This window comes from Antennarius striatus, chromosome 10, assembly GCF_040054535.1.
Source record: "Antennarius striatus isolate MH-2024 chromosome 10, ASM4005453v1, whole genome shotgun sequence".
NCBI lineage: Eukaryota > Metazoa > Chordata > Actinopteri > Lophiiformes > Antennariidae > Antennarius > Antennarius striatus.
The window spans coordinates 7,173,347-7,316,137 of NC_090785.1; the positions used below are offsets into that span (position 1 = coordinate 7,173,347).

The 142,791-nt window shown below is 40.7% G+C and overlaps 9 protein-coding genes and 1 non-coding gene across 14 annotated transcripts; 7 read left to right on the forward strand and 3 right to left on the reverse strand.

Annotated features, from left to right (window-relative positions):
• Positions 1-1,372: 1,372 nt before the first annotated feature.
• Positions 1,373-4,963, forward strand: tspan6 (tetraspanin 6). The gene is made up of 8 exons (XM_068325592.1): positions 1,373-1,584; positions 2,820-3,008; positions 3,083-3,157; positions 3,258-3,353; positions 3,633-3,788; positions 3,919-4,002; positions 4,099-4,183; positions 4,277-4,963. Exons 1-7 carry the CDS (start codon positions 1,498-1,500, stop codon positions 4,165-4,167), a joined length of 756 nt encoding a protein of 251 aa, XP_068181693.1. The 5' UTR covers positions 1,373-1,497; the 3' UTR covers positions 4,168-4,183; positions 4,277-4,963.
• Positions 4,964-6,197: 1,234 nt separating this feature from the next.
• Positions 6,198-7,851, forward strand: mid1ip1l (MID1 interacting protein 1, like). The gene is made up of 2 exons (XM_068325376.1): positions 6,198-6,336; positions 6,611-7,851. The coding sequence occupies exon 2, from the start codon at positions 6,682-6,684 to the stop codon at positions 7,174-7,176; it is 495 nt and encodes a 164-aa protein (XP_068181477.1). The 5' UTR covers positions 6,198-6,336; positions 6,611-6,681; the 3' UTR covers positions 7,177-7,851.
• Positions 7,852-18,335: 10,484 nt separating this feature from the next.
• On the reverse strand, positions 18,336-34,539 carry bcorl1 (BCL6 corepressor-like 1). 2 transcript variants are annotated; one of them, XM_068326046.1, is made up of 12 exons: positions 34,415-34,539; positions 30,895-30,979; positions 28,216-30,795; positions 27,665-27,794; positions 26,920-27,387; positions 24,685-24,872; positions 24,210-24,479; positions 23,945-24,111; positions 23,201-23,346; positions 22,671-22,748; positions 21,880-22,051; positions 18,336-20,116 (listed from the first exon to the last, which is right to left on the reverse strand). In XM_068326046.1, the coding sequence occupies exons 2-12, from the start codon at positions 30,898-30,900 to the stop codon at positions 19,768-19,770; spliced, it is 4,554 nt and encodes a 1,517-aa protein (XP_068182147.1). In that variant the 5' UTR covers positions 30,901-30,979; positions 34,415-34,539; the 3' UTR covers positions 18,336-19,767. The 2 variants fall into 2 exon arrangements, with proteins under 2 accessions (XP_068182147.1, XP_068182148.1); XM_068326047.1 differs by lacking the exon at positions 34,415-34,539 and adding an exon at positions 33,025-33,043.
• Positions 34,540-45,041: 10,502 nt separating this feature from the next.
• Positions 45,042-45,114, forward strand: trnav-uac (transfer RNA valine (anticodon UAC)). The gene has a single exon. It is a non-coding gene; the product is annotated as a tRNA-Val (tRNA).
• Positions 45,115-47,370: 2,256 nt separating this feature from the next.
• Positions 47,371-57,977, forward strand: cstf2 (cleavage stimulation factor, 3' pre-RNA, subunit 2). 2 transcript variants are annotated; one of them, XM_068326204.1, is made up of 13 exons: positions 47,371-47,459; positions 47,688-47,766; positions 47,947-48,116; positions 48,213-48,349; positions 49,402-49,521; positions 49,693-49,815; positions 50,809-50,920; positions 55,410-55,509; positions 56,323-56,522; positions 56,863-56,987; positions 57,202-57,285; positions 57,471-57,623; positions 57,705-57,977. In XM_068326204.1, exons 1-12 carry the CDS (start codon positions 47,372-47,374, stop codon positions 57,594-57,596), a joined length of 1,464 nt encoding a protein of 487 aa, XP_068182305.1. In that variant the 5' UTR covers position 47,371; the 3' UTR covers positions 57,597-57,623; positions 57,705-57,977. The 2 variants fall into 2 exon arrangements, with proteins under 2 accessions (XP_068182305.1, XP_068182304.1); XM_068326203.1 differs by having other exon boundaries at positions 57,471-57,619.
• Positions 57,978-57,989: 12 nt separating this feature from the next.
• On the reverse strand, positions 57,990-63,978 carry nox1 (NADPH oxidase 1). 2 transcript variants are annotated; one of them, XM_068326200.1, is made up of 13 exons: positions 63,897-63,978; positions 63,621-63,716; positions 63,433-63,543; positions 62,323-62,407; positions 61,802-61,947; positions 61,356-61,549; positions 61,118-61,244; positions 60,907-60,999; positions 60,575-60,816; positions 60,109-60,271; positions 59,766-59,912; positions 59,537-59,661; positions 57,990-58,757 (listed from the first exon to the last, which is right to left on the reverse strand). In XM_068326200.1, exons 1-13 carry the CDS (start codon positions 63,939-63,941, stop codon positions 58,631-58,633), a joined length of 1,701 nt encoding a protein of 566 aa, XP_068182301.1. In that variant the 5' UTR covers positions 63,942-63,978; the 3' UTR covers positions 57,990-58,630. The 2 variants fall into 2 exon arrangements, with proteins under 2 accessions (XP_068182301.1, XP_068182303.1); XM_068326202.1 differs by having other exon boundaries at positions 57,991-58,757; positions 63,621-63,655; positions 63,897-63,956.
• Positions 63,979-64,669: 691 nt separating this feature from the next.
• On the reverse strand, positions 64,670-75,211 carry xkrx (XK related X-linked). The gene is made up of 3 exons (XM_068326172.1): positions 73,735-75,211; positions 66,713-66,972; positions 64,670-66,316 (listed from the first exon to the last, which is right to left on the reverse strand). The coding sequence occupies exons 1-3, from the start codon at positions 74,085-74,087 to the stop codon at positions 65,565-65,567; spliced, it is 1,365 nt and encodes a 454-aa protein (XP_068182273.1). The 5' UTR covers positions 74,088-75,211; the 3' UTR covers positions 64,670-65,564.
• Positions 75,212-82,018: 6,807 nt separating this feature from the next.
• arl13a (ADP-ribosylation factor-like 13A) lies at positions 82,019-85,998 on the forward strand. Its single transcript, XM_068326064.1, has 10 exons — positions 82,019-82,075; positions 83,207-83,323; positions 83,494-83,564; positions 83,657-83,909; positions 84,043-84,148; positions 84,265-84,470; positions 84,566-84,674; positions 84,951-85,218; positions 85,304-85,411; positions 85,504-85,998. The coding sequence occupies exons 1-10, from the start codon at positions 82,056-82,058 to the stop codon at positions 85,557-85,559; spliced, it is 1,314 nt and encodes a 437-aa protein (XP_068182165.1). The 5' UTR covers positions 82,019-82,055; the 3' UTR covers positions 85,560-85,998.
• A 1,043-nt stretch (positions 85,999-87,041) lies between these two features.
• On the forward strand, positions 87,042-89,295 carry tmem35 (transmembrane protein 35). Its single transcript, XM_068326114.1, has 2 exons — positions 87,042-87,223; positions 87,926-89,295. Exons 1-2 carry the CDS (start codon positions 87,104-87,106, stop codon positions 88,289-88,291), a joined length of 486 nt encoding a protein of 161 aa, XP_068182215.1. The 5' UTR covers positions 87,042-87,103; the 3' UTR covers positions 88,292-89,295.
• Positions 89,296-90,131: 836 nt separating this feature from the next.
• Positions 90,132-103,064, forward strand: cenpi (centromere protein I). 2 transcript variants are annotated; one of them, XM_068325999.1, is made up of 20 exons: positions 90,132-90,303; positions 92,171-92,308; positions 93,526-93,644; positions 93,874-93,981; positions 94,126-94,174; positions 94,300-94,346; positions 94,505-94,594; positions 94,707-94,838; positions 95,637-95,780; positions 96,841-96,961; positions 97,212-97,306; positions 97,437-97,554; positions 97,782-97,846; positions 98,451-98,560; positions 98,947-99,082; positions 99,898-100,022; positions 100,226-100,274; positions 101,096-101,314; positions 101,662-101,703; positions 101,866-103,064. In XM_068325999.1, the coding sequence occupies exons 1-20, from the start codon at positions 90,132-90,134 to the stop codon at positions 101,956-101,958; spliced, it is 2,172 nt and encodes a 723-aa protein (XP_068182100.1). In that variant the 3' UTR covers positions 101,959-103,064. The 2 variants fall into 2 exon arrangements, with proteins under 2 accessions (XP_068182100.1, XP_068182101.1); XM_068326000.1 differs by having other exon boundaries at positions 101,099-101,314.
• The last annotated feature ends 39,727 nt before the right edge of the window (positions 103,065-142,791 follow it).

Here is a 142,791-nt window from a genome sequence, read left to right on the forward strand (position 1 = left end):
ACAATGTAAGTCTTCATGTTTATCTTGTAAGATTGTGCTCTTATTTACCAGCTGGTGTGTGATGTGTCACGTTAACGAAACAAGAATGATAAAGTCAGACAGCATGGGAAGAGGAACGGTGCAACTGGCCTCTCAATAAAAGCACACATTTTATCAAGATCAAAACTTTACATGCAAGTAGAACTATAATTATTTGACAAATAAAAGTATTTTTTAGTAAATGTTGGAAGGAGTGATTTACAGATGAGTGAAAAACATCGAGATACTACATATAATGTCGGTTCAGACTGCTAAATGCTATTTAAAATCAAAATTGCTCTAAATAGAACTTATCTTTTATTATTTTTCTGGACTCACTTAAAAGAATTATCACATTTATTAACCTAATTTATCTAAAAATCATGAAATGGAAAGTGAAAACTTTTACACTTTGGGGTTTTTGCATTATTAGTGGGCTAATACTGTATTTATACTGTATTCAAACTGCACTTTGTATATGTTGGCCTACATAGATAAAGACCACCTTACGTAATGTAGTCTATACATACTACGGCTCCCCTGGCTGATAAGAAGAATTAAAATACATTAAATGAAAGAATGCTTCTTTAAATTATCAATTTGTTTTTGTGTAATGACTTTCTTTGCAGAAAATTTGGGAAACAAAGCTTTAAATGGCCAAATAGATTAAGTAGTTTGTAAGAAAAGATAAATGAAAAGAATACATGCTAAATTCCAGTCTTACAGTTCACTGAACATTTTACACATGTTAACATAGTTTACAGAAAGAGCAATTCAGCTCTGTATTTTATTCTGGAACCATTTCTGTCTTATCTCCAGGTCTCTCTGATCTGTTTGATCAGAGAGACGGACACACAGACCCAACCTAAAACAGATTTTGCCGATTGGCTTTTTTCAAATGTATTTTATTATGTAAATATTGTGGTTGTCTTGTTATTCATGTTTTACTTCTTGTTTTTGCAATTAAAGAAAGGATTTTTGTCTTTGAATTTGTTTGGACTTTGCATGCTCTCTCCATATTTCCATGGATTCTCACTGGATGCTCCAGCTTCCTCTCAGGTTCCAAAAGCAGGTAATAAAACTGCACGCTGTGTTTGTCTGTCTCTGTCCTCCATTAAACAACATATATACAGTTTTTACACTGAAAAAATTATCAAGCAAGCATTGACAAAAATAGCATTAGAAGTGAAAATCCACAAATCAAACTCTGCTGTCCCAGCTGGTGCTGTCACACAGAACTGGTGCTTTTATTTTGAAGGCCGAGTGGTGGTGCGTTTACGTGCCCTCAGACTTGACAGTGGTGCGGACGCTGGAAAGTTGAAACCTAGAGGGGAGTCTCGGATGATGACGACACTTCCCCCTTCTCCCTTTGGAATTATCCCCGAAGTATTTTCTCCTCTCTCCTCCCGTCCTCAGGCCGCTGTAAAGTACAAAAATCCTCCTTTTTTTTTTTTTTTTTGCAGATTAAAGCCAAAAACAATGTCACCGCCGTCCAGACGGCTTCAGACGAAGCCGGTGATAACCTGCCTGAAGACTTTTCTGATCTCCTACAGCCTCATTTTCTGGGTGAGTTGACGGAGCCGGACGGGGAACAACAAGCTAAAGCTGCAACAATGGGCTCCTAGCGGCGGTGCCAGCAAGGCCAGCAACAACTTGGCTTTAAATCACAACTAGACACTCATAGTGAGGTTAATGTTGAAAACATGACCTCAGGTAAAAACAAACACTTGTTGAGAAAGTACCGACCAGGGGGAGCAGATGTTCGACTCGATTCGATCAACAAGTCGGTGCCTGAAAATAAACCTTGGAACTATTTAGTTAAATCACTATTTTTTACTTTATTTTTACTATTTTTGTTCAAATTAAGATTGATTCTTATTTTTCCTGCTGCGATCTTACCGTCATTATTCCATCACTCGATTTTTATTTTTATTTTTTTCCTCTCCATCGATTAATTGGTCAAAACAAAGAGCCTTCATTGGATTGAAGCGGATTTAAAGCTACCACACACACATTCACACATGTCAGTGTGTTATTCTCTGATACATTAAAGAAAATGCTACTTAAAAAGGCCTAAAGTGCAATAAAAAATTTTTTTAAAATTAATTGAAAACAAAAGTTAAAAAAAAAAATCATGCGTCCACCTCCTTGTGCAGGAAAGGATGTAATCGATTAATCATTGGGTCTTTGTTGACAAAAGTCTATACAAAGTAACGTTACAGCACAGAAACTATTAATTTGTAATATAGCAAAAAAAAAATATAAAAAAATAGGCTAATTCAAAGACCTGTACTCGCAAATTTTAACCTTTTTTATTTTAAAAATTTCTGATTTTTAAAAAAAAAATTTTTAAAGAAAAAAACAACACCGACAGTAATCGGTAACTGTAACAGCTTCTCATGCATGTAAGGAAAGATGAGATATGTCATCGGAATTTAACAGCTATCACCAATCTTTGTCCCGAACAAAGAGCCGATGAACACAAAACACAGCTCAGGGTTTTTATCAGGTGAGATGTTGGTGGGTTGATTTTCTGTCGCTTTAGTTCGGATCATCTTTCAGCTGCCTGGAGTTGTTAATGGCCAAATTAATTTAATCTAATCCAAACAAATTATGTCTCCACTGTTTTTGTATAAAACCCTTGGGTAATAATTTAACTAAATGACACTAAATATAAAGTCTGGAAACTTGAACCGCTGAATCTTCCAGTTGGTAATGTAAACATAGTTTTGTTGGTTGACCAAATAATTTCTAGCTGTTCATTCTCTGATTGTGGAGCTGATCCGCCCTGCTGTCTTCAGTTCACAGGTGTGATCCTATTGGCTGTCGGGGTTTGGGGGAAGGTCAGCCTGGAGGCCTATCTGTCCCTGGCATCAGAGGAGAGCACCAACGCACCTTATGTCCTCATCGGGACCGGCGCCACCATCGTTATTTTTGGACTTTTCGGCTGCTTCGCCACGTGCCGCGGGAGCCCATGGATGCTCAAACTGGTGGGTGAAGGTTCGGTCAATACTCTTAAAGTTTGCGAGCCTGTGTAATCGATGTTTCTGTGTGTTTCCTTCAGTATGCCATGTTTTTGATCTTGGTGTTCCTCGCTGAGCTTGTTGCCGGTGTTTCGGGCTTTATCTTCCGACATGAAGTAAGTTAATCATCCGGAAACTTTCAGTATTCCAAATGTGAATTCCTTAACTTACTCAAATACGTAATTGGCTTTTTCTTTTTAAAAATGTATTTGCCAGATCAAGGCCACGCTGGGGCTTGCCTACAAAGACGCTGTGAAATCCTACAACAGCACAGAGAGCAGCAGATCTGCCGTTGATGCCATCCAGAGGACTGTAAGTGGGAGTGTGTCCATTACATTAATAGCATTTCTCTTATCTAACTTTACGTGTCCCGCTGTAGGCGTGCAAAACTAGAGCTGCTGTTTGCAGAAGGACATTTTGAAAGGGCAACTGAGCACTAAGCATATCTTATCACTACTGCTGTTTCCCAGTAGATGATTCGCGTCTGTGATTATAGCCTTAAAGCTGCATGATCCGAAAACATTAAAAAAAAAAACCAACAACCTGTGCTCCTGCTTCTAGATATGTTTTTTTTCTTTTCTTTTTGTGTAGTTGCAATGCTGTGGGGTGAAAAATTTCACCGACTGGAGTGACACGCCTTACTTTAAAGATAATGGCATCCCAACCAGCTGCTGTAAAGACAACACTAAATGCTCTCCGGAGACCCTGAAAGACTTGGAAAAGGCTGCCAAAGAGGTGTACACCACGGTGCGTTCACTGCCTCCACACCTTCACACGTGTTCATGTGTGTGACTGTACTTATTGAGCACGTTATGATTGTTAATACTAAAACCAGTATTAACAAAAGATGCAATCCTTCCTTTATTCTGCTGGACAGGGCTGCTTCACGCTGGTGACCAGTGTGATGGAGGCCAACCTGGGAATCATCGCTGGGATCTCCTTTGGCATTGCCTTCTTCCAGGTACTTGCAGAGAAACATTTTTTTCTTTATATGAGGAGATGAAAGTACAATTGTTCTGTATTTTGATTGTGTGTTTGTTTGTTTGTGGTAATCCAGCTCATTGGGATCTTCTTGTCCTGCTGTTTGTCCCGATACATAACCAACAACCAGTATGAGATGGTCTAACCTTGGCCGTTCACAGGTGAGTTTTATTTAACTCCCCCCTCCCTCAGACACACACGTTAGACACAAATGATGCTGACTCACAACCTGTTGGGTGTGTTGTGTGTTTCAGGTTCAAGATGGCCAGCTCCAAATGGCGTTAAAAAGAATCTCCTGTGATTTTAGATGTTTGTTCATTCGTTGTTGTTCTTGTTATATTATTTTAGAAAGGTGCAAACACCTCCCACCTCTTCCTTTATACAGTCTCACCAATGACAGATGAGCAGAGGGGAATAATGTTATAATAAAGGGACATTATCTGCTGTGTAGTTTGACCAGAAATGAAAAGGGACCTGGATTCATCAAAGAGAATTTGTCACTTCTTGTATTTAATTTTCTTTTTCTAGATGTTATTATATAGATCTTATCACCTCGAGTTAATTAACCCTTACAAACGCATTTCCATATCTTGTGTCTTTGTGTAACGCAGCTGCCTTACGTTGTAATTTAGCTAAAAATTAGTTTGTAGCCAAACAGATAAACTTTATGCAGTAAGCTGATGAATTTATCTGCTACGCTAAATGAATTTCTGTGTGACACGCATGTAAACCTGTGAGTTGGACAAGAGGTTGCCAACTGGAACTGATGCACGTCAGGTATGATTTACAGAAAATACTTTATTCTGTAGGCCAGTATTGTTGAAAGCCTGCAAATTATGTGCAAATTACACAAGCCAAAGTCGATGTCACAGATTTCAGTGTTATTTGTTAATTTGTTTGTTGTTGCATGTGAAATAAAGATTTAAACATCTTTAACAATTTGCATGTGTGCTTCCTGTTGTGGTTCTCTTCTACACATGAGGTGGGGTACACAAGTCCTCCAGTTCATCACACACCAGTGGTCATACAGCGTCCATTTGTAGGATGAGTACATGGGTTGGGCCCCTGAAATATTTGCACCAAAGCTGATCCCACATGTGTTCAATGGGGATGAGATCAGGACTGCTGACACGACGTTCTGTGGAGATACGGGACTGGAACTGATTACAGAATCTCATCTCAATATCTGCATTTAGATTTCCTACAAACATCACACTGTCTCCACCAAAACATGTTACTGTCTTGGTGTCGCCATCAACAAAGTTTTCTCTATATCTTCATATTTTATAGTTGTAGGCAGAATGAGGACCAGTCAAGGCCCTGATTGACAGCATCAGAACAAAAGCCAACAGGAATGTTTTGCATAGATACAGAAGATTTGGCATATTTTTCATACTCATCCTGCAAATGTATGTTTCTTACAAATGTGACACCATTAAGAGAAGATTAAGAGAAATAAACCACCCTCAGGGCCTTAGTGGACCGTATATATGCAAGATGATAGCAGATTAACCAGCAGGCGGAACCAATAACAAGTCAACAAGCGCACTAACCCTGATTAACTTTATTATGGTCACCTGCCTGCTGCTTGTTTCAGCTGAAGGGCTGTTGCTTCAGATTCAGTGGCTTCATTTGAAAGGAGATAAGAAGAGATTTTTTTTTGATCTGGTAAGACCCTCGTTTTCTTCAGAATCATTCAGCACTGTGGAACTGGGTGTTATAAATGCACTTTGAGCGGCAGATTAATTTGTAATCCCGTCAATACGCTTTTAAGCATGAATTTAACCGGCCACTAGGTGGCAGTGTTGTGCAACATTAAAGTTTTCTGGAGGCCGAAACGCGCAAATAAAGTTTCATTTTGCTCCAGTTTAACTTGAAGGGGTTTGGTTTTCCTAATAAACATGGGGGGTATTTTCCATCAGACCAACTGCCGTTGTTTAAACTTGCATCAGCGTTGCCTTCAGGCTACAACCTGCTTGGACACAAGCAAACAGGGTGCAGCTAATTGCTGACAAACCCTTGACAAATATGTTTGAGTGGCAGCTGGGATCTCATTTCCTATTGGTCCAAATCGGATCAGACGCTCTCGGATCGACGGTCCTGGCCAATTGACTCGCTAGAAAATACAAGGAGGGCGGACCTAATGTTTTTTCTTCCATCCTTCACCCGGGTTGTGCGGTATAAAAGCGGGGCTCCGCTGCTTGTCAACTGGGAGAAATTTTCACTTTTCTTCCCGGCGGGTGGTGCGCAGAGCCAGAAAGGACTTTATTAACCAACCAAGACGTCCTTTCCCTCCGCGTAAATCTTAAATCAGGTCAGTGTGCGTATTTTTTCCCCCAGACTTTTAAGAAAACATCTTGTTGCGTGGGATGCTGAGTAATATAGTATTTTCCGGTTCGTGTAAAATTCAGGCATTTCGAATTTTATTCTCATAACTGTGCTGCAATTCAGATTCTGAGATGCGCTTCCTGGTTTTTTTAGGGGTTGTTTTTTTTTGTTGTTGTTTTTTTTTAATGCTCAATGTGAATCTGGATTCATCTTTGTTAATTTTTTTTTTCTTTTATACTTATTTCTCCTTCCTGTTGCAGATCATCCAAAAACCACTGTATCACTCTGCCTTAACAGCTCCACCTGCCAGCAACAACCTAAAGCCTTCAAAATGATGCAGATCAGCGACTCCTCCAGCAACAAGCACTCCCTGATCAACGTCATGCACCGCTTCATGGCAGCTGCCAACAACATGGATGAGACCATCATGGTGCCCAGCCTCCTTCGGGATTTGCCACTGGAAGAGCAGGCGGCTGCGGAGGTGGAGCCGAACAACAATAACGACTGTCCGCTGAAGCAGAGGGACATGTATGAACACTACCTGCTCCTCAAGTCCATAAAGAACGACATGGAGTGGGGGCTGCTGAAGAAGGAGATGAGCACTGGCACCAGCTTCCTGGAGATGGCGATGAAGCAGGAGGAGGAGCAGCAGCAGCAGCAAGCGGTTAATGGTGATCTCCTCCTGGAAGACAACTCTGATCTGGAGCATCAGTTTCATTATCACCTAAGAGGACTGTTTGGAGTTCTGTCCAAGCTCACGATGCAGGCCGACAACCTCACCAAGCGATACAAGAGGGAAATAGGAGGCGGAAACTTCATTAGATAGGAGCCCCCGGTGTTCCTCTCCCCCTCGGACTGCTTGACTTGCACAGTGGGATGTGTTGAGAAGAGGCCCAGCTCTTCCTAATAGGTCTCAATGGACAGTGAACTGACCAGGGTAACCACTTTGACTTGTCACTCTTGAGTAAAGGCACTCCCAGCTTCCTTCATGCAGCACACCTCAGACCAATGATGCATGCACTCGTCTCTCTGCCCGGTCCCATGCAGAGGTTGACACGTGCTTGGTGGAGGTTTACTGATTCTATGTCCAAATAAGCACACCCTTGGTTTATGCAAAAACCCGGCCTCCTTTTTTTAATTTCTAAATTTGAATTTGTCACCAGGCTGAATAACACAGGTGTCTGACTCCAGGAGAATTTGAATGCTGGTTATTCTGTCCCTCCTTTTTTATATTATCAGGATTTTAATGCCTAACAGAAGGGCTCTTGGCTGCAGAGGCTTTTAATCTTTCCACTTGGTATTACTGTAACAATGCCGTGCCTTGAATTTTTTTGTATACTCTCATGCCCCCCCCGTCCCCTGCCCTGTCCCACCACTATCATTGTCTGAAAGCTTAAAACATTCATCAAATTGTTTAATGAAATTTATTTGTCATGTGTTTAAAAAGCATTTTATATTGAGGCAGAAAAATGTTAAAACTGAAATAAATAATTGGAAATTTTTTTGGCTGTTTGTTTTTGCAGATTTACGTGCGGTTTAAGTTCCTCTTCCTCCTAAGGGTTTACTTGAAACACTTTTTTTTTTTCTTGCTCTTTATCTTGACACAGGATCTAAGTATAAGGCTGTACAGGAAGTTGACGATTGTTCACTCAGTTTGACAGAGTTACGTAATATGAAGGCATTTACATACAAAACGCAAACCGGTTTCTCACTTAAGCAAAATTATATCCTTTTTCTTTCTTTTTTTTAAAGCAAACGGATGAACTAACGTGTTTCAGTAGAATGTTGTCAGCTTATTTCCTCTCCATGGTGCAGTACAGCTAGTGTTTCTCAAGTTTGTGAAACCTGGGACAAAGGACTGCAATTTCAACTGCAGCTTTACATACAGTCTGTAAAAACCACACTTAACAAAGACCAAGGTCTGAATACAAACTTTGTCGCCTCTTTGTGCTTATTTCCCTTCGATAATTTTGCTAGTCAATGAAAAAGATGGAAATAACAGCTAATGGAGTGCTGACACTTTAACCCATAAGTAATGTTGAAACATATTGGAGCTACATAGGGTCTTCAAAAGTTCTTTAGGAGATCAAGACTTTTAGGATTCTTGGTACTTTTAGTGTTTGCATTGAATATCTTGGAATTAATTCTGCAGTATACACTTTAAATGTGAAGTAGAATCAAATACCACAAACTACTATCACCAATATTACTCAGTTATATTAAAGTAAGTACCTCGGTTGAGCACAATATTTTTAAATTGCATTCGTATCATTTCCTTCACTGGTTATTCTAAATACTGACTAATATTTAAAAATCTCTTGCAAAAATCTTGCAGTTTTATGATGCTCTTTACCTGCCTAATGACTAAAGTCAGTATTAACCCACAATATCGGTCACACATTTCTGCAGTGACGCCTTGTCTCACGTGATGTCACAGGTCATGAATGAAATATTAAATTGTATATATGTTTCTCAGTATGTTTGGCCCCAACAGCTGCCACATCTATCCATTACTGAGAGGAACCCTCCCCTTAGCAACAGCTCCACTAAGAGCAGCCAATGCGAAGGCAAAGGACCCCCCCTCCCACCACCACCACCATCCCCATCACAGACAGCGGTGATTAAGAGAGTGTGATGAAGGGCATCCAGGAGGCGAGTGGAGTGTTGACATGGTCAAACGAGCCGGCGCACCTAAAGCGGTGATGGAGAGAACCCTGGGGAAGAGACAAAGCGCAGTCCACTCATTCTCCACCCGTAATGTGCCTGATGAAGATCAAATGGTTGTTTTGGTCACTGAGCCCAGGCCCACTCATGTAAAGTGGGGCAACCAAACTGGTGACAGATGGCCACGCAGTGAACTTGAATGGACACAGGGCTTCTGTTTTAAGCTAAAATGTACAAACTGCAGCCGTCAGATCCTTCAAGCGCTCTTTAATTTATTATGTAGGCCTAAGTGAAAGCAAAAGTACATCATGATGGAAAAACAAGCATTACCTCTTCTTATGATTTTATGTCAGCAGAAAAGCTTCCGTATCAGTGCATAGAAAACTAAATACGTCTCTAGAACATTTAGGCAATGAGCAGAGAGACGTAAGGATTTCATGACCTTGGTGTCCACCTGAAAAATAAACTAGACTGGACTGACAAGTTATGCAAATGCTCTCTGACTCTGGTCAGGAAGTGATCTTGAGCATCTTTTGGTCTCAGTTGCTGACAGCCAGCCCTGGGATGCCTCAGTGGAGGTGGGGGAGGAGGAGGAGGAGGATGGCTAAGCCTTCATCCGTCTCATTTTAATCACACTGAGCTGCTCCGTCAGTGGCAGCTTGAAGAAGAGAAACCACAGGCCCTACTTTCTCCTCCGATAGAACACGTCAAAAGAAATTCACAATTGTGATATCAACATATTCAAGAACTTGTTTATTTAATCATTTTTTTGTTGTTTGTTAAGGGAGTGTCGCAGAAAGGTATTAGCAGTCTTCAATGAAATGTTGTGAGAAGGTGATCCGGATCAACATTTTATTGCAGCCCCGGGGAGGTTCTCCAGGTGAAATGCTGCAGACATCCCTGCTGTGGGATTAATTAAGTTCTCTCAGGGTAGAAAAATTCACCTATCAGCAGCTGCGATCATCACGTTACAGCTTATCTATTTCATTCATACAAAAGCTAATTTGTGTGTGTGTGTGTGTGTGTGTGTGTGTGTGTGTGTGTGTGTGTGTGTGTGTGTGTGTGTGTGTGTGTGTGTGTGTGTGTGTGTGTGTGTGTGTGTGTGTGTGTGTGAGAAAGAGAGAGAAAGAGAGAGAGTCTGGTCGTGCATCAGACAAATCTTTTCGCCAACAGCAGCTAAAAAGTTGGGTCTTACTTTTCAGTTTCCATTAATACAGTATATGAATAAATGAGAAAAGATGTGCAAAGTTGGTGAGTTAGTAGGTCAAGCTACACTAACTAACTGTGACCTCACATGTTAAGCTATGACAGCGACACCATTCTTGTTGAAATAAGAGATAAAAATGTCTTAAAACATTTCCTTTCATACATTAAATGTTACAGATGCTGTATATGTTGGGAAGCTACAGACACATGTGTATGTCAATAGTTCATGATGAAGATATTTAGTCACGTGTGTATTTGAATTGTTCTAAAATGTTTTTAAGAAGCTGACTTACAGTTTATGGCTAAACAAATCAAAGAGGTTGAAAGATGATATTATGAAATGCAGTTGTGACTGCTGGGATGTACTTATCTCACGACGTCTTGAGAAACCTGAGAGCACATGGTGACCGCCGTTGGTACATTGCAGATTTGAAATGCATGAAAGTGCTAATTTACAACACGCATCACTTTTGGAAATCTGGCTTTTTCTCTGAAACAGTCTAGGATGATAGCATCCAAGAGAGTTCATTTAAAAAAAAAAAGAAAAGAAAAGAGGACCAAGTAATTGTTTGTATGGCTGTTAACTATCTAAGGGCCGGGGTCTCGCAGGGGGCTTTGGGTTCACTGCAGTGACTGCCACATCCTGAGTCATGGGAGACATTTTGTGTTGAAAAGCCTCTTGAAACTGTGGCTGGCGGATCCTCATCCCACTCAGGATGCCAACAGGAGACCGCGCGATCACAGACTTGGCAGACAAAGATGGCATTTTCTGTGCCTTCTGTTGCAGTGCCTGCGAATTTGCTGCCTGGCTGTAAAACTCATACTCGACTGGGACCCAATCCCAGACAGAGCAGAGATTATTTCTTTATGAGGCCAGAGGTCTAGTCAGAAAGTCATGTTTAAGGGTCAGAATCATGATTCTAAATAAAGATCAGTATCTATTCAGCAGTGGAACTTGCACGTACAGCAGTAATATATACACCTGACTCACAGCTGACCTTTCTTCTCTTATCACCTGTTCAGCACGACACCATGAATAAACATGCTGGATTGTTTGCTTTAATATTCAGGCATGTTACAATGTCTTGGCCAGCTTCAACAACCCCACAATTGACTTGCTGTTTACAAAATCATTATGCAAACCTTAACCAAGAACTGAAGTTGCCTAATTATCACAAACCTTCATCAAATGTACCAGTTTAACAGAAAAACTTTTACAATGCAAAGACATAGTGTGAAACATCGGCATAACATTTCATGAAAAGAAAGAAAATCTCACTGAAAATCTTTTGTTCATTGTCAACTGTTTATCTAGTTCAAAAGTATTCATCAGTACTTGAGTAAATATTGGTAGTTGCTGTATATTCTACTACAAAAAATGTGTAATGTTATGTAATGTTTGTGTCTGCATGTGTTGCTAGGCGTCACTGTAGCGTAAAATCGGCTCATGCGAACGATAAAGAAGCCTTCTGCACTGAGGACGGCACGGACGTACAAAATGAATCCTTGTGCTGCAGAAGTAATGAGAACCAGCACGCTCACTGAAGTCATTAACATTTCTGTGTGTTCTCTGTCTCCATAATAACAGAGTATGGCGGCAGAAAAGGTCATCTTAACAAAAGGTGTCTATGTGAAGCTAATACCCATAAGTCATTGTCTTTTCAGCTATATATGAGTTATTAAAATTTAAAAATATATATATTCTGATTGATTAATCCATGTGAATTTTGCAATCTGATCACTTAGGGTAATAATACAGCAGAATGCACTCAACAAATTATGAGCCGTTTAAATCTCTGTCGTATTTTATAATTAAAATTGCATCATTAATATTAATACAGTATTCCACTCATTTGAAATATTATTTAGTGACACATGTAGTAGATTTCAAAAATGATATTTTTTAAATTTACCTTTCCTGCATTTTTGCATTCACATTTGAACAACTTTTGATAAAGGTTCGAATGATAAAAAACTTTCTGTAGAAGTTTCTGATGAGAGCTGCTGTTCAGCCTCAGATCAGACCACTTCCAGTTCTTTAGTTTAGCCAGTGTGGTGAAGTTTGGAACATCATGTTCTCTTTTAGGTGGAGGCCTTCCCACTGAAACCCTGCAACATGAAGGCACCACCCCCTTCCTGCAGTTCCTCTTGGCAGCATCAATGCAAGTCTTTAGTATTTGGTCTGAATCCTCTCTTTTGCTGGAAATAATTAAAGCATTACAAATCTTTATCGGTGGAACTTTACAGGTAGGGGGTGAAAATACTGAAATAAGTTAGAGCTTGGTGAAGATCTATTGCATTGCATATCAGCTGATCTTCCACCCCGCTCGCGCATTGCTGGTGAATGCCACACCACACAGCCAGTATGCATGTCCTCCATACAGTACACAGGGTGGAATGTAAGCAGTTATGCAAGAGGGGAGGGGGCATGGAGTTCATCTGGAGCAGTTTACCGCCTGATACAGAGTGTCCCGGAGACCGAACAATCCCCCAGCCTGGCCTTGTCTGCAGCTCACACACTTATAGGTCTATCCATTTAAGTGCTGTTTAAATAGGTTAATACAACCTCCTGTTCTGCACACAGTGCATGCACGTCCACAGTCAGAATGGGGGGGTATATGCTGGGTGGTCTATATATGTAACATATCCAAAGATAATTTCTAGGAGAGTTTTGCAGATTGACAGAAGCACTTAACATTCAGTATTTAAAATGAAATTAAATAAAATTAATAAATCAATAATAGTGACACTACTCTTAAAAAGTAGCAATAGCAAAATACAGTCAAAAGAACCAGAATTAAAAGTACTAATAACACAGAATGTGTACATTTTAAAATACATTTTCTATTTTAACACTGCTGACATGCCAATTTGCAGATGAAGTCAACTATGACCTTATCTTAAGCTATTATAATACAGAATTATATACTTGTTAATAATATGCACGTTGCATTTCATTATAACCAGCACGTGCATACAGCATGACCTGCACATTGCAGAGGAACACTCACATTACAAGTGACTTCTCATGCTCACTGTAATGCATTGACTTACTATATATAGTTCGTACACTGCTAAGACAGTCAGTTAGATTCCAGTTAGACAGCAATGTGTAAACTATGTTACTTTATTCATCGTCTTACCACACTTTATTTTCATTTATTGCTTTTTCTTTATTCAACTGTGGCATTTTTTTTTTTTTGGTTTTGTTGTTTTCCTGTAATTTGCTTTTAATCTATATTTGAGTCTTATCGTATCAGAACTTTGGTCAACCTACTGCAGTTGTTCAAAACGTGCCTCATGAATAAACTTTGACTGGACTTTTATTCTTAGATTTTTGCTAAGATACCACTTCCCTTATACTGCTGTGTCAAATTCCCCACGGGGATCAATAAAGCTATGCCTCATATCATATCATATCATATCATATCATATCATATCATATCATATCATATCATATCATATCATATCATATAATTTCATACTGAGTATTATTAATCCGAGTCTGTAAAGTAACTAGGAACTTAAGTTATCAGATCAATGTAATGAATTAAAAAGCTAAATGTTTTTCACATAAATGTTTTGGAGCAAATTAGCATAAGAGACACATTTGTGTAAAGTAAAAAAACCAAAACAAAAATCAGGTAAAATTTTACTTAAACACAGTATTTTGGTTTAATTTCTGTATATAATACATAATTAAACATGTTTCGCTACAAATTTTTTTGTAAATTAACAAATACTGTCACCGTCAGATGACTGTGTTAGAATTTTTTTTTACTATATTCACCAGTGAAAAAAGCAATGTAGCCGCAAGAGGACACAAGCCAGTGTCTTATTGTGCCGGTCCCAAGCAGTGAAAAAAGCCAGAAGGATAATGAAGACTATGTACAATTGTACACTGTAAGTAACATAAAATAAGTGCAAATATAAGCAATGATATTGCTTATATTTGCACCACTGGCTTTTTATCTTGACAGTGGTGCAAATATAAGCAATATTGCTAGCCATCTGTTCCGCTGAAGGTGAAAAGCATCATTCTGATCTTTGTCAGCTGAGATCATCTCTCCTGACATAAAGAGAAGAGAAGAGATCTCCACAGGTCAGTGTTCGTGTCCAGCTCTCAGCATGCGGCTGGATTTAATATCACTAGCAGAAGAATAGTGAGACAATAGCATGACTGTTTGAATGAGGGTGCCAACCAACAAGGGAGGCCCTTGGGCGGTAGTTATTGGAAACCCATACAATCCATGGAAAACACAGTGATCAGGTTTCCAACATCAGTGTTTGTTTGAAATATAAAGCCAAGGCTTTGTAGTCGAACAAGAACCTGTTGTGGAATGTATTTTTACGAGCTTTGTGTGATGATGTGTTATTTGGAGATACTTACCTTCATGTAGCTTGAATAATACTGAATGTCAAAATGGGTTTTTTTTGGACCTGTGGTATACACACAGACAACACTAACACCTTATGCATTACCATCATTGGGTACATGCTGTTTAACACAGGTGAACGGTGAAAATAACCAGTGACCTCTTTTCCATTGTCAGAAGACAAATTTGCTTTCTCTTTCCTTTTGTCTCACTAAATGTGAGACGAACACAAACACGTCTAAAAGCATAGAACAGCAGTATTTTTCCAATAAAAACCATCAAAATCAACTTTATTTATTACGGCACTTTTCAGCAGACAAGAACATGCAGCACAAAGTGCTTCACACAATTTAAAACAATAAACACAATTAAAAAAAGACAGACAACTACAGATTTAAGGTTTTTTTTAAGCTAGCAACAGTGTTACCCTGGTTACTTCGTATCTTAAGTCTCTCTTTCCAACTCTGATGATGTTGCTATAGCACTGCTTCAACATAGAATAATGGAGGACTTATTACACAACATTAACTGTAACTTCAAAACTGTACACGGAGAGAAAATTCCACCTGGATTTGTATTTTTGTAACATTGTGAAAAATCCACCACAGACTGTCCTCCAGCTCTGACTGGAGGGTGATCCACAGGATGACATCATCAGCGTGCTGCGTCTGTCCATGAATAGGAGGATTACTGCTGTAATCACTGCTGATGGGGACTACAGTGATTACTGATGATGTAAAAGGTTGTAACAACACCTCAGAAATGTACAACACTTTCATCTTTGCTGGGTATTTTGTTTTGCTGATTAAAAAACAATCAGCAGTAAAAGTTAATAATGACCAAAACTCTTCTTGTTTTTGTCACAGTTCTGCTTCATTTGAACAACTTTTACTTCCTACTCTTAAATGTCAGCTGCAGATTAAATGCAACTCTTTCATTTCAATGTCTGAACAAGTCCAATTTATAGAGATTCATTTCAACTCCAAACTGCTGATGACACTTCAACTCCTTTCTGTTCTCCAACTTCATCTGACAGGTCAACCTTTCTAAGAACTTAAACTTCAAGTCGCGTACAACCTGTATCAGAGAACTGATGATTCTCTTGATTTCCCAGCTGTCAGGATGTCAGCTGATATTTGCCATCATGACTCAGATATTGACTGACATCTTTCAGCTCTTCACGTTCAGTGATTCACTGTTTTCCAAATAACTGGGGAAAAATAAATATTCCAGTGCACACAACTAGAATTTCCATTCAAATTCTGCATGAAGTCTTGCAAAGAACATGCAAATACTTCATTTTTATGTATTTTAATTTCCTTGCACCATTGATTAAAGGTCATGTATGATCTCCTTTGCATTTGCATGTTGTTAAATAACCAGTTTTGTTTTGTCGACGTTTCAAGGTCTAAAATGTTTCTTAATCATAACCAGACGAGTTGAAATGCTTTCTGCAGACAGATGGCTGGGATGTCTGGACAGAGACGACTCTTGCAACATAACGACGGGCAGTGAGTGCCTGTTTTTCTCCTTGGGTTATATTTAGAGCTGTATGGTTGAAACCATGGAGCGGGAGATAACAACAGATTAATCACCATTAGAGGCCTTGTTAATAACAAGGACGAAAGACACTGCTCGAGTCTTATTCAAAGAAAACGCTTTCGCTTTTGTGATTATCAATGTTTTAATGTAGAGCCAGAGAGAAACAGCAGTCGTGGCTGTGGTGGGGGAACACATTGGTCACAATAAGTCTGATCAGTGTCCAGATTTTTTTTTTTTTAAAACAGCAAAAGGACACTGCACACAGACCACAGCCTCCATTACTGCAAGTTTAACACTCTGCAGTGGATACATCAATACATCAGGCCATTTTCAGTGGCGTGACAGAAAAGGAAGTGTCTCAGGTGGGATTTAAACACAAGTTTTAGACCAAAAAAAAAGTCCCGTTTCCTAGCTGCCATCAAGGAGGGTTTTCATGTGGCCCTTTAGAAACATAAAGGTAATTAAAACAACTTTATTGGAGATGGTTTTCACTGGAAGAAAGATTGACAAGACATATCTTGTGTTCTTTTAACAAGGTGGAAGTTCACGTTAAATGGGAAAAAACAGTGAACACCCAACCCAATTTTCATATCATAAAGTGTTGGACTACAAAACAATCCTCTCCCTTAGTGTCCGTGAAAACAGAGTGCAGAACTCCAGCAGGAGAGCCTCCCTTCCTCTTTCCATGTCAGTCTGTCAGTAGGTCTTGTGTGGACTTGCCCTCGTTTTCATCCAATCAGACGCGACTGCCTGATATCAGTCAGCCAATCAGCGGCGAGATGCGAAGGGGGTTTGGTGAGGGAGGCGGCCCGGACAGTTCATCCCCACGAATGACGTAATAAAATTTGATTTACAGTAAGTTAACCCCCGTCTGAAATATGAGCGCTCCCAACAGATCGAACCAAGTGGTTCAAGTTTACAAAACACAAATTAATTTAAGTTTATACATTTAAGTTTATAAATCCTACTGTATTTTTTTTTTTTGCATTTAAAATGAATCAGTTGTGTTAAATTTGGATATGTGCGCCATTTGCCAACGCTTTTGGCAGACCCCGGGCGATCCCGCTGAATGAACTCGAGTTACCTCACGCAGACAGCACAGGCCACGCCTTGTGAGACCATCTGTGTCGTGGGGCCCGCGAGGGGCGGTGCCTGGTGTTTTGTGCCTTACGGAGACCCGTACGCTCCAAAAGGCGAATGTGAATTATCCTCTGTCCTCTGAATGGAGGAATTCAGCTCCCGGTAACAAAATGAAATATAAAAAAAAAAAAAAGTTGAATTTTCACTGTAACGCCGTTCACTAACTTCTTCTTTCGACTGAAAGAATTAGCAGCTGCCGTGGTGGACAAAGTCTAAACATGTTACATGTGACGCAATGTCATATTAGGTTCTGTTAGTGTTCATCATGCGATCCGTCGTGTCTTTTATATTTTTGGATGCACTTTTGATCCTCAGAAACAGCTGGTGATACTCGGCATTATATTGCAATCACATGAGCGGAGTTATCAATGAAGCTTCAAATAAAATAAAATTTAAAAAAAAACAAAAACCTGGTGAACTGAGGTCAGATGTTAAAGCATTCTGCTGAGTGATCCTTTCGGTTTAAACATTAACTATTCCGTGTTGTTGGTTCCCTCTAGTGGTTAAAACCAGACAACACTCTACCTCCCAGTTCACAGCGGATCAAGCCGCATCATCACATAATAATTGACAAAACAGCTCACTTATTATGGGGTTCACTTATGCAGAAATGTAGATGAACCAACTTTCAAGTCTGAGCACAAGCAGTGTGTTTTATGCATGTCTGCTTAAATTTGGGACATTTAAACAAACTGATGAAAAGTGATGTGTAAAAATAATAACCTACAGAAGTGACAAAAATTATGTAACAGCGCTGAACAGTTAGTGGTTCACTACTGGTTATTCCAGGTCAAGTTGCACTGGTGAGCAAGGGTGTATTTGCTTGTGAGGAAAATAAATTTGCACTCTTCTAACCCTTGGCATTTTCACCTTCATTCACCATCCAGACAGCATAAACAGAAATACAACCCCGATGAACTTGAACCATTGGCCCCCGTGATAAGGAATGTGTGCTCCACCACGTTTCCACTGGGACCGAACTGCTTACATCAACGCCACAGTTTGATTCATTCTTATCATAGATTCTATTATAATGATCCAATCAACAAAACAGAGATAAAATCGATGATTCTCAATCATGCTTTATTCTTGTTGATTTCTTATAAAAGAATCAAATAAAAGGCTCTTCAATATCTCACACACTACTCAGTCTTTCAGTCGTGCCGTACCCCAATTCACTAAACTCCTCTTTACACCGTAGTTCTCTTCATCTTAAATATCTTTTATTTGTTTGTGACTTTGAACCGAGACATCATTGATTGTCAACACAAAATCTGTCGTAGCACCAGTACAATAAAACTGTACTTTAGCTTTGTTGAAATACTGCTTTTGAAAGAGGAAGGAAAATGTCAGAATAAAGGGATAATAAGTACATCTCAAAATGAAGCACCGACCATACAAAACATTTTTTTTTTTCCAGAGATAAGCTCATTAGATACACAAGAGGTCAAATATATTAATGACTTTTAAATTAAGCACAACAAACAGTGTAAATGACACACTGCAACACAAAGCACTCTGGGATTTGGAAACATCATAAGGGGTTGTGGGGGACGGTCGTGGCTGCAGTTAAACGGGCCTCTTGTGCTGCTCGGACACAAGAGCAGGTTTCAGAGATGGTGCTAATTTTCCTCTGAGTGAGATCCACAGGATTCTGTATCATTTCAGGAGGAGTGAAACCTGGGGAGTGGAGAACACTACCATCTGTCCAGTTCTGTAAACAGACTCAATCTAAATTCATTATTTCATACGGTGAGCAGGAACATTTAACAGCTCAGCGCTGCTCAGGCTGATTTGGTGAACTGTGGATGATAATTAAAATATTAGGTCTGTGCCGTGGTGAACATCGGTGGGTGGAAAAAAAGTGTAAATTGAAATACAGGAGGAAAAAGATATGCCCTGTGATAGGAGTGGGTATGTGAATGGTATGCACCGTGGTTCTTCTTCTTCTTCGCAGGTCTCCAGGTCTCCCAGGTCGCCAGAGAAACCATCTGGGTGAATGGCCTCCCTGACTTAAGCCTCTTAGCTTTGCACAAGAGTTCACCAAGATTAAAGTCTTGGATTATCTCCCATCAAAAAAATATCGCTTTCCCTAAGGAATAAACTCAAATTAAACGTTGTGAACATAATCCGTCTTTTGCCATAAGAATACATTTATATAACCAAATGTGTTAACCCTGATGGCAAGATTTACATATACAGTATCATGTACATACGTAATCAATAAAAAACGTTTTGCTCCATAGTTCTTATGTATTCAAATATACCTATAGATAGAAACCTGAAAGCGGCTTTCCAGCACCGACCACTTCATGTGCAGGTCTTTGTGATCACTTAATCACCTTCTGTCTGAGGTCGAAGGTTACAGGTGGAGTGTCAAGTCAGTAATAGAGCTGGAGTTAAAACCCATGACCCTTGTTACAATGGACGGAGAGGCTTGCTGTGAGCTCTTCTGTGCAGGAAGGACGGTCTGCACGGTGAAAGAGAGGCTATCGGCTAGGTTTCCCTGTGTTTGTCAGTGTCTCCTCCTCCTCCTCCTCCTCCTCCTCCTTCAGGATGTGAATACAGGAGCCCAATAGTCTCTGGAGCTCTGGTACACATCGCACAAGTTCCACATACCCTTCTTCCTCCTCTCTTTCCTCCTCCTCCTCCTCTTCCTCCTTCTTGATTCTGTATGGTAGAGCCATAGCCGAGCTCACCTGGCTGACCGATACCTGACTCCAGAGCTCAGCGCGCAACAAGCTCACCACCTCAAAGTGTGGGTAACGCGCCCGGAAGATCCGTGCCGACATCTTCAGACGCTTCAGGACGTCCGTCAGGAGGAACCAATTGCAAAAGCTGCAAGAGAGAAAGATGTCTGACATTACACGGAGTTTTACATTATTAAAAAAATACATTTTCTCAAATTATCTTGTATTAATTATCATTTAATTTCCGACTAAATGTTTCATGGTCATGGATAGAAACAAAGAGGGCTGCAGCCATCCCACTGACACCAGTGTGTAGAGTAGATTATACAGAGTCATTCATACGGATTGCACGTAAGAAATTAAAGCTGGAAAAGAGATCCGGTTCCATCGGTATGGAAAGCCACAGTTTTGCTGGTAAGTCATGACATGATTACAAAGTCCAGGGGTAGGTTTCCAGGGTCAAAGTATTAGGTGGTGCTACTTGATTTGACATTAGGTGCAATGATATAGCAGTTAATTGTGTCCTGACAGTGACAGCAGGCTCATACTGAACACACTAACAGGTACAGACGCCTTCCTGCACACACCTGTATGTAAAAAAGAAAGTGAAAGTGTTCCTGCGTTGTCTTATCGTTCAGGTTTCAATGACTATGGTTGACAAAGTTTTCGTTCCAACTGCTTTCTGGTTCAAAGATAATTTTTTTTGGAGGCTAAAGTTTATGCTGTTGTTGAATTGTGTTGTCACACTAGCAGAGAAATTAATTGTACATAAACACCTCTCACAGTTTGGAGTTGAATGATTTAACTCTCCTTACCACTGAGATGATGCTCTGGAATTAGTTATGAATTATAATGCGAGTTTTGCACAAGCAAACAAATACACCACCATGAAGAATTTGTTTGTCGTCAACACTCGCAGATCCCTGATGATAATAAAAAGAGATGTCACGATCTGATGCTAATGCTACTGTTATATTACAATGGATCAGCACAGGGAGTGTGAATCGATTAATGATGGCACCGCTAGCATAACAGAACTCTTAAACTGAGACCAACAGTAATAACGTAGTTCATTGAAACTGCTGTAGTGACCAATCACATGTGAAAGAGAGCAAGACCATCTTTTGGAGCACTTATTCTGGGGATTTTTGGTTATTTTATTAAATGGCTTAAATATATTGATATACTTCATAAAAAATGGTGCAATATCACAAATTGCAAAAGATAACTGACTTAATAATTAATGTTTACAGTCTTAAGTAACGTCTTCTAGTGATATTTTCGAGACAGATGTAGTCAGACAAAAGATAAAAGTCTATCTATAAATCCTTCTATATGACCTGGACATATCTTTAAAAATGTCGCTAAGATTGAATACACAATGTTGAATATTACCATAGATCACTGCATGTCATGTAAAACCCTACCTAATTATTGAAACAGCACCTTGTCTATTTCCACTTTTATTATCTGTCGTCTGTTATATAAGTAATGGGTTAAAATTGACAGGGATTTTAATAAACTTGTGGGAGGTGAGAAAACTATTTCCCAGCAGCAAATGTGAAATCAAGCTTAGTACGGCACAGCTGTCATAATTAAAAAAAAAAAAAAAAGACATGAAAAAAATCACATAAAATGTTCACAGGAAAGTTACACGGCATCCAAACTGAGTTGATATGCAGGAAATTTTGTAGAACCTTTATGATCGTTACCAATGAATTAATTCAATTAAGATAAATCCTTATTTCAGCTTAGTATTACTTCTATAAATATCAGCTATTAAATCTCTATTTTTCGCACATTTTTGTTTGTTGAAAACATGAACATATGGGAATATTGTGCAAAATTGGTACAGGTATACATAACTTTCTATTTTTTTCGTGCCCACAGTGTTTGTTCTTGTGAACTCACCCCTGGGTTAACGACACCTGAACATGATAACAAGGTAAGAGAGGCTCCGAAGAGAATTCAAACAGAAGGCAGTCTTTGTCCGAGTCCAACTCGGTATTCCCTGTTGCATTCTCCACCAGCTCCTGGTTCTGCTCAAGCAGTAAGAAGTCCCAGCACGGCTCCTGGTCTGTCTCTGTGAAGGAAAGTTCACCGAGGTCATTGGTAAACAGAAGAGACAAGCAGCTACAATACATTGGATTGACGCGCCATCTAGTGGCCCATGTACATACAGCACCTTCGATCGCAGAATCACGGACATGGCAAAAGAGATTATATCGCCATTAAAAAATTAAAAGTTACAGAAAGCGCTTCAAAAACAGGTCACTCTCTTAATGAATAGATTTAACTCATTGCTGTGCAAATGCACAAAATACAAAAATGGTAAAAACATAATTTGGTTTTGTTTCCTTCATCATTACAAAAGCTGGATAGTGTTTTCTACAGTCTTTTAATTGGCTCTAAAGTTTAAAAAGAAAGCACATCCACTTTCCCTTTAGATTTTCCACGCATATCTAATTCTGCTGTCCCTCCACTCTACTTCCTTCCTCCACTAACTGTTTACGACACATTACTGTCTATCTGAGCCACAGCCAACCAGAATGATGTCCCTGCAGCACTCTGATCATCAACAATCTCAATTCGTCTTCTTCACGGCCAGAGGAAGAATGAGGTTCCCATCACTGTTCCAATCAATGAACCGACTGATTTGCAGAGAAAAAACAAGATTTGGCCATAATTACGAAAGTTCTTACCAAATAAAGAGCTGCTGTAGAAGTCCCAATGCAAACTGGCATCGTGATCCTTGCGACCTTCCAGGTCTGTGAAGTATTCTGTAAAATAAACAACAACAAAAAAAAACACATGTCAATGACTGGACGCTTTCCATTTTGTCAGGATGACACAAATATTCAATGGCTCTCTGAACATAATAACAGACATCACAAAAATCAGATCCGAGTCTCAGACAATCCATTGAAGTACTTTGTGCTTGAAAAGCAATCACTTTAGAGTAGTACTGCTCATCAAAGAAAACTGCTACTGAACCCTCAACTTTCAGTTTACATCATAATAAAATGCGCACTTCACATAAATACGTATGCTGCGGGAAAGTTCAAATAAAAATAAACTACAAATCTGCAGTCTATAAAGGAAGCTGGCTTGCAGGATTTCCCTCTGTCCACATTGACACGCAAGAGAGTCATTCATGTCAAGTTTCCCAGGATGGCACCTGTGTCATCAATCACTTTGCTGAACACTATGTGTGAAAAGACGACTTTCTTACCTGTGAGGAAGGTCTTCATGCTCGGGCTGTGAGCCAGTTTCACTGGTGTGTGTCCAGAGTAGGTGGCTAGAGTCGGATCAGCACCGTGATTCAAGAGCAACCAGACTATTGGAAGGTTATCGCTCGCTACTGCGTCATGGAGGGGCCTAAAGAAAGAAAAAAAAGACGAAACACAAAAGATGTTCAGGAATGACATATCATCAGAACAGACCCGCGTCAGAGGAAAGTTACTATCAAGATAAATGGATCAGAGGAAAATGTGAAATGCAGCCACCACAAGCTGTGGAAGCATTGATCTCAGGTTCAGGCACAGAGGTACATTATAAAAAACGTTGCTCCACTGGAATAGATGAACAATACGTCCCTTAAGTGGTTTTGTGACTGATCTTTCAGACGGAACTCAGACAACAACTCCAAATCAGTCCCTTAATGTTATTACAGGTGTGCCACAAGAGTCCGTTCTCAACCCTTTCATTCCCCTTCTATACAAACATCATCCCAGCCACCACAAATTGCATTGTGTATTTTTTTTTACAGATGTCAGGGCTATAGGGTTCTGGTTGGATGCTAAGCTTCTCTTTGAGACGCAGCTTTCAAGCAAAATGGAAGTCAACATTGGACATTTGTAGAAACAAGTCCTTTTCTTTGTGAATCAACAAAAAACAGCACAGGTTTGTGATTTTGGTGATGCAAGAACACTTTGGAGGAAAACTCTTGTTTCAGTCGTGCACCATGTGATCTCACCGTGTTCCATCCTGAGCGCTGCAGTTGACGTCGGCCCCGTGTTTCAGCAGCATCTGGACGATCTTAGTCCAGCCTCTAGAAGACGCCTCGTGGAGAGCCGTGTAACCGGCGTTGTCACGCCGATTGACCTCCCTGATGTCTTTCTCAAGACAGTACTGCACAACATCCTGAAAGACGGAGGCGTGGCAGACAGCAGCATTCAGAGACGTATTCAGTGAGTTAGAGTCAACTCAGAAAAGGGAAGGTGTCAACAGGTTGACTTTACCTGATAGCCCAAGCGTGCTGCGCGCTGCAGCAGGGTCTCCCCGGCATTTTTATTAACAATCAGCCGCCGAACCTCTGGGGGAACAGGCCTTTTGGGTGGGGAGTCCGAATCGCTACCTTTTCCCGATGAGCTTTTCTTACTGGGTGGAGATGATGGCAAACTTTTCGGGGTGGGTGTGGGTGGGGGGCTGTCTGTTCTTTTTACATCGGAACCATCATCTGGAGAAAGTGAGGCACCACGCTTGCCCAAGCTGCTGCGTTTAGACTTAATCTGAAATACAATGTGAGATAAAATCCCTTGAAAGCTTTGTAAAGTATGAAGCAACAGGTTCCTCTTATTAAGAACATATACAGTGAACAGCTGACATATTTGACAAATGTAGAAATGATATAACCACAGGGGGGCACTGTAAGATACTACATCGATGTATCTTACCCTGTATGGTTTGAGAGCTACTGAACACACACTGACTTGCCTTCTGATCGTCGCTGTCGCTTAAGTGCTTGCTTTTGAACTTTCTCTTCCCTGACGGCTTGTCGCTGGACTCTGGAGACGTCACGCTCTCCTGGTAGCGGATGGAGCCGGAGCGAGTGAACAACGGTCTGCGTGGAGGCGTTTCTGGACTGGAAGAAGTTGGACTGGGACACCGATCCACCCGAGGCTCTGTGATGGCAAACAAGGATAGGAGAATGTGATGATGGAAAAGCAAAGAACAAAAGGACAAAAATTCAAAGCCATTAATTATATTTATGATGTACTGAAGGCACGACCGGCATCAGCTGAGCCCAACCCGGGGCATGAGATACTTCAGATTCCATCATCAGGCTGCATAGGGAGACTGCTAAGAGCCATTCAACATCGGTCTAAGGTTTGACATCCATCTTCTGTGATTACTTATCTTTTGCTGGAGCCTATCCCTGGACAGGTCCCCAGTTCATCACAGAGCTAACGCACTGAGAGACAAACAATCATTCATAATCACCCTTCATACCCACGGGCGATTTAGAGGGAACCGGAAATAATGTGGAGGAGAAACATTTCAGGTCTGGATTCAAACTAATAACCGTCCTTCTATGAGGGAACAGTGCTGACTGCCTTTCCACCTCTGGTTTGATATAATTCTGTTATGTTTAATGTTAAATGTGTGTCTTGTTACATCAACAGGTATCTGATGTGGGGACACAGCTGGAATTAGAAAGATGAAGGTATGTCAGGAATAAAGATGTGTGCCCGTCACAAGCCAGCACAGCCAAACATTTTGTCACCTTGACTAATTAACAAGCAAAAGAGCAAATACATAATGACAACAAAACAGGAGAATTCTGGGTGATTTGTAAGGATGTCACACACTAATGTTAGTATGGCTCTGGACTGAAACAATTACCCGACAATTAAAAGATAAAAATAACAAGGACATTTAAACTCTCCTTTAATCTATAATTTTCACAATTAAGTGATTGATGGTTTCAGCTGTTAAATATCAGAAAATCGTCTTGTGCCCATCATGATTTACCAGGAGCCAAACTGACCAAATTGATTCTTCGTTAATCAACCAGCTGTCCTGTCAAAATGACATCATGTTGCTTCGCGTGATTTCCCTGCGTCGGAACGCCTTCCGTCTGTATTTCCAAAAAAAAGTCACAAAGTCATCGGAACTCATTTGTGCACGATGCCTGACAAGGGAAGGACATCTTACAAGAAGCTGTCTGTTTCTCTATTGTCTTGTAATATCCTCAGTAGCCTCCTCCATACATACTTAGTCCAAGTGGATTAGTACATCCTCTTTAGTAACATTTCTGAACATTAGCTTTTCCCAAATCCCACTGAGATACTCCTTACATCCTCCGATCGCCTATACGCATACATTTTTTGGAAAGCAGTACACACTTTTTATCAGCTCCCTGGTTAGGTGCCAAACTTCTGCAATGATAATAAAGTTCAATCTAATCTAAATCCAGACAGGCTGAATTCACTAGGCAGTATGCACTCAGACTTTGTGAACAAGTTATATCCCCATTTCCATCTGTCTCTGGTCCATCTGTGCCATGGATGCAGGAGTGTGTCTGACTTGTACGTTGTCTAAATTTACACAAAATCCAGTAATGTGGCTCCTTCCCACAGGGTTGTTCAGAGGTGTGGGCATGTTTGTTCATGATTTAGAATGTAACCGCTGTGAAACAACCAGACAACACCTTTGATTCACTGCTTTGTCGTTTCTGATGCTGGTTATGGTTTCATGGTATTTATACAGTCGGTCCACATAAACCTAATGGAAAAGTTTCCTGTCACAGAAAACACTGTCAGGTTACTTCTCTAATAGATAAACCCTCACCGAACTAAAAACCGTTCAGACACGCTTCCCCTTTAATTTGTTTCTTTCTAAATGTGTATTTCAAAGACATTACATAATTGTGTCATATTTCTCGCCTCATTTCGGACAGCAGTAAACTTCCCACAGCTAACGGTGCGATGCATTCTCCTAACACCGTAAGAGCCATTCTGTATGCATGATCAATTTTTTTAATTATTAACACTATATTTTATATTTCGGGATAATCTAGAAACAAATATAGTATACATTTCTATACTCTCTTTACCTCTACCGAATTACAAACCGAAATAAAATGTCATTCTCTTCCACAACTCCACACATTGATCTGGTCCACAGCTGACCTGAAACGGTTAACTGAAAAGAGGAAAATCTGCATACCTGCTGGAACTCCGCTGTCCCGTCTGGAGGCGTCGGATTCTACGAGGCGTTCTCCGTCTTCCACCTTGTCTTTCTCAGTAACGTAATCCCCACTCTGATACTTCTTGCTTCGACATCGTCGGCGTTTCTTGCGGGCGGGCGTCTCGCCCTCGGCGCCAGGTGTCTTGCCCTTGCCCTGGAACTCCCGCTCTGGGAGTGGGTTAGAACGAGGCCTCCCTCTTGGACGGCGGACTGGTTGGGTGACATTTGGGGTGGGTGTCTGGGAAGCTTGAGGGGCGGGCATGGGCGGGGGTGGAGGGGAAGGCGTTGCAAAACCCCAGAGGTCGAGCCGAGCCTCATCAGCTCGCCGGCGTCCTCTCCTCAGTCTGGGGAAGGAGCTCTCCGTAGCGTCTGCCTCCTTCCCGGATAAACCCGAGCTATTGAGAGACGCCGGAGTCTCTACCCTCTGGTGGCTGCCGCTATCTGTGACTGATTAAATCATGTTTGATTGTTAGACCCGCACCAGCTTCAAAGCATTGAAATAAAAAAACCAAACGTTACACTCAGATCATTAATTTTCGATCTGCTTAATACACAAACTACCTTCCTACAGAGATTCACGGTAGTTTATTTATCTGGAGAATTCAAAAGATGAAATAACAGTGATATAAGCTCAATAAGGCTACAGACCACACAGAGCTCAGAGCATCATTAAAATGCTGATAAATTCATCCACACTTTGAAAACTGTATCCGGCAGACTTTACCTGCTTTGTTATCCGCTGATGGCTCAACCTTGCGGGGACTCATCTTGTCTCTTGAAATCGTTTCTTTACTTTGAGGAGTAACTTTTCCCGATAGACTCCGTTCCAGCGCAGGTGCACATTGTTTCTTCTGCTGAAATACACAGGACGCCGCGTCACCGAGCTGCATTGGATGTTATTGATCACAAAGCTCTCGGGGTGATTGAAAGAAGGTGGTGGCCTCTCTCGGGAGTTAAATCACCAGCCAGGGATTACAGCATTTTCTGCACTATTAGGCACACTGAATTATAAGGCGCACCTTTAATGAACAGTTTGTTTTTATTAATTTCATATATAAGACACACCGGATAATAAGGTGCACTGTAGGTTTATGAGAAAATTATAAGCTTTTAGGTGCGCCTTATAGTGCAAAAAAATATGTGATATTACAAAAGAGAGGCAATTGAAAAGTTAACACTTCAATAAAAATGTGCAATGACTTGAATATGTCCCTCAAATTATGCATTAAAAAATTACACACTATAAAGAGAACGAATAATGACAAAGATATTTACCTTCTTTAGGCCAGCCGCTTTGGTTGGAGTGTTTTCCACGTCGTTCTTCTTTCCTTTAACCTTCTTTGACGCTCCCGTTGGGGACTTCTCATTCACGGGCTTCTTGGGGGTGCTTTTCTTATGTTTTATGGCGACAGCTTTTGCTTTGGTCGGAGACTCCTCTTTGGTTCCGTTTGTCTTCTTCTCAAACATGTCGCCTCCCCCCGTACACTGGTCTGTAAGAATAGATGCAACCATACTTCCCAATTTGTCACTCGGAGGACTGTCTGATGGCCCACTTTCTTTCTTCAACATCCCTCCCTCCAACACCTGAGCAAGTTTGCTCTCCATCCTGCTCCCATTTGTCGACGCGTTGCTGGCAAAGAGATGACACTGGCCAGGGGGCTTTGAGGAGCCCTGCTTCACTCGTAATCCCACGTGTTCTCCCTGACTGGTGTTTAATTCAGCGTTATTCTCCAAAGGCTCAGTGGTGTTTGCCTTTTCATATCTCTTCATAGCTTGAGTAGAATCCCCTTGAGATGGTATGCCAGCCCATTTTTCCACAGACCAGTATGGTGGGTATTTAAAAGTAGACGTATGCTTAGATTGGGTGTCCTGACATCCTGTGAGTGAATTTGAGGCATCGGATTTTCTTGATGTAACAGGTGAAGCTTTAGTGTTACCCTCGCCTGGCGCTGCTGTTGTTTCAAAAGCTTGCTGCTTTACAATGGACGCGAGGTTAGACAGGGGAGACTTGATTCTCTCCCACTTTTCATCTTCAGCTTTGGACAGGCTGTTACGTGCACTCTGAAACTTTGATGCTTCTGTAACTGTAGTTCCCTTGGCCTTTGGAGATCCTTGTGTTGTTTTTCCCTGAACAGAGAAGGCTTGGTGCGGGAGATGAGATGGCTGTTGCCACGCTGGATTGACAATTGTGGCTCTACCAGGCCCAGATTTCTGATGAATCTGAGCATTGGCACAGCTCGGCAGGGCAGTTGTTAAGGCTCCTTTTGTGGGACAGTTCTTAGTTATTGCAGGGCTGGTGTTTTTAACAAGCTTGACACCATGGGCGTGTTGGTTGCCCTTGATCAGACAAGGCTTTTTCCCTCTGGAGGCCAGGTGTTCACCCTGGTCGATTATAGATATGAACTCCTGCTTTGCAAAACTCTGGAATTCATCTGCAAACGTTCCTTTTCCGTCTTTGCCTCGAAGAGTAGAAGCTAGTATGGGGCTAGCGACACCCACATAGGTGCCAGGGATGTTTTTGATGGGATCTTGCGGCGATACTTTACCCCAGCCTGGTTTAGCCTCGGTGACCTGATGATTTTGGGGTCTGTTTACTTGCTTTTGATGCGATCCGTTTCGGTGAGTGTTGGGTAAGACAGGGTATTGCACAGCTGAGCTATAAGTCGTAGAGTGAGTCCTTTTTGAGTTCAGAAAATCTCTCTGATTTGACTCATTATGAGACTGAATCATTGTAACCAGAGGGTCGTTTATGCATTTTGGACGCTTAGATTTAGCGGACAAATCGAGGGGTACGTCTCTCGGTTCGACTGAGCAAGCTGTGTGTTCCTCCGATGCAGAGGGAGATTTAGTTTTCAGAGAGCCCGCGGTTGCCTTGTCCACACTGCTGCCTTTCTCCACATGATTCAGTAATCTGTTCTGGGGGGTGATACTGGCCAGAGCAGATCCACAGCAAATGGCAGCAGTTGGAGACATCGTATAGCAGGTGGGGGCTGCAGAAGTTAATGATGGGTGTTGCATTGGAAGGGCAATAGCTGGTGAAGCTACCACTGAGGCTAAAGATTTATGCTCTCCTGCAGGTTTGCCATTCTTATCAGATGCATGATTGGATTTAGGCTTTGACGTCGATGTGCCTACTTTCTTCTCTGCAGCTTGAGTCCGGCCCACTGAGAACGGATAGGGGTAGGTCCGCATGAGAGGTGTCCCTCCAACACCTGAGCTTTGAGGTTGGATTTCTTTTTGAAACTGACTGGCTGGTGCTTCTCTCAAAGATGCAATCTGACCCAGTGCTGGTGGAAGAGTGATTTTACAAAGTGGAGAAGAAAAGTTAGTTGAAGGAAGAAAAGCAACAGGCTGGACTGGTTTAAACATCGTGGAGCACTGAAACCCAGACGGAGAACTTTGCACCGCTTGTGGTTGGGGGTGTGATTTCTTATTGGATGCCGTACTGCTGTGACAGGGGTTGAGAGAGTCTTCCCTGGTGACTTTTGCCCCACCAGTCCATTGAGGAGAGGAGAAGACCCCATCAGTCTTGAGTTTAGAGACCTCTGCTCTTTTGTCTCCTCTCTTCTCTGAGCTGGTGAGGGCTGAGCCAGACATCGGTGCATTGTTGGGTTGTTGAGATGGAGGAAGTTCAGAGCCATGGTTGCAATTGCTAGCATCTACACAGGGTTTGGCTGTCTTACAGTCTGTTTCTGGAGTGGTCTTGTTTTGCTGACTGAGGGCAACATCTCCTCTGAACTCAGGGGGTAGCGTCTGGGGGGGATTTCCCACCATACTAGCAGACGCTTTATTTGGAGCACTGATCTCTCTGCTCACCGTGCCTCCATCCCCTACATTCATTAGTGTAGGATCCACCTGAGTAATGAGAGAAGTTTGTGAGGTCAGTGTTAATAAGATAAGAGGAAACACTGCTCTAATCTACTAATCTAACTGTAATGAAGTAAAAACAATTACCTGCATAGGTGTTTCTTCAGCACAACATGCTTCAGGGGTAGCTGAGTAAGTCAGGTGAGAGTTTTCCTCAAGGTATAGAAAAATGCTGTGGAAAAGACACAAAAAAAGACTTAATGTAATAACTGTTAGTGCTGTTCAGACTTCCATTTAATTCTGAATAAAGAAATAAGACAAATGCTGTTTAACAGCAAAGGATTCAGGCTAACCAATATAAGGACATTGAAAATTTCCTTTCTTTCAGACGGGCTTGTAGGCGAGATGTTACAATTTCCTCACAGCACAGAAACACTGTAGTAAAGCAGAATTGTGGCCTCCTTTTTTTGTGTTCTTCTCTTTGGTTTCACTTGTTTCCACATGGAGAATAACAATTTGTCAGTGTTTATCGATCTGGAAAGTAAATCACTAAAATAGGGATATTCAGTGAAGGGAAATGAAACCTAATAAATCATTTGCCCCACAGTAGGATTACGAGCCAACAGGCCCTAGCAGAGACATGTAAAATACCAGTTCATAACCTTCATACTTTCTGTGTCTCTCTGGGTGTTTTTCAGGATACAGTGCGCCCTCGTTCCTCGCGGTTAATGTGTTCCAGGAACCACACGTGAATAACGAATTCCGCGACAGAGCGACAAACTATTTATTTTATTATTTACGGTAATTTAAACATTTATGAACCCTCCCCATACTGGTATTAAACCACCTTCTATCTGTATTACTTTTTCCTACACTCTTATCAACTCTTTAAACCACTTTTGAGTCTCTAGGAAGTGCGCTGTTTTCCGAGGCTCACAGAACAGAGCACACTTCCGGATCCCGTCAGTCAACAGAATGCGTGTACGGTATCACATGACCGCCTACCAAAAATCCATGCTGAGGTGAAGTCTCGAGTTTCGATGCACGAGGGCGCACTGTTTTGCTAAAGTTCTGCTCCTCCGGCTCAACGGAGGCTTTGATTATCATCAAAACGTCCAAATGCATCAGATCCACATCAACACTACCTTCACTGAACTTTGTGGATATCTGTCCAGTTATTATTGTATAATCCTGCTTACAAACAGAAAACTTCTCTCGGGTAAGGTGCCAGACAGCCTACTCGGTGAGGCATTTCCACTAAGCCCTATGACCTTTCAGTGAATGATGCTTCTAACAGACCCTCCTATATCCTCTGGGCCCTTGAGCCTGGCTCCTGGTAGGCCCTTCAGTGATCTATCAATGAGGCAATGAGCTGCGACTGCTGAAATGATATTTTATTGGTGACCTGCAGCCTCAACATGTTATGTGCTGGTAGAGCAAAGCACATGGGTGAAAAGTGGCTAAACTGGAAGTAGGGCTGCACAATATATCATTTCGGCACTGACATCGCAATGAGAGTCTGTGCAATAGCCGGATCACAACATGTGCAATGTCAGGTAAACCGAAGGCAAATCAACTCACATCTGCCATATTTGCTGCTCCTTTTCCCATGACTGATTCTATAGAAGTCTGTTTAACACAACATAATTTTGTCCAAACTGATTTACTCTGGATTTGCAGACCTATTTTTAGCATCATTTGTTTGTAATGAATCTGACTGGCAGTGCCAGGTGAGAATTTCTCAATTTTCTCCCTAAGTGTTTTTTTTTTCCAATATCGGGCAGCCCCAAGTGGAAGTGTGGCAAAAGTTTTCCTATCAGTGGACAGATAATAATTTATGACTACAATAACGCAGCTCGCCTCACTTAAATGAAACTTGAGGGGTCATGCTGTGTTAAGTGCTCATCAGTTCAATCTAAAATTAGACATCGAATTCTCAACAGAACACATCTCATACACAAAAAAAATTTCCACCAACCGCACGCAATAACTCGACACAACGATAAGGCGCAAACGCGCGTCAGACGGAGATGAGCGCATCTTTAAGTTAAATGAGATGACTACGTTAAAAAAAAAAAAAAAGCAGCAAAAGCAAAATCTGTTCAAGCTTTAAGAACTGGAAAAATGTTTTATCTCCGGGTCAGTGACTCATAGCGACCGAGATGCGCGGACACGCCAATCCCCGACAGGGAACCAGCGATGCAGATTCCGCTCGATGGAAGGAGGGTCTCCATTCACCTCCTCCCCTCCCCACCCCCCCGTACAACAGTTGCTTACATCCAGTTTGTCTTTGTGCCGGGATCACACGCGGTTTCAATTCATCCGCTCTCATGTAGGCCAAATAAACGCAAGCATTAGTCCGGACACACGCCTTGGGGAACAGCGTCCACATGAAACGAAGCCTGACATTACATTTGAGAGAGAGAGAGGGGGGAAAAATCAGCCATGAAGACACCAAATTATTCTGATGTAGCCCCAGCTCCATAGGGAGAGTTGTCTGTGCAGACGCGGCACAAAAGAATCACGCGTCGCACCTGAAAAAGTGCGCGATAAAGAACACATGCGCGTAATGCGCGTTTTGCTCGTTTATAAATATCAGCACGAAAAAACTCTGGAGAGCTCCAGGTCGTCCTCCTCCTCCCTCTCTCTCTCTCTTACCCCCCCACCACCACCCACCCTCCATCTCTCTCTTTCTCGCTGGAGATGGCGAGCCTAACAAGAGATGTGGCTCTCGGGTGTGAACGCTCGATCCGCAGACCGACGCGGGCGCAACGCGCCAACCGCGTCCTCCTGCGTGGACAACGAAGACGTGTCAGGATGGAGGGGAAACGTTTATATTCCAGTAAAGCGACGTGCGACTTACACTCCCCTCCTTCCTTTCTCCCCCCCCCACACCCACATCCACCCACCCAACCTCTCTCTCTATCGGGCGTCTGCTCGGGCTGCGACGTCGGGGCGCAGTATGTCACATCCACGCCTGATAAGGACAGTCAACATCAGGGGGCAAGAGCCGCGCAGGAAGCCGAACAAACAAAGACAGAGACAAAGTAACACGGGCGGACTTTTCTTTACAAACAAATAATCGATTTCCCCCCCCCCACACACCCCCCATTGATCACGGACAATCGGACTGCCCCGAGTTACCCACGAATAGAGGGGGGGTGGGGGCCAGCTGGCCAACTCGGAGGGCTGGACGACACAACTTATTACACATGGTTGTGCTGCTGGGGGACAGGGGGGTGGGGGTGGGGGGGTGAACAATATATTTAACTCCGCCGATCAGCGCCGCTAACGCGGGGAGGGTTCCCAGCTCCGTGCGCAGCGGAGTCTCCGCGAAGCCTCCCCCACCACCACCACCTCCTCCTCCTCCTCCTCCCTCCGGCTGGTTTACGTGTTGATGCGGGCGACCGATAAATCCACGCTCGACCTGAAACACGGGAGTGCACACGTCGCTCGCATCGGTACCCCCCCCCCCCCACCCTCTTGGTGGACCGACTGGAACACGTCGGTTATTCAAAGGCATTCTGCCGACCCACCGCGGTACAACCCTCCCTTCCCTCCCTTTAAATCCCCCCTCGTCCGTCTCCCATACACCCCAACCGCCCCAGAGACAACAAGCTAGCAGGATGCTAGAACGATGTCCACGGACACACACACAGTTACGCACCCGCTCGTGCAGATGGCATGTGAACGACGCGCAGACACGACTCGGATACGGCCATGTCCACAAGCCTGTCGCTCTCGCCGTCCGTGGCTGCTCACTAATCTCGACGGTTTTCGGTTCTGAAAAGTCCGGGGGGGGGGGGGCGGGAGGGAGATAGGGAGAGGGGAGGGTAAAGAGGGGGGGGGGGGGTCGTTAAGACAGTCCGTTTCGTATCGCCTGTCTCCAGTCTGGTGGAAGCGAGCGAGAGAGGAGAGAGGGGCAGAAGGGTGCTCGGTAACAGCATGGGAGATGTAGTGCTCGGCTATCCACGCCCAGGATTAGATGCAGGAGAGCATTAAAGGGGTAAGGACTCAAGGTACCAGCATGCAAAGCGGGCTCCAGCCGCTCAAGGGGAAGGGGGGGTGGGGGGTGGGGGGCTCGCGACCGAAGAGCGTAACGGTGCTGTGAACTGAAAGGCTAACGGGGTAACGAAGTCATAAACTACATTCCCTGTAAACACACGGGCTCGCGGGTGTCACTCAGAAGGGGTGTTTCTTTTTCACCGGCGGGCGGGCCGGTGGACGGAGTTAAAGCGGGAGGTGATGGCTCAAACGGAATTGCCAAAACATGAGAGGAGAGAGAAAGAAGAAAAAAAAAAAAAGAAAAAAAAAAAAACGAAAGTGGGAGAGGTTTGGGTCCGTTGCAGGGGAATTAACACGAGGAAGCGAGACTCGGGCTGGTGGAGCCGCTCCGGCAGCCTGCTGTCGGCTGCAGCCTGATGCAGCCTGCAGAGGATGGGAGGGGGGTGGTGGGGGTGGGGGGGGGCAACCAGGTCTATTCCTATTCTGTTGATTTATTTCTACGGGGTTAGAATATATTTAGGGTAAGCATGTGAGGGATGTTACCGTTCGTTTAGTTTTGTTGATCTTTGAGGATGTCATGGATGTAAGTGAAACAACACCGGATTAAGATTTAATCTTCAAATATTCAGGCTCCATTACTCGCAAGGTGAAACAGAGGTGTAGTTTATAGTATCTCGTTGAGTTTGGGTGGTTTTAGATTATTTTTGCAAATATTAACATTAGGTGAGTCTGGAGTGGGTTATTCTCACCTGTAAATTGCACCCCACCCCCACCCCACCCCCAAAATTCTTATAATTTACACAAAATGAAAAAAGCACTCCTTTGCTTTCATTGTGAATCCTTTTCTGTTTAAAGCAGGTCTTCTAAACAACATGGAGCAGAATTAAACATAAGATTTCATCAGTGATGTCCAAGTGTTGATGGCGAGATCGTGTCCACAGTGCAGTGTGTCAAAATCATATTTCCTGTCATTATTTGGGCAGTTTTTCAACTGAATACATGCACAGTTTTCCACTCAGGAGTGGAATTGATCTGATTTCCAACCAAAACCATAATGAAATTTGAGATTTTAGCCCTTGGTAACACATAGTATTAAGTCATATAAACACCTTCAATCCTATCAGAAATAACCCAGAAGTGCTTCAACACAGCAACTCAGTTCAACACAGAGCATCTAATGTGATGTACGAACGGAACAACTCCTGGAAGTGGTATTATATTTCCATCATTTGTAATAGGGTAGATTTCACTTCTGCTGAGGCCTTTTCAATATTTTCAGGCATGCAGCAAAACAGGAGGGTGACTTTTCCTTATAGGTCTCAATATAACTCAGAGCTGAGCTGAGTTGGAAGCAAATTCATTCAACCCCCTAAATATACTACATACCAGGTGTTTGTCAATAACAGATGGTTGAAATAGTTTAATGCAACAGATTTTGCTAATAGGTTTTGTTCTTAACAGTATAACACAATATTTTATGTTGGGTTCCAACTGTTTTAAAAGTATTCAAGCCTTAATTATAAGCAGGTCTCATAGAGACCCTCTTTGCTGCAAACACAGTGCACAGCCAGACACCATCTACTGGAAAAGTCTCTGAGGAAATCTTAGCCCATTCCTCATTGGCAAAGCCCCCCAGCTCTGTAATATTCCTAGTTTTCCATGGTTCAAACTTCATCTTTAAAACCCAAAAAAAAAGATTTTCTATTCAAGTCAGGCAACAGCAACAGCCACTCTGTCCTTACAGACAACAGAACCCAACCCTTCTTGGACTTGATTTGAAAGCTGGAATCATTGTCCTTTGAGTACAAAAAATGACGCCTAAGATTCAGCTTCCTTACAGATGGCGGAACCTTTTCTTCTAGGATTTCCTGAAATTTGATGGCATCCATCTCACTCTTGACACGACGCAGGTTCCCATTGTGAGAGGAAGCAAAGCAGCCCCAGAGCATCACAAAGCTGCCGCCGTGTCAAACTAGATCCCACAAGAATCCAAAATTCAGGACACAGATGATGTGGCTACGCCCAAACAGATTTTACATTTATTGAACTGTCACATACCTGCAATATTTTGACCTAAAAAGTTAAATTTGAAAAGTACATAACTACTTTTCCCTCAATAAAATGAACTGGTTATTCAGCCAGGATATGAGTTTGACACACGTACTATAGATTGTATTCTTTCAGGATGCGCATCATTCCTCTTACTCCAGATATACCGCCAATCCATAGGCTTCAAAAGTTGCAATTTTATTTCATCACTTCACAGAATCCCAGAGCTGGACCTGACTTCTGTGTTTCAAGTGTAAATTTGAGTCTTAGATATAAAACTCTACTGCTAAAGTAACTGCACAAAGGTTCACACAGTCTTATGAGGGATATTGTTCAGTGGGTATAAAGTGGTTCATGAAAATAGGATTTTGTATTAAATGTAGAAAAAAACAATAAAAATGAAATCTGTTGCATTGAGCTATTTAAACTATTATATTTCTTGTTACTGGAAGCAGCTCATAAATACATCTAACCAATGCGCCCAATATGCAGTGGGAGTTCATTAATGTTGCCACCAAGTGTATTTGAGGCTAAAACAAGTCCTTGTCAAGACCAGTGACCAAACATCTGGAACTTGCAGCCACACAACCAGAGCAAATAGATAAAGTTGCATCCGTGTGTCAATGGGGTTTGCATTCAGTCTCGCCTGATTCTGCCACAAACTTAAACACCATTCTGAGTTCAGCATCACATACCAGCCTGACGCAACCACACCGTTTGTCTCACCTGAACCCTGAAGCCACCGTAGGCCAGCTGCTGACAGGGAAACCAACTTCTGTAGGCCAGCAAATTTCCTACTTTTCTCAACACTTCTGGCGGTGAGGAAACAAACGTGCGCGCGTACGCGCACACACACACACACACACACACACACACACACACACACACACACACACACACACACACACACAGAAAACGGCCGAGTTTGCTCACTGCCGATCCGTGTAGTCTCTGATGAGGCAGTCGCAGGGCGAATGATCCTCCAGCCGAGAGCACCGAGAGCTAAAGAACTATTTCTCTTCTTCCCCGCGTCGGACTGGATCGCTGCGTGGGAGCCTCGAACATGCCCTTCGCCATTCGCTCGCTAATGGCTGCATGTAGGCTACCAAAATCGCTGACAAATGACCGAAACGTGAATTTTGGGGGGAAACCAAAGACGTGGATTTGTGAAAATAAAGGGGGGGGGGAGGGAAGCCGAAGAGTATCACAAAGTCGGCAGCTGACACATCGTATTGTGTCTGAGCCGGGGGGAACCCGGAGACCTCAACGACCGAGCGGAGCCATCCCGGTAGTGACCGGCTGCTCCGGGCTTCACCAATTACAGACGAGTTGAGTTCAAGGCTCCACAGCGGATGTCTGAAGCTGTGGTGGTAGGAGGGGGGGGAAAAAACTTGTTATGCATACAGTTATAAATCTCCCGATATGCCGCTCGTTCACTATGACAACAGTGATAGCGCAGATGAAGGCACGTTGTTTATTTCCGAAGGCCTTCTTTTTAAAGGGTGTCCTTCAAAGTGGGCAAACGTGGTCATCTATCTGAGTCATATTGGAGATTATCGACCCCCCCATTTAGGCCGCCATGGTTTACAGCGACGAGGATGTCCCGTCTAAGTTGGTGGTTCACCTGGTCAGCGTTGAATGTGTGCGCTGGAGCGGCGACCTGGGGGGTGGGGGGGGGGTGAACGACGAGTAGAAATCAAACGCGCTATTCTTCCATCTTGTATAAGTAATGAGTTATTCCACAGTAAATGAGGGGAGGATGGCAGTCGATCACAGAAACAGTGAAGGGTGATGTTCTAATTTGCCAGGTTAATGGATGGCCCGATGCTCCGTCCAGCTGGTGCCACAAATCCGTCCGAAATTCACACCACTTCCTACAGTCACCGTGTGGGATGAACGCTGCATCCACAGCCGACACGCATGGACAAGTCATATGTCACCTCGACACATAACTTGGCTCTCTGACGCGATCCGACATAATGCCGACATAACAGCGAGACATCCCCGCAAACTACCGAGGCTCCTGTAAGACACCAACAACTAGAAAATGCAGATATCCAGGTCAAAGTTTGGCAGAGTTTCACTCGCCTTCAACAGCGTTGTGCAATGCCCCCCTTTAATGCCCCCTACTCGCCCATAACGCCTTTGTTATTAGTAATCGCATGGTATTGCGCCGTCTTACCTTGCGCTCCGAGCTGCCTACAGCCACAAAGCCTGCACACAGTGCAACAAGCTTGTGTCGTCTACCCAGAGACGTCCGTGTGGGGTCGGAGATGTGATTTCGAAGTAGAATGAATACAGCATGCAATTTGACTTGTCCTCGCGATCTTCCCTTATTGCCAGTTTTCGGTCTGCAGCAGCTGGAGATGAAAATCGCGCACCCTGGGTCCTAGCGCCGGATAAAGCCCTACAGGTGAATAACAAACAGAGCGGTGCTCGGTGGTTCTAAAGCTTTAATGGTAGGGGATGTTGCTGGAGTCTGATAAATAGTGATTCTGAAGCGGGATTTTTCTTTTTCTTTTTTTTTTTTCTTTTTTTTTTTGCTCCCAAAGCATTCCACACCCCCTTAAATGTTCTGCGAGCGACTCCAGTCACCCTACGCGCACTTTGCTTTCACAATACTGATACAAGTGTTGCCACACTACAAAAAGGAGCGTTTGTAAACTTAATTCCAAGACAAAGGAATAACTTTTTTATTTTATTTTAAAACTTCCACTTTTTATTGTCACAGAGTTTGATTTACTCATGTTAGAATACACGGTGATATTAAAACTAAACAAGAATAATTTAAGAGCTAAAGTGAAATGGCTGATACTGATTCACAGTATATGTTTGGAGGGTTGTTATCTGTTTTGGCTAATGTTTTTTTCAATTTGCTTTCTTTGTTTTTTTGTTTGTGCATTTGTTTTTGTTTTGCTGCTTGATAAAACTGCAAAATTTGGACACCGACTATTATGATGAACCTGAATTATCCCCAGCATAATCTGCTACACAAGTTCTCTTAGTGGGGTTCTGTTATAGAACGGGGTCAATATATTGAGAATGTCCTGTAGATACAAACATATAGGTGCATTCTCAGCCAGTAAATGGATTTAAAGGACAATAATGACAAAAAAAAATTCAAACAGGATCATTTTATAATTTTGTCTTTATTGAAGAGTTTAAAAATGTATTAAACACGATTAGGTGTGATTGATTCTCAAATCAATGTCAGTATCAGCCTCAAATTTTCTTTATTATTGAGCTACAGTTCAATATATGGCACAGTATATATCACAGAAAAAAAATCTCATCATAAATCTGTGCTTGGGCGGCACGGTGGCGCTGTGGGTAGCATTGTCATCTCACAAAACGGCGGGTTCTCTCCGGGCTCTCCAGCTTCCTCCCACCTCCAAAAACATGCACTTCGGGTTGATTGGCCAGTCCCAAATTGCCCGTAGGTGTGAGTGAGTGTGTGTGTGTGCGTGGTTGTATGTCTTTGTGTGTGGCTCCGCGGTGCACTGGCGTCGTGCCCGGAGTGTCCCCCGCCTCACGCCCTATGCCAACTGGGATAGGCTCCAGCTCCCCGTGACCCGCTGCGGCAGATACCGCGTCATAAAATGAATGAAGTCTGTGCTTTTAACCATCTAAAGGGGTTAATCAAGCGTCAGCTACCCGTAACATAATCAGATTTTGAATCAGATATTGAGACAAAAATATAGTAGTTGCTCCAAACACAGAAGCACAAATGCTTCTTACAGTCATCCATAGATACAAATGACGTTTAACATTCTTTTTCTGATTATGTCTCATTCACAGACACAAGGACACCGGGTCTGAACATACTGACACCTTAACACAGGTGTGCACGAGTGTCTGAGGTCAGGGCTGCTGTTCCAGACATAAAGTCTTAGTTGAAAGAGTTAAGACTAAACCGATGGGAAAGAAACTGTGCATTGTTGTGAGGTCAGAGTGACAATGACTCTGTGCAGCAAACTCATGATAAAGTGCATTATGTACTCTATAGGGAGCCTTTAGAAGCTCAACTGCAGGTTAAGTTATCCTGCTTGTGCTTCAAGAGACAACACTAGTGGGGTGCTTGAGGTGTTCCCTATAGGCTCAGGTCAGACATAGATACAACAAAATAAATCCCTCAATGAAAACAACCACAGATACAGAGCTTGTTCAGTTAGACTCCTCTGTCATAAATGGATATCATGTTCACTGATCATTAGGCCATTGACTGTTGAGGAAAGTACACACCTGAATCCTACAGAGGCAAGGTGATCATTTTAACCCATAATTACTTTAAATAATCTACTGATTCATCGTAAGCTATTTTCTTCGGAAACACTCTACTTATTCCAGAAATATTCCCTACATTCAGGTCTGTGGACTGTATTGAATAGCTTGTGTGCTGCAGTTTTTCAATAGAGGCTCTGCATGGATCAACAGTTATCAGAATCACAAGTGTGTTCAAGGAGAGAGCTTTAAAAGCCGCCATAGGTGTGCCACAGCAAATTGTGTTCCCTGTTAAAATGTTGACAATATTTTAACTGTAGCACATAACTCATACAAGCATCAGAAGGGCAAGGAGACATTTTTGTAATATTATTAATGCGCAATGTGTTTTAAGCTACCCCTGGTATTATTGCAAGCAATCTTTTTTTTTTTGTCTTCATTTGCTTTGGTGTTTTGGGAGAGGCAAGGTAGTTTGTTTTGGTGTTTTTCAGTCTGCTAGCACCTATGCACTCTGAAATGTAAAAGACTTCAAGGACATTCAAAATTTGTTTTGTTGAGAAATACTGTAATAAAATTAACTTTAAAAATACATTAAAATGTGAAAATTTTGAATTACAGCTTTGATTTTTTTGAATGGTCCTGATAGAAGGCATTTATCAAGCTAAACTTATAATTATTCCCTCCTCAACTGTGAATATTTCCTATTTTGCTGGTTTATACAAAGATACATAAAGCACTGGATTTGGTCTATTAGTAGGACAAAGTGAAATATTCTTCGACGTTGGTAACTGACGGGTGTATCTCACCACCTTTCCTTGACATTTTAAAAATGAGATAATGGATTGATCGGGCAAGGAAATATTTCATGGATTCATTGTCAATGAAAATAATAATTACATGAAGCACCAGATTCATTTTTGCTTTGCTCACAATCAAGAAATATTACTGAACGCCAATAACTACATATAATCATATAATGCAGAGTTAGTCGGGCATCCCGTGTGCCTTTCTGAGGTCCATAGCCTGCAGAAAGGATAGACCTTGTGGAACGTCTTGAATCCTGCTCACATGTGGATCTGTCTGGTTTGGATTCTGTCAGAGGGAGGTTCAATGAGAAACAAGCTCTGGCTCCCTCTAAAGGTTTGCTATCATACCCCATATGATAAACATATAATATGCAGCTATCTTTCTCACATTTTCCAGTGGAGGCCTTCTGGTATTCCCTCACTGGCACCTAAGGGACCCCAAGAGCTACAGTCAAGATAAACAGCCAACAATTTCAAGAAATAAAGGAGATGAAAGTCAGTGTGAACACTGCAAGACAGTATAGGCTGTCAGAGGTTTCAAACCTCACACCGTTTAACCACATAAAGATGGACATTAGAGACTCTGACATTAGTTAGGAACGTTGGTTGGCTGCCGTCAGCTGATAAGTCCTTGAGACCATTCAATACCCCCAGACAAAAGACACTTACAAATCCCTGAATACTCAAAATCAGAGGACAACAGAAAAAAAAAAAAGTGCACTCTGTATTTTATGAAGAGAATACAATTTAAGCATCACAGTGCAGGAGCACTCTGAGAAATGAGTGAGATCAGTGTATCTGCATCTTTCCATACATCCATTACACAGCAGTCTGAAAACAGAAATATGAGCGAGGAAATGCTCCTCAAGATTCACGTCTATTAATAGGTCAAAGATATTGACTTCCCGGTTCACATCCTTTATTCTGAGCTGACCTTAATAACCGACTTTCTGCTGAAAAAGGTGACAAATTCCTGATGGACTATCTGTAGGTCTGAAAACTATTTTACCTGTCCAAGTCAAAGGATGTAAGGTGTCAATCGCGTTCACCCTGTGATATGTGGCATTTCAAACGTGGCATGTCAAACTTACAACAAAAACCAAATCACCTTCTTTTCATGGACAGAACAGTGGCCTCACAGCAAGGTCCTGTGTTGTCGGATTCCACCTGGGGGCCTTTCTGTGCGTAGTTTGCATGTTTTACCCATGACTGGTTGGGTTCTCTCCAGGTTCTCCAGCTTCCTCCCACCCCCAAAAACATGCAGGTCACTCTAAATTGACCGTAGGTATGGGTGTGAGCGTGAGTGGGTGTTTGTGCTTGTCTTTCCATGTGACCTTGTGACAAACTGGTGGCTTATCCATTGTTTACCCGGCCTCCACCCCGATTGCTGATTGTCTCATCTTCAAGAAAATGAATGAAATTGCAGAATATGCCGTTTATTTGTTAATCAGCACTTTAGACAAATACCATTGTATGCCCTTTTTTCACATGCATTAATGCCCCATCCTCAACTTTACATTCACGTTAATAATCGCAGTGACGATACATTGAGTTTTAAGTTGTTAATTATTGCCATTCACCAAGTAAAATCCCAAGTAGCACTAACAGTAAATGTGCTGTTGATAATAGCAGGTATGAATAAAGGCGGTATGTAGATGAAACAGTATAAACAGTAATAAAATATGAGATCCACAGTTACAGCATGACCACAACATGACCAGATCTGGTAACGTAAACCAGACTTATTAATCACAAGTTTGAAAATGCACACATTTGGTTCATCCCATGCGGTTCAGAGGAGGCCTCTTTTTAGAACCCCAATATAAAATTATGTGAGGAAATAGTCACCATGAAAGTCCATACGCAAGTTTCTGACACCTAAAGTTGGTGATAAATTCACCATAATTTTAATTATTATTAGTTCTAGTGTATGTGTGTGTGTGTTTGTGTGTGTGTATACACCATTGTTTATTATTAAATTTAGTTAAATTATTTGCATTTCACTGTAATTCAAGAAGGTTGCTGGAGCATTCCTACTACAATGGTAATGTATTGTATTTAAATGATGCCTTTTCTAGTCTAACTGGCCACTCAAAGGACTTTACAACACAATCAAGGAATTATTCATTCATTCACAGGGGCTACCAGGCATGAATACCAGGTCATCAGGAGGCGTTCACACAGTCACACCCACACTGATGGGCTGTGTACTTCAGGGACCATCAAGCCTTCAACTCCTCTTCCTACCATTGCCAGTAGGACTACCAATAATAAAGAACACCACTTACACAGAAACAGAATATTACAGATATGCTGTGATAAGGATGTTATACATAATAATATTTTGAAACGTTAAGGGACGATGAGAAAGTAAAAACATTTTTTTCTAATATAGATTTATCATAAACTCTGTCATACACACAATAAAATGAAGCTCAATAATATAAAAATAGGCCCAGAAATGTTGAAATGTAGTTAGCAAATAAAAGAAAATTGATTATAGTTTACATATTTAAGATAATAATACATATTTAAGATAATAATATAGTAATATCTAAATTATTACCTGCAGCTGAACAGCTGTAGAAAGGTACTAACACTAGTTTGTCACACTTTAGCTTCCCATGATGCTTTGCTGTTGACAGGTGAGTTTATAATGCGTTCCTATAAATTTTAGATATGGCATTCAGTGTAATGATCACGTTTAATTTTTTGACAGATTACAATGTGTGTCTATGATATATTATCGATACCGATATTAACACTGTTCATACGTCACTAAATATTTACAAACACGGTTCACAATGTGTGATCACCCAAAATTATGATTATTCATTTGTTTAGTTATACATTTGTGTGGGGTTATTATAGCAATAAACGTGTAAATGGTGTAATTTAACAGTGATATTATAATCCTCACTATAACGTGACTTCCAGCAAATGCAGCGGAATCCCGGAAGGGCGAACCCGTGTCCGCGTCACGCGCAGCCTGGCCGTCTGGGGTCGTAGGTGTCGTTAGCTGGATGCTAAGCTAACCACGGTCGGACATAGACTGCTGGCTCACAGAACGAAAAATAAGCTGGGAGGCAACCTACTCAAACCAAAAGTACATTCTATTTAGTTAATCTACAACTGACATCTCCCATTTTTTTGTCAAATATTTAATGCACTAGTAATTATATATAATATAAATGTTGCAAATGCTGGACAACGGGTTCCATAGTGTAGCGGTTATCACGTCTGCTTTACACGCAGAAGGTCCTGGGTTCGAGCCCCAGTGGAACCACTATAATTTTCGGCACAAGAAAGAAATTTCACTGAATAGATATTTCCTTCAAATTGTAGTACAGTCATGTTTTTTGAACTGCGATCTCAGTTCGCAGTTCTAGGTAAGGAGGAAAAAAGGGTTTAAAAATGGAACACTCACGGTCTGTCTTAAGATGAATAAACAGGTTCAAAATGGAAAAAAGGAAAAACATTTTTTAACAGTCTTCATATAATGATGGGTTAACCATAGCTTCAGAGAGAAGTTACAGAAACTATTTTTGTCAAGCTGGAGAAACTATCTCTGCACAGATGAGGACTGTGGTGTCATCTATCAGGCAGTATTGACCTCCATCCCCAGAAACCACAACAAGCATTCACACCTGAGTGCAGCTCACCAGACATTTCGCAGGAGGGTGGCCCCTATGAATAGCAACGACTCCTAAGGAGACTTATTGTCTTGGGGGGTTCGGTCATTTGTTTTCTGCTTCAGCAGGATTATAAATATCTGGGCTCTCTACCAGTCAGTTACAACCAAAGAAGCCTCTTGATGAGAGGCGAGACATCTTCAACCAATTTAAGCAAGTCCAGTTAATTTTTTTTTTCTTTCTGATTTACCTTGACCTGGATGACTGAGAAACCACATACTCAATCCAGTTTCCATTCTTGAACAGTTAAAGCTGTGCTTCCTAGTGCAACTAAGTGGAGGCAATAAATATGTCCACCGGAAAAAAGGCTGTGTTATATACATATCCAAATAATTCAATTATAATACAGGATACTTCGTAAAAGTCTCCTGCAGTCAAAATTTTTTCTTTTTATTCCTAAAGTTGAATATTTGACCTTCACTCTGACATTCTGAGTCTAACACATAAGTTTCAGTTTGGTTTAAGTTAACATTTACATTAAATATCAGACTTTCATATGTGGGCGTAAGAGCATGATCTGTATACCAAAAAATAGACTGCAAGCTAAGGGTCATTTTCAGGATTGCAATATGGAAATTGTATTTTCCTATATGCAAATATCAACCATCCATTTTCTTGAAGACCAGATGACTGTAATTGTCTTACAGACAGGTGTCACTGGAGCCTATCCCAGCTGGCTATAGGCAAGAGGCATTTTGGATCTGTTGCTGGCGCAAGACAAAGAACGACTAATAGATTGATCAACTCATCAAAACTGCATGCTTTTAGAAGAAGCCAGAGGGATAATACAAATTAAGCACAGAAAGAACTCGGTCCCAGAACCTTCTCGCTGTGAGAGAACAGCGCTAACCACTGCACCACCAGTGTGCCCTTGCAAATATAATATCAAACACAAATTTTTATGTCCCTAGGAAATTAACATTATTATGCTGGAGGTAGCAGAGATGAAGATATTGAGGTTCTCTTTGGGAGTGACCAGGATGGATAGGATCAGGAATGAGTACATTAGAGGGACAGCAGGTTTTGGAGATAAAGTCAGAGAGGCCAGACTGAGATGGTTTGGACATGTCCAGAGGAGAAATAGTGAATGTATTGGTAGAAGGATGCTGAGTTTTGAACTGCCAGGCAGGAGGCCTAGAGGAAGACCAAAGAGGAGGTTTATGGATGTAGTGAAAGAGGACATGAAGGTAGTTGGTGTGAGAGAAGAGGATGCAGAAGACAGGGTTAGATGGAGGCAACTGATTCAATGTGGCGACCCCTAAAGGGTAAATCCGAAAGGAGAAGAAGATTTTAATGCCAAAGACAACTTCACAATGACAAACGAACAATGACCTTGGCAGAAGAAAAATGCTCAGAATATTTTAAAAAAGAGGTGGTGCACAGACCATAACATATATGCTGTTAATACATAAATAAAGAAAATGTGTGTGAAGGAAACAAACCAACTTAAAAGCATGTGAACAAAATGACTTTGAAAAATGACAAGCTTTTGAAAAGTGAGGTAGAAAAAAATCATTTATCGACTTCAATTTCTTGGAAATCTCATATTATTAACTAAGCAATTAGTTATTGATGAGTTTTGGTGCACCAAGCAACACGACCTTATACGTTTCAGAAGGTTCTCTGCATGCATTTCGAGTTAGAAAGTTATCAGATCATCTATAACTGTCTGTTTTAGTAATTTCCTAATCACTTATGGTATTCCCTAAAATTAGTTGTTGCAGAAAAAACATTGTATAGAGCGTCTCTGATGTCTTTACTCATCACTGCTAATACATAAACTCCACCTTCCCTAAAACGGATATTGCGTCACCGTGACTTCCTGGTGTTACATTCTATTGTGTCTCCAAAATGGCGAACGTAGCTGCTGCAGCTGCTGCTGCCGCCGCCGCCGCGAATAGGGACCCAGCCGTAGATCGCTCTTTGAGATCAGTGTTTGGTGAGTTACCTGCCATTAGTTGGCCAACTCTTTTTGTATCTATCCATTTGGTTTAAAACAAGTCGATCAATGAAGATAAATCTGATGCAAAAAGGCTCGCTGCCCCATATGTCCGGCTAACGTTAACTGTAGCCGAGGATACTAATACCCTGAAGAGCACGAAAGTTTTTTAATTGAAATAAATTAATTGATTTTCATTATTAATATAATATTTATTTATTTTCGTAGTGGGTAATATTCCTTATGAAGCCACAGAAGAACAGCTGAAAGACATCTTTTCTGAAGTGGGACTTGTTGTTAGTTTCAGGTGAGTGAAAGTGTGCCATTTAATCTCCACAGTGATTACAATGTGATACAATTTAACAGCCTTTTAAAATTTAATTCAATCTCACCCATTCATTTAAACTGTATAACTGTGCTATGCCTTGCAGCAGTGGGTCAGTTCTAAAGATAGATGATCAGACATGGTCTTTCATGTTGTTTTCAGGTTAGTGTATGACAGAGAGACTGGAAAGCCAAAGGGATATGGCTTCTGTGAATATCAAGACCAGGAGACAGCCCTCAGTGCCATGCGGAACTTGAATGGGCGAGAGTTCAGCGGTCGGGCTCTCAGAGTTGATAATGCAGCCAGTGAAAAGAACAAGGAAGAACTGAAAAGTAAGTGTTTTATTTCCATCTAGTATTATTTGAAAATGATCTGATATGGAGTTGTACAAAACTAGTTATTTGTATCTCTTGTCTGTTCTGGTATAGGTTTGGGAACAGGAGCTCCCATTATCGAGTCTCCATATGGAGATAGCATCCAGCCACAGGAAGCCCCGGAGTCCATCAGCAGAGCTGTGGCCAGTCTCCCACCCGAGCAGATGTTTGAACTGATGAAACAGATGAAGGTGAGCAGTTCACTTTGTCTTTTTGCATTTTGAATATCCTATAGTGATTGTTTCTTTATCTGGGACATTTTGTAGAGCTTAATCGAGCTTTGTGATGAGGATTATTTCATGTTGTCATTTCCATGGAAATGTGATTTGTGATTTTTGTTTGGAGTTTGAACATTGTCCCCAGTACTGCATGGGTTTCCTCAAAGTTCTTTGGTTTCCTCCAGTCACTGAAAATATGTGATAATATAGGTAATTCATGTCAGATTATTTACGTTGCTGTTCTGTAATGAGCTCCAATGTCTGACATATTCAGACAATTAAATTGCAAAGTGAAATCAAATTAAGAAAAAGATTTTTAATATGAGAGGGAATGATTTACCAAATTGTTGTTCTCCAATACAATCATGTCCAAGATAAGAACCTGACTGCTCCCACATTGCACATCTACCAGTCTGCTTCATTAAGCTGGGAAACACCAGACTACACACTTTCTCTCCCAAATGGAAAAATGTTTTGTTGCAGTCAGGGCTCGAAATTGCGCCCATTTTGGTCGCATATGTGCCCAAATTTTTATCAGTGCGACTATTAAATATATTTGGGAGCACCGGTGCGACTAGGGAAAAAAATCTGGTGTGCCTTTTTTTGTGAGACCGCTCCTGCGTTCCTGCCAGGAAACAATGAGAGCGCAGCTGTGGCTGCTCTCCTGGGCGAGGGAGAGAGGTGTGCGGAACGGAGATGGACGGAGCGGTCTCTATTGCTCCGTCACTGCCTTGCTTTTGGGTAGTTGCTCCTGAAGTCTTTGCTGGTGCTACTAACTTCTAAATTTGGGAGCACCAGTGCTACCAAGAAAAAAAGTTAATATCGAGCCCTGGTTGCAGTAGGAAGTTTCCACATGCTGATCTTTGCAAACATTTGGTCTCACTTTCTGATTTGATTAATTATGGACATTTGTCTTGACCTGAGGTGGAGGCGAAAGTCAAAGACCAAAGTTTGGCTTTTTTTGCATTTGTGATATTATATTTTTACGCAGTCTATAAAATCAAATTCTGTCTTTTCCTCTCAAGCTGTGTGTGCAGAACAGCCCCCAGGAGGCGAGAAACATGCTGCTGCAGAACCCTCAGTTGGCCTATGCTCTGCTGCAGGCCCAAGTGGTTATGCGGATTGTTGACCCTGAGATAGCCTTGGTGAGAGATGCTGATTAAAGAGCTCAGTTAAATGTTAATATATAGTATCTTTTATTTGCAACAGCATCAAAATAATAAGTTAATCTCATTAGACAAATGAGCTGAAGGTTAATCTGCAGGATTGAATCAGAACGAATCTAACGAACATGTTTCCATGTGCTCCATTTGCAGAAAATGCTCCACCGTCAAGCGTCAGTCCAGCCTCTGATCGCTAGTGGACAGGCTGGAGGAGCACCGCCCGTCAATCCACCTGCTGTACAGCCCAGTGTGCCGGCGTCTCAACCACAGCCTGGTGTAAGTAGAAAATTTCCAATATCTAAAGTTATGGTAACATTACGCTTCTCTACAGACGATGTGATGTTAAGGCAGTAATGCAGGTGAATGGATATTGCTGAGCGCAGCGTTTGATGAATTGGTCCGCTTGGCGGGCCTCAGCCGGTGCCAATAGGAGATGAAGAGAGTATTCAGCGTGAGGAAGTCAAGTGTGAGCAGAACGCTCTCTGTGGGAACAAATTCATTGAAGTTTGAATCTCCTGCACATGCGTTTCTGTCATTTTCCTACTTTTCCCTAGTAGGTGTTTCAGACGGGTCTGGTACGTGAAAGGAGTAAATGTAGAAAAGTTCAAACCTCATTAACTTTGTTGTGAGTCAAGGTTTGAACCATGTCCATAACATAAAGAAGGCCAGCGTCCTTATAGGTAATGTTACATAAGCTAGCATTAGCAAAAAATTAGCTCCCCAGAAGTCCATGAGGAATCTATAAAATAATCCATAAATTGGGATTCATGTTCTAAATACAGATATTTTATTTTGAATACTTTATTATTGTTCCTCAATCATTTAAATGCATGAGTCTAACTTGTAAAAGAAATTTGTGTAAGTTGTCTTCGTTATATCGGAATTTAAAAAAGCTTCTTTTGATATTAAAATCTACCCATTTCAATTTTGATTATGTTCAATTTTTCACTAGTCTAAACTTTAGTGTAATTAACCCTTCAATAAAAGGCTGCTGGGTTGGAGGAGCTCAATGTCACCACTTGTTTGGATTAAGTTGAAAAAAGGACTTTGTTTTCAGCAGACATGACAGAAGTAAATTAAACTTGTAATATCACACTGTTTACACTGATTAATCGTCTCAATATTAATGCATTTTTAGTGTTGTTATCAGAAATTTGTACTGATGAAATAAAGTCTTCTAACATAAAACACTTTGCTTCAGCTGCTTCACGCTGCAGCGCCTTCCATCAGTCTGATTGTAAGTTTGTTTTGTATATTTTTAACGACCAGCCTGGAATGCATGTGAATGGAGCCCCTCAAATGATGCAGCCACCTAATATGGGCGTGGTTCCTGGATCGATGCCTGGACCGGGACCCGGACCAGTGCAAGTCGGTGCTCCAGGTAATCATTGTATTGCATTCACGCTATTGTCATTCACTCAAGCAGTTGTGTTAGCATCTCCCTTTTTGTTCCAGATATCAATTACTAAGATCACTGATGGTTTAAATGTGTGACTGTTTCTTGGTGCTCCTTTATTTGTGTGGAATGAGCTGAAACCCTTTTGCTTTCCAAATCTTTATTCCACTCTGAGGTCCGTGTGAACATCACAAAGGCATTAATGGATTTAATTGTGGTCAAGAAGAAGAAGCATAAAGATGTGGAAATTTTCATAAACAAGGTGGAAGTAATCTACTAGATTAAATACTGAAGTCTGAAATATGAAAAAGATTATTAATTGATTATAATGTATACAGTGTACCAGTGATAGGTGCCATGATCTGACAATGAAAAGCACCACAAACACGGTCAGCTATATTTTTTTCTTCGCTTTGCAGTCCAGTGAACCATTGTATCTGTTTTCTACTCACCTTTTAGCATCAAAATAGATTTTTATTTATCTCCTCCATGTGATTGTTGAGGTCTATGTTGAAGCTTTGCTTGCAGTCTCAGTTTGGCCACTAGATGTCACCAGATCTCAAATTGACAAGGCGGCAGTACAGTAAAGTGATCTTAGGGTTGGGACGCTGTGTACAATGTAAATAAACATCATCTGTAAATCACTGTAACCCAGTTGATATTGCAAATAACACAAAGACAAAGAAGCAAATGTTGAAACAGAAACTGTTTTTGAAAACGAAATCCTTTAGAATTTAATGCAACAACATGTTTCAAAAAGGTTGGGCTGTATTTACCACTGTGTTGCATCACCTCTTCTTTTAAAACCAGTCACAGGGTGTTTGGAAACTGAGGAGGACAGACTACTTTTAACAGTGGAATGTTTTCACATTCCAGCCTGATGTTGGACTTCAGATGTTGAACAGTTTGGCGTCTCCTTTTGTCGTACTCTGTTTGATGACACTCCAAATGTGTTCCTTGGGTAATAAGACAGGACTGCAGGCAGGCTAGTTCAGTGACTAGTCTCTGACTACGGAGCCATGCTGTAGTGATGTGTTTGGTGTGGTCCGGTTGATATAAACAAGGCCTTCCCTGGAAAAAAAACATTGTCTGCGTGGCAGATGTAGAAAACCTTATATGGTGCCTTCACAAGTGTGCAGGATACCTTTGCCACGTGCCCCAATGCACCCTCATGCCTTCATGGATGCTGGCTTTTGAACTGTGTGCTGATAACAAGAACGGTCCCTCTCCCCTTTACTCCAGAGGATGCAGCGTCCATGAAAAAGGTGAAATTCTGACTTGTCAGACCACAGCACAGATTTCTTTTTCACCTGAGTTCTTGTTAATCGATCCCACAGAGAATGTGGCGACATTTCTGGATCTGGTTGACAAACGTTTTCTTCTTTGGATGGTAGAGTTTCAGCTGTTATTTGTGGATGCAGAGACAAACTGTGTTCACAGACGGTGACTTTTGAATGTGTTCCTGAGCCCAAGCGGTGATTTCCACCTCGGAGTCTGTCCAGTCCAGAGAGGCTTTTCTTAACCCCAGTCTTGTTATCAGTTAACCTGATTCATAGTCATATCTTCCACCAGATTCTTTTAGAATCTCACAACTTTTCCAGTCTTTTCTTGACACTGTCTGAACTTTTATGAAACAAACTGACATCGAATTCAGTGGGCCTATAATGTGTCATTTTCAACATTTGATCTATTCTTTTTTGCTCTTTTAAAGTCCAATACAGAGTTTCAGTGTTTTACAGTCACATTTTCCTCAGCGTTCCAACTGTTTTTAAAACAGGCTTATTTTTATTCATTGTTAATTTTCTAAAAGGCTCCTTGAACCTTCTTAATCATCAGTTTGACAGGACATCCCAGTATAGAATCTTTTGGTTATCGTACCGTGAGCATTTCTGCTTGTCACCTGATTTCAAAGTAAGACCCGTCAGTTTGGAGAAGCCAAAAACCAACAAGGTGTTGGCGATGATGGACGCCCGGTTTGTGAGAAATGTGATCTTTTTCGTGGTTTTGAAGGATGAAGCGCATCCAACTAGTTCACCCATCTTCACCGACGTCCTTCCTCAGTGCTGATCAAACTATGTGTCCCATTCATGCCTTTAATACCGACCAAAGAAACGCCTTCAGCCGAGAACACTCAAGTAACTTGAGGGATTAAAAGGATCCAAACAGTTCACTTTGTCCCAAACGTAATAACATCATGAGCTGTTAAGTGGTGAAATCAAGTGATTTACTTACATGCTTTCATAGGATGAGATTGCATTATGTTGCTATTTAATGTTCTGTCTACACAATTTTATTCCCTCTAAAAATCTGTACCAGAAAAAGATGAATATATGGTTAAAAGAAGAAAAAAAAATGCTGGTGTTTCTGTTAAATATGCATCACAGAATGTGCTGTAGAAACATCATCGCCCAGAGCAGCAGCTGCATCGTCTTTAGTGCTGAGTGAAGTTAATGCCTGCGTTTCCATTCAGGGTGTGATGCATACTTCAGTTTGACAACATTATACATACTGATAGTTTTATTATCACTTAACTTTTATTTAGTATAACTGTTGATGTAGGGAGTGTGATTTATGTATTTCTAAAGAGAAGTAAATTTACTGGTACGTTCATTTAATAACACTTCCCCTATAATTGTTAGTTCAACACAAAAAAAAGTTCTCTTTCTTTTATGGGCCATTGTGAACGATAATAATAACAGCGATGCAGAGCACTGTGATGTGATAGGAGATGCATCCGGAGTGTTCGCACGTCTTTTGTGATCGGACATCACATGGAAAAATCTCCACATGTCACTCCAATATAATTTAATTTAGATAAATTCTCAGCAAATTCTCTAACAATGTTTGCTTAGATCAATCAGATTGTAGGGCTCCTGGTCATACTGAGGACAAAAGGATCCCAAAACTTCCCTCTTCTCTGTGTGTGTGTGTGTGTGTGTGTGTGTGTGTGTGTGTGTGTGTGTGTGTGTTAGTGTGTGTGGTTGTTTAGACGTGTGCATACGGTATTGTCACCAGCACACTTCAAAATGCTCCCTAAGTGCTGCTTTGCTCTCTTGAGTCTTGTGTTCTTCTTTTGCTTTAATGCTGGCTCAGGAAACCTTCAGCATTCTCCCTCAGGAGCATCTGGGCAAGCTGCCATCGAGCGGCCTCAAGGTATCGCTGCAACCCCCCCCCGCCCGTCACCCCTCCACCTTGCAAGTTCTCCAAACAGACCATAGATTATGGAGAGGCCACTGTCCAAACATTCAGTCTGCAGTGACCACGTGTGCGTAGAGCATGGTGACCAAATCCAGGCGACAAAATTAAACTGCAAATGCAGTTGCACAATAAGAGTCACGCAGATGTAGGTCAGTTCCTGCAGAAGGAGCAGGTTTCCTGTCTTCAGCATCAATCAGGTCAGACTGCATTGTCTGACTTGATGGCTGTCATTATGAATTAACACATGACATGCTCTGTGGTGTACCTCTTGAGTTTTATGGGCTTGGAACTCCAGAGGTTTAAAATAAAAAAGTTGCCCACAGTCAGTCGTTCTTTAGGTGAGGTAAATCGATAAATGTCTAAGTCAGTTTTTGGTTGAATCTAAATGAACGAGTTTATAGCGGTCAATATACAGTATAGTCTTAAACGAATCAGTTTTCCAACCTGCTGTTTGAAATTATCATAAGCAGCATGAAAAATATTTCCCGCATCACCGGCCAAATGCACGTCCAACCCGGCATGATGTCTTCCATTCCGGGTTGGGTGTGCAGCGATAGTCAGCAAAGCAATCTAAACAGATGAAAGAGAGCCACCTTTGTCGCACTGAACACTTTAGGGTCGACACACCTTCGTCACCCATTCGTCTTGTTTTGTAGTTCCTTCAGTTATAAATTAACCTGTTCGTCTGTGGATTTTCCCAAACGAGTCTTGGTTCCACAGTCTTGTGCCGCTCCTTTCCCGACCTTATTGCTGGGCTCAAACATTGATGATGAAGACACAGGGCTTAAAATCTAGTATCCCTACAATGATCACCTTGTAATATTAAATATTATTAACTTCTCCAACTGAAACAAAGTCCTTTGACCGTCTTTGCCACTCCTTCACCTTCATGTTCATGTGACACTGACATGAAGCGTGTGGAGGGAACAGGTGTGGGATGTTGACACATTGCTTCAGAATGTTCAAATTTTAAGATTTATACTAAATTAAAGTGACAAAAGAGAATGATAGCTTTGTGAACTCTGTGCTTCAAATTTCCTTGTTGTTGGACTAAGAAAAAATTAATCTAGTCTTAAAGCTGTTACCTGCTAGTTTATTTTTATAGGTGTTTGTCTCCTCTTTGAGGTTACAGGACTGCGGGTGTGGTTGGTTGCGCTCTTTGAGCTGGAATTCCAGCCCTTTTAAAGAGTAGTAGACTGTTTTTTTAATGGACAGATAAACATTTTGTGGTGTAATGTTTTTAATGTGGCTGAATTTATGTTTTTTCTCCCATCAGGACCAGGTGGAATCCCCCCCAGGGGCCTGCTGGGAGATGGTCCGAATGATCCCAGAGGAGGAACTCTGCTCTCAGTCACTGGAGAAGTCATAGATCCCAAGTAAGATGTTGACCCGGGTCACCAAGATGTTTCAATTCAAGACACTAAGGTTACGATCCATAAGTATTCATCACGATCGACTTTTATGATACCAGTCGCTGCCATGGTTACAGCAGGTGCAGTAATAACATCGCAGCGACTTGATGAATAAAATTGCAGAGAAACCAGTTCCTTCAGCTGCCAAACAACCTCTTTGTCTTCAATGACAATTTGCTGATGCCATCTGATTTGACATTGTGCACGTCGAGAATGGTGTTCAATGCTTGTTTTCATTCATTCATTCATTCATTTTTGATATCCGCTGTCGTGGGTCACGAGGTGCTGGAGCCTATCCCAGCCGACCTGGGAGAACCCGGAGAGAACCCACGTACACACGGGGAGAAGATGCAAACTCCGCACGGAGTGGGATTCGACCCCAGAACCGCCTTGCTGTGTGGCGGCAGCGCTTGTTTGGTTTTGTTTATTTTGGTTTTTAATGCAAATTTAACCACTTTCAGGTTTTTTGAGGTGGGACTGTTGCTAAGTGTTCCCTGTGGGTGTTATAAATACATGATGGAAGGGAGCGTTTGATGAATGAATGAATGAATGACAAAAACATTGTACTTCCTGTCACAGTGAATCCAACTATTTTCCATCCTTCACTTAAACAGTGAACAACAATGATGATGACAGTTGTTGTCTTTGTTAAACAGACACACACACACACACCCTCACACACACACACACACACACACAAAGTAACCACATGTGTTTTTGTAATTTGCCGGTTCCCTTTTGTGTAAAAACTCTTGCTTTCTGTTTGTGTGTCTTCAGTCGCACTTACATGGGAGCTCCACCTCCACACCAAGCCCCACCTGTTCACATGGCCCAGATGGCGAGCGGACCCCCCCAGGACATGAGAGGACCTCCGATGGACATGAGAGGACAACCCATGGGTGAACCTCGAAACATGATGGGCGATCCCAGGGGGCCTCCGATGATGGAGCCACGGGGGCCCCCAATGGAGTCCAGAGGTAACGGCTATTAAGATGCATTTTGGAGTTTAAGAACAGTGATCACACGCTTGGTTGTGGCATTTTGATTCGAGGCCAAAAATTTGTTGTAATCTTATTCATCTGTAATCGCTTTGGGCTGAACCCGTTTCTCCTGGTCACTGGTTTAGAAGCAGTTGAGCCCCTTGTCACCTATGAACAAACCTGCTTACATTTTTGGTTTATTGTGTGTCACATAATTTGTCGAACAGTGTGTCACATAATTTGTTTAACAGTGTGTCAGTCGAGTTGTGTAATTCTGACATACTGGGTAAAGTAGGAATAGCAAGAGTTGATTTTTTATTGCTCTCTTTCTCTCCAGGTCGCGATCCGAGGGCGATGGACGCTCGCGGTCCAGTGTCAGGCCAGAGGGTTCCCATGACGGCGGGGATGCCAGGCCCCGTTCCTCACAACATGGGTCCAAACGCTGTTCCTGCAGCCAGACCGGTAAGACCTGCCATCGACCGTCCCACCGTTAGCTCACAGTAATGTTCTCTCCAAATAACATCCAAAATGATTTAAATTTATGAAAAATGTATTCTTTTTGAAAGCAAATAAATTTTGTGGAGAAAAAAAACGGTATTTCATGTCGCTTAAAGTCATGAGATGAGAGATGAAATGATAGCTATGTGCTCAAATGATCACCCCCGTTATCCGACAGGGTCCTGGAATTTCTGGCGTCCCTGCAGGAGGAGGAGGGTTCAGTCCAGGGCAGAGCCAGGTCTCCACACAGGACCAGGAGAAGGTGGGTGTCGCAAATAAAAAGAGATTGTTTAATCAAGGGGTTGTAGGGAAGAATTCTTGTCAAGTTTCCCAATTAATTTGTTACCAAAGGATACCAGGAATAAGTGCGCGTCTCAGTGGACGTATGCCTCATTCCTTCACTCTAAACGGTCTTGTATCTCAATTAATTTTTTTTTTTCTTGCTAGGCCGCCCTCATCATGCAGGTCCTGCAGCTGACTCCAGAACAGATCGCCATGTTGCCCCCGGAGCAACGGCAGAGCATCCTCATTCTCAAAGAGCAGATTCAGAAGACTGCAGGAGGAGCGCCTTGACGTTCTCACCGGAGCAGTTTCAGGCAGGTCAAGATGAAGTTTATAGGTTTTATTCAAATCAACACAGTCGTAATTGTTGCTGAGACAACTCCGGTTTTCTTTCTGCAGGACTCTGGCTTGTTGATCTTTTCCACCCTCCAGAGGAATAGGAGCTTTCATTAGCTTGGAATCCTTTTTTAATCATGCTGTCCGTGTTCTGTATGAAAGGGTAAAGGCTGTGCTCGCTGAATTAAAAACCAAGCAGTGACTAACAAAGACGGAAAATGACATCCTGATATGATGTTGTTCATCATTTCCATCCAGAGCGAACTGTTTTCCTTTAATCGACCATGTAAAGTATTTGTCTGCATGTTTTGTGAATAAAAAAAACCCAAAACAAAAGATTTGACTGATACACATTTATTTGAGGAGTGTGGACTAGAGGAAAGAGAAGACAGTAAAATGTGAAATAGCATTTTTTTTAGATAGAACTCCCTCCGTGTTGTGAGAAGATGATCAATCACAAACTACATGGCTGGATTATCAGTCTGAATGCTATAATAACAAAGCTTTGTTTCCCTTACCAATGAAGAGCCTAAATAGTTCTAAAGTATAAAGTTAACAGCATCAATTGGGTACTACCTGGATTCAAACACTATTGGAACTTTGTGCAAAGGTGTATTTACATTTTTTTTTTGACCATAAGTTTATTACAGAGACAAAATCATTAAGGTTCTTAAAATCAAAGTCAAATACTTTTAACTTTCAAGTGCAAGGCTATGATGAATCATGAAGGCGTTGCCAGGAATGCATCCCATAATTAAAATTTGAGTGAGTCATAGTGGGTTATTAGGCCACGATGTTCTGAGTTTCATAATAGAATGTCTTTCCATGACTGGAGCTGATGAACAACATTATTTTTCTTTAATCAACCTGTGTTGGGTGCTCAGATGAACTCCACTCATATGACAAGTTGTCAGGCAGCTTTGTCATTTGATTTATAACTTTCCCTGGTATAAAAATAATTCCATGGCAGAAATTCCTTTTTGTTTTACTCAGAAATTTTCTTTGTTGAAGTAAAACTTGGTTTTTCGGGGATCCACATCTGAATATTTGGCACATTTCTTTGCCAAGACTTTAGCCAGAGCCTCTGGGCCACATAGGAACGTTCCAACCACTGACCTGAGGAAATTAACAAAAAACAGGATTAGGTTAATGTTATGGGTTTTTTTTGCTTTGCAGAGCTGTTCTATAAATTAACAAGGACATTCACTTTCACTGTACTTTCAGAACAAGCTTAGAGACATGGATCCCTGTGGTCCCGTGTCCATCTGTCATCTGTCTAAAATAGATCAGCTCATCTGAATCACCAGCGTCTCTAAATATAGTTCAGGTCGCCATGATGTCAGCGACAAGATACTACCAGATCCGGAAAGGGTCCATCCTCCGAACAAACGAGGTTCTGGAGAAAACCGTTGGTCGTTCTCTGACTATGAGGATCCTAACAAGCTGCTGAAGAAGCTCATGTACATTTTTTTTTTAAACAGATTAAGATAAAATAAACTAATATGAGCTTGAATACCATCCCTCCAAAATTATTTGGCATTTCTAATGGTCCCTTTCCATAAACCTGTAAACTGTCTAACAGTCTATAAGCTGTGAAAGCTGAAGGTTTTATCTACATTCTGAACTTTGGATGGATTTCTAGCAGAAATTATGAATGCATATTGCAAATATTAGAATGGTACACCGGCGAAAATGTCATTCATGCGTTTTGAAGGAAAATGTTTCACTGAAAGTTGCTCAGTAGAATGAAATGTCAGTGTGAAACAGGCACCACGCAACAATTTGGCATGATATGAGGATGCTGTATGAAAATAAAACCGGTTTTATAACCCAGACAAAAACACTGAAGGGATCGAGTCCATTATACCCAGCAGAAGAAAAGGGTTTCGTCTTACGTGGGGTTCTCTTGGCGGACTTGTTCAAACTCATTTCCCCAGTCGGGTCTGCCATAGTAGGTTTTCTGCTTGAGCCCAGTGACGGCGTCTTTGTCCTGATCGAAGCGAACCATCACGTGATCAGCCTGTTACGAAATAAGAAAAGACACACAGGTGAGTTTAAGCTTAAAACGCACCACTCAGATTTGAATGGGGATCTGGTCTCTGACTCATTCACACACAAACACACATGGCTTTGGTCCCATCTGGTCAGGTAGAGCTTGTAAGTGAGGAAATCCCCCATTCCTCTTTCTTCCATCTCTTTCTCCAGAACCTGCAGTAGATCAGCAAACCACTCAAAGGCGTACGTTTCCCTGCAGAGCCAATAAAAGTAGATCTGAAACGAGGAAACAGACACGGGCATGTTAACAATGACTTCTTACAAAAGAGTTGGCCAACGCTGTGCGACGTGTTTTGATGCATTGTGAAAACAGCTCATCTCACATCCATCAACTGCAGCTCGTCTGTCAACACCGTGAAAAGGATATATAGGTTAGATTGTCAGTGCACGACATGCACTTTCGACTACACACCTTCTTTGTTCGCAGTTTTGGGTTGGAGTCCTTAAACTTGTACCAGATTGACTTGAGGATCGAGGCGAAGGGAGTGACTCCGATGCCGGCACCAACCAGCATGCTGACCTCATAGTCAAAAACATCCTCGCTGGCAGTGCCAAATGGCCCATCCACACCCATTCTGAGAAATGACATTAAGTAAACTCCTGTCAGGCCAATAATACACCACAGGTGGCAAGCAAAACATGTCAGAAACCACATTCAGGTTGATAACTCCAGAGAAAAATGATGATTAGTCAAACGGCAGAAATCCTTGGTCATGTAGGTCATGAGAGATTTTTGTGTTGGATAAAGTCAGCAGCACTTGATAAGGTTGAAGACATTTTACATCTCAACCAAGAGGCCCCTTCAGTTCTGAACAGCTGCTGTGAAAAATGGATGGATGGATGGATGGGTGAGTTGTTGTGTGGGTGGATGTACTTACTTTGGCCCCTGTGCCCCCTCTGGTAGCTGCTGCATGATTTCAATGAGCTTGTCTGTCCAGTCCCCAGCAGAGCGGATGTGTACACTAAAGAAATCCTCCTCGGGGGCAGAGGTCATGGTGAACGGATGCCACTCCAGCTGGGAGATGGCCGGGCAGTTGAGGAAGACGTACTGACCCACTTCCATTTTGAAACCGTTCTTCACCATCTGCAACTCCAGCACCTTAGACGGCCGCATCACGATCTGAAAATGCAGAAAACCATTTTAAAAATCACTGTGACGTAGCTTGCAGAAGAATTCACAGGGCTTAGATGAATGGTGAATCCAACGTACCCTCCTGTATGTGACGGTCTGCGTGTAACGAATGAACCGCAGCACGCGTTCACAAAGATACAGGATCATTGGTGCGATGACCCACATCCAGGTCTGAAAATGAAAAAAGCAAACCGTAAACAATCGTTTTACTTGTATTAGGTGTTGTTAAGTTGTTGCATGACAAACTAAAAAAAGTAAAACGTCTTTTAAAATAAAAAAAAATAAGAACCTGTGGGAATCCTCCAGCAAACTGAGGCATTGGGCACTGGGGAATCCGTCCCCAGTCGTCTGTGCGGTCTTTACAGAGGCTGTAGTTATGTGGTGGATTGGTAGTCTGCTGACTCCTCACAATACGCCTGCAGAGGAACAGATGAGTTAAAACAAATCAATATCATCAATGTTTCATCAATAAACAAACAGACAGACAAAATTTTAAAAAACTAGGTAAGCTGAAATCTTTCCCTTACCCGGCTCCGTGAAAGACAAGACCAATAAAGAAGACGATGAAGAGATGGTGGGTGTACCAGAAGACCTCGAAGTAGCTGCGTCTGATGACTTCCATGGAGGAGGTGATGATGATGATGAGGGCCAGAGTGATGATGACTCCTGTGAGGCCAGCAATGGTGGTGAAGGCGAGGTAGTTCGGATTTTGCTGCGGATCCTGAAGCACAAGAAGAGGAAGGTGACGATGTGGATCATTCATTAAGAGTTGATGATGATGATGATGATGATGAAGATAACCATTAAACAGAAAAAGTTTTTCCTGCCTGAGTTTCAAACAACCGTCCAACACAAACCCAGAAAAGCATCTCAACAATGACGGGATGGATTATCAAGTCGACTGTCAGACACCTGCCTGGTTTTTACTTAATTTATTGCGGTAACTTGATTAGAATTATTTCTAATAACTTACAAGGTTCATTTTGCGCATTGGGTTCAGGTAGGTCGTGTTGTGTGTGTCGGCCAGGTCGGATAATGCTGTGCTTAGCTTATCATAGACTCCCAGTCTGCTGTTGTTGTACCACTCCAAGTTCAGCAAATGGGCAATCACATGAACCGCTGTCAGCACAAAGAGAGGACAAGTCGAATGAAGATAGAGCAAATCAACAGCCTCATGTCCTCAGGTCTAAAAAGGTTTCATTTGTTGTGCTGAAGGTAAATCACCGCTGATAAGAAAAGAGGAAATACACCTTTAGTAAATAGCCTAGTTGTTAGCATTCAACCACCCTCCCCCACGGAAATTGTGACCATGATCACCTTAATTTTAGACATTGACCTTTGGGTGGAGGAGGATGCAGATAGAAAAAGACTTCACCATGTGTCACAAATGTAGAGAGAAGAACAATTGTCTACTGTCAGGCTTTAACAATTAATTCTGTTCATCTTCAAGTAGAAATGAGGACTGAAAGAAAAAAAATGCTTGCATCAGTTCACCTGTCATCAGAGCTATTGTGTATGCAACCAGCTTGTGGAAACTCAGATTTTTGTCAAGTTGTTTCCTCATTGTTCTGCCACAACACTGAAAGATAAAGACAAGAAAATGAGGCAAGAAGGAAAATTCACACCTTTCCAAAGCAGTTATGGAAACCTGTGTCTTGTTATCGTGCAAAAAAATCAATTTCCAATTGTTAATAGGAATTTTTGCAGTCATGGAAAAAACATAACAAAAACACTCTGTGGTACTCTGGTTAAATATGTTAAAATGAGCACAAAATTAGACAAAATATTAAAATTAATCTTAATCTTATTTTAATCTTATTTTATTTAATCTTAAAAAAATCTTAAAAACAGTAACTGATTAAAAAAAGAAAATTTCCGTATGCTGCTCACTTCAGAGACCATGCATTTAAAAATAAAAAAATCATGCAAAACTGCAACCCTGCATGTCATCTTGTGTGTTTTGTCAGAAAGAATAGTATCTGGAGGAAGGTCACGCTGCAGTGTCACGCAACAACACGACACTCCCGCAGATATTTCCTTCACCTCATACAAACAGTTTCGAAGGTGCAGCGTGTAATAAATGTGTCTGGGCCCTACTTTGAACGCTTAAACCGACGTAGAGACAATGGACAAAACCCGGTTTGAAATGTGTTTCCAATATTATTATTATCACATAAATTCATTTATAGTTATCCTACGCCAGGTATCACTTTTATAAATAATATAACACCTATAAATACCAGGAGCGCTTTAGATTCCAGCTCAGGGCTGGAATTTAACTGCAGAGCTTCAGAACCTCAAGTTGATCAGTTGAAGATCACACGATCGGTTTGTGAGGCAGATCAATACATGCCCACCCAAATACAGTACATTCATGCATACATATACAAATGCATGGATACATGCATTGGCTTCTTATTTCTCCTATGTCTTTAATTTGTTTTCCTCGTGCAACAAAATCAACACGACCTACTCCTCAAAACTGCAAGTATTTATATTTATATTTGATTTTATATTTACAGTTCTATTCATTTTATGTGTACTAGAACAATAATAATAATGACGCTGCTGTCGGTAAAGCGCGCTTAGGCGCGGAGATCTCACCCCGAAGGAGCCTCGGACCAGGGACAGCAGGTTCCTGCACACCGGGAGGAGGATCAGCAAGCAGTTGAAGTTGAGGACAGCAGCTGGAGCTCTGGCCCAAGCCAAAGCAGACTGAAAGATGATCCACTCTTATGAATCACAACTCCATTGATAAATGAAGGAAAATTCGGCTGTTCTCTTTTACTCACCCCCAACAGATGACGCGTGTAGTAGAACTGATCCCCTAAATCGTAGAAAAAGTAAAACCAAACGAAAAGAAAGATGTTGATGGCCATCCATACCACCTGTAAACACATCCCAAATCATGTTTCAGTTCACTAAGATAGACGTTCATTCAAAAACAGACCCATCTTTTATTTCTAACTAGGAGTAATTGCTGTTTAGATCAGATCCGGGCATCTTTTACGCACGCTTGGTCACACTTAGTCCTCTTCTATACTTTCCTGTGGCTATAATGAACTCACCAGTATTAAGGACGTCAGTCCATTGTTGACTATCCAGTTACTCATGTTGGTGACTTTATCCCGACTCCCAGCACCTGCCTCGTCTACCTCTTTACTTCTGTTTTTATCTCAGCCCAGACTCCTCCTTCCTCCACAGGTGATGAGACACCAGGAAGAAAAAAAGAAAGAGAGGACATTGCGTTGTTCAGGAAGTTAGGAGGGATTTTTCTCATAGAGAAGAATGGCCACATTCCCACCAGCAATTAACTTTAGGAATGAGGAACTGTAACAACAACGTGCTTCTGGATTGGTCGCATCCAACCATTTAAATCTGGTGGGTCGGGTTTTAAAAAAAAAAAAAGTATTTATTTATTGGTTCCAAACCAAAAGCCATGCTCATTAACTCTCTAAATAAGTCTCCCATGCGTCAAGACATTTTATTTCGTGGATCAAAATTCAGTATTCACCAAAAAATTAGACATTATTGAATTCATGATGGGGCACGCCAGATTAACATTATCTACACTGTATATGTAAGGAAGGTGATATTAAAACATTCAACTTCTCTGTATCTGTAAGTATTGTGTGGGTAAAACTATTATCAGATAAAGAAATCTTTATAATGGTGTGATATCGGTCTTCTACACTCACCAGTGTTCCACTTCTGTTCAATAACTGTTACAGGAAATAATTTCAACATGGGAGAAATTTTTACATTGTTGGAAGTTTTGGTCACAGCGGAGACAAAAACGTGCGACGAACTGATGTTTTATTTTTTAGAACTGAGACAAGAATGAGTTTAGACTTATTTTATTTAGCTTTCAAGTAGAACAGTAGTAGTCAAGGCAGTGAAAGAAAATGTAGAACCTTAATAAAAATAAAACAAACAAACAAGCAAAGTGAATGCACCCCGGTGACGGTGAAGCCAATTCATTGTCAGTACAGTAAATGCATCAATGTTAAAAGACATAACTCTTGTTTTATTTCAAGGCCACCACATCGGATAACACACAACAGAAGGTATTGTTTACATCAGGTTTACTGCGTATGAGGAAGGTAAGTTCATCCTCTGACCTTTTCTTGCCTTCCTGCTCTTTTTTTTATTTATTTTTTAGCTCATTTTAGTGCAAACCATGTGCAAAGGGAGCGTTCACGGCGTGAAAAACCCTGAAGGGAAGTAGACAGTGGATGTTCCTGGGTACTTTGGACACACTTGGCGTGTTTCCCACACACCTGGCCCAGTCCAGTGCATGAGCCACTGCTGCCTTCTCAACACTGCCTTTGTGCATCGGTGCATATCTCTAAAGCTACATTCGTAGGTATGCCAAGGCTTTGCGGTGTGTATGCAATCATCTCTGATAACGACGCTTGGAGTTGACCTTAGTCTCATTCAGAACCATGAATGAATAAACTTTGAGTACGCTCAAGACAAAATGACATAATCTTTTTTTTTTTTTCCTCTAACACATCACAATTCTAACTCAAATGCTCGGGTCTGCAGCTGGTAGCATCATATGGGATGCATTTCTACAGCAGACAACTTAAATTTCTATGCATTTTATTCTGCAAAAAAAGCCCCCATCAGGCTGCTTCCACAATGTTGTCAACTATAGTTGTCTCCTGCTCTCCAGATCAGATTTTCAGGATGGATGTTTTTTGAGTTTTCGTGGGTTCAAGCAGCTCCAACGATTAGTCCTGCCCCAACAGCAGAGTGGCAGTGGTTGAGTACGAAGGTACCTGGGGCTCTTGTTCGTCTCTCGTGTCTCTATGGCAACAGACGCAGTGCAAGCAGTCGTGGACGTTGTGTTTGAACAGGCGTCTTGTAGGGTGACAGAACTCATAGAATAGCAGCATGAAGAGCACCGACAGGCTGTAGCAGATCAGCAGCTGGACGGCCAGCAGGGGCGAACACACGTACTCGTAGAAGTCTGATTTGTAGAGGTACCAGAGCGTGATGAGGACGCTGTTCTCCAGGAAGCGTCCGCAGTAGTATATGGCAAGGCGGTCCCAGCGCTGCTTCCTCTCTATGAGCTCGTCGCTGTTGAGGTCCAGCTGCACAGCCGACCAGCAGAACATGTTGATGAAGGCGTAGAGCAGTGTGAACATGCTCAGCACCATGACGGTGCCCAGCTTAGAGAAGTTTTTCTCCACGTCTTTAACCAGCGTGCCTTTTCTAGCCCAGAATTCAACCCAAGGGAGGAAGAAGAAGAATAGCAGGCTGCCCATGCCGACGAGGATCATCCAGTGCGTGAGAGCCGTGCTGAAGAGGACCAGAGCGGTGATCCGAGTAGCGATCTCCAACCCTCTCCACACAATCATGCAAAGGTAGGCCACAGGGCGCAAGCGTATCTTGTAGTCATCGTATATAATCTGGATGGCCAGCGTGCTGCAGACGAGAGCCCCGTATGTGATGGAGATGAGAGTGATGGCCATTAAAGTCACTGTGGAAACAGATAGTGTTTTACTTTATAAATAACAGCATCACATTGTGGCTTCATTTAAAAATTCCATTAATTGTCCAAAGGAAAACGTAACAGAAAAGCAAAAAAAAAAAAAACCCCACCCCATTACCTCGATGTTGGGTAACTATTATGAAAAGGCACATCTTGGAGGATGTGTGTCTATGGTTTTAATAAAAAATACGGAGCAATTTTTTGAGTGAAAAATAAATATTAACATTTTTTAAATTCCCAAAACGCACTATGAAAACGCCCTAATTGCATGGGAAAAAGGTTTGTATAATGTACAGAACTTTTTTTTTAATGATTACAGATGTACAGTACTTCATTACATCAGGATGCACCCTGGTGCATTTCTAACTCCTCGATTATCCTTACGTCTTGCGGGAAGAAAATATTTCTCCTGGATGGTGGCGTAGAGCTGCAGTGTCAGCTGAGGTGCAGAACCCAGAAAAGCCTGGATGACTGCGGTGCGCTTGAAGGCGCTCCTGTGAGTGTTCAGGAGGCGCTCTGATTGGCCGATTTCCCACTCCAAAGGAATCTGGTCTCCCTTCTTCAGGGTAATCTTCCTGGAAATGGTAATATAAGGGTCCTCCCTCTTTCCTGCCCTGAAATAGATCACCAGAGCCTGAATACACCTGCGGAGATAACAGAAATGACAATGGCGTGTTATATTTCTCCACCAGCAGGTGGCAGTATAGTAACGTTGATGCTATTTTGAAAGGACAGTATTCAGAATGTCTTTTTTAATATTTGATCATTACAGTCTGAAATTGTAAGAGTATCTAAAATACACAAATCATAGTATAAAATGTACTGTAATATAAAAAGTTTTTTTCCCCCAAGGACTTTAATATTAGATGTTTCATTGCTTGTCATGGACACAACATTGATCTCTGGAATGTCATCTCATATATCCATCATGAAAAGACCTTTGTTATCACAGCTATTCAAACAAACGAACCATGTTGAGAATCCAGCAGAGGGCAGCCAGCGGACAGAAAACACACTGGTGAAGCCTGAAGGTAGGAGCAGAATGTATGTGGGTGTGGCACTCTTAAAGTTTGCAAGGTAAATGCTCCTTCTGTTCAGTCTCAGGGTGGAAATCAACACCTCTTATAACGAGGAAAACATGTTTTTCACTCCAAGAAGTTTCCGTGAAAGAAGTGCAGACCTTCAACTTTCAAGAACCTGTCTGAACGCGAAACAAATACTGGAGATTTATGTAGAAATTTTTATTTTCAGGCTGTTCTTTGGTGTTCCTTGTGACACAAACGTTAATAAAACCCTTTTCACAGCCACAGCGTTGAAGCTGAAACTAGCCGAACTCACCTTAACTGGAAATACAAGGTTTGCAAATGACATTAACCAATTATGAGAGCATTACAACCACAATAACACTTGTTAAACAACATGAAACCGACAAAGTTACACAACTGTGCTCGACAGCTAACTCAGTACTCTGAGGATTTCTACTGCAGCGATGAATTTCACATCACTGTGCTGGAATGTTATCTTTTGGTCCAGAGTCTCAAATGCTGGACATCAGACAACAAGCAGACATGAATCTAGTTCTCTGTTAGGTATTTTCAAACGCTGTTGCGTCAGCTACAACTGGCACAGAAACTGCACATGAGGCACAGCGCCAAGCTTCTGCAAACGTCCCTGAACTGGGTTTGACCCCAGCATTTGAGCGCTGCAGTGGAAAACCTCGTTGTTATCTGGACGTGCACCGTTATCTCTGAACCAGCACCGAAAGCCGATAGAGACGAGAAGATGAGGGTCATTTGGGTTTTGGTGTTGGACGTCTGCGACAGAGCGACAGCAAAAGGCCCCAAAACGTGATTTACAGGCATCCTCTCTATGGAAACCTGGCAGGGCAGTGGACAGAAAGCACAGCAGAGGAGAGGAGAGGCCGACTGAGCCGAGGCCAGCCTGCACTTAGGATTCTGTAAAGCAATCGAGGCAGACTGAATTTCACGTGGGGGGGGGGGCATTACTGATGAATACATTAGTCAAGAAAATCAATACCCAGGCTTCCAGAACAGGGCCTTGCAGATTTATAAAAGGAAGCGCAGGCTAGTGTTCCGTAATGGTCGCACAAATATGCAGATGTTTGTTTCATCAGCAGTGTGGTGTGACTTATAACTCATGAAAAAATACAGGAACTACCCTGACAAAGTCAAGATTATCATCCAGCAACCAAAATGACCTATAAATCCTGTCCTGCAGGGAATCAGAGCATTCAGGAAATTCTTTCTGTAGTCGTTTAGCAAGATCTGGTCACTGGGGATTACACCATGAGAAACAACAGGGTGTGGAAAGGGTCAAAGAGACACGGAAAACAAGAAGTTGTACAAGCTGAGACTAGTCAAAGCTGACGGAGTATTCTGTGCCTAATTTGGGGGGGGGGGGGCATCCCTAAATAGACAGGTCAAAACAAGTACCAGCTAGCCTGGGAAAACCTCTTCTTAGAGCTCTTTTAACTGTATATGGGTGCTGACACCATCTGCTGAACTCAAAATAATTCTTTGCAGTTATCAGAGCTGACATTACACTCAAATCTAGCAGCCATGTTCTGCTCCACTGCGTACAAGATCAACAATTACGTCATCCCTCGGACACACAGGAAACCTCCCTTTATATCCAATTTAGTTACATGCTGTAAGTATATGTAAAGCTTCAGATAAAGCAGGAGAATAGATGGCTACTTCATATTTCTGTTGTAACCCCTAGAATTTATTTTCCCATATCACTTCTGCATTAAAAAAATATTTACTTGAAGCGTGTTGGAGATGCAGCCTCATGATCTGTATCTGATATTACGAGTGTAGGCTCTAAAATGAGAGTGTGTAGTCAACAGATAAACTGTTTTCACTCTCAGGGTGGTCACTTTTTTTTTTCTTCAGCAGGATAATCCTGGATAGTTTATAGCTATGCTATCGGTGTTGCATGGCTCTGTGGAGGGATGTGTCTACTTTGGCGAATGACCTGAAAAATTAATGAAATTCCCATTAGCCTCAGCTGTACTTAGCGCTTAGTGATGTTGTTAGCATGCTAATATGCTGTAGTAATGGATGGCGATTGTGGTAAACAACACTTGGCTTTTTCATTTGGAGCATATTAGCATTTTGCACAGCATCTTCCAAAAAGGAAGCAAAGGAAACGCTAGTGATCGTCATGGTGACAATGTTGTGACACCAATAGATGAGAGCAGTGTTAACGATGACACCTCCCTCCAGCCATGACAGCTACATCAACTGAACTGGGGATGAAAACAGTAGCCAAACTAAATACAGTCCATCCCAGGATAACTCCAACTCACCAACAACGTCACCTCCTAAGAGATGTTTGCAGAAGTTAAGGATGTGGACGAAAACCACAACAACCTCACAGCAGAACCAATTGACTTTAATAGACTAACTGCTACCAGGTAAGCTAATAGAACTACAAGATCATTTGGCTACACAAATGACAGATGAGCCAGTAACAACAGGGGCACACCCAGCCTGAGAAGAACAATAGTGATTATATAGAATCCTCCCAAGGGAGCAACACCTGCAGGCTGGAAGCCAATAACCCGACCTGTCAACAATATGGAACGGCCTCCCAGGAACCCCAGAATGTAAGACGAAGAAATTCAAGAATTTGAATCGATGAGAAGATCATCGAAAACAACACCAGGGGGTAAAGACTGCAGCTACTCATCAACAGAGCAATTACACAAGACAAGAGTAGGCAGGCCAACCACATCCATGGATAGGATCAGGGATCACATTAAAGTACACTGGACATAAAGACAGAACAAGACAACACTCCAGGACAATGTGATGTCATTCAGAAAAGACAAAAAACAAATCTGTTACGTGGTGTTGAAGAGATGGAATGATGATCAGGACATAAGGAGTGGAGCTACTAGATACCATACAGGGTCTTATAGTATACGGGTATCCCACAGAGCAAAGGGAAACACACTCAGAGGCATAACCAACGGGCTGGGATGGCTTATGGGAACATCTGTGCCAAATATGGATTAGAAGTACAAAACACCAGAGAGAAGTGTCGACAACAACGACACCGCAACACAACTAAGGTTAGAGACCCTCGGAAGTTCAGGTTCAGCTGCTGACTAACCCGCCACACACACATAGAGGGAGCAGAGGAGGGCATGAGTGATAGATGTCATGTAGCATGAAGACGTAGCATGAAAAACATCAAGACGCACCAGAGCTGCACGACTCCACAACACCCAGACCTCTGGCAGACGACCCGGGTTGGAGGAAGACCCATACCACACATTCCAAAACATGGGTGTGTGTGTGTGTGTGTGTGTGAGAGAGAGAGAGAGAATTTTAAAGAAACAACATACAACCGACACTTTTTAAAAAAAAAAAAAATTCTGAGCAATATATTCTTTTAAAACGTGAGCAGAATATTTACCAGCGCAGCATCGGCAGTCAGTGACGTCTCCTGCAGGACGAGACATGATGACGGTGGCATCATTTCTTAATTTACCTCATGTCAACTTTTCAATTTCTGTCCAGACACGTTCAGCTGACATAAACAACACATCCGCACACACAAAAATGCTGACAAGAAGTCTGTCCCTCATCTCGAGATCTGCACGTTAAACCACCAAACCTTTGTCATCACATAATTCCACGTTCCTCTCAGCCAAAGTGTGACTCAAATAATGCATTCTGAACACTTCTAAGCGACAGATTGCGTTCTTACAGGGGAAGCTACATAGATAGAAATAGTCTCTGGAGCTGCAGGTGGTCTTCTGCTGTGGCATTTGTTCATAGATAATTATAGACATGAGTGTGACCTTGGTCCAGTCAGCCATGGAACACGAAAATGTGCACGGAGCCCTGCTGCACGTTACTTCCTCCATTCCTACATCGACATCACGTGATCCTGAATGGCGAAACACTGATTACACAATTAATGAGAACAAATACCAAATGTTGACGCTTTCCTATCTTCTGAATAGCATGATTGGGCTGCAATGTTTCTTTAGTCGCTGTCAATATTTTTATCTATACATGAGTTTTTCATCCTATTTTAAAAAAAATCTTAAATCTACAAACAGTTGTGAAGCGACTAAGCAAGTTTTTTCTCTTCATTATAGCGATACTTCCTCTGGCAAAGAACACTTCCTGTTGCACTTTACCTTCACTGAGGTAAAGAAACGCTATATTGTCTTGTCTTGTAAAAGGACCACACCCTTCTAATTATCACTCATAAAGCTGAGGTAGCTTCTGGGCTGAGGTAGCAACAGCACCTAACCGTCGTTTAGCTACCTCAAATTTGCAAATCTGATTTTTCAAACATTTAAATACACCAAGACATAACACGAGTAGAAAACTGGTTAACTTGACTGAAGAAAACTCAAAGTCTCTGCCAACGTTTTCCTGCATGAGTCATAGTTCATCAAACAGGTCTCTCCTGTGAAAGGTGTTGACAACCAAGAGCAAACTGACAGTGTTTGAACAGAAAACTCTTGTCAACAAGGAAAATAAAATGGCAAGCATACATTTTTATAAAACCCTGAAGCATCTGTAGACATCTTCTACAATTGTGCCACACAGCTTCCACTTTGCTTTGATTGCCAACGATAAAAAAATCAACCTGTGTCCACCCCGTTTCTGACCTCTCTGCTGAGTCAGCACAGCCTGACCGACTGCTGGACTAACCCTAACCCTGGCACAGAGGGCTCTGGATGTCACTATGCTGAAATGTGGTTATTCCACTGTGGAGTGTGTGTGATAGATGTGTTACTTGAGCTGGAGCCAGTTCTGTGGACACACCCGACTGACTGGTGTTAGAATCCTTGTTGGGGTTCCCAGATGATGTGACAACACCCTTAAGAAGACTTTTGATTAATGTATTTGTATTTACTGGCCTCTTCAACATTTATTTGACTGGGCAGCCCATAATGTTCTTGATGCTCTCCTCTTGTTCAAGCTGCAAAGGCTTTCCATCTGGAGTGTGAATACAAAGTCTAGTCATCTCTTCTGTTTGCAGAGGTGCTGCTTCAACCACAGATGAAATGCCACAAAAATCTGCCGTATGAAACGAACACAGTTTACAGAAAGTAGCTGATATAGAGAAATATAGAGAAATCCTCAAAAATATATTAACAATAGCGATTATTTACTCAAAATAATGCTTCAAACATTATTTAAAAGCCTATAGGGATGTCTTCAAATGTCAGCAATTTTCATTTAGCAAGATATTAGCTTTGTATTCATCTCACCGACTTTTCGATTGCTTGTTTCAACATCCTACATTGTTCAAATCATTCAGATGCCTTAGGAGCAATATGTGGAGATAAAAATGACGACCAGGAATTATGTTTTGTTGATTTAACATCCCACTGCCAAACATGACATATTCAGTTTATCTTTTAGGTCAAGGTGACGCCTCACATCGTCCAATCTGACAAACTGGACTAGCAAATGTTTGGTGTTCGAGTGATCTTGAAGCAGGGGAAAGGTGTTGCAAGCTATGTCTTACTTTTAAAATTTGGCCCTCAGGCTTTCTTCAAGATCAACAACCATAACTGCCATGAAAGAGATGCATATGGTGCCAAAGCACGTCACAGTTTCTTTGTCTATTTACAGAGAATTTCTCTACACCCAAGTAAAATTACCAGTTTCCCGTGATGATGTCATTAGTGAGTTTCAATGTTCTCCGTCTACCACTGTCTGACTAAAGAAATACCTTCAGGCGTAAGAACAACAGTCAACACAAAATGTCTTATTCTGCTGGCCCACAAATTTAAATTGAGTACACTGTATTTGCATGAAAACCAGCTCTTGCAGTTTAGAAGTCAGAATATCAAAAATCCACAAAATGAGAACTAAAAGGACACGCCTTTCCTCATTCTTGGTCTCCATGTCGAGTTTATAAAATCAAGAACACTATCAATAGTCACCACTTTATCAGAAAGTTGATACACATGTGCAATTTCTGTGAGATAAACAGTTTCCCTTTGCACAAAGAGTCTTCTCCCAAAATAGTTGAATATTTTGAATATTTTAATATTAAAGGGGGAAAATATTCCCGCTTTATGGGGAAACATAAACGAGGAATATTTTCCCCCTTTAAAAATTACATATTTGTGTAATTTTAAAAAGTTACACAAATATGCACAGGCACCACACAAATAAATTCCATGTTTATAAAAATACTTCATCCTGGACAAATCAACAAATAATACAGAGCAATAGTTTTACTTGTGGCCCAGGATTAATGCTGTGTTGCAGAAAAACAAGAAAAACACGCAGTACCGACACACTTCCTGGATGCGTTCGTGTTTGCACCTCATGACCCCCCACCCCACCCACACACACACCCACACACACACACACACACACACACACACACACCCCTACCTGATGACCGGGCCGAGTAGCAGCAGGTGCAGGAAGAGGATCAGCGGCCGGTCCCGACCCAGGTCTCTGTGGATGAACATCAGCGTCAGCTGGATGAGCAGAGCCGGCACCACCGTGAAGGTGATGGTGAAGCCCATCCAGGTCACGTCGTCCGTTTTGCGGTAGAGGCTGCAGAGGACGGCGGCGGTCACAAGCTCTGCGAGGTACAGCACGGTGGCCAGGACCACGCTGAGGGGAGGACGGACATGGCTCTTCTTGACCACCAGCATGACTCCATTGTCCACCACCGAGGGGCACTCCAGGTCCGCGTTGGAGATGTCCCTCTCCCGCTCCTCCACGGTCACTTCGCACATTGTGTTGAGTTTGTGCGTCAGGTAGAACAGCGAGCAGCCAGACCGCTTCCACCAAAACAGTCGAGTTGCACTAAAAAAAACAAAAAACCTTTTTTTGGGAACTCCGTCTCTTGCGTCGTCTCTCCCAACTTTCCACCAAAATGATCATTGCTGGTTTCACATGATAACTTTAAAATAAAAATAAAAAAAATAAATAAAATCGAACAAGAACACTTCGCTCAGACGCAACGGTTCTGCTTTGATGTCTGCGCGCCGACAACCGCTTCAACTCCGCGTAAAATCGGTGCGAAGGATCGGGAAAGTGGAGTCCTTCGATTGGACGGCTCGTCTACAACCTTTATCGGCCGACCTGAGTGACCGACTCAACGCGCCGGCGTTTTCTTCCAATCTGCGGGAGTGCGCGGAAAAGCTGCGGCGCGTCCGGCTCCTCGTTCAGCCACAATCTCTACAGTTTGCAAGTGGCGTCTCCAGCCGGCTGATGTGCCGTCATCGTAAAGCTGCAGGTCGGCTGCAAACACCGGAAGTGACGACATGTTGACCTTCAAAGTAAAGACACGTGAAAAATACAAGTCCCTACAATATACCATACAAGAACAACTTTATTTTGGTGGGATCATCCTGTTTCTGGTTCCTGTTTAGCGCTTGACGTCATTTCCTGTTATGTTTGGCCGCAGCAATTGACTCCTCTGTTGTAGTGTACAGTAATCACCGTCAACATCTAGTGTGGTTTTAGGTTGTGTAGGAAGCTACTAATTATTACATCCTGTTTCAGAGAGGTGATGCATTGCGATTGTCAGTGTTCGTTCGTCCGTTCCTTCGTTTGTCCACCAAATATCATCGCCACCATTGTAGATGGATGAAACAAAAGGCACATTACTCAGGCGGCGGAGGGGATGAAAGTGAGATGATGACCTTGACCTTGAGAGAAGTAGGGTCACGGTCAAATTTAAACTTTTGTACACTCAGGAACCGGATAGGATAGAAAAAAGGGAGAAGGCCAATGTGAGTAAGACCATAGATCAAAGTAGTTCTTTGATCTACCTATAGACTAGCTTTGCTCCATGGTCTTACTCACACTGGCCTTCTCCATATGCTCTAGTTTATGCACTAGTTGGATCATGGGTCTTCTGTAAAATAGGTCAGGGTAAAATTTTGAATTCAGGGGTGTCGGCTCACCTCCAAGCCACTGCCGGGGCGCCCTTGTGCAAGGTGCCCCCCCCCCCCCCCCCAAGATGCTCATTGGGGCGTGATCCCCCATGCGCGACCTGTCACTCTGCCTCCCCCAATACTGTTTGCTGTGATTGCATGCCTACAGGCCCCTAGTGTGTTGTGTTCAGGGGCCTGTGCATAACAATGTATGTCCATATATGCATGTAACTAAAGAGTGTAATGCAAGAGCCTAAAAGATAATTTCCCCATAGGGTATCATTAAAGTTGTCTTTTTTCTTTCTTTATATTATTATTATTATTATTATTATTATTATTAATACTGTATTATTGGTTTTTATTTGTGTGAGAGACTCATGACACAGTGGTCCTCAGTGCTCTTCCTCTCTGACGTCTTTCTCTCCTAAATCTCCATCCATCCCCCAAGCAATTACATTTTACTGACTCAACTTCTGGGTTCACAGTGGCGCAGTGGGTAGCACTGTCGCCTCAAAACACGGCAGTTCTGGGTTCGAGTCCCGCTCTTTGCGGAGTTTGCATGCTCTCCACGTGTCTGCGTGGGTTCTCTCTGGGTTCTCCGGCTTCCTCCCTTCTCCAAAAGCATGTGCTTCAGGTTGATTGGCCGGTCCAAAATTGCCCGTAGGAGTGAGTGTGTGTGTGTGTGTGTGTTTGTCTGTCTTTGTGTGTGGCTCGTTGCACTGGCGTCGTGCCCGGATTGTACCCTGTTTCACGCCCTATGCCAGCTGAGATAGGCTCCAGCTCCCCGTGACCCACTACGGCGGATACAGCGTCAGAAAATGGATGGATAGATAGATGACTCGACTTCTTCCCCAGAGTCTACTTCCGTCCTTCTTTTCTCTCCCTCTCTCTTTAGTCGTCATGCATTCATCCATGAGACCTGATTCAGAATGTGTTAGAATAGAATATCATTCATCCTGGTTATTCTAGTCCTAAAATGGATGATAGGTGTGTTTTGGATTTGAAATCAACACATCAGAAAAATATCAATCAATCAACTTTTATTCATGTAGCACTTAATCATATCTGAAGACATTTCAAAGTGCTTTACTGATAGAAAGCCAACAATGCCATCCAGAGCAAGAATAAGCGACAGTGGTGGGGGCAAACTCCCTCATTGAGGAATAAACTCCTGGCAGGACCCAGGCTCTGGAGAGTGGTCATCCGCCTTGACCTGTTGGTTGGGAAATAGAAATACATTGGGGAAAGAGATAGGTCAAGTAAAAGAGACAGAGAGAGTGGCAGATAGGCCAGTTTGAGTTTCATGTCCATAGTGCGCTGTCGCTGAAATGGGGGTGGGATTTCTAGGCCTTTGGGTGTCCTGTCTTCCATCCGCGTTCTCCACCTGTGGAACAGAGGCACAAAGACAGTGACAGTATCGTGCAGACAGAGAGTGTGATTTGACAGTAGTAGTAATAAATTCTAGGAGTAGTAATAAATTCTAAGAGCATAGAAAGATAAAGAAAGCAAAGGAGAAGTGACAGAAGCTTCAGAGTATCTCCCTTTAACGAGAGAGACAGAGAAAAAATACCCTTAGCAACCTAAGCCTATAGCAGTGTATCTAGTGGGGTGAGTGTTATTTCTAATTGTAGGCTCTATCAAAAAGGAGGGTTTTTAGTTTACTAGTTTAGTTTACAAAAAATAGGCAAAATTATGCAATTAACATGAACTTTAGACTAAAAAACCTTAAGAAGCACAACATTAAAAAAAAAGGAAAAAAAGAAGCACAACATTGGACAAGTAACAGACCTACATCAATTGGCCCAAATAGGGAGCCTCCTTTCGACATTGATTACAGCAATAATCCTGCTCATTTCCTGGGACAATTGCTGCTCCTGACTCTGGTCAACGTTGACACTGTAGCACTATACAATACTTACTCAAACACACAGGAATTCAAAGGGGATTTAGCTCCTCATCTCATTGCTGGCCAATCAGAATGGTGATATTGCTTCTATCCAGGACCTGTCAATGAAGTTCTATCAGCACAGCACTAACACAAGGACGATCAAGGTCGAAGGTCATCATGCCTCAGATGACTTCTTACTGTTTTGTTACAGACAGGCCTGTGATAGGTGCCAATAGTTTCTGCTATAGTAGTGGTGGAAAGCCAAAACCTGTTTCTTAATAATGAAGATATGGGTGGAACGGTGGTACAGTAGGTAGAGCTGTTGCCTCAGATAGAAGGTTCTGGGTTCAAGTCCTTTTTCTGTGGAGTTTGTATGTTCTCCTTGTGTCCGTAAGTGTGAGTGTGTGCATGAGTGGTTGTCTTTTGTGTGGCTACGCAGTGCACCGTCCTCGGAGTGTCCCCCACCTCTCGCCCGTAAATCAGCTAGGATGGGCTCCAGAAAACCAACAAATCAGAAGGAGTGGATAAGAAGATGAAGGAACGAATAATGAAGATATGTCAATCCAGATTTGGGTCATTACACATGGTCAACCAGGTTGTGTGTTTTTTTGTCATTGTTCCTCTGGCTACACATTTATGAAGTGGACACACTATTGTGGCATGGTGGGAATTAATCGCCCTGGGTTTCTGTCTCCTGGACTCCTGCATGCCAGGCCCACAATGTAGATCAGGCTGACCTAGTCATGGTATTCCATAATCTTTTACCCTTATAGCTATGTGTTATTTAAACAAGGGAGTGGTCATGTGATATAAGTTTGATAAAAGCATTGTGGCTACTACTTTACTGTAGAAACTCTGTTGGCTGATGTCAGTCAAATGAGACAAAATCAAAGAATGACGGGTGCTTTTAATCCTGTCGGGCTTATATAAGGTAGTATCATATATGGTAGCTATAATTTGTGAATTTAAATGTATGTTAACTAAGATAAATACGTCAAAATAGAATAGTCAAATGTTAAGTGCAGATGAGGGTTCAGTACAGTAAAATAGCAGGGTATCAATCATAATTTTGCATTATAAGAGATTAAACTGTGCTAACAGGTTAAGTTGCTCTAAGAAGGAATTATAAATCCCAGAAATATTTAATGATATTACGATCGTAAATCACTGTAGCCAAAACAACCATACTACAAATATTATGGTTGGAATTATTCAATTTTTGGGGGGAAAAAATGAAGGGAAGAGATTTATGCTGCCGTGTTTGACCTCAGGCAGCCCCTCCTGCTGTATCTTTGCAGGTTTCCTCTGCTTTGGAACGGAAGTAAATGCATCACTTGATCCAGATCCCAGAGTGCTAACTTGAACTGTGGTCTTACTTTTAGTATTGGTAGTAGGTAGTAGTTCTTTTAGAGGAACAATAAAAGCTCTGAAATTGTAGAGCCTTGTCAGTCCATATAAAATAGAACAATAATCAGACAAATAACTATTGATTGTGACATACAGTACACAGCCACAATCTATTTATTGTCACTAAACTACCATTAGTGTACTATACCGCACAATTTTCCATATCCAAATGGAAGCACCATGGAGCACTAGCATAGAGATTAGTTTCTCTACACTTCCTTTTTTAGATTCTACCAACATGGCGGGTTTGTACTTGTGTTGACATGCAGGCCGGCGAGTGAACAGGTGCATTACACACATAAACGTCACTAAAATGTCACTCTATCTCCCATTCATGTGTTCTTCAGACATTTCCTCATTACATTACTGTTTGAAAGGCCTATGTGTCCATTAGACAGCATTAACATTTTGTGACCTGGTGAGCAGAATGAGCTTGATGTTTACACAACTACTCTTTCAAACAAAGATGATCTATTTGATAGGTGCAGGACTAATGTACAATCTGTTGCAGCCATCGCTAAATTGTTCTGCGTTTTGCTTCCTAAGAAGTACTACATTTTTCAGAACGTCCACAATAATTTATGCAATCTCTTTTTCAAAAACATTTTCTCTGGTTAGACCAAACTTGCCGACCTCAGTCTGATGTCCTAAAAAACCAATGATAACAATCATTGTCATTACATGATACCTTACAGGCCATTGTAAGGGGCTGACACAGCACATGAAATCTTGTCATTACTGATGTGTGTTTGGTGAGCCAGCCGTGTGGTTCAGTGACATCAGACTACAGAGTCTATGGAGCCGAGAGGAGGTGGAAGACATAAATTTAATTACTGTACACAACGTCACCAGCCAGGGCAGGGAGACTGTACACTGCTTGTCTGTGTTTAAATTTCTTTTACAGGAGACTGAAATAGTCTATTTTTCCTACTTGCCTTGACCTTACAGCCAAGATTAATAGATTCCACTGTCAAGTCTATACTATTAATAAGAAGGTGCACCCAGGCAATAGTTAACTCAGCATAAAGACCAGAAACCGGGAAACATCACAACACTTTTCAGTTCAACACAGGGTAGTTTTTGTTTTCATTGTTAAAGAATTGCCATTGCAGATAAAAGTTTATCTAATTCGACTCAGGGAAAAATATTTAATGGTGAAGTAATGCTTACATATTTCCTAATGGGAAGTGTGTTTGGTCACATCAGCTGAGTTCCATTTTCAGTCTTAGTATCTGCTTAAAGTTACAGCAGCAGGCTACCAAAGAGCAATGTCCCGTCACTTTTAGCAGAATAATGCATATCTTTGGGGCTAGATATTTTTTAAATGTATGCACACGCTCAAAAAATATTTGACAAGGGTTGAGTTGTTTTTTTAATGTGGTTTAATACTTGTTTTGCAGTGCATTTTTATTTTATGTCTTGAAACAAAACCCTGAGTATAAAAATATTGGCCATATTACTTGTCTTATGACAACTTCTTGGTCAGCTGCGTTCATTTCTCATAGGTTCCAGTGGTGGTTTCCTGTCACATGACCATTCATAAACAATGCAAGTTTTACACACATGTTTTACACATACGTCTTTTTCACTTTATATAATCCAGGTATAAACTGCTAATTATTGAACTTTGTGTCCCAGTTGGCCTCTTTATTTCTCCTGGGTTGAGCCATTTCCTCCTTTTGCCTTTCTTAATGCTCAGCATGTCAAACCATCTCCTGAATGTAACTTCAGATTCACCATAGCAATATGACAAGGATCCCAATCATCTCATCTAACTCTGGACTTTAGTGTTAATATGTCAGGAGGCTGTCTGACGGTAAAACAGAATCAGCAGTTAGAGGTCTTGAAAACACAACTGCATGGTGGAAAACAGGAGCAGATGGGAATGTGGTGTCTTCAGCTGCTTAGGTTTTTACACACACTGGTGTGTGTGTGTGTGTGTGTGTGTGTGTGTGTGTGTGTGTGTGTGTGTGTGTGTGTGTGTGTGTGTGTGTGTGTGTGTGTGTGTGTGTGTGTGTGTGTGTGTGTCAGCTGACGCAGGGCTCTGGTCAGAGTCTGAGACTGCTCAGCAGTGGAGGGCAGAGCCTGACTGGACATTGCTTTAATGACATAATGAGATAAGACCTGACACTAACCATTGATCCATGCCTCTGGCAGCTGTCATCAACATTAATTTGTTTAAAATGTAATATCATTTTAGCAGAAGCTCTGCTTCTCACTCTGTTGTCTGCTTTCTTTCCATTACTTTTACATAGAAACTATGGTATGAAATTATGTGTACAGAGGACAGAAGTTAAAAATATTTGTGTCCAGCTGTTAAGATATTAAGATTTAGCTACATTCACCAATTAGTATACATTCACCATGGGTCATCTAACAGTACAGAATATAGAAGTTTTATTTTTAATGAGATGTGAAGGCACTGTATTTAGGAACTGCTGGCAGTTCAAATAGATTTTTTGAATACAAGGCCACCTGGTGGTTGGTGCTGTATTACAGAATATTTTGACCCTCTCATACTGAAAAAGATTTAATGCACTTTATTACCAGGCACTTATAAATCATTCATGGGCTGAATGTGGTTGTGTGTCCTGTTTATTGTTGATTGGTGTGTGAGTGTACAGTGTGTATGCTACTTGTGTTGTTATGTTAAGTTTTTTAAGCAACTGTCATGCCCAACTTACAATTGCCCCTCTGGGATAAATAAAGCTATTTGAATTGAATTGATTTGAATCTTGGACTATCTTATCTGAATTATTTTATTAATAACATAATGTAATATGTGCTCTCTGTAAATGTCTTTTCACCTATTACCCAAAATAGGTGAAATTACATTTAAAAATGATATTGTGAAATGTGTTATCACCTCATTTATTTTATTTCTTTCTCTTATCTATGATGATTATTTGGGGGATATTTCAGTTTTTCTCTGTTGTCTCTGGAAAATTGATAATAGAGTCACCTTCAAAATAGAATAAACTGAAATATTATTATAGATTCACATGTCATGAAATATGCTTCATTGGAGATCACTTATTCATCACTGATTTTCAATTTCCATCCATTTAAATATTGTTATTTGTGATCATCACAACATATCGTTTAAGTATGCATGTTTTAGTTACAGTGTAAACACACAGGACCCAACTGTTACCATAGTTACAGCATTATTATCGATGTAACTGACTAAAACTGTTCAGAAAAAAGCTCTCCAGACACTCAGCATGACACCACTTTCAGACGTCAACAACAATGACAACAGTTCTCAGCGCGTCACAGATCACACCATGAGATATAGTTAGCACTCAGACAGATATATGTACCTCGTTTTGACCCCCCATTAGGACAACGTCATCCAATTAGCTTGGTGATTGGCTGAGGAGATCCTGGGATTGGTTGGAACACCAGGATAACTTGTCCCAGGTAGCACCTCCCACATGGGGTGACCAAAGGCTTAGTGTGAGCCTGATTATTTCTGCAGCCATTTGGTACAAGATGTTAGTGGAGACAAGCACCAAAACAAATGCATGGATATAGACACACTTCTGTGAGTATTCTTTACTTTTCCTAGCTGTTTATTAAAATGGGTGAAGTAATGGCATCTGGGATCAATAGTTAAGTGTTCACTGAGTTTGCAATGCTTTGATATAATTTATTCACAGATTTTTACTGTCACGTTCAGTTTGCCTGCTGTCTGTGCACATATCAATTGGTTCACTATGCTTTGCATTTTAAGTTACTGCTACTAAACTACTACCACTTTTAAAATAGTGATAAACAAAGTAATCTATCTTAAGTATGTCATTTGTTTATTTATCTTTTTTTACAGCTTATAGGGAGTTTTGTCACACTGTAAAACATTTGGCTGCTTCAATGGGTAAAATTTGTTTGTTACATTTTTTAAGTACATACTCTTAAAATGTATCTTAATATGTCTATATTTACTTAATTTTATATCAGTATTTATTTAACTAAATCCCAAAAATAATGTTCTATATCACTCAGATATATTATAGAATCAGCATTTAATGGTTTGATCACCAGATGGAACGAATACAGAAATATTTCTGATTCAAAATGATGAATTTCCTAATAATGACATGAAGTGTGTTTGCAGTAAAATCCATTTACTACTATATGTATGTACTCTGAAATTCCAAATGTTTGAGTAAAATACTCATGAAAACACTGACAACTGTGGTGAAAATTGTGATTGTCCTCCCTTCTTTCTGCAGCCTAAAGAAATATACGTAGGTCAGCTTGTTAACAATGGCACCAAAACAAGCCATATGAAACTGGCTTTAGCAGATTAGAGAGCCTCAACAGATGCGCTGACTAAATCACTGAATGATCCGCGGGTGTTTTTATTTAGCATATGGTTTTAGACTCACCTGTTGTATGTGTACTACAAGACTGTACTACAGAAATGTTTTTATACTGGTCTCCTATATCATTATCATACAAGATGATATCAAGATGAGTTGTTTTTGACTCCAGAGCAATACTTTAAAATCCTTATCATAGACAGAGCTTTGACATTTACTTTTTAAGAAAGCTAAATGAAAGCTGATTTCAGATATGTGGAATTTAAAGGTTGAGACATTTCCTGAATATTTTACCAACTTTAAAGTCACTACAGACCACATGAATCATACTAGCTTTGACCATCTGTTTGCAGGTATCAGTTCCAGAGAAGATGGTGGCCACTGTGTACACCTGCATCAGCCCAAGTAAACATGTTCAATCTGATGAGCAACTGTTGCACCTGGATAAACAAGATACAGGAGCCTGTCAGGTACAAATCAGACTCTTCCTTGGCCCTGGATCTACCTCTCCACATAACTTCAAAACCTGTTAGATATCAAACACATGCAAACACATGCAAGTAAATCTCATACAAGGCTATCTGAAAACCATGAACAATCCCTTTTATTGAATGTCCATGTTGTGATTGCTCCTTTGCAGGAAAGTAACCATTCTGGTGGTTGGTCTTGACAAAGCAGGAAAAACATCCTCCATTAGAGGGATGTTAAAAGGTAATTTAACGGTGACTTTAAAGCTAATTTATTTATTTCAAAGGATGAGTGAAGAAACACAACAAATGATCAAGTCGCTTTGCCCTTTTCAGCCCCCCATAGCGTGGAAACAGGACCGACTCAGGGTTGCATTCGAAATGAGATGAGGGTGGAGAATTACTCAGTCACCTTGTTGGATGTGGGAGGATCAGCCGAGTGTAGAGGAGCCTGGAGGGAGCTCTATGGGGAGGCCCACGGGTTCATCTTTGTTGTGGACTCCAGTGACAAACACAGAATAAAGGAAGTCAAGGAGGTTCTTGCTGATGTGCTGAAGAACCCAAGGGTGTCAGGAAAACCCTTATTAGTGTAATTATGTCCAACTTCATATCAAACATCATGTGAAGAGTAAACACTGCCCCTTGTTGGCAACTTAGAGGCATTACAGAACAACCGATCACTGGGTAAATAATATGCGTGTTTCACCACGTTATCTTTTTAGGTTGGCCAACAAACAGGACAAAATGAACTCTTTTCTTGGAAGTGAGCTGATTGAGGTCCTGTCACTGGAGAAGCTGGTCAATCAGAGCCGTTCTCTTTGCCATATTGTGAGTGTTTTTCTCAACTTAAAACTTCCCTAATGTCACCAGGACAGTCATGTACTAAACAAAACAACCAGAGCAAAGCTGCAGGTAGAATGGAAGACTTTTCCTTTCTCCATCAGGAGCCTTGTTCGGCCTTAATGGACTTGCGACGCTGGTCGGACAGGAAGACTCTACGTGGCCTTCGCTGGTTGCTGCGTGCTGTTTGTCTAGATTACCCAGAGTTGTGTACTCGTATAGCACAGGACAAAAACAGGCCATTGGAACCAAGTGAAACCGAAAAGAACTGGAAAACAGAGAAAACACACAAGAAAACAAAGGGGGAAAGGTAAGAAATGCACATTTATATTAGTTTTATTTTTCATAAATATCATACATGCAAACTCATGAAGTTTTATTATGTTCAATGTTTTTTCCTTCCAGAATGCGAACTAGCAAATCAGATCTTCACAGGATTCATCAACCAAAAGACAAGGAGAAAAAGATCAAGGGCGAAGGAAAGCTGCAACCTATTAGAAATATGCTGCAAAAGGTTAAATAAACACCTTCACTACTTTTTGTTTAGTGTAGACACATCTCCAAAAGCTATTATTTTTCTAGAAGCCAGTTATTCCACTTTTACAAAGGCATTCATGCGCATTAACAACATCATTGAGACTGTAGTTTGTGAATGAATGTGAGACACGGACCTTATTCTATATCTCACCCTAGTTGCAGTTTCTTTTTTATCTCTTTTTTGTAAAGTCATAAACATGATGTCCTCTATCATAATGGATGTTACAATAAATACGTGTTGAATTAAACACAGGAAACAACCCTGAAAAAGAAACTGAAGACAAAGAAGAGTAAGAAATTCAAAGACAAAGAAAATAAAATGGATCTACAAGACACCAACGATCAGGAGGAAGAGGAGGTGGAGGTTCATGAGGGGGAGCAAGAAAACTCTGGTCATCGGGAGAAAGCAAGCAGTGCCCTAATCCCAACGAAAAAAGGCAAACCAAAACGAAAAACAAGGGTTAAAGAAGAAATTCAGTCTGTGCCAAAGTCACCCGACAATAGCGAGAAGGCACACAAAGGTAAAAATCTGTTGTTAATTGTCAGTATTTTTAAGCTATTTGCTGTTCAATAATAAAGGTCCAATATTTCTTTATGTAATTCAAGGGGAAAAGAAGAAGAAGAAAATTGTCAAAGTAAAAAGGAGGAACAAGATCAATACAGAGGAGATGTCTGGAGCTAACTCTCAACCTGTGGATTTGTCTACAACCTTTGGTGATTCTCTTCCACTTCCTCTATCTCCAAATCAAGTCTTATAATACCTTGGAGTCTAAACTTTGTGATAAAATTAATCTATCTTTGCACAGATCTTTACCGAAAAGCAATACTGGCTCTGAAGGAACGCCAAGATCAAGGAAAGTGAGATGCTGATGCTAAAGGAGTGTTCCCCGGCAGCAGTTAATGGTCGCTGCATCACTTCACACTCACACCGGTTTTTTTTTTGTTTTGTTTTTTTACTGCTGTATCTTTATCACTTTCTTGAAAAATCCTTTCAGACTTGATTCCTGATGCATTGGAGTGAAACTCAAAATTCTGCTGTGTAATGATGGGCTGGTCTGGATAATAATTTAATGACAGAAATGTGAATAATATAAATAAGAAAAAAACCCAAATATATGTATATATATATATGTATGTATAAAAAAATAAATTTCCTGTGGAGATGGCCAAAATGTTAAACCTTTTGTTTGAATGAATCTATGGACTTTGTGACTCTCAGGGATATTAACCTTTACATATAGTTGAAATTGTTCCAGTGATTAACAATGCAAATAGAACATGTGATATGGTTGAGTTGATGAAAAAATGCACGAAATGGTTTAATAAATATTTTGTCACCTGTCAAATTTTTTTTTACTTGTGTTAAGTGCCTTTTGTGTTTTCTTCACAGCTGCAGGAAACACAAAGTAAAAATCATATTTAAAAATCAGACAAGGACAGAATAACAGAACTGTAAATCTCAACCCAGCCTTCCAATCTTCCACAATATTACAATATTTATCTGGGGTTTGGAGTGGCTTCCTCATACATGACAGGCTATTCCCTTTCACAATTTCCTCATACTTGTTGGAATCCATGTTATCTATCCTCTAAATGCTACAGGTTTCCTGTGCATGAGGAATCAACACTACTTCCAAGATGTTCGCAAAGATGCCACCATTTTTATGGAGGTAGGATGAACGTTTCTGATCATTCTTTATTCTTCAGACATTGTGTTGATTCATATGTCCCAAAAGTTGAGTTTTATTTCGCCACTTTTGTAGAATTGCATCCCAAAACACTGGTGACTTATCTAGATGGTATTTATTATTTCTATGGATGAGCAGCGGCGTATGCCTTAGAGTTTGGTTATTTAATTCATGTAAATTTAGACCATCCATCCATTTTCTCCCACCTATCGAGGTCCGGGTTGCAGGGTGCACCTGAGATGTGTCATCTGTGGATATACCCCAGGGCCTTCTCTGAGTGGGACATGCCAGAAATACCCGGCCCCCGGAGGCCCCTGGGAGACATCCTAACCAAATGTACTGAATCAAACCAGCCTCAGCTGACCTTTGCCCATATGGAGGAGCAGTGGCGCCACAAGCTACTCATCCTTTCCCATTTCAGCCCTTGTATCCCCGCTCTTATTAAATACAAGCCTTGAATACAAGATGTGAGAGCCTATGAAGACTGACGCACACGTCTCCACTGGTGGGGTAATGGTTTGGCTGCAGGCTGCACCCCTGTAGGGTTTGGACCTCAGCTGCGCCCGTGACTTCCGGTCCAGCCAGGGTGGGCGGGACCGGCGCGTCGCCATCTTTGCCGTCCGTCCGGAAGCCCATCCCCCTGGCGCATCTTCTCTGACAAGCCGACGCTCATTCAGCCCGGTGGGAAGCTCCTGCAGCCGCATCCACGAAGGCGGAGATGGCCTCACCAAGGACGATAACCATCGTAGCCCTGTCTTTCGCGTTAGGTTTATTTTTCGTCTTCATGGGGACCATTAAGCTGACGCCCAGACTAAGTAAAGACGCATACAGTGAAATGGTGAGTAAGTATTAAGCGACCGACCGACGAAGCCATTGTTCGGATGGCTCCTCACCGCGAGTGTGTGGAGATGCTGACCTAAATAGTGACAAACTGAAGCTGCCCTCTGTGAAGCTAACAAAAAACAACAACAAATAAGAACACAAATTTAAATATTAGGACAAATAGCGTCCATCAATCAGCACTGACACCCAAAATCAGGCTAAGCTAGCAGAAACAAGGACGTGGTGGATGCATCTTTGTCTCAATACGTCATTTAAATATGCGCTGATTCATACATTTCATCCCAGTCTATGCAACGTGGAGATGCTGTCAAAGCTGGTCGTTTAACACAAGGAGCAACTTACTAGCTTTGCATCAATGGCGGTGCAAATTTTGGGGATGCTGATGTTGAAATGGCCCGAACGGTACATGAATGGATCCGATTCCAGGCAAACGCCAACATAATCCGACACGTTATCATCATGCAATCGTCTATAGCATCCAAGGAGCATCTGACAGTCAAGACACAGCCATGCTAGAGTGTGCTATTAATTTCCCCTAGGGGATCATTCCAGTATATATATATATTTAAAAAAATTAATGCAGAGGGAGTAAAGCCATTCGAATAGAAACAGTTCTCAGAGGTGACCTCACATTGTGAATTTACTGACAATCCAATGTCTTTTTTTCTCACTTTTATGATTTTTTTTTCCTTTCCAGAAAAGAGCATATAAAAGCTATGCCAAGGCATTGCCAGGCCTGAAAAAGATTGGGATCAGCTCGGTACTTCTGCGTAAGATCATCGGCTCTCTGGAGGTGGGCTGCGGCGTGGTGCTCACCCTGGTGCCGGGCAGGCCGAAGGATGTGGCCAACTTTTTGCTGCTGCTGGTCATGCTGGCCGTTCTGTTTTTCCACCAGCTAGTGGGAGACCCCCTGAAACGGTATGCCCACGCTCTGGTCTTTGGCATTTTACTCACCTGCCGACTGCTCATTGCCCGCCAGAGTGATGACCGGCCAGAAAGAGAGGAGAGCAGAGAGGAGCAGCACATCAATGACCAGGAAAAGAACAAGGTCAAGCAGTCTTAAGATCCTCTACATTGGTCCAAGCTTCATTGAAAGGAACCTGGTGCACCTCCATGGACTGTAGTAATTAAAATTTTGAAGGAAACAGTCACTTCCACTAATAATAACCCTTAAGCACATCTAACGTCCCATCAAGCTGGCTGAGTGATTGTTGTCACCTCAATGTGAAACTGAGATCTTTCGATGCATACATCCTCTACATAACTGGACAATCATACCTGTGGAAACCGATGAGCTCAGATTAGTGTCTAAATATTCTATTTATTTCAGTCCTACACTGTGTTAGAGGTAATTGTGCTCTTGTTTTTAAGTGTGTATTTCATTTATGTGACAAGTTAATTTGAGAATGCTGTTTTTCATGAGATTGTCTAAAGCTCTTTTTTCTAATTTGTTTTTATACTGTTAGTTGGAGAGATGTGTCGTCAATATATGTCTGTAGTTGAAGCATGTGTCATTTGCTAAAGAGTGCTGAAAATGTGCGAAATTAAGATTTTTAAAAAATAATTTTGTAATAATTATCCATCAACTAGCGTCTTCATCTTATTTTGATACTGTGTTCACAGAAGGCTGTTTTTAGAAAAATATATAAACCCTGGTTAATTTTTTTGAAAATTTTTGCATGAATTAATTTCTCTCAATCTAATAAACTGAATATCCTCTGTCTCATTTAGGTTTTTTGTTAGTGCAGTTTAGGAGTTGTTAGGGTTAGGGAGGTCCACTAATATATATGTTTTTCATAATAGGACCCCTTTAAGGAAGAAAGGAAACCAGTTGCCACCTCAGGTGTCCACTGCTAGCTTAACATAAATGAGAAATTTTGCCTATTAAAAATGGACTTTTACCTTTTTGTAACTCACTGCTGAAATCTTAATCCTATTCAGCATTTATTAAAGATTTTTCTCATCTGTTTGCTTTTAGTTTTTTGCTCTGAGGATATGAAAAGCATTCCTATTGCAGTTTTAGGGATGAAGTCTCAGTTGAAAGTACTGTAAGTTTTGAAATTCACAATACGGTAATTCTGTAAATTATATACTTAAAATAAAGAATTGAAGGTGAGATTGATGAAATCTTGTTTGTTTTATTGGTATTCATTAAATTTTCTTTTTGCTGAAACTTATACCCTGAACACAAAATATTGTATCGATTTAATTTGCATATGCTTCTCCCACCAAAACATGACTACAGGTTAGTAACAGTTGGAGTCGTTTATATGTTGTGATTTTATTTTCATGAATTCATGATCAATTAAACTTAATTTCAGAAATATAAGGTTTCCACTATACATCTTGAGCAGAGACAACCAGAAAATGTGGTACTCAATGATTGGTCAGTATTGAAATAAGCACCTGTTTAAGGCCTTGACCACCAGCAGGCGGCCCCAAATAAAATTAACTTAAAAAAAGTATATTTACATTTTTGTTATTAAAACTAGGTTACATTTTTGCACGTTTGAGTGATTATTAATGTAACATCAAAGTTGTGTTATTATAATTGATCTTTATCTTTGTGGATTACAATCTATTAAAAAAAAAATCCTCACCTCGAGTTTTAAAAACGTTACATAATGAAGTACGTTAATATGAGTTGTGCGAATAATCATTGATCGGTATTATCGACACTGACAGAGAGTTCCCAAAAACATGCTTTGCAGTGAGGCGAGGTACGAAGACACGAGTTCGATTGGAGGATGATGGACTTCAACTCCCAGAAAGCAACGGAGCGGATGGACCATACTGCGCAAGCGCAGACCAAACGGTCGCGCGGAGAATTTGAGTTTTGTTTGAATGGCTGAAGACAGATCAACGTAAGACTGTGGCGTTTTCAAGTTTTTAGCAATGTAGCAATGGCAGCAAAGCTAAATTTGTCGGTGTCGCTGGATTCACAACTTTCGTCTTCACACAACCGGTCTGTGTCTAGTCGGAGCAGTAACAGAAGTCTGAGAGTCGCAGAGCAGGAAAGAAAGAAAAATGAGGCGGAGGACCCATTTGTTCTGGCCCTGAAGTACTTCTCTGACGGTAGGACGACGATAACAAATATGCCAATCAATATGGTGACGGACTTCTACCAAATATTCTAGCTAGCTGTTCTTAATTTCTGTTTCAAGTTATGGTATGAAGAAATTGGTTGTGGAAGAACCTTTTTTTTATTTTTTTTATTTTTTAATCTTTATGGCTTTGGGGCTAGATATCAAGTAACAATGCAGGTTTCGTGAAATCACCTCTCTCTTCGAAGCTGTCGACACAAAACGTTCTAAATACAGCACTCACAAAATATCTGAACTGGCAGAATAAACCGGCTTGTGTACATAGCCAGCCGGTCAGTATATAAACACAACAACAGTAAACAAATGCACTGCACATAATGGAAAACAGTCAGACGTGACTAAAGAAAAAAAAACCCCATTAGTGTCATACATTAAATTAACAAAGAGTCAAGGGATTTAAAAATGACCTGCTGGATTTCTTTCCACATCTGTGTGGTTTGTGTCACATTTCAATAACAAGCTGTAATTAATTCCTTATTAACTTTTAGTTTTAATTACATTCTTTTACCCAGTTGGTGCCCTGTCTGTCCCTCTCCAGCGTTAATTGCAGCTGTAATTCTCCTGGTGGACTGATGCAGCCTGCAGAATAAATAATGTTATTTGTGAGTGCTGGGCTTCTTCTGAGTCTCTGGAGGACATTTAAAGAGTCACACTCACTCCCCCTGACCCTAACCCAACCCAACAAGTTGGGGCTCATCCACAATTGTGACATCAGTCTCCTCCAGAAACCATACACGCACAAAATCTCATGTGCGATTGTTGACGTTGTTTCAGATGTCTTTACGCCCATTCTTTACCATTTCTCTATAGGATTAGGTTACCTTAACATGAGTGTGGCTATGTGGGGTGATAATTGTCCTGTAATCATGGGCATTCCTCCTTAAATGGTTTCTGACTCAAGACGTGTCATGGAAATCATCGTAGTTGAGAATGATCAAAAATACATATAGATTAAATATAGATTTTTAAAGTACAATAAATACTTTCTCAAACTGGGACAAAGCAAGTGATGTGCTTCTAAATCTATAAACGGAATACTCATGTAGAGCATATTGTGAGCTGTAAATACTGCAAGTAAAGCGGTAATAGTCTACTAAGGAGGGTTTCATTCTGCCTCATTACCATGTCATTGCGCTTGTTCAGGACAGAGACCTATAACCTATAACATTCTTAATTTCCCTTCGGGGATCAAAAGAGTATATTAAATTAAATTAAACCCTGTCAATGTGAAGCAAAACTCTGTTGCCAGTCTTAACATGAGTCCTGCATCACTGCAGATAAAGTTAAATGCATGCAGAAATTTTCCTTGGTAGGGGGGTTTTAGGCTTTATGTGTCCACCACTATGCAAAGAACAAACTCTTTGACTGATGATTCTTTGGTTTAATGATACTATGCAAACATTTCCAAACAAATTTGAGCTGTGTCTGCAAACAGTTTGGGTCTATATCAGACAGGCATGTCCCCTTGCATCAGGAGTATATGATTTATAGGTCAGGAGATCATTTCATTCATGCATAATTAATTTGATTTGACATCTTTTGCTGAAACAAAGGCATTGTTGTCTATGTAGCTAGGTTACATTACACTGATAAAGCAGCATTTATTTTCTTCTATCTTCTCAAATAGAGGTGATTATAACATTTTTATTTTATCAAATACAAAAAGATGTATTGACATTTTTTATTGTTGTAAAACTCTCAAGATTACATCAAAACAATGCACTTCCTTTCACCAAACAAGCATCTAAATTTGACACAAGCTCTTGTATGAGTAAATCGTGAGTGCTGGACATTTTTAAAAATACACATGCACCTCAATATGCCTCTCCTTTCTGCAGTTGAAGCAGGCACTCCTGTGACTGGTAACAATGAAGTGGAGAGGAACCTTGTGCTGGTGGAGAAGATGGCCTACAATCGAGGACTTTGCCCTGAAGCCATCTCTGTCATGCTGGAGTTTGCCATGAGCCTACGTATGGGTAAGACAAGTCATGCAGCAGCAGCTCAGCTCCACGTCTTCTGGGTTGGTTTGCTGGGAGGCAAGAGTGAGTTACTTTTGCTGAAAATTCTCGAGTGAGGTTAACTAAAACTAAAATTTGTGCATGGTATTGCTCTTCAATCTGTGACATTATCCACTAAAGGGGTCATGGTTGAAATCATATGAACTTAAAAGTCACTGTTGCTTGAATGTGGATGATGTGCCAGACTCTTGACATTGTAGCTTAAATAAAGGCCAAATTTAACTTAAGGATATTGAGACCTTCTTTGTACATTTATGGTTTTGAATTGGCGTGTTAAACAAATAACATTTTGTTTGGTCTAAGAACAAGATTTTGGAGCAATATCAATATCTGATCCAAACATTGTGCCTACAGGCCCACTTCTCTGTAAAGTGTCACGGAACCTGTTCTAAACTTTAGAGATATTCTACTGACAATCTAAGAAGCAAACAAATGGAAAACAACAATGAAAATTCACCTTGATCTATCCAAATTCTAATTTATATGACACAGAAATCAAAACTTACTTGCTACAGGATTTGTTTTGTGTTCACTTAAGCTTGTGTAGAACAGCAGACACAGAGGACAAATGTTTCTCTTTGTGCGCCTCTTAATGAACTCTTCACACATGAGGGAATTTAGTTGTTTCCCTCCTGTTTTCTTTTGCTGCTCCCCTGGTTGCACCTTCATGAACACTTCCCCTGCAGTCAGGAATCAACAAGGACAAACACAGACTAATTACAGCATGACACAGTACGTTGTTTATAACTGCGCAAAAGCATGCTGAAATTGTCATTTGCATGAATCCCAAGGTTAGTCTATGGGAGCTGGAAGCCTTCCATTGTTTTCCTCCTCATATTTTGTGAATTCATCACTCTTCCGTGGGCCAGATGGGAAGCTTTGACGGGATGGATGGGGTCTACATGCTGCCATTTGACAAACACTGCTCTATAGCGCGTGATGAGTCTGTGTGATCACGCTTCAAGCAAGTGTAACCTTGGACAGTTTTTCTGTTTCGCCACATTTTTAAACAGAAATTTGTGTAATAAGCAACAGTGAAAGTAATGTGCAGCCAAATATCCCTTATGTAGTAAATATGGTGATTGTATGTCTTCACCATGTTGTATCTGTGGGCTTATGACACAACTGATAATTGTAATGTTTTAAACTTATTATTTCTGTAAATCTTTCTGAAGGGACAACTCTTTGTGGCCGGGTGCTGAAGTGTTTGCTTCCCACCACTGGGGTGCCGCAGGAAGCAGTCGTGCGAGCGCTGGTTTGGCTAGGAGTTGGAAAAATACCCATCACCACACAAGTAAGGGCACAGAAATTTTGATTTGTTATTAATATTGCGCTGTTGTTGTTAATTATGGTACTGATAGTAATATAATGATTAATTAAAATAAAAAATGGTTCCTTTTGGAAATTTATCAGAAGTACAATATACAGTATATAAGTGAATGTTGCTTTGCCTGCTTTTGGCTCTGTGTATGTTTTCATTTATTGAACCACATCTAATCACTAATTCCATATGTAATTTCTAGGTTCTTTTTGTAAAGTGGGTGTTGACCATATTTGACATGATTGATGCAAAGGACCAACTTCGAGCCATTTATGGCTTCATCTTCAACTTTGTAACAGAAGAAAATCTGGTAATTTTTTACTAATATTTTTATTTTTTAGTAAGATTTTTGTTTGAATAGGATGGTTTGAGTGATCGTGACTGCAACACTTTTATGTAACAGGACCTACTGAAAAAGTGACCAAATATGAAGTTATTTTTCTCATGTTTTCAGTGTCCTTTCATCTGCCACTTATTGTACCTTCTAACCAGAAAGGAAAGTGGTAAGTTCCGTTTACACCTGAAGTGTACTGGCATTTTACTCATATTTTCTGGTTCCCTCCATTAATTCCTCTCATTTTCTCAAGCAAGTGTTATTCACTACTGTTTTTTTTCCCCCTACTTATAGTGCGAGTCTTCAGAGTCAGAAAGCTACTGGAGCTCCAGTCCAAGCTGGTAAACATGCTGACATGATGTTTTTCAGAATCTTATATAAAAGCCTCGATTGTAGTTTTCACTTCATGACCATTTAAGTCTCATCAATCCAAAATCTTAGGGATGTTGTTAAAGCATCGTTGGTGATTGTTATATTCTGTTTCGAAATGAAAACACAGGGAAGGCAGCCATTCCTCCTCCACCTACTGTCACTTTACAAAGTCTTTTGTCCTGAACTGGTGACGCTTTCTATTCCATCACGAATGAAGGTTTGTACATGGACTGTGCAGTTAATAATCATTATTTATAATACTGTAAGACTCTTTATCCTCTAAAAGCACAAAAGGAATAGCATGCTCTCTGTTTTTGCTTTTTTCGTAGATTGGCTTTAGGAACCACAATTCCCCCTGGAAATCAGCATTGATCGGTGTCCAGAAGAGGAATGGCTCCCAGGTTGCCCCCGGCAACAGTCTGGCCTTCACGATTAAAGATAGGACCAACTCAAGGAAAAGGGTATGACCAATCGCAAACATGGACACATCTGCTGGCACCAGATTGTTTTATTTTGCAAACCAAGTGCAAATATATTAAGCGAAACACACAATCCAGACTAAAGGCAACACAATTTTATCAGCAAAATGCAGAAAGTGCTATGTATGAATGTGTAAATCAATTAATCTGTTAGTGGCTCTGTCCCATCATTAGTGCATTGGTAGATTTGACTATAATTATATTTGTGTACTTCTCCAAATTGTATGTAACTTATAATCTTGACAAAAGCACACATCTTGATGTGTGCTTTAGGGTTTTTTTCTCACAGGTCCCTGCAGTGACTTGGAAACAAAATCTAATTAAAAGAAACTTTTGTACCTCAAGTACAACACATACCAGTACATTACTTCAGTAATTCAGTTCCTCCATTTTGTGTGATTGTATCACAGAACAAAAGCAAAAAGAAACTGCTTGGAGACAATAGGATGCAATGAAAGGAGAGGCACTCCGACACAAGAGTTCGTTTCTCTTGATCTCTAAACTGAGATCTGAAGGATAATGCAATTTTCCAGAGAATAAATCAATCAGCATGTGGTGCTTTTATGCATTTCTATATGCTCTTTAAAAGGGAACCTTCTCTTCGCAGCATAATTTACCATAATTTTATACTTACGTAAGAATTGAATCAGCATTATACTGGGAACCCAAGGTTAAAACTGAAGTTAACATGGATAACACCACTCTGAAGGGAAACCCGTGGATCTATCTATATTAATGATAAATATATATACATATCCACGCTCTTATTTTCTTTTTCAGAAACACAACCACCTTAACCTGCCAGCATTGAGTGCTGCAGTCAATAAACAGCCTCAGTCTGAGCCTTCATCCATCAGACAGGTGATCCCCCTGGTCCAGGTCCACTCCTTTACTCAACTGCTGGAAAATATACATCGAATAGAGGTAAGTCAGCTGAGAGATCTCTGACATGTTCATCTATCAGGTGCAGACACAAGGGCTGGAGGGCGTGTGATTGTTCAGGTTCTAAACGCAATGTATCCTCACAGCCACACGGTGGTGCTGTGCCCCTGTTATATTTTTCGTGTCTGATCTCAAAAATGTTCGTCCTCTCAATGATCTTTGTCCTCTCTCCGTCCTTATCTGTGTTGTCCTAAATTTTGTTTTTTTTTCTTTTGATTGAACTCACATGTGGCCTTTCTTTCTGATGTGAGTCCTAGAAGCAAAAGATTGAGTTCATATGTGTTCAAGTGCTGCAATTTCATAACTGAAAGAGCAGCATCGTAACTTTCTATTTGCCCTGCAGGTTCAACAAAAGAAGAATAAAAAAATTAAATGTCTTGCCGGCTTTTATTTTGTTCCACATTAATTAATCAATTAGTTAACCTTGTTTCACTGCCTTTAAAGCCAGTGTAACCTACTTTGCCATGACATAGGTAAAACAAATAAAAAGAGCTGATCACACTTACACAATTATTTAGCAGTTATTGATGAGGCATCATTGATTACCTCCCTTGCTGCCTATGTGTCTGCTGTCAAAGGATGAATGGTGCTTTGTTGGTTTAATAATAAAGTCTGTAATCTTCAAAGAATTGAGCTGTGTCCATTATACTCTAATAATTTATCATAATTACACAGTCCACATATTGGGAGGCGACAGTTCATAAAGGACAGTGTAAACTATCCAGAGTGATGGAGGAAATGTCCTGATATTGGCATTATGGAGATTACTGGGGACAAAAATATTAGTCCAGTAGCAGATTATAGGACCACTCATTGAAAACAAGGACATAAGCTTCATTTTATTCTGTAGCAGGTAAAATAGATTAATTTGAAAGTAACTTGATATTTTTCTACCTGTATATTTCTGTCTGTAGCTCCAGAACCATATGATTTATCTTCTAGTTGTTTTCTCATCTTTGTCCATGTGGTTGTTAAATAATTTTCTCCTCTCAGTTATTTTGTCTAAGGTGTGTTTACCATCTCTTTATTTTAATTCCACCAGTTGCCCTCTCAGATGGGCTCACTGCTGGGATCCAGCCTGGTGCTGCAGTACCTCGACTGTGTGCAGGATGAGTCTGCCCTCCTACGCCTCAATTTCTGGCTGGGCTGCGCTCTCCATGAAGGTAAGCGAAGAGGAGAAGCAGCCACCAAACTGCTGTGACATCATCTGTTAGAAAAATTCATAGGGAGCAAAAGACCTTGGATTGAACCCCAGTGCTTGACTTAATTGGCACTTTAAAGGATTTCTCTCAGAGAGGGGTTTAAAAGAGACTGGAGTTCTGACCGAATGAAAATACATCAAATCTTAAACTTGCTGTTTTGTATTGCTTGTTTTTTCAATTTCTGAATGCCATTGTTGCTATTTCTTTGAAGAATTTTTCTTCTGTGCTGATGGAGGAGCGTCACAGAATTCAGAGGAAACACTGCAGTTTTTGAACAAGCTGCTCTCCTCCCAGCAGTTCCTCCAGGTGAGTTTCACATCCGACAGATCAACAGCTTCTGCAATACCAATACATGCTGTTCATCATAATTGTACCTACATATATCAGGGTTATTAATAGTCAAGATTTCATTACTTTTTAATTTTTCCTATAACAGGAAGGCTTTTCCAGTTCAGAGGTTTTTCTTTACAAATTCCTCAACGTGTGGGACGGCGCCCTCCTCCGCCCACAGATCCTCAACCTGCTGAGCAACATTCCCGTCATCCCCAGCTCCCGTGAGTTTTGCTTTCAAACTTTGGGTTTCTTTCACCATATTTATAGTTCTGTTGTTTTGTCTCTCTCTGTCAAACACACAAACTTCTTTTTTCCGCATCCTGTCGCACAGCATCACTTCTATATTACCAAGGCAATGAACTACATCGTGCCTTATCTTAGAAATCGCGCCACGGTGCATGAATTATGCAACAGGTACAAATGTAACATCCTGTCTCCACTGTTTCAGAAATTGGACGGCTTCTGTTTGAGCCCCTCATGCAACTCTTCTTTACATCCTCGATGTTTTTCAAGGTAGGCTTGTCTCTCTATGAGTCACATGGAATGAACTTGCTCAAGTAGTTGGGAAAAAAAAGCCTGATAACAGAACACTGTGTTCTAATAATTTCTAGCATTTGACTTCAAACAGATTCCATTGCATTTAGCCTTAGCAAATGCTGTCATCACTAGAAATTCTCAGAGCAAACAGTGAAAAGTAGTATCGTCTATTTTCAAATTTAGACAAAACACTTTGCACAGCATCATTTTTAAAGCTGGCTGGCCTCTGACTTGTGGTCTGCTAAATTAGAGGAACATGAAGAGCAATTGGTGGTTTGCATTTAAACAAAATTGAGGCTAATGTGTTTTGTGCATACTAAATAAATCAGAACACACAAGGCCAAATTGCCAACTGACTGGTTTTTGACAAACAAAGTGGCCTTTAAGTGGCACTTGTGTTAAATGTAAAGTACAACACAGTGTTCATTCTCCATCAAAGTTCACTTCTATGAGAATGTTTATAAAATCTTACCCGTTCAAGCAAAGCTAAATACAAAAATAAACAAAAAAATTAATAAAAAAGTCTATCAGCAAGTTAGTCTGTTCAATACTTTTGCTTTCCTTGTGTGTGTTGGTGCAGTGTGGACTGATGGAGTGTCTGACTAACATGCTGTTAAAGTGGCTGACCTGGCACTCGGTGTACGCTTTGGAGGACGACTTGGACATCAGCCTCAGCAGCCACACATCCATGTGAGTCTCTTTTAGTTTGCTGCACAAAACTAACGCCCCGAGCATAAACATTCACCTTACATGTGAAACACCGTATGAATTCACTTGACAGCGTTGAGGGTTTTAAAAACAAGCCAGGATGTCTTTTCATGCTTGATCGGATCTTATAGATGTGATAAAAGTGTTGAGCGGTTGCCTCTGTTTTATTTACCCCTGGGGGGGGGGGCATCCTCATAAAAGAGCAAAGAAAAATACTGATCTTCCAGTTGACTCCATGATGGAATCAAATAATTGTTGTATTTGTGTTAACTTGTCTATCCTTTCTGTTGTTTGGACCTGTCGCACGCTTCAAAACGTTGTTCTGGTCCAAGTGTGTTTCTGACTCTCTGCTCTGCCCTCTGTCTCAGAAACATGACTCTGTCTGGGTTCAAGGATTCGGTGATGGAGCTCATTCACTTTGTAGGTCGGCTGGCGTCTGTAGGAATCCAGCTGGAGAGCAGCCACTCTCTACTACTTAGCTTCACCCTGGACTTCTACGAGACGGTAAATGAGCTGAAGCTAATTATTATATCTGCCTTGTGGCTTTGTCGCCACCTGTTCCTGAATTTTACTAGTAGAATTGAATAATATCAGTTATTTAAAAATGTGTTATGTTACTACTCATAAAAGCAACATTCCATTGATGGTTTGAGACTCAATAGACTCCTTGAGTTTGGAATGACACTTATGTCTTCATCAGTTTGATCCACTTAAAATTCCAATGATTTCGTTTGTAGCCACCCACCTAGTTTCTAGGTAATCGGTTGAGTCTGTCATGCACAATTGATGCAAATGGTCCAAAATGCTATGTCCTGCATTGTTTAGACAATAAACACATAAAAAATTGCTATAATGAGACCAACCTTCCCACAAAGTTAGGGGAATATTCATTTCATTGTTTCTCTGAAATCATGCTAATCGGCAGATGACAGACATAATATTGCCTCTTTGGTAGAGGTAGTAAATCCATAAAGTGAGCAAATGAAACTCTACGATCAATAACACTAATGCACACAGTATATCCCAATATTCTGAAAAGATGTCAGAGAAACTGCCAGAAGATTTGGATCTCCTCCAATTTAAAAAGATTAAGTTTGGTTTGAGCCTTACAACCAGGAGCTGCAGAATCCACAAATATTTTTCTCGTGCTCAGAACAAAAGTGAAGAAAAGAAGATGAGTGTAAACAGTCATTCTCAGTGAAACTACAAAAAGGCATAAAGACTTCAGAAGACACACACCAGACATTGCATGTAGGAGTTTCTACTCTCTACTCTTACTTTTCTCTTGGAATTTATAACATGTTCCTCTCTTCCCCCAGGTGTGTGACACGTTCCTGAAGTACGGCCTCCCCCTCATGGTGATGCCTCCGCCTGGGGTATTTTACCCAGCCCTGTTCGCCACTGACCCCGTTAGTGTGGACAGACTGGCCTACATCATGCACAGGTATGTGCTACTCCCTGTTGATAGCCTGTCACAAAGCTAAAATTGGTTTTCCATACTGTGATAATGTTCCTGGAATCGAGAAACGCCACAGTGAAGGAAAACTGGAGCTTCATTGTTCTGTTTTTTTTTTTTTGACAGACAACAAGCTGTTTTGCAGTTGTACTTCATCACTGGTTTATTTTTTGTCTCTTCTTTGTGTTCAGATACAAAGTGAACTTGACATCAGCCAAGAATCAAGAAAAACTCGCAGAGGTAAAGATGCAAATTTTTTTCTCACTTTGCACACCTGAAAATCAAATGTACCTTGTATTACAGAAATACATGGATGTGCTTCGGTGCACTGCACCGACTCATTGAGGCTCAGAGAAAGTAGTTTATCAGCAGTGATTTGATTAGACGAACTGATTTCTAACGGAAACCATCCATTTTGAACGTGTTCCTTCTTTAAATTTGCATTCCAGCAGCTCCTCTATTCCGATGTGACTTTTTTATGTCTTTATTTACGATAGTAATTTTCATCTCTCTTCAGGAATTCACAAGCATCCACCTACAGCTGATAACCTTTAATAACCTCTCAGAGGAGGACTTAAAAAGTTGATATTTTTATACACCTGCCACTGCGAGATGTGGATTCACAAGTGCATAGCAGGCAGGCGGAAGAGTACTTGGAAAATGTCAGCTGCACTTCCACTTGGGAAAACTTAACTTTGTAAATGGCATGTGAATGACTCAGTAAAACAGACACCAGATTAGGATTGTTTTGTATTGATGGGATCAAATATCAAAAATGTGGTTTTGCTAATGTTAGTGTTAATTAGTGTTACCTTTTCACTTTTATAAAGTGTTTTATTAGTACAGTTACAGCTACAGACAATGTATGTCTATCTACACACACAGTTCTACTTTCGTGATGATATTTTTTTGAAATTGCACGGCGACACTAATCATTAAGTGAAAATCGGATGTTCTAAGTCCCTGCAGATTTGGAGAGTATTTTAGTCAGCCTCTGTCTATTCTTCACTCTGTTCTTTTTTTTTTTTGGTTCCCATTTCGATTTTCATTTTCCATTTCAGCAGGCCTTTCACATCAGCCGCCAGACATTCCGTGAGTTTAACCATTACATAGTGGTCATGGTCAACTGCCTGTGGAACTCCAAAATGTTTCAAACCGGCGTTGGCGTACAGCTGGCAGAGGAGCTGCTGCTCAAGAGCAACGTGCCACAGGCCCAGACCCGCTTCAGCCTCATCCACCACCCTGCATTCATGAGCTACGCCGTTGACTTTCACCAAAAGGTGGGTTGTGCCTCATACAGGACCTCTAAGATGTGTTTTTCATTCTTTTTTAGGATGTTTTCAAACTGTAAGAGTCCGATAACAGCTCAGCGTGAAGCCAGTCTATGCAGTTTGGTTGACAGACTAGCTGGAAGACAAACGCAGAATTAATGTATCTTTTATAGAAGACACATTAATACAGAAGGACTTTTCTATTATTAATAGGAGCCGCATGAGACAAGGTTTTCATCATGTTTAATAATAAAGTGTACCTTTTTTGGTTTGGCCTAACTTCAACATCCAGCAGTGATCTTGTGAGATTTAGTCATGTGGGCTGACAATGAATATTAATGTTCTCTTTTTATCAGTGTTGGCCGGGAAGAAAAGATATGGACCTCAATTCCATAAAGGTACGAGGGGTCTCCTTCTCATTTCTCCATTTCTAACAGACTTCACATGTGGTTTGATATGCATCAACCATTTGTCAGTGATTTGGAGCGATCGCTTTGATCACACATCTTCAGATATCTGTGATGTGACTGGGTGTGTTTCCTTCTGCGTATGTGTTTCAGGATTCCAAGCCGTGGAGTTGGTACCTGGAGTATTTGTTCAATCAGGGTTTTGATGGCCTGAAACAGTTTGTTCAGAGCAACATCAGCCGATAGCTGGCAGCAGAAGACAGGGAGGATGACAGCCCGTCCTCAGAGCAGAGGTGGATGCTCGGCTCAGTGGAGAGGAAAAGCATCCGCTTGCGTCTTGCCAATTTTTTAAAACAGTTGTACATATTTCATCTACTCATCGCTTCAAAGCTCGCTACATGGAAGTGATCTGAGTGTCCTTTTTTAAAGATTTTTTTCCCAATTTTTTTTTCTTTTTTGAATGGGCCTTCATTGGACAGAACAAGATGAAGAGACAAAGACAAAAAAATGTGGAGGAGAGACCAGGCCTTGACATGCTCCAGAGTTATATTGGAACTGCGGTTACAATAGGTAGCAAAGAAGTCGAGTGGCTGTCAAGGTTCTCTTGAGTGTCGTCTTATGTAAATAGATATATCTATTCTTACTGATGATGACGATAATGAAGATTGTTATTCAGCCACTATAGTTTCCTGCCAAGGCTGTAAGTGGAGTTAGCAGAATTTTTGCATTTGGTACCTACAATCAACACATTAATCTGTTGGGTTGGTATGGAATACGTGCTAAATGTTTTACATCACCAGAATGAACTATTTTACCACTTTAAAAACCCACATGTTAACTGACTACTGGAAATATTAGTAACAAATCTAAATTATTTTCAGAGAAATCAGTCATTTGTTGTACAAAGTCAACACAACGTCGGTTCGACATAGTCGAGTACATCTGAACATTCTTTATCTTACTGTTTGTTTTGTGTTTATATCTTTGTGTACAGCTTGTAATGTAAAAAAAACAACAACCCCTTCACTTTTGAACATTGTTGAAAACAAAGACTTTTACTCCAGAACCAATAAAATTGATCTGTTGTGTCTTACTAACAACACACTGCAGGACGTCCCTGCCTACAACGCAGAAAGGTCTTGGGTTAAACTCTGAAGCTGATGCTGGGCAGTCGGGCCGTCTTGTCTTAATGGAGAAACACATCTGGGCTGTGAACAGACCCCTGGTTCCTTTGCCATCGGGCAGGACAAGGTCTCTCACCAGATACTGACTCACAATTTGTGACACCCTCAGCTAGTCTGATCTGGATGTGTGTATTAATACAGACGTGTTGATCCTGAACCCTGATCTTAAGTGTTTATATATATTTTTCTATTTTGTCTATTAAATATCTAAAGCACTGAACACTTACACAACTTAACCTGAATTACCTTCTTTTGTCCCACCATGATTCAAAAGATGTTTGATTTCTCTTTATTCTTGAGCAGGTTGAATCTTTACCTCTAACAAAATACATAATTTACTAATTTTGGTTGGATGATGAGTCAAACTAGAATAGAATTTCTTACATTTTAAGCACTTTATTTCTCAGGGGATTATGTATAACTCTTGATTAATACAACCAGGCATATTTGGTTCCGAGTGAGCAGTGTGTGGACCGAAATAAAAATCCGTCAGATTGGCGCTTGCAAAACCCAGTAACCAGATATATTCAGAGGGTTCTGAGTCAGATTATGAATAAAGCCTGATTAAATGAAATGAAACGGAGGTCTACTGTTTAACTTCTCAAACCAATTATCAGAATTGCTCCTGCCCTAATCGATCGATCGTCTGGGCTCGTCAGCACCTGTAGCCCTCGGAGACGGCCTGTCAGACGGTCAGTCTGCAGACGTGTTCCCCGTGAGTTCCGTGTTTTTAATCCTGTTTAACACAGCAAAACATTAAGTTTGAACCATGGCTTTACTTCGACGTCCGGACTTTATTTCCATCCCGTCTGTCGGAGAAAACCAAGACTTTCTCTCTCATCCTTGAGCCAAATTTCACCCTGACAGGTTCTTGGACGCCTCCCGCCGCAGCCCTGACTTCTGAGCCGCCCTCCTGCGGCTCTTCTCACGACGCGCCGTGGAACTTTTCCGACGAGTTCATTTTATTCTGACTGCGGCTCTCTGAGATTAGCATATTATTTGCGGGAATGTTAAACCCGTCACAGGAAACGCGTGGCGTGCGTGGTGTCGATGTGAGGGCGCGGAGCCACCTTATTAAAGAAAAGCATCCCGCTGATGTCAGACAGACCCCGCCGCCGGTACCGGGCTGCGCTCCTCCGCCGCTTCAAATCCTCCTCCGCGCTGCCGCTCTCCTCACTTTTCTTCAGCTCATGTCTCCAGTGCGTTAGCGGGGAGTACCTTACTTAAACCCAGCTCTGCCAGCCGTACCTCAGCCAGATCCTCGCACCGATCCGCAAGGGGGGTGGGGAAAGGGAAAAAGACAGGTAAGATTTGTCCCAGGCTGCTTCTTTTTAAAGTGTTTACTGCGGTGAATGTGTTTTGGATCGAAGCCGGTTCGCCTCACATGCAGAGCGCCTACGCGCAGAGACACGGTGTGACTGTGCGCCAGGCTTGATGCCACTCTCTGGGGCAACACGGTGGGGTAACATGAGAGGGAAACCGTGCGTTGTCCTGTTCCCAGTTTTGTCAGCTGGCCCTTTCTTCTTCTTCTTCTTCTTCTTCAGCCAGACATCATCCGTGTGATGGATGAGGTTGTGTCCGGTGGAGCTGTCACATCACAAGGTGTTCATTCTAATGATGTCTCCGCGTCCGTTCCTCATCCACACGGACCTGGGGATGACAAGACAGTCAAATTTGATGACACTGATTAAGTGTAGGCTTGTTTTTGTGGATTCCACCACGCATCTTTTTGTACAAGTTTCCCCACATGTCCTGCGGGAAATGGAACATTTTTATGGCTTTTTCTGTGTTTCTACTTTGTGTGGGTGGAGACTGACGTGAGGAGGCTGAGGTATTCAGCCGGATTTGAACTCTGGATGCCTCCAATCATTAAGGTTACAGTCATACGGTATGCCAGGGTGATGCCATTCAGGGAAGACATGAAAAGAAGTCCTGATTCTTAATATTCAAGTAGCTCCAACACAAGATCCGGTCAGTTGCTGAGACCAGACAATAGCTGTATTCTAATCTGTACTCAGAAACTGGAGATTTAAGAACAAGCCAGTGTGTTATTTTTTTTCAAATTGTGTGGTAATTTTGTGTCATCTGTAAATAACAATTAAATAAGTCATGAAAACGACACCAAAAACCAAACAGTAGTTTCTCAGTGGATACAGCTGGACTGTAAAACATAAATTAAATACAATTAAAAATAACTCAAGAGCAGTAATACTCCTCCTCATGGATTGGTACAACTTTTTTTGTGAATCCTGCTCTTCACTCAGGGCTGACCGACGTTTTTCTGTTGGTTGAAGTCGCGGCTCATTCTTGACTGGCCAGAACTTTGATGCCCTTCTCCTCCAGGAAGTGGATGGCATTCCAAAGAAGAGCACCGTTGCTCCAAGCCCATCTTGTTTCAACTGATTTCTTATTGTCTTGGCACTTGCTGGACTGCTAAACCACTGGGCCCTGTAGCAGTGGCTGGCAGGAACCTGTTTCTGAGGTGCAGCAGGTGCATGTGTTGACCGTTTCACTGGTGGCATAACACTGGTGTAGATGGTGAGTGTTTGGTGCCCTGCAAATAGGCTGGAGGACAGCCCCACCTTTGCCACGCCAATGGCACAGGCGGGGGTCATGTTGCTCCATCTGAGACCTTCTTGCAGGTTTCGCTTCACAACTTCCTCCATTGGAGGGTTGATTCAAGAAGGGAAAAGGTGACTTGGGATTATTTAGGTAAAATGATCCTGTCCATTTCACTAAAAAAGGGAGAAATTAAACTATTTTCTATAGCAGTGAGTGATTCCTTAGAAATCTCATGGGTATATGTGAATATTGCTCCTATTCATAATAGAAAAAAATGTATTGTCTCTTAAATGACTGTGACAAATTAATGAAGCAAGTTATCTGCTTGAATACATCATCTCATTGTGGGAATTCATTTGATCAATCAATCAAATCCAAAAACAAAAATGTCTTAATTAAAACACAATTATCTTTGAGACACAATCCTCTCTCTCCTGCTTACCGAACCGGTTTCATGTTCTGTCTTTGTTAATTAATCTTTATTATTCTTAGCCTTCATGGCTGAGTCCAGGATAAAACTGAGGGTCTCTGGAAGATTTAAATGGTTTATCTGGTTAAAAAAAGAGCTGAAAAATTTTTCTTCCCGAAGGGGACATCCTCTCCAAAATCCCTGTGAAAATTATTTCTACGTTGTCATTCTGCAGGACTGCTCAGCATTAGCAATCTGTATTCATTTAAAATAGCTTCAAGTAATTTTCATGGACAGTAATCTTCCTGTACCTACTCTGAGAGATTATTTCCTTCAGAACACAAAAGCCTAACAGAAGCACATTTGAATTCTCTTCAGGCAATCCAATTTGATGTGATGATGGGATTGCAGGTCTTTTGATCTTAAAGACTGCAAGAAAACACATGAAAATGTGGAAAAAAGAGGAGTCGTATTTCAGATAGGGGCTTTAATAATGAGCATATGTTACAATGACCATAACATCTCTAAAATGTAGTGTTACAAGAGTGAAAATAATTGTTCTTAAAGCTTGATACACAGTGGTGACACAATTGTGAAAGGCACTAAAAGGATTACGAGTATGTTCCTTTGTCACCATCTCTCATCTACATGCCTTCTGGTCAGGTTTTATGCATTTTCAACACGCTGCCTCCAGCTGTGTCGTGGAGAGTGTAGATTAAATCATACTGCATCATCTCATTTTAATGTCCTTATTCATCCTTAAGATGACAGTGCCACTGTCACTTTTATCAGACAACATTCAAGCAGAAGCTCCCAACCTCTTCTGCATGTGATGTACAGCTTTGTAAGAAGAACTAAATTACCACCGACATCAACTGTCAGCTTCAAATGCCATGTTCATTTGCATTCATGCTGAAGCAGATCAAAGTCACTGAACTATTAATTAGGCCTCTTAAAAAGTTGATATTATGACTTTTTTCTTCTAACAGCTAAATGTTGCCGCTGTAGCATTACTGGAGTGGAGCACTGGATATCTACATGATTCACAGTCATGGCTTTATTCAACCATTTCTACTCTTACCTAACTAAACATTTAATTATTAGCCACCCACTTAAAACTTGGTGCAACGCCGAAAGAGAATTTTGGTTAGTGGAGACTATGGGTCAATCAGAGAGGAGACAGAAACATTAAACGACATGTCCTCTATTCTTTTCTAGTTTTCACACAGTGTTTTGCTCCAGATTTAACGTTAACCTTGTATGCTAACATTTTAAGTCACAACATCATTTCTACTTAATAAAGGTACAGCAATAGTGACATTTGCATCTATGACCAAATAAATGTGATAAAATTCACCCTAGGTGGGAACCTCTTTGGTAGCCATACAGTATCAGGAGTGTATTGAGCTTCATGTGATGCAAAGAGAAGCCTATGCAAAGATCTCTTTGAACTCTGTTGTTTCTATTGGCCACCAGATGGAACCCTGACTGGCTGTAGGAATTATGGGGAAATTATCACGAGATTATGTGAGTGAAGTAATGAGTTTATTACTTTAATCACTGATTCAGATTTCATGTATATAATAAGGGTAATTTAGTAAATTATAGTCCCATTCAGAGTGAATCAGGGTGTGCCTCAGGGCCGGTCTATCTTGTGATTGTTTCGACATGATCACACCATATCCTTGACTTCTCAGTCAGGTTCAGTCCTCTCCATTACCACTGTGTTGTCGATATATGGTCTCTCCTGGCTCCAGTAAACAAAGGCGACAAGAGTTGTAACGCTACTTTCAAGGACTCTGATTGGTAGTCTGTATAGCAGGGAAGGATTTTATGGAGGCTTTGTCTATTTTATTTACAGTTTATGGTTAAAGTCTTTGTGGACACATACAGTATGTGTTTTCACAGTTTGGGGAGTGCCAGAAGTTAACCCTGAGTATGCACTATTTCAAATTGGAAAGCTGCTTTCCTTCACCAGTTGTTTTCATTTCCTCTGATGAATTCTAAACATGTATTTTGGGATTGAATTATTTATACTGTTATGCGAAGAGCAATTCAGGTTAAAGATTGTCTCGAGCTTGTTTTTCTATTTCTCATTTTTTTTTTTTTTCAATTCAGGAGAGTGATCTGAAAATGTCATCCTCTGTTAAAGTCTGCCCCGGGTCTTGAGTAACTCCAGCGTAGCGTTAAGAATTAGCGACCTACCAACTGCTGTAGTGACAGTGCATATTCTTACTGAGAAGACCTTCTTTATCTACAACGAAAAGGTGATTGTAGGTCAGTTGCTGTGAAATCGCATACGAGCAATGATCATGAATAATTATCGTCTGCTGGTATTTTCTTATTATGCAAAAGAAAGAAGTGATGAGTTTTCAGGTTGTCACTCCTGGTATCAAACTACTGTAGTGATTTAATTACTGTTAACCCTGGCTTTGACCTCATTGATGTCACCTAGCTCTCCAGCGTAGCAGCTGAAGACCTCAATGATTTGTTTTTCCCTATTGACTTGTGTTGCTAACTATTTGTTGGAGCAGGGCATTGAATCTTGGAGGTCTTTCGACAGGACTGAAACCTTTGGTGACTCAGATTCTGACTCTACTGAAAGTATATATTTCTGTTTTCATCTTTGTCCATGTCGATTTTCTTCTTTAGATAAGTATTATTTGACATAAATCCCCTATTGCATTATTTAGTCTATAAAATGTCAAATAAGCTCACAGTAACGTTATAAAAATTACTTCTTTTGTCTAACCATCAGTAAAACCCACAGATGCTTTATTTACAGTCACGAATGAAATCCTGACTGACAAGGAAAAGCAGCGTTTCAGAAGCTAAAGCGGGCTAATGTTTGATTTTTTTAAATGAACAAATGATTATCAGAATGGTCCGAACTGCAATGGCTAATCCCACTTTATTAACTGAAAGCTCAGTGACAAGAAACATGTAGTGAGGTAATATTTTACACATGTCATGCTATGAACAATAGAAATATAAAAACGACCAAACAACAAAGAATCAATAGATCTTACAAACAAGTGTTGTTTGTGTATTTGAAGCCTGATATAGTTTATTCCTCTGTGCCTCTGCACTTGTTGTTGTCCAAAATGATTAAAAACAAACATGGATGATTAATTTATATTGTTCTGCCCTGCTGCTGTAAATAACTATGGATCCAAATTCTTTGTTGAAGATAGCAATGAGTGCAATAACTATTGCACTAAAAACTAAAGTATGGGCTTTGTAAGGTAAAGTCATATACCAGTGATGTTGAATGATACAACAAAAAATTATAAATTATAGGAAAAAGAACAGAATGAGAAGCTGAAGTTCTGAATGTCAGCAAAAGCACTTTTATTTTCTGCAGATTTAAAGTTTTTTCTTTTTTAAAGATTTCAATTGAGACCAAATGGCTGGAGGCAGAGTGCCACAGAAAGGGCGGTGAAGTCAATAAGTAATAACAGGCAGGCTAATACATTTTTGGCGTTGGTCTTTTTGTGGGTTTTGTTGACATTAATAAAGTTGTGAATAGGGTGAGCCTGATCGTTAACTTTTTAAATTACTCAGACAATATTGACTTTATGATGAATTGCAAAATGAAGGTGCTATTTTTTCTATGCTAATTAATCTGGACTAAATGCTTCCGGAAAACAGCGTAAGAATCTGTTGGCGTCCTGTACAACCTCCTTTAGTATTACTGACCACAGACCTGCTGTGTCTCTGAACTACATTTGCTGTCTGACAAAAATGCCACTGGTCACAGCTAAACATTTCAAGCCCTGCTGGAATAAAAATATCTCAGTTTCCTGTCAAATGGCCGTTCCTCCTGAGACCCAGATGGACAGATAGCTGTCGTACACCTTGGAGCGCCATCTTGGCCGTAGGACAGCTGTGCTCAGTCAAGCAGGCTGCAACAGTCCGATCGTCTGCCTGCACCTCTCCATCATCCCAACTTGCACTGAGCGATGGTGAAATTGACAAATGGGGCAAGAATGGGGATAGAAAACCAATTTGCTAACTCCATAAATTCCTACGCCTGCAGTACCTATCCTTGGCCGTGATGGCTGCAAGATGTTGAAGTCTACTCGCCGATGCTTTCCTATTAACATTAAATGGGTGCGTGTCTGTGAGTTGTCCACTGCAACACGTTTATTGCTGGTTATTGACTACTCAGGATTACAGGCCTTGCTCTCCTCTGGTTCTGGGGGCCGGCTGTCAGTGTGGCCCCATATGACAAGTCATGTTTAATGGAGCTGGAAGGGATGGAGAGAGTAGAAGTGAACAGTTGCTTAATTTACTATCTGTGTCTAAGAGCAGAGGGAATGTCACCAGAAGCCCTTTTTACACAGAGATCATGTAACAGTGCTGTAATAAAGACCTGCTGGTTCAGGCAGTGCAAAAGATGTGTTTTTTCTTTCTTTATCTATTTGTATGTCTCTTCGTGTGTGTCTGTCACACTGTTGGTCCTCTGTTTTGTTCAAACAGAAATTTTTCAACAACTATTTGATGGGTTTTGGGTTATAAATGGTTTTAAGAGGATGGGTCCTGTCATGTTTGCATGTGACAGAATAGTAGTTTGAAGTCACATTGATTACACCCTGAGTAGTGGAGTTAAGTTCAGCTGAAACAACCCCACAGAAATGAGTTATCTTTCCACAGACTACTCAACAGCCGAAGGAAAGACAGGCAATTGCTGCAATCTACTGAATTAACTGGAGTCTGGGCATTGCTGTTGAGCCTCTGTGACCTGGTGATCCATTGCTTCTCCTGGTCACTTTAATCTTCCTAACAAATCCCACATTGAGGTACTACCAAGTATCAAGGTTCGTGTTTGCCTTCAGGCTTTGAGTATTCCACCTGCATCCAAATCAGATATATATAAATGTCAGGAAATCCCATTCCTGTCCACTTGCTTATGCCCACAGGAAACTGGTCTTTTGGTGCGTTTTAAGGACCAATTGTCTTCAATCTAAGGAGCTATTGGTTTGTTTGACTGCGGTTTTTTTCTACTCCTTAAGAGAAGCCTCTTCCTATCAGTCTGACTAATGGGATGTGTTCTAGTGGTAAAACGAGTGCGTACCCTTCTTGCCACTAGCGGGTCAGGGTTTTCACTTATCGTCGGAGATCAATGTTAGCATGTTGACATTAGCGTTTAGCTCAAAGGACTTGCTGTGATTAAGGACAGCCTCACGGAGCTCCTGACCTGGCTGTAGTCTCTCATCCTCATTTAATGTTTTCCTGGTGAAGAGATGATTTAAAGTCCTACCTGTAGCAGAGATCAAACATTCTGCCCTAGATGACTATCAGGCATTGGTGTGGTGAGCTGCAGATGTGACGGAGGTGTTAATCCTGTCATCCTCTACACCAGAGATGGAGGCTTTGGTTGTTTTTCCTTCTATCTCTATGTGAGACAGTTGTTGGATTAAATACTTCCAGCACATCAAACCTACAGATTAATGATTAAACATGTGATAATTAGTCATCAGATTTATGCCCATTTTAACTTTGAAATCCATCAGTTAAGGTTTTTATTCAAGGATCATTCCCACCGATCTCTGTTCTGTTTCGTGGGCCAATTCTGCTCTGCCAAATGGAACCGAATCTCATAAGCATGACATTTTAGGATGGGTATTAAGCCTGTAGAAGACAATCAGGTCAATAACATTACATCAGCAGCCCTCTACAGATGCTCCACTCTAAGTGGCGTTAATGGCTCCTGCACTGAGCTCAACATACATCTTGTGGCTCCTGGGTTTGTATCTCTGCTTGCAGCTTCCTTTCGAAACTGCGCTGAAAAATTCCACTGCTTCCATTCTGCTACTGGTGAGTACTATCTCACAAGTGAACTGATCACCGTGTGTCGGGTCTGGTCTGGGTAATGAACCATTTGATCTCTGATGGTTACACTTCATTTTTTGCGAAGGTGCTCATAGGCTGCACTTAAAGCTTGCATGTTCTGATCAGTGTGTCTGACATGTCTTGACTTTGCTTGCTTAATATCAAACTCATCTTTTCTCTGTCTTGAGCTATCTCAAAGACAAATAAAACAAACAGGTGGCTATTTTGAACTTGTTTCATGAAGCATGGCCAACATTACTGGAGGGCAGGGTTTGGAATTGTGCTTAATGGATTCTAAAAATACCCAGCAGTGATGTCATCTTGTCGAGACACACCCTAGTATATGTTCGCATCACAGCAGCAAGTGGGACATTAAAAGTCATCAAGAATGAGATGACTTTGTTGTGAAGTTGAGTTTAAAGTTGTGCTTTAAAACCTTATTTTGAAGCTCAACTGGTTGAATGACCAGAAGTGAGTGTTGACACTTAATTCTGTTTGTAGAATCCTCCGTGAGTCTCATGCTGCGTTCCCTAATCACCCACACTGAAGTACAGCTGAATATCTGAAAATAAAATGTTACTATAGATGATTTGATAAATTTCCCAGTTTGGGATAAATAAAGTATATCTATCTATTAAAGGTCACAATATGAAACTAAATTCCACAGCTGTTATTAAACCTGAAGGAAAATGATATCAGTCTATTCTATAGGGCTTAAGATTTCCTCATTTCTTGTTAGGATTGGTATAGTCTTACCAAAATACTCAGTACAAGACTTTTTTTTATTTTTGCATTAAAACAATTCAGTCTGTCAAACCTTACTGAGTTCATGACATCAAAATGTACAATATCTACCAGATAATCAAGCTGAGCTGCTTTCCTGCTGGAATCACAATTGGCCTTGTATGTCACCTTGAAAATTTTTACTCTCCTCAACATATAATGGCCAGTTTAGTTTAATGTGTTTTCTAAATCCTGACTCGTCATTTAAAAGTTACAGACGGTCAAACAAACAAGCAAACAAAACCCGCCTTAAGTGTATGCGCAGCCTCAGTAGCCTCTGTCTCACGCTCACAAGCCAATGGGATGTGGCCCGTTGTTAAATGGAACCAGAGAAGGACCTAACGACGATGCATTATTCACAGTCCAGAGCCCACTGTGGCTCCTCCTGTTGAAGCCTAATTGAGCACCGCGGGAACGCTCCTCCTTATTGAGTGATGAAATATCAGTTTGACTTCTCCTCAGACAATGAAGCTCCAGGTGTCTGCGTCTCATTTCAAGTGGAATAAGGAGGATTTTTCATGCATACATTTCTCTGCGTGTGTGCCTGTGTGTGTTTGTCTGTATGTGTGTGTGTGTGTGTGTGTGTGTGTGCCGCAGAGGCAAAGTGGGCGAGTTCACACAGCCCTGAGATTCTGAGATCACTTCTTCAACCTGCATATTTGCCGTCTACACGGCTAATGGCAGTCTCTTAGGCCTTATGATTTATCAAACAGAAAAGGTCACTACAGCAGGGTGCAATTAATTCGGTCTGCTTTTACTCCGTGCTGCTCAGGATGCTCGCTCCATTAGTGACATTTGTCATTACTTGTCTTTTAAGATGGGAGCACAGTAAGAGGTGGCATTTATATGAAATATTGCAGTTCTTTAGCGAGTACTGCTCAATGTTTAGTTGTTTCAAGCAATGTTGAGCAGTGATTTATATTTTCCCCAAAATGTATTCATGGAATTTGTGAACGAGAAATGTAAGAAAGAAATGAAACACACACATAAAGGTAGAATCATGGAGAAATCAAACAGCACTCAGTTTCCCTGTTAGGTTGCTGCATTTGAACACAATATTACTGTGATAGTCTGACCCTGGTAGTGTGACTTATGGGACACAAGCAGTTATTCAAGGAAAACTTTATGCTCCCACTCTGTTACTTGTGCAGATCCATCACCTTTGGCATCTAACTGAATCAGCACATTTAAGCTCTAGTCCTAGTTGATCTGTTGCTTTATTACAATGATGAACTTTCTGCCAGATAATCTAGACGTTCTGGCTCACCAGATGTGGACTGTTACTCTGGTCTAGCTGAAAATGTCAATGTTTCTGTTCTGTCAGTCCGTATCAATGAAATGACGAAGCATCGGTTAATGAAATTCTGGATCCAGATGAGGATTCTGGGTAGCAGTGAAATCTGAAGTCTGTTCTCAACTGAATGAGTAAACCTGCTTGACAAAACCTCTTGGTGGAGGCAAGAAGCTAGACGTTGTCTATTTAAGATGGATTTACACAACAATGCTGAAAGGAGTTCCTCTCTTTCCGGGCCCGTTGGATTTTTTTTTTTTCACACTGGACCAACCCAAGATGTTGCAGCACCAGCATATTTAGCTACTTCCCCAGTTACATTAATGAAAACGCTGTTTGAATGGGGCTATAGAATCCGTAGTCATGGCAGCTCTATCAGACTAGAAGGCACAGAGTTACAAAAGCTAAATGCTAATGTTGTCATGCTGATACAATCATGGCAAGTCAAATCAAGTCATTGGGATTTATCTGTCGGACCACGAATATGCATTAAAAAATTATAAATATGTAAATACATATAAAAACTATTGATATGAAAAATATCAGCTGGAAACTGACCAACGTTTTTGACATTATCTTAAATTTTCTGGTCATTATGTAAAGGTCTGGATGGAAAAATACCCCAGGAATATTTAAAGGTTGGTATTCATGAGTGTGTGCAATTTGGTCTGTGTATTGTTCAATTAAAATCCAGGTCAACCAAATTTATAGTAAATGATATACTGTTTCTAATCGAGTAATTTTGATAACAGTAATGTGAATTTGATTGTGAATAAGGCTTGATTGAATTGAAGTACAACTGTATGGGGTTAATAAAATGTTAGTAAGATTGCAGTCTGGGATGGCATTTTTGAATTTTATTTAAAGAAACACTTGACTTAAATAAATAGTCGTACACAGAAGTCAAGTAAATTAACTGCCTGTTGCTGATTCTCCCTACAGCCAATACAACAGCTGTGTTCCTTGCTTTTTTTCATCTTATACTAGTTCTGTTTTCCAGTGAAAACGACTCGATTGGGCACCTCGCCTTAGGCAGTGTTTATTTTTGTGAGAGAAATAGCTTACATGATGAAAAATCTCAGGATATTTCAATATGCTTCACAAATCTAGGTTATAATCGCCCCTAATTAATGCCAAATCATTTTTCTGTGCCTTGTGGCTGTGTTTTGAACATAAATAGTCTTGGCTCTGCACTTAAAGCATCTCATCAATCTGTCTTGTGAGCTGATAGCCGCCTCACTTAGTTCCTATGGAAACTGCAGTGCTGAGAGTTCAAACTTTTTGCTATGCAGATCAATTCAACAGTCAGTGAAATGTTTTAAGACTGCAAAACTCATTGTCTTTGAACAGTTGTTTCTTCATGTTCAGTTTTTAGATGCAGGGCAGTCGGTCACTAAAATAGAAACAGAAAGACTGGGCCAGTGTTCTTACCAACACATGTACACAAGATCCAAGAGCTGTGGAATAAACCCAGGCCAAATGAGAATGATTCTGAAGTTCAGCTTTTTCACTGTCTTGACCTTTCAGATTCTCTCCAGTCACGTTGACCTTTCTATGTGCCTGTAGATATAGCTGTAAGCCGTTAATGTTTTCATATAAAAACCCTGACATTCACTCCAGATATCCTTGTTTGCATGCGCAAATTTGCACCACAAAGCTTTTACAATGCCGGTGTGATCATTCTGCCGCTCAGCAGTCGAAGCTTTTCCTCCCAGTTGAATAACATATTTTGTCTAGTTCTTTGCATACAGCTCGGCACCGGTGTCAGGACCAGAGCAAAATGTCTGGAATGTGAAAAAATGCTGATAGTGCCTGGTCTTTATTTTTTTTTTAGAGTCAATCTCCTCTTGGTGCTTTGTCTTCACGAGGAGCAATGAGTCATGATTAAACCAATGAATGTGATCTGCCAAACCCCCATGGTCTGATATGAGCCTGGGTAAACATCCAGCTGGCGGGTTCAGTGGTTGATTTATAGTGTTTTTGCTGTGGCATGAATCTGGGTAAGGACTAAATTATTTGGCTCCATTTGGATTTCTGCATCGCAAATTAGTTGGAGCAGGATATTTGCTAAACACCTAACACTCCCACTCAGTCATCAGGCAGTGCCATCTTATTTCTCATGTCAAGGCAGCACAAGATCTATATGGCTGAAGACATGAACAAAATGTCAATATATTTTATTACATTTAGTAAACATGGATTTAGTTAGGACATCTAACTAAATCCACATTCCCATATAACAGACAAAAACATTCCCATATGACAGATAACTGTCATGAGTTCGAAACAGAGTTAAAAAGCGTCTTTAATCTGTAGTGGTCTTTCTGCTTATTTATGTATTTTGAGATATTTAAGGGGAGGTCTTCATAAAACATTGCATATAATACTGCTACGTCCATTAGGAAGACTTTTTACTACATGACATAAGTAATTAAAAAAATGGTTTGAATCTGTTCCTTTCTTTTTCAGGTAATAATGCACAGATTGTTCGGGAAAAAAAATCATTTACATTTAGGGGATTGGTATTTATGAGTGTCTAAAAGTTGGTAGATATTTAAGTAAAACATGGATCTGCTGGATTTGTAGCAGATGACTGGCTGTTTCAAATCTAATAGTTTTAAATTATGAAAACAGTTCTGTGAATTTCATTTTTAGATAGGCTTGATTAAATTAAAGGGGTCTGTAGGGCTTTGGTGGAGATTTGTGCTCTATTCAGTGCAATTCCATTTTATCTGCATTTGTCTGTAAAAAAAAGTCTGCTATAAAGGGTACACAGTATTTTCTTTCTCAGGAAAGTTCTGAAATAATAGCAAACAGATTTTTTTGAATGATTTCCTGGTGGATTAACAGTTGTTAATTAAAGTGGATAAATAAACTGTAATCCCTATAGTCATGGAGATGTTCAGTGCCTGTGTGTTCAGTTATCACATCGAGAAAACAGTGCTTTATTGAGGCACTGAGGCTTTTAAAGTTCCATAATTGCCTCCATGAGCTGTTTTTGTTCAGTCATATTTGATACTGCTGACCGTGCTGATAAGCAAGTCAAACCAGGCCCATATTATAACAACTAACCACTCGTTGCTGTTGGGACAATGTAAAGGGTAGCCGATTTGATGTCATAAATAATAAAGGCAAACTATATACTAAATATATGCACTGACTTTGAGTTGTTTAGCAGGGACAGGAGGGGTTGTAGACATTCAGGACTCAGCCTGAACTTTTTGTTGGGGATCTGGAAAGATCCTCCTCCACAAATAAAAAAAGAAGAAGTTTGCATTATTTTTGGACCTTTTGGCTTTATTTTGACAGGCCAGGTGAACAATGGATTTGGAGAGAGAAAGAGGGTGACGTGCAGCAAAGGACCAAGGATTGGAATCAAAGCCTGGAGAACACAGCCCATAGTACAGGGACTGCATGTTGGTGAGCTACCAGGCTGCCACTTAATGTCAAAAAATCTAAAAAATGTCAACACCCTGACAAATCCTTCAAACTGGAGAATAATCTGGTACAGTGAAATGAAATCTTTAGGGCCAAACAGTTGTTGGAAATCCTTTCCTTATTCAATGACAATGGACGAGATTCACTCTGAGCCCACTTCCACTGACAAAATCCATCATTTTAAGGATGAGATTCAAGGTAAATTCATTAATCTTCTGGATGAAACACATAGATACTTATAAATCGTGTTTTTAGAGGACAGGAAAGTTGACACTGATGAGTAACTCAAAAAGCTTTTGCCACATTAAATATGACTCATTGGGCTGTTCTCTGGTTTGTATTAAATTGGATTTGTATTTTTGTTCTACAGCTTTTAAGAATTGCAATTTAGACTTCAAAAGTTCAACATAATTAGTTGACATTCTAAGAAATGTGTTTAGTTCCACCTTCTCTAACACTTAAAATAGAGGATTGAAATATTCTGTATTTTATACTGTATTCTATATTCTTCTTTCTTTGCTGTTCAATCAAATTGACATAATTTGTTATGTATATTTAGTCTCCAAGTCTTGTAAAGCACATTTTAATGATAAAATGTGATGCACAACTAATGCCACCTTGCCTTGATTCATGGGAGGAGTTGGAGCGGAAACCCAGATGATCACTGGAGGAAACCTAGAACCTTCTCACAGTCAGCTCTAATTGGGTCAAACAGAACCTTCTCAGTATGAGACGACAATAATAATCATTGCATGCGGAACTGGTTAAGATTTCAAGTCTGTCTAATGGAATGGAAGAACCAAGCGAATGCTTCAAAGAGTAATTTGTTCTTAGATCTCAGTCTATATGCAAATTAGCCTGACAAAGAAAAGACACAAACTTTAGATTGCGGCATAGATCAATCCTTGATGTTTAATCAGCTGAGTGCAGAGCGGTAGTAAAGTGGATGGATGGACGATAGAGTTAAGCCGGTGCTGAGCTAGAGAGACACTGACCTCAATAGCAGTTGACTGTTTATCTAGAGCTGTCATGGCCTCCATTATTCTGAATGCCAGACCTGTCTTTGCTGCATATTGCGTCTTGCGCAGAAGCACCCTTAACGTCAAAACTTGCCTCTGGAATTCAGACTGACAGTCCTTATCCCTGTACTCTTTCATGGTCTTATTCAAAACCCAAGAGATTTGCAAAGGTTTGATAAACTCAAACTCTTTAATATTGTCCTGAGGGAAAATTTAAAGAAACAAGATAGCATCTTTAACCATCATGTTCAATAATAGTTGTTGTATGCCGTCATATCTGTGTGTAGAAAAGAAGTGGAAACAGGAAGGAAAAAGGACAGTCGTGGAGCAATGCAGAGCCAAAGATGTGACTTTTCTGGTTCCAGCCGTGAGAAAATGAACGGGACTCTTTTTATTGTGGTAGGAGGAAACTCATCTACATCGTCGGGGAGTCAGGTCAGCCGGGTGAAGGATAAAACTGTAGATTGATGTTGTCCAAAAAGATGTTGTTAAAATGAGCCGTGCTATGAAATGTGTTTGTCTAATCTGATATATTCACACAGACACCCACATTTAATCACATTTGGATCACCTATACACTTCAGAGAATATTGCAGAAAACACAGTTACAATTTCAGTCAATAATTTGTGTATTTGGAACTGTGTATCACACAAATCGATTGGTCGGAACTGACTGAGATGTTTTTAGCTTTGTGATTACCATTTGTGTATTGATACAGATAAAGCGAAACATGTTGAGAGACCACTTTAAATGCTGTTACACTGTTAAAATCACATTACTGTAAACACAATACATTACAGTATTTTCCGCAACATAAGGCGCACCTAAAAGCCTTTAATTTTTTCAAAAACTGACAGTGCACCTTATAATCTAGTGGGCCTTATTCGAGAAAAAAGTTTTGAAAAAGATCATTCATTGAAGGTACACCTTATAATCAGATGCGCTTTATAATCCAGTGCGCCTTTTATATGAAGACGGTTTAAAGTAGGCCATTCATGGAGGGTGTACCTCATAGTCCAGTGCGCCTTGAAAATACTGTATGTATTTATTCAATCAGTTATTTCTTTCTTTCATACGTTGTTCAGATCAATTTACAGATGAACTTTTAAAGTCGCTCTTGACATTGTCGGTTTCTGATGATACTGATATGATGTTATTTTCGTGCTTTTGGTTTTGCCGTGACCTTTAATGTGCACTGGATTAGTTCACAACTGAGAATAACCCATCTTACACTAGCTGCCTTCTTTTAGTTGATGTTTCAACAATTCTTCCTGGGGGAGACTGCAGCGCACCTAGACTACGCTGGTGCCTCTTTAGAACTGTCACAGCAATGGCAGAGCTTCTCAACCACCGCAACTCCACTGGGACGCTTTTTGGCAGCACACCCGTCTGGTTGAGCTGCACCTCCCTCTCCCACCCAGCTCATATGCTCCTGAATGCCTCTTGCTGCACACAGTAAGATTAGCATTCCATAAATAGAGAAAACAGTCTTGCTGCATCTATTGCTTCTCCAGACATTATTCCTGTGATTATTAAAACTGATGCACGTATAAAACTAAAAACATCCATATTTCACTAGAATATTTTCTTTCTCCAAACAATAGCAATCGGCATTAATGTCAGTTACAAAGAAATGACATTTCCTGTATTTGCTTCAGAAGCAACCCAATGTAAAGTATGAAGCAGAATTGGGTATTATTATTATTAGCCATAAGTGCCCCATCAGTAACACTTCCAGTCTGTAGGACAGTGCCAGTATGATCAAGGTTCTTTATTCCAACACTTGACAACTAGTGAAGGCGGCATTAACTCCATTTTGAAGTGTAGGACATGTGTCGATGATCTTGGACAGCTGGTGGATGATCAGACAGGAGTTGGTTGTCATGTCTGAAGGTCCTTCTTTGATGGAACATTTTTAAGGTAATGCAGGTAAAGAAAATTGCCCCATGTCTTTATCTGAAATCATAGCTTTCATTTTGAAAGTATAAGTACGGTAATAGCTGTGTGAACAATTAGTTGCAGGTCAAGTTGATCAGGTTAAGCTTTGGACTCAGTTTGTACTCGGTGTATTCACACTGCTGAAAATGAGTTTGAGCATATTTCATCATCAGTAATGTAATCCTAAGTCTTTAAATGATGCTTCGAACTGGCATTGTCCCACGTTTTTAAAGTCTTTGATCCCGGTTACTGCAATTATATTAAGTGAGAAGAAAAAGATAATTGTTTTGTGTTACAAGCTAAGGATGCATCACACATTTTTTAAAATCCTGGCACAGAGGTGACCTATTGGGGTTGAGAACGGACTATTAAAGGATGTGCCTGACCCAAAGTGCTGCACATAGATAGCAAATGAAATGAAATGTCAAATGGAATGATGCATTTTTTGGTGTACTCTCAGTGACAAGAACGGATGACAGAATTGATAAAGATAGATGGAATGGGTCATGAATGAAATCCATAACACAAATGTTTACTTTTGACCTGTAATCACTCTTTCTAACAGCCGACTTTGTTTGGTTCTTTGTCTTTGTCTGAGGAGAAAAGAATCTATGCAGGAAATTCCCATCTTCCAGCTCATCCTAGGGGGTCCAGGGATGTTTCCGCTCCTTATAATATATGTATTCCCTACAGCAGGTTCTGGGTTAACCCTGGGCTGTCTTCCCAGTTTCAGGAAGGGAAGGCACACCAGAGGCATCCTAATCAGATGCTCAGGCTTCTTTTGATGTGAAGGAGGTGGCTGCACTCGGAGTTACCTCTGAAAGTATGTCTTTAAGGTTTAGCCCAGCAATTTTAAGGAGAAAACTCATGCTGACCTGTATCCACGGTGTAATTGTTTTAGTCACATTGAGGTTAGAACCCTAAAAGAGAGTTGGAACATTAATCCACTCAAATGCTTTGCCTCCTGACTCAGCTATGTCTTCACTACAATAGTCCAGTAGAATGCCGGCATGGCTCCTGATGCAGCAACAATTAACTGCTCCATTTCATACTCCCTTTTACTGTCACTCATAAACAAGACCCTGAGACTTTAATTCCCTCCTTTTGGGTGGCAGCTCACCTCCAACCTGTCACTAATCAGACCTGTGTTCATTAATTACTACCAGATGAAGTCTGATGAGGGCTGGAGAATTCAAAATGTTTCCAATCAGCTAATACAGCCACTTCACCATGGAGCCGAGGTGATTCCAATCAACCAAAGCCATGGACAAAAATGTCTTTCCATCATTACAACATGAAAAAAACCGTCTTCTACTCCCCGTATTGTATCAACATGATCTCATTTTGAGCTTGCCTCATTCTAAGTGCTTCAAGAGGCAGCTCGGCGATAGGAGGCATGCATGGCGCTTTGGTCAGACGTAAAGAAACACCAGGAAGGTGGTTAGAGATCTTGAACGTAGTTCGTGTGCCCTTATCAAAGGAGTGTTGCATTCCTAGCAACAGGCTGTGGACATGAACCTAAAATAGTTAGTGCTCTCCATGTGGCCTTTTCCTTTTCACTCCTCCTTTCCTCTCTCTTCCATCCTTTGAGTGGTATTTGAGTAATGAGCCTTATGAGGCTGGCTAATTGGACCTGACATCACACCATGACACATTCACAAAGGCTTCGTTTTAACCCATGTAAATATTCAGATTGACTCCTACACTTGTACTGCATACGCACAATTATCTACCTAGATATGCTCATGATATACTATATGATACACACTGAGAGACCTTGTTTGAATAGGTTTGACTACGTCAACCTTATTCAAACACTGTGGGCTGTAACGTTAAAATGGAAACACCTACATCAACCTAAGTAGTAGGTGAACAAGCCAGTTTTTAATTTATTAGGAAAATAGGAACAGCTGGTTGGAGTTCCTGCTACCCTGAGCAGATGTCCGTACGCGGATGTCCATTTGCTTTCTAATTAGCATCACATTACATGTAAAAATGATGCGTGTGTGGTTGAAAGTGAGGGACTGACTCCAATTTACAGATTTATTGACTATTTTAATTTTGTGAGCAACAGATTAACTTCACTAAAATTATATAGACCACACGTAGAACATGAACCTGGAGTCCAGGTGACATACGTGCAACAAAATTGCATACCCACGGACAATTTGGAGTGGTCAGTTCACCTAAAATGCATGTTTATTGGAGGTGAGAGGAAGCCGAAGATCCCAAAGAGACAATCCACACAGAACATGCGAACCCCACACAGAAAGGACTCAAAGGCAAAAGCGGTACCCACTGCACCACCGTATCACCTCCGCCCATCCTGTTAGATCCAACGTAATTACTGTAACTATCTTATTATTGTGGGCTACTCTACAGGGGTCAGATGATTTACATCTGTTGCTATGGAGATTTTTCTGCATGCATACATTCGACGGTTGAATGTTGTTTCTTCATGCGGGTCTGTCTAGTTGGTGTCTAGGTTTAGTTGGTGCCACAATATCCTCTTTGTGTTGCAGTTTAAAAATGACTCATGTTATATTTTATGGTCTTGACAAGGATGACTCAAACTGGGATACAGTTAGTGACTGGTGATTAGGTTTGGAAAGGGGTGTGAAGTGGTCCGTAGTCCCAGACTTCCACTGCACTTGAATCGAGGAGAAAATATTGTTCCTTGATTTGTCCATTTTGGTCCAGACTACAACTTTGTGATGGATTGATAGTGTAAAGTGCTGATTTTTCTTCAAAATGTTTTCCTTGTAAATAGTTTGAATTTTGACCAAATTTGTTGTGTTATAATTAGAAAATATTAGCATGGTTACTCACTAAATGGTCATAGTTAACATCAAGAACACACCATCTAAATGTCAGCATATTACCATAGCAGTGTTAGTATTTACCTCCAAGAATAGCTGTGTGTTAGTACTGCCTACAGATTTGTTAACTTAGCTGTATGCTCATTTCCTTGTTAAATGTACTTTTATGTGGAGTTGTTAGTATAGTTTAGAAGGTAATTTGGGGACACAGCTGTCAGAAAGAAAGAGTTGTTACTTCCTGCATTTTCTGAATGCTGTTTAATGAGCTTTAGTGCCATGCAGAGTTAAAGACTAGCTGGGATGGAGGCAAAAAAAGACACTATTGTAATTTCCATTTCCTCAGCAGGTGATAATGGCAATGAAAATTTCCAGCGTGTGTCAAAGAGGGCAGAGTTGTTGTGACAGGTTATGTGGAAGTTCTTTGAATCAGCCGTTACATAACTGCAGCACTGTATGGTATAGGAAAATAAAATGGGACAATGGGATAATCACTCACAATTTTAATTGAGTATATGCCCAAAATATCTAATATTTATTTCTAATCATACTCTATAATTGTATTTATGTGTAAATATCTGCTTTTGTGATACATTCAGTCTGGTGATTAATTTTAAATGCTTATATTGTTAATCAGTTATGTAAATCCATAATAAAGTGCTTTAATGTGCACCCTCTGTTATGTGCTGTAATGTTTACCCTTAGACTCCTGTCTTTAGAATTATAGAAAAAAGGAAAAAGAAAAAAGAAGTGTAATTTAGTTTAAGAACAATTTACAAAAACCTTAATTAATTATCTTTAGCTTTGAGTTTTGAACTGCCAGGCAGGAGGCCTAGAGGAAGACCAAAGAGGAGGTTTATGGATGTAGTGAAAGAGGACATGAAGGCAGTTGGTGTGAGAGAAGAGGATGCAGAAGACAGGGTTAGATGGAGGCAACTGATTTGCTGTGGCGACCCCTGAAGGGAAAAGCCGAAAGGAGAAGAAGAAGAAGCTACACATATACTGTACTAAAGTTCCAGACACATACATATCAGATTATTCTCTGATTATTTCCTTTTGCTATTCAATGCGTGAAAAGTAGTTTTTGCCCTGTGTGCTGTTTGGGCAGGACAATGAATGTGTAGAACTTATGTCTGTACAAATATCTTCCTATCACAAATATTTTAAAGATGTTATGGTCACAAAAGAAGTCCACCTGGTACTGAGCTCCTTGAATCAATTTATTGTGTATCCATTACACTCGATTTATAAGTTTCATGGAATAAAATGTTGTTCTTCGATTCAGTCAAAATTTCTTTCATTTAAATTTCTGCTTTTTTACATTTTTTTACTTGCTCAGGGTCAGGTTTGATGTTTTCTTCCAGAGTAAGGAACGGAATTTTTGTTTTGTATTGTTCGTGTTCTCCTTTGAGTGTTCATTTTAGTGCTTGTACAGTGAAGGTCTTTCTCTGCTCACTGAATAGTAAATAGGCATGTCCAAGCCGAGCGGATGAGATAAGATAAGCAGTGGGTAGCATTTCGGATCTGGGTCGGGCCCCGCTCTGTGTGGAGTTTGCATGTTCTCCCTGTGTCCCTGGAAAAAACATGCACTTCCGGCGAATTGGCTGGCTTTATATTACCCGTAGGTGCGAGTGTGTGCATGTGTGATTGTTTGTATATGTGTAGCTCCGCGGTGCACTGGTGTTGCATCCGGAGTGTCCCCTGCCTCATGCCCCCAGTCAGATAGGCTCCTGCACCTCGTGACCCGGGTGGAGAAAATGAATGAAAAAGGAGATAAGAGGCTGTAGCATGATACTGCATATTTTACTTGCTGGAAAAACCCCAAAAAACAGTCTACAGTATCTGTGAACTTTCTTCTACTGGCTGCCTGTGGACAAGTCTTCGAATCCTTGATAAAGCTGAGAGCAGATCACTCATGTAACTTCTGAATCTCTATGTGATAAAAATCCTCAGGATCGAACGTCCCCTGCACTGCAACTGGTCTCTGGAGGAATACTGTGACCAACTGTGGTTATCACACAAGGCTATAGCTAATAGAAAGCGAAGGTTAACGGGTTAGAAAATGGGTACATGTGTGAGGTGTCCTGTTGACATTGTTCTTTGAGTGGCTCAGGATAATTCTTCCACGCTGAGGACAAGGAATACAGTCCTTTCTTCCTTCAGAAAAGGGTATCTAATGGCTGACAGAGGTCATCACACAGCCATTGATTTTTGTCGCTGTGCTGCCTTCAAAGCCCAATCAAGACAAGTTGAACAGCTGTGAAGAAGGGTCTACGCAGCATCTGAGAAGAGGGAGGGAGAGTTAGACAGCCGGAGGGGGCGGGCTGCCTCCTTTAGCCTGTATCAGCGCTGGAGGCTGGCATCTTATTGTAAAATGTGCTTGTTTGCTGCTGCTTGGTGACGGTGCTGGCTGGCTGGGCTGTTAAGAAGGTTGTAGTTTATTCATGCGTTAGCATTTACATATATCTGCAGCATTAAAGAGACAGAGAGGTAGTGTGTGTGTGTGTGTGTGTGTGTGTCTGACTGCTTCTGTAAAGCACTACTCCGAAGGATTTCCAACCACGGCTTAATTGTGGTCATCTTTGCAGTAACTCTGTTCCTCCATGACATGCTTGATATAATTAAATTGTAGCATGTAGGAGGGAAGAAATTCAAGTGTTTAAATGAACCTAAATGTTCTAATTACATCCTATACTTTTAAATACAATAGGGGATTTAATTAGAGGGAAAAACATCCCAGTCGATGCCACTCGGAGGGAATACTCTGCCCAACATGAAAGAAATATCTTTCTGTTCTGCCTTTGTTCTTCAACCCTGAAATAGTTGAAGAACCTTCTACAAAGGCACCATGGAGAGCATCCTGACCAGCCTGTACCGTTTCCTGCCACAAGACCCTGCAGCGCATCGTGAGAGCAGCTGAAAAGATCACTTGTGTCTCTCTCCCTTCCCTCACTGACATTTATAACACCTGCCTCACCCGCAAAGCCATCAGCATTGCAGGTGATCCCACCCACCCCTTTCATAGCCTTTTCAGCCTGCTGCCATCAGGTAGGAGATTGCAGAGTCTGCGGGCCAAAACCAGCAGGCTCAGGGACAGTTTCTGTCACCAGGTGGTCAGAAGGCTCAACTCCCTCCCTGCTCTGCCCCCTGCCACAGCCTTGAACTGTAACATCACCCTGCCCGGCCCCCACCAGCACTTGACAACCTCTCTTGCTCTGTCCCCCCGTCAACTCAGGGACTGCGCACATGTCACCTCCCCTACTGGATTAGAGAGTGTAAAGAGATGTTTACCGTCCCTTTGAGTTCCTCCTTGTACTTTGTCCTGTACTGCCTGTCGTAACGCCTGTGTTGTCCTACCTGTTGTACTACCTGTTGTACTGCCTGTTGTACTGCCTGTCGTAGTGCTCCCTCGCGCATTCACACATCAACGCTCGCGACTTCACCTCATTGCAGATTTTTGGTAGGCAATCACGTGACACCGTATGCACATCCTATTGGATGACGGCATCCAGAAGTGCGCTCCGTCCCGTGAGTCTCGGGAGTTACGTGAGACACAAAAGTGCTTTAAACAGTTGATAAGAGTGTGGGAAAAGGTAATACAGATAGAAGGTGGTTTAATATCAGTGTGGGGAGGGTCATAAATGTTTAAATTACCGTAAATAATAAGATAAATAGATTGTCGCTCTGTCGCGGAATTCGTTAATCGCATGTTCCTAGAACGCATTAACCGCGAGGAACAAGGGCGCACTGTACTGCCTGAGTTGTACTGCCTGTTGTACTGTCTGTGTTGTACTGCCTGTCTTGTGCTGCCTGTTGACCGTGGGTCTGAGAGGACTGCAATTTAATCTGTGCTGTATGTCGTGCATATATGGTACATTTGACAATAAAGCTGACTTTGACTTTGATGGTTCTGATTGCAATAATATGAAATTTTGACTAGAGTGTTGGATAATTTAAACCCCTCCCTTCCATATTCACATCCCAAGCATCTCTCTCCATTTAAAAAATATGTTTTATATACCAGAGGGAATATTCTGGTATACAAAACTATGCCAACCGTACAACTTTGTTTTTCCTGTGGTCAAAATGTCAAAGAGAGACAGGTGTGCTGAAGCCTCAGTTATTTGTGAATATAATGAGCATCGTCTTTCTCAGCCCGGGGTAAAATGAGTTTGCAGTTAAATTTTCATTATCGCCAAATCCTGAAATGTCACAAATCTGAAATTGAACAAGAACTTATGGAGTGTTGCCAAGCAATAGAAGTCTGCAGTGTGCTTAGTGTACAGGTATATGTATGTTTACCAAAGCTTGCTGGCTGATTTATTGAGACTTTTGAAATGAGATATAGTGGCTCATCAAATATGAATGCCATACCCCTGCAGCAGGAGAATTGCATTTGCCGTTTGGAAATTAACGTTAATTTTCTGTTTGCTTGGCTGGGATGTGTCGTTGAGTTTTGCTCCAGGAAACCGATCAATTGGCAAATAGCTTGGACAGCAAAAAGGAATGGAAACAAAAGCTGAACGCATGGCTGCAGGGCTTAACAGAAATCCACCACAAATAAAATGTCCATGTTGCCTTAATGCAATTGCATGAGTGAATGCTCTGCTTCAAGCCGAAGCTGAGAAAATCAGAACCAAGTTTCTGTTTCTTCACAGTTGAAATTCTCAAAAAAGAAAAAAAATACAGTTTCAAAAATTCGAAATTCTATTAACCCCATAGTAGTGATTGAAAAAGTAATCTCTTCTCATATGATGAAGGCTGGTTGAAAATGTGTGATAACAAAACACAAATTGAAGAATTGAAAGTTGGTTTGAGACCTTGTCAGAAGATTTTCAGTCACTGCATAAATTTGTAAAATGTTAAACTCAGTAAGTTGTGACTTTCATCAGATGGTTTAATTTTTATTCTTTACCTCCATATAACTGGATTTCAAGGATTACCCTTGTGGTAAACAGATGTGTCAGATGCTTTAACTTTGATAATTTAAGTCAAGTCAAGCCAATTTTTATTTATTACAGTACATAAAGTTGATCTCATGACACTACAACATATCAGTTCCCCTGCTTTAATTTGGAGAGCAGCAGAAATATGTCACTTTGAATATTGTGGCTTTCTTACTGCATTTTCCCACCCATTCAGCATGTTATGACGCTAGTCTCAACTAATGAACAATTCACAGCCCTGTGTGCAGAGTGCTACTAAAACAACAATAAGAGAGAGGAAAGAAAAAAAGCTGCCTCTAGCTGTGAAAATAAAAGTTAAGTGCTGACCCTAGGTGGCCAAATGGCTCTAAATAGCGTATGAATGTCAGTGCGGTCCAGAGAAGGGCAGCTCCTGCCCAAGGGTAATGGAGAAAGCAGTGCTCTGAATTTGTTGAGAAGGTGGGTGAAGGCTGATGGAAGGCTCTGCTGGATGGAGTTGATCATGGCTGGTGCGACGCTGCTGTCCTTCACCAGGGCCAGTGGATTATCACTCTTCCGCAGACAAGAGCAGACAGTTCAAGAAGAAACGGAGTTAAACCGTATGTGACTGTATTTATAAGTGGGCCACAAAATCACACATTCCATCCATCCTGCTGTTGGAGAACTGACATTGTCCTAGCATGTAAGACTATAGAACTTAGAGGCTTGAAATAACAACTGCAGACTTTACTTGCTGTTTCTTCCAAATAATACTGATAATAACGGTGAAGTTAGCTCAATGCATGTTGTAGAAATGCCGTCTCTGGTTTCTTATTGTATTGCGGCATATTAATTAGGTTAAAGGGTATTCAAACATGAGCTTCACGGCTGCAGACATAACACACTGAAGGACTAAGGGATTAACAATCCAGGAAAATTCAGGGTCCTCAGCAGTTAATGAGCCGTTTAGAAAGCAAGGAAACGGTTGAATAATATTTCTCGTGTTGCTTTGTAGAGCTCATATTGAATTATGACACGAAAAAATGTCAAATGTACTGGTTTATGTGCTTCAACTTTACTTGTCTTGAGTTTCTGTGCTACCTAATCGGCCAGAGATCAAAATTCGTATTTCCTGACAAGTGGCCAATGTTACAAAAAAAAAGTCTGTAAGCGTGAAGCTTAACAAACGTGTAGATGCTGAAACATCCAGGACAGAGCTGCTAATATCAGTCTGCACTCCGATGTAGAAGAATCCAACGCTGCCTGTTGGACAGAAATGCAGAGGATGTGCTATTGTGTCAATGCTTTTTCCAAATGAAGTAACCTCACAAAATGTAATTATCTCAGATATAAGCCTAGAGGGAATTGTGTGTGTGTGTGTGTCTGTGTGTGTGTGTGTGGCAAGTTATCTGTCCGCAGCTGATCTCACATCCTGCCAGGCCAAGATATTTTTTGTGCATATTTAAGACCGAATTCCCAAGGACATCTCATGGTTATGAGGATTCGCAATTTCTGAAAAACCCTTCAGTTAATTATTTATTTATTGTTGTCGACTTTTTATTTAGTCTGATCTGGCCTCATACCATCTGCAGCTGACTCATGCCTCCTTTTAACAAGTCGGTAGAGCCACCAAGTGATTTGTTCTTCAATTTTTTTGGCTGTTATCTATTTGGTTTGTGGACAATCTAAAAAAAAAAAAAAAGACACCAGACATCTCTAAACTCATAGGGTGGCCCTGAAAGAACACATGGAGGGTGGACAAAACACAAGCAGATGTTCTAAAGCCTATTACAGCATTTTTCAAGACGCAGCGAGGACACAAAGTAGCTGCACACACAGATAAAACATCCTCAGTGCTTACAGCAGGCTCTTCTGGAAACTTATTATTGTAATAATTTGTGCATGTATTCCAAATGCTGCATATGAAGTCTAATCCGTGCTTCTGTTCTGTCTGTTTGCATAGACATAACAATCACAGTCAAATTCTCAGGGCCGCTGTAGTCTTTCACTTGCCACAGCTCCATACACACTGATTGAGCGTGGGGAAAAATCTATGATAAACAATTAGTGTTTGGGGAAGGGGGTCTGGTAAATAGTGGGCTGTGAGTAAATGCAAAAAGATTTCACCTTCCTTATTTAATTGGTGTTTACCCAGAACTTACCTGCTGTAATGAGCCTTTGGGTGTTGGATAATAGAGCATCACGGTGGCATGAGAAGCAGTCTGGGATCCGAGACGATTTACGAACGTGCCTTTTAATTGTCGATCGTTCCTATAGACAGTCTACCGGGGAAAAGGTTTACCAGATAGGGTCAGCCAGTTGTTTCTGTGCTCCAGTGGTGTAGATAATAACGCTGGATGCATTTTGACGCTTCCAGATGTGAAATGTTAATCAAAATGATGGCACTTTGTCAGCAGATCGGTTAAACCCGATGAGGTGGAGGCCTGATGGGGATTTTAGGGACGATAATTTAATAACCCATCGCATTTTACCTCGCATGAGGCAATATTTTATTCAGCAGTAATTAATTTTTATTCATCATTAAAGAGGAAGAGTGGGGCCTTCAGTAAAGTGAGCTTCATTCATTGACAGCAGTTAAGTAGGGTGTTGGTGAGAGGACAGGTCAAAGGTTTTAGTGCTACTGTGACAATATCCCCTCACATTTTGATATTCCCACTCATAAACAGCGTGTAGAGCAGCAATGCTCACAGTTTGACTCATTTATTGAAAAGCACACACTCATGTTGTTAGCACCACTACTTCAGCTATGCATGGAAGGGTATTTACTTAAAGCGTGTGTGGGTGTCTGATGCAATACTCATTTTTTTGTAGGCTATTTCTGTTCTGCCGCTCAGTTAGAATTGGCTGTATTTAGGACATTGATGAAAAGAGATGAGGACAAAACGTGGCTTTCTCATATGTGAAAACATTGTCTGTGTGGCTTTCTCCTATCTGAAGGCATTGTCTGTGTCATTGGGCTTTCAAAGTGTTTTATCAGCAGAGCACAAAATGGTTGTGTGAAATTTGCTGTGCAGGCTTTACTGAATTGGCAGAAGTCTATTCTTCTCAAGATGTCTGGCTCAGGGGTGTGGAGTGTTCACCACGCTTACTTTGCTTGCTATGTGTTTCTTTTTTAAATGAAAGAAGTCCATTGATGTGGATCTCATCGGGGTTTCAGTCACAGAAGCCTTATTTCACGTTTTATGTCTATCTCGCTGCTCGCTGACACCAGTCGACTTTGAAATGTGACATTAATATGTAAATCTGCTATCAAGACCTATTCATAAGTCACACATTTGCAAATGTAAGGAGGATAAGCATCACTTAAGATCAGCACAGTTATCATTTAAAGCTTATGGAGTAGCTCAACATATTATATAGACTAATTCACTTTCTTGCTAATCACATAAAACTGATACTGTCATGGGACGTTTCTGTTTGTTTAATTTTTGATAATAATCTACACGACTTTGAACATGTTTATAAATGTAACTACAGAAATTAAGTTTTACTATGTCCTCCAATAACACTCATTTCAACCCTATAAAGGATAGATCTGTGGCTAGAGCTAGGAAACAGCTTAGCTTCATGAAAGAATGCAAGAAGGTGGCAAAGGCCAATTCAAAAAGGTTCATTATTTTCCAACAAAGACTATTATATTTAATATGGACTGCAAAAACTTGCATCATCATAATTTCACTCTGTTTTTTTACCATTTTATGCAGACTATTAATCTATCAGTTGTCACATGGATTCTTGCAGTTGTGCAAACTGAGCTGTTCTGTTTCTTCTCATCTTTTCACACAGGAGTAAAGTCAGGGTACAGCAGATGGAAGAACTGACAAGGACAGGTAGTAATTTTCCAGTGGGCGAGCTTGTCCCTTACTAGATGACAAGTGAAACCCGCTTCCTTGCATCATAAAAGATGAGTTAAGCATTCAAGTAAAAGCTAAAGAATGAACCGATGCATTTTTGTACATGAAGGAATGGAGATGCTTCTGATCAATCATTATTTACTTTTTTTAAAATACAGCACTTCCCAGCGAATGAAAGGATAGTAATACAGTATGTTTGTGGATCACTAAGGCTACTATCATAGTCCTGCACTGTGAGGTATCTTATTTATATATTGTCTTTATTTATGGCTGCCAATTGATCTCTGCATAGACGTTTTTTATGTGAAAATCAATACCCTGAGTACATTTGCGTTTCTTATCCTTTCATCCTTGGTTCATTTCATTTCTCAAAATAAAGCTCTTCAGTATCATTCATCTTTAAATGCCACTTTGTTCTATGGGGAGGTGGTGGGTGCGCTGTAGCCTGCAGATGGAAATGTGGGAGCCGTGTATCTGTCAGCTCCACCATGGTTCCCTTATGAACTCTGGCATTTCAAGGACCTCACCATGAAGCACCAAGCAGCGTCAGGAAGCAATGGCAACGGCACAGAGTCCTCTGACATCAGGGCTTATGTGACAGCTTGCACAGTTAGCACAAAGACAGGGTTAGCCGGCGTCTGTAGGTCGTACTCCTGACAGATTCAGGTGGAGGGTTGCAGTGCAGTGATAAGGAGCAGCTCATTTTAAATTGAACACGACAGCTGTGATTGGACATTAGAAAGGACAGTAAATACCAAATAGTAAGGAATCTATGAAATTGTAAATGTTTGCTAGATGTAATGTAAATGGGTGTCCAAAGAGGAATTCATCTCCCTTTTTCATACGGACTACCTTTGAAAGACAAAAGTTACATTTTTTGTCTGTCTGCACACTGTTATGGCCTATCCACTTTTTCTTTTTACATACCTTGTAGTAGAGTTATTTTACATTTTATCTGTGAGACTGTGAGGGAAGCTCAGCTTCCCCTAAAATATCATAAATTAAATTGTCAAATATGTCGTGTTACGTTAACACTTCATTGACCTCAAATGTGTGGAACACATTCATCTCAAAGACTAGATTACATTTAGAGGACGAGTGTCTTTTCACCTCAGTGGGACCACATGAAACAGTTTCTCCATGTTGACTAGAGGATTGGTTGAAAGGCTGAATCCTTTTTTGATTGACAGTTATTTTGAGTTATGGAGCATCACTTGAGTGTTGGGAGCTCAGGCTTTCCAAGTGAAGTCAAAAGACAACCTGGAATCCATTTCTTGGTATTTGCCATTGGTTTACATTGTTAATTTCTTACACTCCAAATAAAATATACTTATATTATTTCCTTGTTTCAGTTTAATGTTGTTTTGCTAGTTTTTTGAATCATTCGTACAGTTGGCTAAGTGAAAATGAACTAGTCACAAGATGCACACAATGGCAAACAATGCTAATACTGTATTGTCAACCTTATTTTGGCCATTTGGCAGTCTTCCATATGTTCCTTCCATTTTGCCTAGAAATGCTCCTACGAAATTGAATTTCACATCATGGATAGTGAGCACTCTGGCAAACAACTATGGCGGCGTTCTTCAGACTTTTGATAACATCATTGCAGATGTTATCAGATGGATGGTGAAATATTGGATTATGCCAAATGTTTCCTAATGAAACTGAATGATTTTGTGTTCCTGTTGTGTTCATGTTCATGTAATGAACAAATCTTGAGAGTGATGCAGTCTTTCACATCGGGCAGCAGAGGGATATGGATGTTCTGTACTGCAAGAAAAGAATTGAGTCTCTTCTTGCTTTTTTAAAAGAGAGGAGGTCAGAGGGGGCTTTCCAAGCTCTTTATGCCAACGCCTCGGGTCTCACATCCGACCCACGAGATGAGTCCATGAGAAAGCAGTTTTTCAGGATCCCCAGGAATGCTACAAAAATGTACATGGCCTTGGTAATTTTCATTCAAGGGTTATCTGAATTGACTGTTACTCAAACTATTGTACAGAATTCAGTAACAATTTTATACATAATTTTTATGGTTTAGTAAGGTCTGTTTCTTTATTATACATACATTATACATCGTACTTATACTACACATTTAACTAACACCAATTTTCATGATGGCTAGGTCTAACATCTTTATCCTTGGATACAAATTTCTTAATTTACCTTTGCAACAAGTCAAAGTTAAAGCAAAATATTCGTATTATGTTTACCCATTGCAATTTTAATGGAAATTGCTTAATTAAAATAGTCTAATAATACATGGTGTCGTATTCAGTATACATAAAAAAGCCCATATGAATAAAGATGCTGTCATATATCTTGCTTCAGGAAGACATAATTACCTTTGCTTTTGATATAAAATAAGTAAATATAATGATGCTACTAAAACAAGCTGGCTTCATCTGGATTAGAAGGATTGGTATTGTAGTTAAAAATGGAGGAGAGTATTTCTTTAACGTTGTATGAAGCTGGCACAAACAAAAATTGATGACTGATACTCAGCAATATTTCGCTAGAATCTGGACAAAAATGTCATTCTGAAGTGTGTTCTTTGGGATTGATGGTGCTTGTCTATGTGCTGTGTAAATCATGGTCAGTTCTTTATTGTGTGGGCATGAGGATAAGTTAAGATGCCTGGCTACTGTACAACAAATATACACAATAGTGCTCAACTTTCAGTGAAGACTAATATTAGCATAAAGTGGTTTTTCCAACATATTTTTCCTGCATGTGTGGGTGATGTGGCTAATAGCTTCTGTGGAGTCGGAGGTGTGAAAAAAAGAAACAGTGCAGGTGGTTTGGCAGAAGCTCTTGCCTGAATCCTACATTACATTTAAGAGATTAAAGTTTGATATTTGCAGCTGAAGCTTGAGTTTGTAGAACTTTGTGCCCACATCACACGTTATGTAATCATTTTAAATTGATTTCATTGAAACAGGCAAGAATATTGGTATTGGGTGACAGCAAGTAATTATTCTCACTGACAATGTTTTTAAAATTGTTTCTTTAAAGGGGTCATATTATGAAAAACACATTTTTAGATAGATCCACAACAGTACTGATAAGGTCAGGCAACAGTGGCAGTAATGAAAAAATATATTCCCTTTTTATACGGTTCAGAATGTCTCGTATGTTTTGTGCTCACTACACGGGTGTGATGGGGGTGGAAACAGTGCAGAATAAATGCTTGTTTAAAAGGAGAGGCGACGAGGTGAGACAGCAACGTCTTGTCCTCGCACACCTTGGAAATTCAACTAGTAGTATTTAGAAGCTAACTCAAAGGGGAAGAAAATTAAATCAGCAGAAACGGACAAAAGCAATAGCAGCAGGGATTGTAAATGTTTTTATCATGTGAATTTTTTTCTAAAAGCTGCTCGACACATACTCAGACGTATCATTTCATTGGAAAAGATTGTGTTTATGATGACAAAAAAGGCAAGTAACTGTGGAAATCTATAATATGAATGTATATTTTAACAATACTAGGCTACAATTTATCTAGCGATATTTTTATTAAACTAGTTCCATCATTAGCCACCATGTTCAAACTACATTTAGCTTTATTTTGGTTTGCGCCCACTTTTTAGGATTTTTAAAAAATTATTTTATTATTTTGGCTGAAAACACCTACCTGTTAAACTGGTTGGTAAGATTGGAGGTTGAAGGCTGGGAGACAAAATCAATGGTCTAAAAGCATCCAAAAAGCTCCTTGGAGCTGAACAACCCTATCGACAGACAAGAACGTCGATACTAGACGACTCTGTATAAGCCCTGGATTACATTTAAACACAGTGTGTAGCTTTTGCTGCTCGGGGTGTCCAAATTACAACATCGAACAAGGACACATAGGAGTAATGGTCATCACATCCATTATGTGACAAATTCCATCTATTAATTAAAATATTCCCACATTCATTGTTGAAAATGTCAGTTTCATTATCAAACCCCTTCTCCTTTGTCATTGACCAATCTATTGACGGACATGACCTAATCAATAAAATTCCATACCTCATGTCCTTGCTACCTTTTAGTCAGCCACATTCTCACATAGTTAAAAAGCTGTGAGAAAAGAGAGGATCAAAGGTATGAAGAATCTAAACATGACAGGAAAAACGACAGCAAGATGACAAATGAGGCTAAAGGAAAAATACAAAAATGAAGGGATGAATTTAAGAGTTTAAGGTGGAATGATGATTAAAAAAAAGAGCATCAGAATAAACAGCAAAGAGGGACCAGGGAGGAGATGCTGTTATCTTTTATTATTAGCATCTTTTAAAACCAGCATCACATCAGTCGATGTAACTAGGCACCAGATAATTGATACCACATTTATTGTACAAAAAGCAGAAAGAAGCATCAGCCCCCTCAAGTCATTGTAGGTAATTAATTCTATCAAAGACATTTCATTTAATGAGATTCCTGGATCCTATTTATCAAAGGTGAAGGAGAGACGTGACAGCTTTGAATGCTACATTCATGCTTTTTTGATGAAATGTTGTTGAAATGTCACCTTAAAAAGTGCAATGGCCCTTTGTAGCAGTGATATACAGTATGTATATGCAAGGTCACCATGGCTAAGAGCGTAGTATAACTTTGAGATACAAGCCTATGTGATTCTTTATAGCAGTAGAAATAATTCTGTGATGAACTGGTGCTTTGCCCAGGGTGTACCGCGCCTCTCGCCCGTAGTCTGCTGGGATAGGCACCAGCGTTACTCGTAACCCAGAATCAGACATGCGGCTGAAGACGAGACCATTATAACTTCAAGAAGTTGTATGAATGAATGAATGCAGTTTATTGGAGAATGCATAGGGACTGTTTGATTCTTGACATGACACGTTGAGTTGTTAAGATTATTGCGACATTGTTTCACACATTTTAAAGCTTCTTGCCTGAATTGGATCAGGGATAAAAAATATTCACAATCAGGTCATATTTAGTCACATTGATGGACTTCATTCCTTCCTCTCCAATTCTGTCTTAAAAGTAATTTTGACAAGGAACATAAATGAACATGCCTTTAATAAAATGACAGATTTTGCAGATATGACCTATGTTGAAAGCATAGGGGATAAAGAAAATAGACAACAACACAAAACTAACCCAGAAATGCTTGTTCGCAGACATTTAAATGCAGTGTTATATAAAAAGGCTGATAATCCAAAGTCGATCAGGGTTAGGCTACTCAACTCATGAAGAGAGTCTAAAGTAACTCATCATTTCCTACTGCAGTACTTACTTACAATTCCTTTGTAAGTACATGGTATTTAATACTGTTTTGTAAAGTGTTAACATTTGGTGAAAGGTACAGAATGTTCTGCTTTGAACAGAATTCTGGGCTAACGTCACGGAAACTCCAATGTTTTCATAATTCTTTGTTACAGCTATTCTTAGTAGCTATATTAGTAATTCTTTCAACCATAAATATTTATATCTTGATGTAAAAAAAAATAGGCCAGTCCTTCTACTTTGGAAAATAAGGATCTTATAACAGTAACATATGTATATGCCCATATATGCCTGTATATGTAATGTATATCTAACATTCATCTACCAGTATTTGAAGTAGTTATGCCTTTGTTTCTTATTTAATGTTCTTCATTTAGAGAAATAAATAGTTCAGTATCAATCTCAATCAATCACTCAGGTTGATATGGCTTTGATCAAAAGTAGCATGTTGTAACCTTTCAACCACCATTAGATAAAAATCTGCTGGAGGTATCAGAAAGACGATTATGGCGAGCGATAAAACCAGATCGAGATCACAGAGAGAGGAGGGTGATCATCAGGGGGCGGATGCTGACCTGCAATAAAATGGACCTGGATCACCTCTGTAAGACTGTCACATAAAGCTGGTGACCTCTCCTAAAAGTGAAAGCCTTCTCATTGATTAAACAGCACACACTTCTACAGCTGCTTCATAAAAATGCAGTTAGATATAATGGCTTTTTACAGGGAGTGGTGCAAAATGCTGAGACTAGGGGCATACCCACCAGATCTAATCTTAAAGCGTTTTTTAGTTCACCAAACGGTCATTTTACAGAAGTTTATGTATGCAGAATACATACAAGACAGCAAAAAACAACTGTAAAATGGTCTTGTTGATGTTTTAAAGCAGTAAGGTTGGTGGGGTGTGTTAATACTGGAACAGTGCCTAAGGGCAACATCCACCAGAAGCTTATGGGAAGGTGGAGACATAAAGGGAGACGTTTACAATGTTATGTAGAAGAAAAAGCTTTTTTAAAAAAAATCGTCACTAAGAACTTGTGTTTTATTGGCATTTGATTGTCCGTCAGTAGGATAATTTAATAAATTATGAACAAATGTTGATGATTATAAGGATCGTCATGTGGATTAAAGATTATTTTAAGGGATTTTTTTATAGGGTTAGTATAATATTTTTTACTTTCAACTTTACAGATCATCCTAACAAAGTTTGGATATAAACCACACACTGACAATGCCATACGAAAACATTTTATTCAGAGTAATATTATAAATTTGGACCCAAAATATTTTACCTTATTTTTAGTTATTTATCCACAGTTAAATCACTTCTCAAAACTATCCTGTTCAATTATGCTTTTAACTTTGTGCAATTTGTTTGTGGCTAGCTTTTAGCAGCTTCTATCTATATTTTTAAATTATTGATGCCTTTTATTAATGTGTTTTTTGGATTTAAAAAAAAATTGCCATATGAAAAATATAAATCTGAACAAAACACTACTATCCTATTAAATTATTCCGTTGGTTCCTGAAATTGCCTTGAATAACTGAAAACTCTTCAGTACACATCTAAGCAGACTGACCAGAATGTTTTGCATTGACTCTGCACCATAATGACAGCATGCAAAGCTTATCCATCAACAGTTATATCAGCAAGTCCAACATATGTGTTAGCATTTATCTGTTAATAGTGTTTAACTCAACCCTGTTGTCGATACTGGAGGAGGAATGTTGTGGAAATGATAATTATTTAAGAGGAGCTGTAAAATTATGTGTTTATCTCTCTCAAGCGGTGATGACTGTGCATCTGTTAAGAGGAATCTTTCTGTTTCTTCTGTGCCACTTCAGCTACATCTGTAAGACGGCACGTAAGTAATCATAACCCATTACCGTCTGGAGCACTCGAGTCCTTATACACTCTAACTGTAAAAAGCTGAGGTGAAATCTGAACATATTTCTGCTCCATTAATGTCACAGGGTGATTTGTTGTAGTGTGAAGCATGTTAGTAAAAGAATACTAGTATTTACAGGAATTTGCTGTAAACTGAACCATGTACAGCAGAGAATTGCAGAAAAGAAAATATAAGTATGGGAACTTTATTGACAAAATTGTTACTGGGATTATGTTGTCATTTTCCAACACTACAGTGATGACAGTGCTCTGAATTATCCATAGGTGTAAATATGAGTGCAAATGGTTGTTTCTCACTCTGTGTTGACCCCATGATGAACTGCCATCCAACATCACCCAATGGCAACAAGTATAGGCTCCAGTCCCCTCGCAACCTTGTAAGTGGTGCTCCGGCCCTATAGAAAAAAGATGGATGGAGTGTATCATGCTTCTGGTCCTTCAAATAAATAGTGATGTCCTAGTCAGCCTTTACAATGATAAATAAGATCAGTTGGGTGTCAGCCGATGTAAAATGTGTGAGAAACACCATTATAGGCAGTAAAGATGAACAAATTTGTGGGTAAAATGATTTAAATCTAAACAAAACTTTTGCTAAAAGGCTAAATGAAACAAATATCATCAAACAAGACATAGCAGCTCTAAATCACTTTTGAATCACATGTAAAAGCTATGTTATGGTTATGTGGGATATTTTCATAATAAAGTGAAATTTCCACATGCTTACACAAGATGGGGTTCGCACAGCACTCAACACACACTTTATTTGTTTATTACCGATCATGTAAGATCTCAAAATAGGGCACACCACACTTGATCGCAAAGGATAGGGTAATAGTCAAGCTCTTCCAAACCTCAGAAACCTTGTCCATTTTATCATTGATTAATAAAACCTTTTGATAACATTTGTTGCATTATTGACTCTCCACTTCAACCAGCATAAAGGTTCTGGGTAAAGATCCACTAAAGGCTGACTGGGTAACACAGAGCCTTGGTGTACGTAGTCGATCCAGCAGTTAGGTAAAAGATTTTTCTAAATGTAAAGGAGAAATTACACTCAAAACACAACATCGCAGGCTCACTGGAGCTGCAGGCTGGTGGTAACATGTCTTGTGTTTGCTTGCATCATGCTTTTATTGTGGAGGAAATCAACCCAACCTTTTGCTGGTGATAAGGTTGCTTCATGTGCGAAGGCAACACCAACCCTGCAAAAGTCGGGATGCAGCCATCCATACTAGAGTTGGGTGCGACATAGTTTTGTTATTCATCATCATCTTTACCCAGAGGGGTAGGCCTCGCTCTAACTGTATACAGCTTCAGCAGCATTCATAAGGAACTATAAAGATGTGTTCCTTGTTTTGAAAGAGTCAAGGCCATCTTTGGTATGAATAATGGAGAGAAAGCGATGTAAAAGAAAAGCAGCAGCATGGACTCAGAAACCGAGAGACCTGTTTAGGGATGGACACTGTGTGTCTCGCCACCTGTGCCACCAAGCTGCTTTGCTAGATATGGGGAGATGTTTATTTAGCTTTATGCTCACACTCTCGGTGACAGTTAAATTGAAAGAAATGTAAGAACTCTTGTATTGTTCTCATACATCATGTTTTTTTTGTGTGAACTTATTGTAATTTTTAGAAGAAATAAGTGGTTGTGTTGGTGAATATTTCTGCTGCACTTAATGAAAGACTGGAAGGAGTGACTGAAGCTTAAATTGGAAAAGTTATTAAGAGGTTTTATCTGTTCAAAATGAAAATGAGTGGACAGCTACTTTTGAGCATCTGTGCAATGCAAACCCATTGCACAGATGTTGCCAACATTTGCTCATTAGTACATAAGACGAGGTAGGCTTAAGAAAACATTATTAGTTAAGGCATTTGTCTCGAATCCCATTCTGACCCAACAATGTTGGCACATTAACCAATTGATCACAAAAGTGACTACATTTCATTGTGAACATTAATGAGACATTTCATTGCAATTGTTAAGATTTATTATTTCACTCGCGTGTATAAAATACACACCAAGCTTAGTGATTTGTATTACAGCTTTAATTTCTTAACTGTTTTATCGGCGCAGTGTTCTACTTCATACCAAGAGCTCCAGGAGGTCTATTAATGAAAATGAATTTGAATTTTATATAACACTTTATTCTAGAGACTCAAGGCACTTCACAGTGATTCCGTTATTCATGTACAACATCTGAGCATCTTTCAGATGCTCACAGGTTGTATGTCTGCCGTTATATTGACCTATTCACCTTAACATCGCGTCCTCATTCCAACACCCTGAGCATCAGTACTCTGCTGTAACAGCCTGCACATGTTTTCTGGCAAAATCTTCTAAAAGATGTGCAGATTTTCTCCCATTCAGGAGAAGGGGCATCAGTAAGACAGACCTAATGATGTCAGGTGATACTAGCTGACAGGAAGTGGGTGTTAGAGTCAGTACTGGACTTAAGATGAGGTTGAAGTCACATGATTTCTCTGCTTAATAACCAGTTATGTTCCCCTACAGTAAATTTCGATGACCATTGTTTTATGGACCTTGGGTTATACATGCTGAAATGGGAAATCACAAACATGCTCCATCAACCTGGTGCTTTTACAGTTGCCTTCTCATTAACCTGTGTTACGCACGTAGTTACACACTAATGGCAATGACATAGTAAAGCCAGGTGTTGAAGTAGTGATGGCAAATCAAAGATGCAATTGAACCACTGATCCTGGTATTATGACCTTTGCCAAAAGTTTTATATCTTATTGGTTAGGATAATTTAAATTTATAGAAAATACTGTAAACAAATGTAGAAAATAGATTGTGTAGTTTTTGTCTTTGTGGTAAACATAAATTATCTTTTCAGTCAAAGTCTGTTACATTTCATTTAGATTTGTGTGGCTGCACTTCCCCCAGTGAAGCTAAAAGCAGGTATTAAAATAAACTGAATTGATCTGGAAGGCACTTCAGAAAATGCTGTTGGACAAATGGGAACTTCCAGTTCTATTAAGGCCGGTGCAAAAAAAAAAGAAACAGACACCACAATAGAATGAAACCATTAATGGTCTTATCTTAACAACCAAATTACACTGAAGGAACCCACACAATAGCTGTAAAGGTCAAACTCTCAGTTTACAGTTCGTGGCAGGTGAATTACACGGGTCAAGTCTGCTGCTGGTTAACAGTATAACCCCAAAGGTCTGTCCTGTTAAGTGCATAGAGATGGCTTTTGTTTCAGTGTGCACTTGGACTCTCCTGCTATATAATAGAATACATAGTTCCTATTCCAATCATTGACTGCGGGGACCGGCTATGACATACTTTTGAAGTGAGTGGAAATGACAGCGAGTCTTCCCAGCATTTCGCTTTTCATTCCACACACCTTGACTTAATGGGAAGCGTTGGACCAAGATTGCTGCCATGTTCCTGGGATCTCTTGTGTTCAGCACTTCTCCGTCCCTTACTCTCTCCCTCATAGGATATAGGATATCCAGCTTATTCAGCTGTCATGCTCTTTATCTCTTATTCTTCATTGCCTATTTTCACTTTCCCCTACCTATCATGAGTGTCTCTTTATGCTTCCAGCATTCTTGTCTTTCACTCCCCTTTAGGGACTGTTCATTATTTATACAAGGAAGGGGCCGACTGCATTATGACTTCAGCTATATTTTTTCATCACGGCCCTCCCAGGAGCAAGAAATATTTTTACTTGTGCCTCCCCGAGTGACTGAGGAGAAAATGCATGACCCTCCCTCCACCATAAATTATTACAATCCGCTTCAAAGTGGTGATGTATTGTAATTGTCAGTGTTTGTGTGTTCGTCCGTCCGTCCGTTCATCCGTTCGTTTGTCCACCAAACATCTTCACAACCGTTGCAGATAGAAAGATGAA

Coding starts and splice junctions, on each gene's coding strand:
- bcorl1 (XM_068326046.1), bottom strand. Junction 24,480..24,684: donor GCGACAGCGACGATCAGAAG/GCAAGTCAGTGT, acceptor ATTGTATTTCAG/ATTAAGTCTAAACGCAGCAG. Junction 24,112..24,209: donor CAGCACGCTTGGGCTATCAG/GTAAAGTCAACC, acceptor TCCGTCTTTCAG/GATGTTGTGCAGTACTGTCT.
- nox1 (XM_068326200.1), bottom strand. CDS start 63,941: ATGAGTAACTGGATAGTCAACAATGGACTGACGTCCTTAATACTG. Junction 63,717..63,896: donor GACTGACGTCCTTAATACTG/GTGAGTTCATTA, acceptor ATGTGTTTACAG/GTGGTATGGATGGCCATCAA. Junction 61,245..61,355: donor CTTGTCTTTCACGGAGCCGG/GTAAGGGAAAGA, acceptor GTTCCTCTGCAG/GCGTATTGTGAGGAGTCAGC.
- cstf2 (XM_068326204.1), top strand. CDS start 47,372: ATGGCGAACGTAGCTGCTGCAGCTGCTGCTGCCGCCGCCGCCGCGAAT. Junction 47,460..47,687: donor CTCTTTGAGATCAGTGTTTG/GTGAGTTACCTG, acceptor TTATTTTCGTAG/TGGGTAATATTCCTTATGAA. Junction 49,522..49,692: donor TTGACCCTGAGATAGCCTTG/GTGAGAGATGCT, acceptor CTCCATTTGCAG/AAAATGCTCCACCGTCAAGC.
- arl13a (XM_068326064.1), top strand. CDS start 82,056: ATGGATATAGACACACTTCT. Junction 83,324..83,493: donor AAGATACAGGAGCCTGTCAG/GTACAAATCAGA, acceptor GCTCCTTTGCAG/GAAAGTAACCATTCTGGTGG. Junction 85,412..85,503: donor GGATTTGTCTACAACCTTTG/GTGATTCTCTTC, acceptor ATCTTTGCACAG/ATCTTTACCGAAAAGCAATA.
- mid1ip1l (XM_068325376.1), top strand. CDS start 6,682: ATGATGCAGATCAGCGACTCCTCCAGCAACAAGCACTCCCTGATCAAC.
- xkrx (XM_068326172.1), bottom strand. CDS start 74,087: ATGTGCGAAGTGACCGTGGAGGAGCGGGAGAGGGACATCTCCAACGCG. Junction 66,973..73,734: donor CTACTCGGCCCGGTCATCAG/GTAGGGGTGTGT, acceptor TTATCTCCGCAG/GTGTATTCAGGCTCTGGTGA. Junction 66,317..66,712: donor ATATTTTCTTCCCGCAAGAC/GTAAGGATAATC, acceptor CTGTTTCCACAG/TGACTTTAATGGCCATCACT.
- tspan6 (XM_068325592.1), top strand. CDS start 1,498: ATGTCACCGCCGTCCAGACGGCTTCAGACGAAGCCGGTGATAACCTGC. Junction 3,158..3,257: donor GCTTTATCTTCCGACATGAA/GTAAGTTAATCA, acceptor TGTATTTGCCAG/ATCAAGGCCACGCTGGGGCT. Junction 3,789..3,918: donor CCAAAGAGGTGTACACCACG/GTGCGTTCACTG, acceptor TCTGCTGGACAG/GGCTGCTTCACGCTGGTGAC.
- cenpi (XM_068325999.1), top strand. CDS start 90,132: ATGGCAGCAAAGCTAAATTTGTCGGTGTCGCTGGATTCACAACTTTCG. Junction 94,175..94,299: donor TCTAACCAGAAAGGAAAGTG/GTAAGTTCCGTT, acceptor CCCTACTTATAG/TGCGAGTCTTCAGAGTCAGA. Junction 96,962..97,211: donor GGGCTGCGCTCTCCATGAAG/GTAAGCGAAGAG, acceptor ATTTCTTTGAAG/AATTTTTCTTCTGTGCTGAT.
- tmem35 (XM_068326114.1), top strand. CDS start 87,104: ATGGCCTCACCAAGGACGATAACCATCGTAGCCCTGTCTTTCGCGTTA. Junction 87,224..87,925: donor AAGACGCATACAGTGAAATG/GTGAGTAAGTAT, acceptor TTTCCTTTCCAG/AAAAGAGCATATAAAAGCTA.